The 144,179-nt window shown below is 43.0% G+C and overlaps 2 protein-coding genes and 1 long non-coding RNA gene across 9 annotated transcripts in view; 2 read left to right on the forward strand and 1 right to left on the reverse strand.

Annotated features, from left to right (window-relative positions):
• Positions 1-17,807: 17,807 nt before the first annotated feature.
• On the reverse strand, positions 17,808-105,961 carry LOC140190844 (coiled-coil domain-containing protein 60-like). Of its 7 annotated transcripts, none has more exons than XM_072247732.1 (15): positions 105,899-105,961; positions 105,511-105,800; positions 104,976-105,065; positions 95,265-95,344; positions 74,792-74,977; positions 64,326-64,478; positions 58,043-58,147; positions 51,245-51,335; positions 49,900-50,173; positions 36,901-36,988; positions 31,599-31,697; positions 25,658-25,750; positions 23,144-23,278; positions 20,812-21,001; positions 17,808-19,819 (listed from the first exon to the last, which is right to left on the reverse strand). In XM_072247732.1, exons 2-15 carry the CDS (start codon positions 105,796-105,798, stop codon positions 19,712-19,714), a joined length of 1,980 nt encoding a protein of 659 aa, XP_072103833.1. In that variant the 5' UTR covers positions 105,799-105,800; positions 105,899-105,961; the 3' UTR covers positions 17,808-19,711. The 7 variants fall into 7 exon arrangements, with proteins under 7 accessions (XP_072103833.1, XP_072103832.1, XP_072103831.1 ...); XM_072247731.1 differs by having other exon boundaries at positions 25,658-25,753; XM_072247730.1 differs by having other exon boundaries at positions 25,658-25,798.
• Positions 31,757-64,982, forward strand: LOC140190845 (uncharacterized). The gene is made up of 6 exons (XR_011883694.1): positions 31,757-31,818; positions 54,931-55,250; positions 56,351-57,107; positions 57,592-57,641; positions 64,411-64,553; positions 64,646-64,982. It is a non-coding gene; the product is annotated as an uncharacterized lncRNA (long non-coding RNA).
• A 26,613-nt stretch (positions 105,962-132,574) lies between the features above and the next one.
• Positions 132,575-144,179, forward strand: part of LOC140190888 (heat shock protein beta-1-like) — a 17,722-nt gene continuing 6,117 nt past the window's right edge. The window contains exon 1 of the mRNA XM_072247826.1: positions 132,575-133,041. Within this exon, the coding sequence (XP_072103927.1) occupies positions 132,690-133,041 (352 nt within the window). The 5' untranslated portion in view covers positions 132,575-132,689. The remainder of the gene's footprint in view (positions 133,042-144,179) is intronic.

The following is a 144,179-nucleotide window of genomic DNA, read 5'->3' on the forward strand; positions in this document are numbered from 1 at the left end:
ACGTTCTAGGGTTCTGCTGCCTCTGGACAACAAGAGCCCAGGTCCTGTGTAAAAGTCTCTCCTTCGTGGATGCTTTGTTAAAAGGGGCAACATTGTCACATTGTAAGTGGTTGTATTTAACTAATGATGCAATGAATCACTGCCACTTCCACCAACCATCTCCTTCCACATACAATGAGATGCAATGCCTCCCCATTTAGTTCTTCCTCCCTCACCATCCAGAGAGCAAACAGTCCTTCTGCATGAAACAGTAATTTACTTGCACTTCACCCAGTCTAACTACTGCATTCAGTGCTCCTGGTGTTGCATCCTCTCGGAGAAGCTGACTGCAGATTGGGTGACTGATTTGCGGAACACTTCTGTTCAGATCACAAGCGTGACTCTAATCTCCCACCCATTTCTTTCATTAATCCTCCAGTCCACTCCCACTCTGACCTCTTTGATTTGGCCTTGCAATGATGCCCCATTTTCAAGAACAACACCACAATTTCCTTCTGGGTACATGAAAACCCATGAGACACCATGGAATTCAATTATTTCAAACAACTAACTTTCGTTCTGGAACTGACAAAAGTCAGAAGTGCAGGTTCGGGGCAGTTCCGATGTAGGATTTCAACCCAAAATATCAGTCGTTCCTTTCCCCTCTTGGATGCTACTTGACCCACAGCGTTCCTCCAGCAGTCTATTTTTTGCTAAGTTCTGAGCTTTCCAGAGATGTTGCTGAATATTTCAGTTTCAATTATTCCTTTCTTTCTTTCCTTTGTCTCTATTTGGCTATAATTGTCAGCTTTGGCCTCCGCTGTCTCACAGCCATTCCCTCTGTTATCTCCAATTCTTCACCTCTCTGCAACTTGAAACACTGGTCCACGGCCTTCTCTTGTGCCAAGATGAGGCCACTCTCAGAGTGGAGGAGCAACATTGCATTCTCTGTCTGGGTAGCCTCCAATCTGATGGTATGAATATCGATTTCTTCTACTGGTAATTTTTTTCCCTCTCCCTCCCCTTTTCTATTCACCACTCAAGCCTCTTACCTCTTCTCACATGCCTATCACCTTGCCCTGGGTCCACTCCTCCTTCCCTTTCTCCTGTAGCCCACTTGCCTTTCCAATCAGATTCCTTCTTCTCCAGCCCCTGACCTTTTCTACTCATCTGGCTTCACCTCTCACCTTCCAGCTAGCCTTCTTCCCCTCCCCCCACTTTTTTACTTAGCATCTTCCCCCCTCCTTTCCAGTCCTGTAGAATTGTCCTTGCCTGAAAAGTCAACCATTTATTCCTCTCCACAGATGCTGCCTGACCCGCTGAATTCCTCCGGCATTTTGAGTATGTTGCAGATAGTGTAGTATATACTGCATGTTCTTACACTCCAACAAATCTTCTATCCTGTGTCTCAGTTGATAGAAAGGCACAAAAGTCCTACATCATTCCATGGGAGACCAATAGCATTAAACAACTTGACAAAAGTTCTCCATGCTACTTTATCAAAACTCTTACCATGTTGAAAACAAATAGTCCGCTACCTCCTTTTAAACAGCAACAGGACCAAACATGTATGAAACTGCTTGCTGGTATTCAGTTGTGTAGTTTAATACTGGGCTGCTGTGCTGTTTTTCAGCTGGTATGGCCTGTCATGGTTTCTGCTTTCACAATTTGAGGTGAAATGCCGAGAAATTCGTTAAGTCACAGCTGCTTACTTGACTCTGGCTCTAATATTTTAGCCCCACTTTCTTCATCTTTGGTCGACCAGTATAGAGGGGGACAGGGAGGGAGGAGGATGTCCTAGTTAACCTGCTCCTGGGGCTGGCTACGACAGCCAGTTGGGTCCTGGAGACAGGCCGCAGAGCGTTCCATCATGGCTGACTGCCTACCAATGTTCAGCAGGATGTCCATGCCCATGTAGCTATGGATAAAGAACACGAGGCATCCATGGGTAATATAGAGGTGTTTCGAGACTGTTGGACAACACGGGATAAATACCATCCTCAATGAAGATGGGAGTGTGTTAATTTAGTTTGTGTGCATCATGATTTGTCTGTTTTTTTATTTGTAGTGTGATTCCACAACAGTACAGTGGTGGTTTGAATTTATAACGTATATTTGCAAAAAAAGTAGACTCTGATGGATTGACTGACTTCTTTTTTCCTTTCATCCCTTTTATCGTTTGCTTGGAAGGGTAATGTTGGGAGGAAGATAGGCCCCAAACTCTGACAGAACAAGCTTGAGTTATACTGAAGTGAAGAAAAATTCAAAGTCAATATTGGAAAGAAGACAGTAGTCAATAGAGGCAAGAAGGAACAAAGAGCAAAATGTCAGGTTTCTTCAATATAGTATTTACTAGAATATTTACCAAACAGTGGCCTATAACTTACAATGGGAGATTGAAAGCGTGTGCCAAAAGGGCACGGTTACAATAGTCATGGAGGACTTCATTATGCAGGCAGATTGGGAAGATCAGGTTGGTGCTAGATTATAGGAGCTGCAATTTCTACAGTGCCTACAATATGGCTTTTTAGAGCAGCTCATAGTTGAGCCCAGTAGAGGATCAGCTATTCCCATTTGGATGTTGGGAAGGTATTGGAGAGCTTGAGGCAAAAACACCCTAAGGGGCAGTGCTGATAATATGATTAATTCACCCTGAAACCTGAGAAGAAGAAGCTAAAATCAGATGTATCAGTATTACAATGGAGTAAAGGGAATTGCAGAGGCATGAGACAGGAATTGGCCAGAACTGACTGGAAAAGAACACTGGCAGAGATGGCGGCAGAGCAGCAACGGCTGGAATTTCTGGAACCAATCTGAACTCACAAAATATATATATCCAAAAGAAGAAGAAGAAGTATTCTAAAGGAAAGATGACACAAACATGGCTGACAAGAGAAGTCAAAGCTAACATAAGAGCCAACGAGAGGGCACCAATGAGAGGGAACTTGATGATGTTGAGGACAATATGAGTGAGGTTGATGTTCTGGAGCATGCTGATATTAAGGGAGAGGAGGTGTTGGAGTTGTTAAAATACATTAGGACAGATAAGTCCCCGGGGCCTGACGGAATATTCCCCAGGCTGCTCCACGAGGCGAGAGAAGAGATTGCTGAGCCTCTGGCTAGGATCTTTATGTCCTCGTTGTCCACGGGAATGGTACCGGAGGATTGGAGGGAGGTGAATGTTGTTCCCTTGTTCAAAAAAGGTAGTAGGAATAGTCCAGGTAATTACAGACCAGTGAGCCTTATGTCTGTGGTGGGAAAGCTGTTGGAAAAGATTCTTAGAGATAGGATCTATAGGCATTTAGAGAATCATGGTCTGATCAGCGACAGTCAGCATGGCTTTGTGAAGGGCAGATCATGTCTAACAAGCCTGATAGAGTTCTTTGAGGAGGTGACCAGGCATATAGATGAGGGTAGTGCAGTGGATGTGATCTATATGGATCTTAGTAAGGCATTTGACAAGGTTCCACACGGTAGGCTTATTCAGAAAGTTAGAAGGCATGGGATCCAGGGAAGTTTGGCCAGGTGGATTCAGAATTGGCTTGCCTGCTGAAGACAGAGGGTGGTGGTGGAGGGAGTACATTCAGATTGGAGGATTGTGACTAGTGGTGTCCCACAAGGATCTGTTCTGGGACCTCTACTTTTCGTGATTTTTATTAACGACCTGGATGTGGGGGTAGAAGGGTGGGTTGGCAAGTTTGCAGACGACACAAAGGTTGGTGGTGTTGTAGATAGTGTAGAGGATTGTCAAAGATTGCAGAGAGACATTGATAGGATGCAGAAGTGGGCTGAGAAGTGGCAGGTGGAGTTCAACCCGGAGAAGTGTGAGGTGGTACACTTTGGAAGGACAAACTCCAAGGCAGAGTACAAAGTAAATGGCAGGATACTTGGTAGTGTGGAGGAGCAGAGGGATCTCGGGGTACATGTCCACAGATCACTGAAAGTTGCCTCACAGGTGGATAGGGTAGTTAAGAAAGCTTATGGGGTGTTAGCTTTCATAAGTCGAGGGATAGAGTTTAAGAGTCGCGATGTAATGATGTAGCTCTATAAAACTCTGGTTAGGCCACACTTGGAGTACTGTGTCCAGTTCTGGTCACCTCACTATAGGAAGGATGTGGAAGCATTGGAAAGGGTGCAGAGGAGATTTACCAGGATACTTCCTGGTTTAGAAAGTATGCATTATAATCAGAGATTAAGGGAGCTAGGGCTTTACTCTTTGGAGAGAAGGAGGGTGAGAGGAGACATGATAGAGGTGTACAAGATAATAAGAGGAATAGATAGAGTGGATAGCCAGCGCCTCTTCCCCAGGGCACCACAGCTCAATACAAGAGGACATGGCTTTAAGGTAAGGGGTGGGAAGTTCAAGGGGGATATTAGAGGAAGGTTTTTTACTCAGAGAGTGGTTGGTGTGTGGAATACACTGCCTGAGTCAGTGGTGGAGGCAGATACACTAGTGAAGTTTAAGAGACTACTAGACAGGTATATGGAGGAATCTAAGGTGGGGGCTTATATGGGAGGCAGGGTTTGAGGGTCGGCACAACATTGTGGGCCGAAGGGCCTGTACTGTGCTGTACTATTCTATGTTCTATAATAGAGCAAAGATTAGTAGGAAGGTAGAGCATTGGGAAGCTTTTAAAAACCAGCAGAAGGCAACTGAAAGAAGGCATGAAGTATGCGAAGTTACCATAACTAGAGAGAAGGTTCTTGAGAAACTGAAAGGTCTGAGGGTAGATAAGTCACCTGGACCAGATAGTGTACACCACAGAGTTCTGAAGGAGGTGGCTGAAGAGATCGTGAAGGCATTAATAATGATCTTTCAAGAATCACTAGATTCTGGAATGGTTCCAGAACACTGAAAAATTGTATGTGTCACTTCACTCTTCAAGAAGGGAGAGAGGCAAAAGAAAGGACACTATAGACCAGTTAGTCTGACCTCAGTGGTTGGGAAGATGGTGGAGTCAATTGTTAGGATGAGGTCTCGAGTACTTGGAGACACATGATAAAATAGGCAATAGTCAGCAAGGTTTCCTCAAGGGAAAATCTTGCCTGACAAATCTGTTGGAATTCTTCAAAGAAGTAATAAGCAGGATAGACAGAGGAGAAATGATTGATGTTGTGTACTTGGATTTTCTGAAGCCTTTGACAAGGTGCCACACACAAGGCTGCTTAATACGCTATGAGACCATGGTATGACAAGAAAGATTCTAGCATGGATAAAACAGTGGCTGATTGGCAGGAGACAAAGAGTGGGAATAACTGGAACCTTTTCTGTTTGGCGACCAGTGACTAGTGGTGTTCCAAACGGATCTGTGTTGGGACCAATTCTTTTTATGTTATACATTAATGATTTGGATGATGGAATTGATGACTCCATTGCAAAGTTTGCAAACAATATGAAGGTAGGTGGAGGGACAGGTTGTTTTGTGGAAATAGGCTACAGAAGGACTTTGGCAGATTAGGAGAAAGGGAAAAGAAGTGTTGGGGAGTGTATGGTCATGCACTTTGGTAAAAGAAATGAAAAGGTGGACTATTTTCTAAATGGAGAGAAAATACTAAAAAACTGGGATGCAAACTGACTTGGGAGTCCTTGTGTAGGATTCCATTAAGGTTAATTTGTAAGTTGAGTCTGTGGTGGGGAAGGCAAATGTTAGCATTCGTTTCAAGAGGACGAGAAAGCAAGGGTGTAATGTTAAAACTTTATAAAGCACTGGTGAGGCCTCACTTGGTGTATTGTGAGCAGATTTGGGTGCCTTATCTTAGAAAGGGATGTACTGAACCGTAGAGGGTTCAAAGAAGGTTCACGAAAATAATTCCAGGAATGAATGGCTTGTCATATGAAGAATGTTTGATGGCTCTGGGCCTGCGTTCACTAGAATTCAGAAGAATGAGGGGTGACCTCATTGAAACCTATGGAATGGTGAAAGGCCTCGATAAAGTGGATGTGGAGAGGATATTTCCTATGGTCGAAGAGTCTAAGACCAGAGGACATAGCCTCACAATAGAGAAGTGTCCTTTTAGAACAGAGATGAGGAGGAACTTCTTTAGCTGGAGGGTGTTGAATCTGTGGAATCTTTTGCCACGTCTTTATGTATATTTAAGGCAAAGGTTGATAGATTCTTGATTGGTCTGGGCATGAAGGGATATGGGGAGAAGGCAAGAGATTGGGGCCGAGAGGAAAATTGGATCAACCATGATGAAATGGTGGAGCAGACATGATGGGCCAAATGGCCCAATTCTGATTCTATATCTTATGGTCTTAAAATTCGAGTAGGCTGAGGATAGTTACATGATACAGACTCAGTGACCACTTTATTAGGTACACCTATAGGCTCATTAACGCAAAGAGTTCAATAGTTCCAATTAATATCAGAGAATGTATACAATATACAACCTGAAGTTATTGTTCTTTGCAGAGATATATCTAATCAGCCAATCGTGTGGCAGCAACCATGCAAAAAAGTATGCAGACATGTTTAAGAGGTTCAGTTGTTGTTCAGTGCAAACATCAGAATGTGATCTAAACGACTTTGTAGAATGATCCTTGATGGCAGATGGCATGATTTGAGTATCTCAGAAACTACTGAACTCCTGGGATTTTCACGCACAACAGTCTCTCGAGTTCATAGAAAATGGTGCAAAAATCAAAAAAACATCCAGTGAGTGGCAGCCCTGTGGGAAAAATCGCCTTGTTACTGCGAGAGGACAGAGGAGAATGGGCAGACTGGTTTAGGCTGATAGGAAGGCGACAGTAACTCGAAAAACGATACATCATAACATTACAGCAGAAGAGCATCACAACGCACAACACAGTGAACCTTGAAGTGGATGGGCTTCCGCAGCAGAAAACCACAAATATACACTCAGTGTCCTTTTTATAAAGTACAGGAGGTACATAATAAAATGGCCACTGTGTGGAAATAATTGTCCATAAAATTCATCTGCAGTATTGTAGCAAATCAAGATGTTCAATTTTATTGCCATCTGACTGTACATACAACGAGATATTCCTCTGGACTAGTGGTCACCAACTTTTTTAAGCCCAAGATCACCTACCTCGACCTCAGTGAAAGGCAAGATCTACATACTAAATCGTTTAGAGAAAACACAGCTCAGATTGTACTTCCAATTTGAGGCCTTTTATTTGGGTGAATTGTATTTGAATTACACAAAATACTTTTGTCAAACTTTCAAATTAATTCAAACAAGAAAACACTGTAACCAGCATATCAAACAGGCCATAGCTGTCTTTCTTAAAGAATATTACAATACTTCACACCTTTAATTCTAAGTTTCATTATTTAATTTTATTTCAACACGAAAATAAATGAATAAAAATTGACTGTTACACTCAGTGTGATGACTGGGGCTGAATACTTTCTGCTAGTTCCCTGAAATTTGGCTCATAACTACAGATAGCCAGTCCAAGACAGTCTGTGAGGTGTAGGGTTGCCAGCTGACCCGTATTTCCCCCACTAAGGTAGAACGTTCCTGTAAAACCATTCGTGCCGAAATGCTTTACGCCGAAGAAGCAATTACCATTAATTCATATGGAAAAAAATTTTGAGCATTCCCAGACCCAAAAAAAAGCCTACCAAATCATACCAAATAACACATAAAACCTAAAATAACAGTAACATATAGTAAAAGCAGGAATGATATGATAAGTACACAGCTTATATAAAGTAGAAATAATGAAAATTAAGCCAAAACCGATTCGTGGGTAAAAGAAAAATCGGCACAACACGCATGCGCACACAGGTGCCCGCGCAAGGCTTCATGGTCACGGTAGTCTTTCTCGGGGCAAACACAAATGTCCCGGATTTGACTGCTACTTTTGTCCGTTATTTGGGAGTGAGAAAGTTGGCAACCCTAGTGAGGTGTCTGTCAGTAAGTCAGCTCCTGTACTTAGATTTAATAATTTTCACATAGATAAATAGACCCGAAGTAGGCACCGACTTATAAAACTAATGCGCACACCGCGCATTGCTCGGCCCCATCAGTAGTAATTGCCACCAGTTTATGAATGGGGATGTCATTTTCACGGACATATTTTTTAAACTCATTGTAAATATCCTCACCTCTCGTTCTTTCCTTTAATTGCAAAAGAGTGAGGAAGTCCTCCTTTGTTGTAAAATCCTGGAAAGCCATTCTGACAAATACAACAAGCTGAGCTGTTTGCATTTCATCCAGGGATTCATCGAACTGTAGTGTAAAAATATTCACAGAGTGACAAGTCGATCCACGTCCTCTGACAGTGATTATACCCTCCTTGTCACTGTTGCAGGGCCAAGCGGCTGTGATGCCATTTTTGTTTTTAAAGTAATTCAAAACAGTCTGTGGTAATGGCCATTGCTTCCTTGAATAAATCGCCATCTGTAAAAGGCTTCTTGTGTTTAGCCAAAAGGTGACACACGAAATGATGCTTCAATGGCAGCCTTATTTTGAGCAGCATGACTTGTGAAAAACGATTGCTGGGCCTTCAACCCCGATTTCAGCTCAACTTTCCAGGCACGAATTGCGCTCTTTGGGGGGTAGATGTCTTTAAATTCCTGGTGGTTGGTGTTGTGGTGCCGCTCCAGATTCCCTCTTTTAGTCAGTGCTTGTGTTTGGTGGCACAACATACATACACACTTGTCTTCCACCAAGGTAAACAGAAATTCCTCTTCCCATTCTGGATGGAATTTGTATGTTTTCACCTTCTTTCATGGAGCCTCCGCCACGCTATCAGGATATCACGAGCGATTGCCGATTGTGTCGCCTCTGATCTGAGCCGATATTCACCTAATTAATTAGCTTGTTCATTTTGGCTTTTTTTCTTAAAGATGTGCTGTGTGCATCCCGACTACCGCTGCACCCCTGCATGCTTCGCGGCCCGGAGGTTGGGAACACTGCCGTATATTGATGTTTGCGACAGTCTGTACTGTTACCTACTCTGATTGGTCACTTTGATGCAGCACAGGCTACGCTGAAAACGCGGTGCATGGATGAGGAACTGCACACATGCGCACTGGGCAGAAAGAATGGAACTAAACCCCCGCAACCCAGAAACAATCTCTCTTTACAAACAGCTTTTTAGTGATAATATTGCTATATTACCATCATCCTAATTAGTATTACTTACTTTTATAATGCTCAAATTACAACAGTATTTGTGTATTTATTTTTGATTTTTCTTCGGGATCGACTGGGAACATCTCAAAGATCGACCAGTCGATCGTGATCGATTGGTTGGCAACCCCTACTCTAGACCATAATGCACCCACTATACATATATCACACACAGAACGTAAAACACACACACAGAACATAGAAAACAAAATATTACCACAAGTAGGTTAATAAAGTGCATGTGAAGTGTGCAGCACAGGTAAACGGTAAACAGTAAACGATTTGTTGCCCTGGTGCTAAAACCTTAGAGGTGGTAGGGTATTCATTAGTCTCACAGCCTCCGGGAAAGAAGTTTCAAAGGCACATTTATTGTCAGGGAAATGTATACAATATATATCTTAAAATGCTTTTCTTCACAACCATTCATGAAAAACAGAGGAGTTACCCCAAAGAATGAATGACAGTTAAATGTTAGAACCCCAAAGTCTCCCCCAGCTTCCCTCCCTCCCGCACCTAAGCGGCAACAAGCAACGATTCCCCCCCTCCTTCCCCCCAGTGGCAAAAGAAAGCATTGGTACTGGCCACTGAGCACTCAAGCACCAGTCTGGCAGTCCAAGTCCTGAAGCTCCTGTATCTTCCTGATGGTGTGGGTCAGAGAGATTGTTGAATGGATGGTAGGGATTCTTAACAATGTTTCAGGCCGTTCGTGTAGAACACTTTTAGTAAATGTCACAAATGGAGAACGGGAGACCCTGGTGATCCTCTTGGCAGTTTTTACTATCTACTGTAGGGTTTTGTGGTCCGATGTCTTGCAGCCTCTATACCACAAAATGAGGCAACCAGATAGGACACTCGCGATTGAGTTCCTGTAGAAAGTTGTTAGAGTGGAGGTAGGGAGCCTTGCACTCCTCAACCTTCTCAGAAAGTGTAGCCTTCTTGACTAATGAGGAGGTGTTGCGGGTCCTGGTTAGAGCGTCTGTTATGTGAACACTAAAGTACCTCGTGCTCTTGACTCTCTCCATGGCAGAGCCAGTGGACAGTGGACAATGTGGGTTTTCCTGAGGTCCGCAATCATCTCTTTTGTCCTGTCCACGTTGAAACCCAGTAATTACAAAATCTACTGGAGAATAACACGTTGGACAATAATAATTGACCAGTAAGTTCAACTTCATATTTTTAATGCTTCAAAATTCTTTTGCATGAAATCAACAAGTTACAATCTGGCGTCAACATGAGAAGAACTCAGGATACTATATAATCACTTGGTGCGACCAACCAGAGATGAATTTTGAGGCATATTTGTATTAATTCAGTCTTAGTCAATTGAAGATATGATTGCTGAAAGATTTACCTGCTCATTCTATTTAGCCTGAATTTGGAGTGTCACTATATTTGGCTACATTAAGTACTTTGAAAGCTAAGAGACTCTTCAGTTCCTGAAGAGCCACGATCTAAAAATGGTTTGAGTAGTCTAAGAATGAAAGTGTAGAAGAGGCTTCTGATGAATTCTCTGAAAAGTATTTCATGGTCTGCACCTGATGACTATACTCTCAAGATGTGAATGTGGCAGTAAGCTAAAGCGGGTCTATGCATGTTTGAATAATCTGCCTGGATACATATAGAAGTACTTTTGTGGCCTGCTTGAGTGGTCCTACTGAAGGATTCATATCAAAACGAGTGGCATTTGGCCGTTAATACTGTTTGCTTTTCACTATCACTAATTTCTGATGTGGTATAATAGAGGCAGGGCCCACAGAATTAAGCCTGTTTTAATTCTTTGACTACTTACAACACCCATTAAACTGAGCATTTCATACATTCACAGATTACAGAGGAAACTACAATCAGACAATGACAGAGAGAGATGACAGTTTCAGATGGAGAGTGTATTTTGGTTGTTAACAGTCTGATAAAAGTATTTCATGTTTCAGAACCATTCATTCTAATAATCTGATGATAAGATGATCAAAGTATTGCAATATGTTTGCATTGCCGCAGGGTCTGTAACGTAACACCCTGATGCTCCTATTTTACCACAATTAACATTCTGAGTCATAAAGGTACTTAAAGGATAAAGAAGATAACGCTGCTTATTAAGTGAAGTATAAAACCAGTTGGGCTGAATAACCATTCTCCATTTGGAAGTCTGGTTCATTGCCGAGCTTGGCAAAATGTTTGCAGACGTTTTGGCTCCAATTGAGAAACCATTATCAGTGCGCAGTCGAAACATTTGCAAACACTTTGCCAAGCTTGGCAAACAACCAAATTTCCAAAGAGCCAACCCGAGCTACCAATATTCTTCAATATTTCAAACCATTCTCCATGTTGTTGGCTCTTTTAAAATACATTTTTAATGAGATGCGGACAGTGCAGGCAAGGCAGGCATTTATTTCCCACACCTAAAGGAGGTGTATAGCTCTCCTTCCCTCTGCTAGCCTGCAGGTCACTTGGGCATGGCACATCACCTGCTTAGCCCCCTGAAACAGGGTCACGCGAAGCCATGGGAGCAGGTGGTGGATGGTCACTCGAGCAGCTGGGGCATATCACAAATACTGGTTATGCGACATCGGACACCAGGCAGACAATCTCTGAAGAGTATTGATAATGGCTGGGGTCACCCATCTTGTTAAGGCACTGCCCAGAAGAAGGCAATGGCAAACTACTTCTGTAGAAAAGTTCGCCAAGAACAGTCATGGTCATGGTGATCATGATTGCTCATGTTATATAAGGAGGTATGTAATGATGATGATGTATTTCCCTGCAAAGGCAATGGGCTGCATTTTTGAATGACCACTGCCCTCTTGGAAAAGTCAACTCCAACGCTGTTCAGCAAATATATATATATGTAAGCATCCGTTAGTATCGTGAGACCATGGATTTGCGCCTTGGAAGGTCTCCAGGGCGCAGGCCTGGGCAAGGTTGTATGGAAGACCAGCAGATGCCCATGCTGCAAGTCTCCCCTCTCCATGCCACCGATGTTGTCCAAGGGAAGGGTACTAGGGCCGATACAGCTTGGCACCGGTGTCATCGCAGGACAATGTGTGATTAAGTACCTTGCTCAAGGACACAACACGCTGCCTCAGCTGAGGCTCAAACTAGCGACCTTCAGATCACTAGACCGATGCCTTAACCACTTGGCCACGTGCCAGCAAAGAGTTCCAGGATTTAAATGTAGAATCAACACGTTTCAAAATTCAAAGTAAATTTATTATCAAAGTAAATGTCACCATATACTGACTTGAGATTAATTTTCTTGCAGGCATTCACAGCAGAACAAAGAAATATAATAGAATCGATGAAAAAATACACACAAAAAACAACGAATGTGCAAAAGACAAACTGTACAATTTAAAAATATATAAATAAATAATGAGATCATGAGTGAAAGAGTCCTTGAAAGTGAGTTGACAGGTTGTGGATTGAGTTTGGAGTTGAGGTGAGTGAAGTAATCCACATTGGCTCAAGAGCCTGATTGTTGAAGGGCAATAACTGTTCCTGAACCTGGTGGTGTGGGACCTAAGGCCTCAGGCCAATGGGAGCGAGAAGAGTGTTTGACTTGGATGGTGGGTGTCCTTAATGATAATGTTGTCCTTTCTTGTGGTAACTCTCCTTTAGATGTGTGCAATGGTGGGGAGGGCTATTCCTGTGAGGGCTGTATCCATTACATTTTGTAGACTTTACCATTCCTGGGCACTAGTGTTTCCGTTATCGATACAGGAGTCGACTGTTGCCATTTTACAGTGAGTCAGCAATGCTTTTTGCCACAGACAACTGAATTAGATTTTTGTTTGAAGAATTAGAAGTTACCCATTCGATTGTAGGGGAAGTACAGTGGTGTAGCTAGTAGAACTGCTGCCTTGTAGCTCCTTTGAGGACCTCTGGAACACGATTCCCTGTGACTGCACGGGATTCCCACCTACTGCTCTTGCTTCCTCCCTCGTCCAAAAGACATGCCAGTTGGTAGTTTAACTGGCCACTATAAACTACCTCTCGTGTTGGTGAGTGGCAGAATTCAGGAGTTGACAGAAACAGCCTCTCCTCATTACCACTGCCAGGGAGGAGACACGGGTGCCTGAAGACCCACCCCTCCACCTCACCAGTTTACTTTCCGTCCACCGTCAGATTTCTGAATGGCCCATGAGTCTCAAGAGCACAACCTTGCTATGCCTCCTTCAGACATCCCACGCTGCAAAAATTCATTTCAGGGAGGTAACACCATCAATTTGCGGGAAACTCCCGGACTTCCGGGAGAGGTGGGATGTCTGCAATAGAGTAGCTCCTTAGCAGCTAGCCAGCTAGTTTAAATAACGTTAGCTATGCTAATGAACGAATGACACCTGTTAAACTCACCTCAACATGTCTTTTACAGTCTTAACCCACCATGGGCAATAGAAAAGTCACTGTTGCAAACAGCGCAGCGAGCAACACTGTCATTATTTTTGACCCCTATTAGGCAGGGGTACACTTTAGTGTAGTCTGGGATGAAGTACGTTTTATATTTTCTTTTTTTGGACACTCTGCCACTCTGACTTTCTCTCTCTCAGGCTCTTTCTCACTCTCTCTCTCTCTCTCTATCGTGCTCGCTCTCAAAAAAATCAATTTCCGGGACATTGTATATAATTTGCGGGCATCAGGGAGCCACTGTTAATATGCGGGAGTCTCCCGGAAGAGGTGAGATGTCTGCTCTTTTACACTATTTTTGTGTAAATTACAGTAATTTTTATGTCTTGCACTGTACAGCTGCCATAAAGAAATAAATTTAGTGATGAATATCAGTAATGATAAATCTGATTCCGATTCTGTATTGATCGCAAGAAGAGGGTCGTGCAGTGTCAATGGGTGAGTGATGGTTAGCACAGACTAAATGGTCCCAAGGGCCTATTCCCAGGCTGCACGTCTCAAAATACACTGGGATGCTAACTGGAAATAAGTTGAATATAGGTAATAGGCTGAATGGCTTTGCTCTGTTTTGTAAATTTTTACGCTTTGTAGGAGAATTGGGCTTGAATGAAACAATTGCAGCTATGAAGGACTCAGTGGTCACATTACTAGGTACAGGAGTGGAGCCTGGTGTGGTTTTCTGCTCCTGTGGCTCATCCACCTCCAGCTTCGATGTGTTGTGGGTTCAGCGATGCCATTCTGCACACCACAGTTGAAACGTGTGGTTATTTGAGTCACTGTTGCCTTCCTGTCAGCTTGAATCAGTCTCGCCATTCACCTCTGACCTCTGTCATTAACAAGGCACTTTTGCCCACAGAATTGTCACTCACTGGATTTTTTTTTATTTGCGCACCCTTCTCTAAACTCTAGAGACTGTTGTGCGTGAAAATCACACATCACCAGTTTCTGAGATTCTTAAACTACCCTGTCTGGCACCAACTATCATTCCATGGTTCAAGTCACTTGGATCACGATTCTTCCCCATTCTGATGTTTGGTGTGGACTACAACTGAACCTCTTGACCATGTCAGCATGCTTTTATGCAGTTGAGTTGCTGCCACATGAGTGGCTGATTAGATATTTGCGTTAACAAGGTGGTATACGGGGGTACCTCATAAAGCAGCCAATGGGTGTATATATCCCTCAGCACAGTTTTTCTGTCTACATCCTGCTAGTAGTGTTGATTGCTGACAGGTTGCGAAATTTCAATACCACACCACAGTGTCAGTGCTCAGTTGCAACTCTTAACCGTGTTAGCAGATTATTACAAAAGACTTGGGAGGATGGGAACTCCCCACCAGATATCCCCAAAGCTAAACTGAGCTGTAATTTCTCAACTTTTCCCCTTTTCTCGAAGGTTTCACAAACGAGCCCACAACTCACTAATGACAGAAGGGACATTTCAAGCTTTGCGATTTCGTTATGTGTACCACAGTCCTGGAATTTCCAAGTGAATCTTGATCCTTGTTCCTGTGAATGCAAGCAATTAAGGTTGCTGAACCGAACAGCAGCTACAGATTTACCAACCGAGGACCATCCAATTCAAACAGGACAAACCAATAAACAGGGATACATAGACAGGTGTGGGACTGAGTTACCAGTCTTTGAGGGCTGGTTATAAGTAACCGTGAACCTACATGTGGCCTGCAGGGTAATTTATATGCTTATGCATCTGCTGGCTGAGCAGAAACACTTAAAAGTGTTTTAAAAACGAATGCCTAGCACTACATTGCTTCTATTGCAGAGAGTGCAAATTAAATGTGATTACATCCACTCCGTGTAAAACTGATTCGTCAGCAATATGACACTTCAGGGAAAATGTCACCTCAGCAGTAACATCATGTCTCAGCACATCACAGAAACCAGCCGCCCCTCTATAGACATGGCTGACACTTCCAGCTGCCCCAGTAACACAGCCAGCAGAATCTCCCATCTACCGTGAACATCTTCTCTTATCCCCTATCCCATCGGGAGGAAGATACAAAACCCGGAAAGCACATAGTACCACACTCAAGGACAGTTTCTACCCTGACTTTATAACTAAATGGATCCCTACACTCCACTTTCTCTGTAGCTGTTACACTTTAATTCTGCATTGTTATTGTATTACCATTTTCTCCCTCAATGCACTGTGTAATGATCTGATCTGTATGAACAGTATGCAAGACAAGCTTTTCACTGTATCTCAGTACATGTGACAATAATAAACCAATTCAAATCCTCATTCCAAAATGACTGCATTCCTCGAATTCAGTTCAGGATTATATCACCAGAGAGTGATTAATTTCCAGACTGCGGGTGCATAATAGGAAAAGCTCATTTAACAGATCTGGCAAATGCATTATGAAATAAAACAGAAAGTGCTGGATGTACTCAGTAGGTCAGGCAGCATCTGTGGAGACAGAAACAGAATCAATATTGCAAGCTAAATCCCTTTATCATAATCTTTTATTTTGAATTTCAGATCTCCAGCGATAGCAGCATTTAGCCTTCTCTTCAAATTGGAGGCAGCCAGAATGGTAATGGACAACCTTCCATCTTAACAGTTTACGTACAGCTAACTGGAGAGTGGGAGGGACGTGGATGTGAGATAGATCAGAGAGAAAGAGTGTGTGTGAGTGAGAGAGAGAGAGAGAGAGAGAGAGAGAGAGCGCGCGCGCTCAAGGTGGGGATGGGAAAACCTGAGATGTGAATTGCCAACTTTATTTACTTCTGAGTTTGTTTGGTTTAAATTTAAGGAACAACGACATAATTAATTCTGATGCTGTCTGTAATGAGTTTGTGTGTCCTTCCTGTGAATGTGTGGGTTTCCTCTGGGTGCTCCAGTTTCCTCCCACATTTCAAAGACATACTGGTTAATAGGTTAATTTGCCATTGTAAATCGTCCTATGACTAGGCTAGGGTTGAACAGGTGGATTGCTGCGTGGTGCCGCTCACTGGACTGAAAGCACCTGTTCTGTGCTGTGTCACATGGCTTTGTACTGAGCAAATTGTGACTTACTGACTTGGTTAAGGTTTTTGACAAGGTGATGAGAGTGATTGATGAAGATAGAGCTGTGGATGTTGCCTACATGGATTTTAGTACTGTGTTTGTCGAGGTCCCTCATGGGAGGCTCATCCAGAAGGTTAAGGTGCATGGGATCCATGGTGAATTGTCCGTTTAGATTCTGAACTGGTTTGCCCATGGAAGACAGATGCCAGTGGTCGAAGGGACTGATTCTAGCTGGAGGTTTGTGATTAGCGGTGTTCCATAGGGATCTGTACTGGGACCTCTGCTGCTGGTGATGTACATAAATGAACAGGATAAAAATGTACCTGGGTGAGTTTGTAAGTTTGTAGATGGCATGAAGATTGGTGATGTTGTGAATAGCACAGAAGACTCGCAAAAAATACAGCGGGATATAGATCATTTGCAGATACGAAGGAGAAGTGGCAGATAGAGTTTAACCTGGACCAATGTGAAGTGTTGCACCTTGGTATGTCAAATATAAAGAGACAATACACTGTTAAGGGGAAGACCCTTAACAGTCTTGATGAGCAATGGGACCTTGGGGTCCAAATTCAAAGCTCTCTGAAAGTGTCTACACAGGTTGCTAGGGTGGTTAAGAGTGCATATGGCATGCTTGCCTTTGTTAGTCGAGGCACTGAATTCATAAGTCAGGAAGTTATGTTGCAACACACATCAAAGTTGCTGGTGAACGCAGCAGGCCAGGCAGCATCTCGAGGAAGAGGTACAGTCGACATTTTGGGCCAAGACCCTTCATCAGGACTAACCGAAGGAAGAGCTAGTAAGAGATTTGAAAGTGGGAGGGGGAGGTGGTGATCCAAAATGATAGGAGAAGACAGGAGGGGGAGGGATGGAGCCAAGAGCTGGACAGTTGATTGGCAAAAGGGATATGAGAGGATCATGGGACAGGAAGCCCAGGGAGAAGGAAAGTGGGGGGGAACCCAGAGGATGGGCAAGGGGTATAGTCAGAGGGACAGAGGGAGAAAAATGAGAGAGAGAGGAGATACCCCTTGCCCATACTCTGTGTTTTTTCCCCCCTCCCCCTTTTCCATCTCCCTGGGCCTCCTGTCTCATGATCCTCTCATATCCCTTTTGCCAATCACCTGTCCGGCTCTTGGCTCCATCCCTCCCCCTCCCACTTTCAAATCTCTTACTAACTCTTCCTTCAGTTAGTCCAGACGAAGGGTCTCGGCCTGAAACGTCGACTGTACCTCTTCCTAGAGATGCTGCCTGGCCTGCTGCGTTCATCGGCAACTTTGATGTGTGTTGCTTGAATTTCCAGCATCTGCAGAATTCCTCGTGTTTAAGTTATGTTGCAGTTTTGCAAAACTCTCATTAGGCCGCATCCGGAATTGTGCACACAGTTCTGGTCACCCCATTACAGGAAGGATATCGAAACTTTGTGGAGGGCGCAGAAGAGCTTTACCAGGAGGTTGCCTGGAATAGAGAGCATGCACTATAACCAGAGGTCGGACACACCGGTGTTGCTTTCTAGGGAGCAGCGGAGGGTGAGGGGAAATGTGATTGAGGTTGATAAGATCATGAGAAGCAGAGATAGAGTAAGCAGATAGTATCTTTTTTCCTAGGGGGTTGAAATGTCGAATACCAGAGGGCTTGCATTTAAGATCAAAGGGGGTAATTTCAAAGGAGATGTGAGGGGCAAGTATTTTACACAGAGAATGGTGGGTGCCTGGAATGCACTGCCTGGATGGTGGTTGAGGCAGATACATCCAGGACTTTTAAGCATCATTTGGATAGGCACATGGATGTGAGAAAAATGGAAGGATATGTACATTGTGTAGGCAGAAGAGATAAATTTAGTTGGCCATTTGATGATTAATTTAATTGGTTCAGCACATTGTGGGCCAAAAGGGCCTGTTCCTGAGGTGTACTGTTCTATGTTCTGTACTGTATCTGTCAGGAATAACTAACAATGGCAAGTTTGCTTACTTAACCATGGCTGTCATTAACAGCAAAAAAGCCATGTGTTAAATTCTGGTCAGTCTTCTGACCAAATGTTAATTAGTAATAGCTGAAAACCCATTAATTTTGGACCCTCAATTACCAGTAGATACCTCCCAGAGAACAAGAAATCATGTATTGAACACAGAGGTCAACAGAAATCATATTGATTAATTGCAGGATTAATCTCAAGTGAGATGGTAGTAGTCAGGGAGAGTTTAAAGATTTCTTAAAGAGAGATTAGCTTTGTTTGCCACTCATACATCAAAACATACAATGAAGTGCGTTGTTTGTTCAAATCTAACCAGCGAGGATGTGCTGGGGGCAGACCGCTAATAATGCCATGTTTCTGGCATCATCACAGCATGTCCATAACTCACTAATCCCTATAGCCCATATGTCTTTGGAACACCCCAGGCTTAATGGTATTGGTCCATTGTGTATAACCCCTCGTATTATATCAATGATACCATAGCAGCACTGGATGGCAGAGCTGATGATTTTTCACTGGTTCATCCTAGCACAAACTCTAATGGGTTGCTAATTGCCATTCTTTTGAGATTCTTTCTCCTTGTAAACGGGTTCTTGCTAGGAGTGTCGAGAAATCTTGCTCCTTCACTTTCAGTATTTAAAGTTTGGAAAAGTGTGCTTGTTAGTGCTTGGATGTTCAGAATGAGCAGGAGAGTCACCAAGAGAATCAGTGCACATACACGTGCCCTTAAAGCTGAAAACAAGAAAAGAAGAGAAGGAGGGATGCAGTAAGAAAGCTACAACAAACATCCAGCAGTTTAGGTTGATACGGTAACTCATGAATGATATCCATTTAGAGTTGAGAACAAAATTTGGAAAAGGAAGTATCATTTCCATTGGTCTATAAATGGAAGGAATCACTTGTCAAAATAACAGGAGCATCTATTACCATATTAACTCCTTAGTTTAATCCATGCCCAGTTTATTATTGGAAAACTATTTAAATAATGTGGGCAAAATTACATGAGATGTTATTAAGGCTAACGAGCATCTGTTTTGCATTGCATTACAGTACAGCTGGCCAGTTTACCAGACTCTTCCAAACAGCAGCTACTTAAATCCCATTTGTGTTCTTTAACATCATACACAGTGATTTCAGTTCATTTATAATTGAAGAAAAAGGTACGGAACATTTCCAGAAGCTTCCATGTAATAACAGCTCATCACTTCCTCCTTCTGTGATCTTCACCTCATGGGTGGAGCACTCTGTATCCTCTGTGGCGTTTTCAATTTCAACTGCAGCCAGCTGTCATAGTCCTCCATGGGCATCTGAATCACTTTGTCTCGCATGAACTGTGAAGAAAATGGTCAGGACTTGATGGGGGCGGGGGGCGGTTTCAGATTGAGCCCAGCAACAGAAAACCGAGAATGATGGAAATAGTCAACATGTTAGGCGGCATCCAGGGAAAAATTAAGCAGAGTCAATGCTTCTCCAATGATGGAAGGTCATTGATCTGAAGTGTTAACTCTGTTTCTTGCTCTGCAGGTGCTACCTGACCTGAAGAGTATTTCTAGCATTCCGTCGTTCCAGGTTTCCAGTAGTATTTTGAGTCTGGGATGTTGTACATACTCACAGAGGTACAGTAAATTCCCTCTGATGGTTGGTCTTAATGTAAATAATGATAATAATGATTCTGTGCACCAGTTTTTAATCACTAACGTCTGTAAATAATGTTTAATTTTATGAAGGAATTTTATGAAAACAGTTAAGTATTGAATTAAAATAAAAATAGGTCATTAGTATTTTAACACATCTTTGTACATTTAATAAAATGTAGAAATTCTTCCCTTTTTTCATATTCATATTTGCATCTTTCAGTTAAATTTAATAGGAATAAAGGACCTAATCTGATTTGAGGGGACTGTAGTAATTAAAATGGAAAATGTTGGCATCTGTGGACAGAGAGACTGGGCGTCACAGTAACCTAGGGGTCAGTGCAACACAATTACAGCGCCAGTGACCCAGGTTCAATTCCACCACCGTCTGTAAAGAGTTTGTACGTTCTCCCGGCCACCGCGAGGGTTTCCTCCGGGTGCTCTGGTTTCCTCCCAAATTCCAAGCACGCGCGGGTTAGTACCACCTCAGCACCATTGCATCCGGGCAAGGAAGCAGCAGCAATAAATAACACCTGGCCAGTGTTACCCCATCACTGAACATACACCTGAGCCCCTCTCTGTCAAGACTCCCTCCTTCAACAGTGCAATAAGGTTCAAGGTCCTTCTCTGCAGAAATGCTTTCTACCCACATAATCCCTGGCTGTTAATAATTCCATTAACGGCCTCACCTCAACTGCTGCGCTGACGTCCGGCGAGCAGAGCTCCCAATTCCGCAACCCGTGAAGCACCTTGAGGAAGTGCTGTGGCCAAATCCTGAAGTTCTGCCGTACTCCGAACTTCTCCAGTCTCCTCAGAGCTCGGCTGATCTTCTGATTCCGTTGTACTGCCTCGGGAACACTGGACAATAAGCTGGAATACCTGAAACACAAGAGAAGGCAGAAGTTCTCAGTGCGTCATCAGGAACAACACTGAATGTAGAAACCGTTCAGACAGGATGACTCTCAACATCTCTCCACCGCTGTAGCTCTTGCTTCACAATCAGGAGCTTCATGAAACACATATTGTGAAAGTCTCAGTGAGGATGGTGCCAGAACGTTCAACTGTGGTGGAACAAGATTCTCAACCTTTGCAACATCAACAATATTAACTCAATGACTATTTTAATTCATTCATTCAGTTGTATCACTCCACTTGTTCCCACCTGAGGGAAGCTACCATGGCACTAAGTGGGGTCAAACCTGTGATGTATGTTCAACTGAAGAACAGGGCATCTTAGCACACTAGGGATTGAAGGAACAAAGGATGTTTTGAAATATCTAGTCACCTCACCTATCTGGATCATATTCTTGGTTCTCATTTTTCACTTACTATACTTTCCCAGAGTATTTCAAGGATGCAGAGGAGATTTACCAGGATGTTGCCTGGATTGTCATGAGCCCTGCGATTTGCTTAGAGTGTTGAGCTTCCAGGGTTTTTGAGCACTTGTATTTGCCAATCAATATCTTAACTAGAGTTGTTAAGCCCTTGTGTTTTTGGTTTAATCTTGTCCATTTAATTGTGGCTGGTACATGTTTCAAGTATTTTACGCTTATTTAAAGAGGATTTCCATTCAGTGTTTTGGAGGGGGCCAATGTGTGAGAGAGAGTGAGTTGTCTTGTGGTATCACTCTGAAGCTCTGCTGGTATTTTGATGCCTAACCTTTCTGTTTCCTCCTGGGGATCCTGCCTTTCTTCTGCACCTGGGTTCAGTCCTTTGAGAGCGCACCATGACAGAATTTCCCCCCCCCCCCCGACCACTCCCACGGACCCAGTGGAGGTTCTGAGCTTCTCTAGTCTATTTTCAAGATTTTTTCCAAGTTCTCTGGGTCACAAGGTCCGTACGGCCTCCCATGTTATGCAATGCTTCCAAGTCATGTGCTATGTTTCTGAGCTACATATGATCCATTCCAGATATTCCAGCACTCCCTCAAGCTCCAGGACTGCCTTGAGAGCTCCCTGTACTCACAGCTGCTGGCCTTAGGTGGGGAGGTACTGTCACCAGCCCTTGGCTTGTCATAGAGCGTTAAGCTTCTTGGGCTTTTGAGCACCTGTATTTGCTAATCAATTCACACAGATACAGTTGTGTTTCTATGTTATATTGACTGTCCTGTTGTACATACTGTTTATTACAAATTACTTTAAGTTGCAGATTGCACATTTAAATAGAGATGTAATGTAAAAATTTTTACTCCTCATGTATGTGAAGGATGTAAGTAATAAAGTTAATTCAATTCACTATCTTAAGTAGAGTTGTTAAGCCCTTGTGTTTTTGGTTTAATCTTGTCAAATTAATTGTGACTGCCACATGTTTCCCTCACTCTGATTATTTAAGAGGACTCTCATTCTGTGGCTTGGTGGGTGTGGGATCATTGTGTTGGAGAGAGTAAGTTGTCTTGTGATGTTGCTTGGTTGCTCCTCTGAGGGTCTGTTGGTACTCTGATATCTAACCTCTTGTTCCTGTCTCTTCCTGGGGATCCTGCCATTCCTCTGCTCCTGGGTCCAGTCTTTTGAGAGCACGCCATGAATGGATTAGATGGTATGTTTTATTTTAAAGATTGGGGGAGCTAGGGCTTTTCTCTGCTGAGCAAAGGAGGATGAGGGGCAATGTGATAGAGGTGCATAAGATAATAAGAGGTGTCGATAGAGTGGACAGATAGTACCTTCTTCCCAGAGCAGCAATGCCTAATACAAGAGGGGGCATCATTTTAAGGTGATTGGATTGGAGGAAAGTATTGGGGAGGGAAATGTCAGAAGCAGTTTTGATTACACAGAGAATGGTGATGTGTGGAAAGCCCTGCCAGTGGTGGGGGTAGAGGCAGATGTAGCAGGGACATTTAAGAGATTCTTCAACAGGCACATGATGAAAGAAAAATGGAGTGGGTATGTGAGGAGAAGGGTTAGATTGGCTTTGGAATAGTGTGAAAGGTTGGCACAACATTTGGCTGAGGGGCCTGTACTGTGTAGTACTGGTCTGTGTTCTGCTGCAGTAGGAAAGATTTTGCAGAGAGCTGCTGACACTCACCAGGTTTCTGTTGTCCCTTCTGTTTTATTGCCTCTGGATTCCTGAAGAGACCTCTGCAGGTCCTCGCTGAACGTATAGAAGCTGCTTATGTTTTCCAGTGCACAGAATTTCCGCTTGCTGGTGTCCCACCGGTTCCTGTAATTGCCATTTGCAGAGGTAATCAGGAATGAGCTGACCATCCCCCCACCACCTTTAGCCACCTCATTTGCCTCCTCACCACATCACCACATCCTACCAAAGACAGCAAACTTACTTTGGTATGTCACCAAAGACATAAATTTCGACTGATGTACCGTGCTTCCAAGGTTGTCAAGCCGAGGGGTGGTAGTGGGGACAAGCTCCCACTACCTAAAAGTGCTCCTCACGGCATATGCCTCAAATAGCCTCTAACAACCAAGTCTAACTCCTAGCCTTCTCGTGTGGTTTAGCCTCTAAGCCCAGTGGAACTGTTTCTACTGACAGGAGAAGGGGCGAAGGTGGGTCCTGGTGCCTTAAAATCAGTGCTTTGGGTAGATGGAGCTTGTCAGCCTGGGAAGGCAGTCCACCTAAGAGAGGGAAAACTCTGATTTCAAACCTCTGCTGCCTTGCAGCCATACCCACTCATAGGAAAGGCTTTGGGAGTAAGCCCTGAGGACAAATCCAGAGCTGGAGTCCCTAAGGCAGTCGGACGTTGCCTGCAACCTCGTTCTGGCAACTCCTGTGACGACACTGGTGCCAAGCTGTATCGGCCCTTGCCCTTCCCTTGGACAACATCGGTGTTGTGGAGAGGGGAGGCTTTCTGCATGGGCATCTGCTGGTCTTCCATACAACCTTGCCCAGGCCTGCACCCTGGAACTCCGTGGTCTCGTGAGACTAATGGATGCCACCACCGTGGAGAGCATTCTCACTGCATCACAGTCTGGTGTGGGGGCACTGCACAGGATCAAAATAAGCTGCAGAATGTTGTAAACCCAGTTGGCTCCATCATGGGCACTAGTCTCCCCAGCATCCGTGACATCTTCAAGGAGCGATGCCTCAAAAAGGCAGCATCCATCATTAAGGACTCCCACACCCAGGTCATGCCCTTCTCATTGCTACCATCAGGGAGGAGGTACAGGAGCCTGAAGGCACACACTCAACAATTTCTGAATGAACATTGAACCCATGACACTGCTTCACCATTTTTTGTTTTGCACTATTTAATTTAACTTTTTTATATATATTTCTTACGGTAGTTCAGTTTTTATTATTACGTATGCAATTGTACTGCCGTTGCTTAACCACGAATTTCACGACTTATGCCGGAGATATTAAACCTGATTCTGATACCATTCAGCACACACCACTTCCTAGTCCCAAGTTCAGGCCAAAAGCCTGATTGCTTTATGGCACCAATGCTCCACTCAGTGGCCACTTTATTAGGTACTCCTCTACATTTTCTCATTAATGCAAATATCTAATCAGCCAATCATGTGGCAGCAACTCAAAGCATAAAAACATGCAGACATGGTCAAGAGGTTCAGTTGTTGTTCAGACCAGACATCAGGGCAGGGAAGAAATGTGACCTAAGTGACTTTAACCATGATTATTGAGTGATTTCTGGTGCCAGATGGGGTGGTTTGAGTATCTCCGATACTGCTGATCTCCTGGGATTTTCACTCACAACAGTCTCAAGTTTACAGAGGATGGTGTGAGAAACAAAAAAATATCCAGTGAGTAGCAGTTCTGTGGGTAAAGATACCTTGTTAATGAGAAAGGTCAGAGGAGAATGGCTAGAGTGGTTCAAGTTGACAGGAAGGCGACAGTAACTCAAGTAATCACGTTTCAACAGTGGTGTGCAGAATAGCATCTCTGAATGCAAAACACATCAAACCTTGAAGTGGATGGGCTACAGGTGCACAGACCATGAACTCACAGGAATACGCTCTCTGGCCTCCTGTACCTAATAAATTGGCCTCTGAGTATATTTCTTCATTGGAAACATAGAAGACTGCAGATGCTGGAATCTGGAATAACACACAAGATGCTGGAGATCCTCAATGGGTGAGGCAACATTGATGGACGGAATTGGGCAGTTGAAAATTTGGGTCTGGGCTATTTCTCTGATTCTCTGTTGGAGAGAATAAGACCCTTTGTTTTTGCCTCTCTTCACTTTGGGAGGTTTTCCAAAGCCATGGTTAAAAGGTGAGTCCAGAATTGTGGGGACACACTCTAGTTCCTCCCCTGAACTTGAGGATTGCTGGTACATATACTGTAGCCAGCTTCTGACAGTGTTAGTTGAGACAATGGCCTTGTGTTAAGGAAAAAGAAAGACAAAATATCAAAATATTAGATCATTTAGAAATTTCCAAGTGCCTCACTCACAATCCAAATTACAAACAACAAAAGTGGTGTCAAGTTCACAGCTATCTTGTATTGTTAACACTTAAAATAAAAATCCCAACAAGGATTTAAACCATGGCATATCAAATTCAAAACTACATAAGAAAATAATTGGATTTCGGCATTGAAATAGAGAAGAAATTATCTGCCCACTTTTCCAAGGCTTCTAGGTTGTCATGGAGACACAAGGCCGCTTCCTTCGTTATCTCAATGAATTTCGACTGCATCTCCAGAGGGAGGGAGGATCTGCTGGCAGAAAACAGGCTGCTTTTTGAAATGGGGCTGGAAGGGGAACTGCATGTGAGAAAGGAAAGATTGTTAATATCATTTCCTTCAGTCCAAATGCATGGCACTTAATCATTCAAATGGCATTCTTAGTCAGCCACACCTGGTAACATTACACATACACAAACACACCCGTATTAAGCTCTGTGCTGACATATGACAAAAGATATAGAAGGATAAGTCAAAACCTGTACATAGCATTAATCCAGCTCTCTGTCTGCAAAAGCCAACTGGAAATTTAATTTTTTCACACAGCAATGCATTTAGCTCCATACTGTTCTGCGAATCTGACTACTTTTAGATGCTGAAAAGAATTTTCCACCATTGCATTAACCCACTTGTGAGCAGAATAAATTCAGTCTGAACATCTGCTGATCTTTCAGCATCCAAAGTTGCTTACTGCAAAACTGGCCTGATGCTCTAAGAATTATTCACAGCATTCGACCTGTTCACTGTCACTTTGATAGCATTCTGATTTGCTGCCGAGGATGTGATAGACCCACCTTTGTCAAGAGTGTTCTTATGCAAGCTCAGGCAAAATGGTAAGGTTAATGCAGATGGCTCTGTCATGTAATTGCTATGGTGAAACTGGCGTGCAATCACTTGGTAACGATGTATCAGATTCCATTCTTCAGCACTGAAGTTGACTGCTTCGATCATTATGGTTTCCCCAGAACCCTTCCCTTAAGCCCAGATATACAAAAGGAAGGAGGTGCAGGGAAAACGCCAAGCCAGTCTGACAAGGGCAGCAACTGGAATACAGCTGAGAGGTATTCATACCATGAGAGTGTCCCAAACACTAGTTTCATATCTGCTCTTTAAACATGTGAACAGTGGATCTCTGTAATTTCCCTTCTTCATGACTTTAAACCGAGTGTAGGTGCATTGGGAAGAATCAAGGCTGTGATTACTGTGGTGCTGTGCGTGGTTGAGCCCTTTGTTCCAGAAGCCGTTTTCCCCACAAGTACATGGGGACTGAAAATGAGCTGTGATGCTGAGTGTAAAAGAAAGTCAAGTCTGCTTCTGTCCTCACCTGATGTCCACAATGATGTTAGTGTCTGTCATTAGGTACGGAAACTGAGAATAAATACATTTCTCTTTCTGATGGCACAGCCACCCATGACCACCAATGACTGTGGATTCAGCTTCAGACCATCCCACTTATGGTTTAGCTTCACACAGTCTGTACTTGAGGTCAGAACTACTGGAAATGTGTAAAGTTGTGAGGGGGAGGAAGCTCGGGAAAATAAATAATTGCTCCTTTGTTTAACTCCCAGGTCACCACCATGTGTGAGTTTCACCTTCTCAAAATCTCTGCTACAGACAACCTGTTCTGTCTGCAGCAGGCTTTTACCAACTTAAAATGAGCAAATGTCCTAACAACCCGGCTCCTTGGAAATTCCTCCATTCTGCCCCACCTTATGTCATTAGTCTTCTTAACCAAGTTGACGTCAATACCAAGAATTCTCTCCCTAAACATTTGTGCCTCTTTCCTTCTAAATAGTCCTTGGATTAAATATCACTCCACGTAATGCTTTTCTTTCTGGTTTGGTATCCATGTTTTCTATGTGACATGCTTTCTTATACTAAAGACCATGCATTTAAACTATTGTCAGCAAATCAAGAGAATACTCAATCACTTATTACAGATAGAGTTAAATTACTTGAAAGTTCAAAATAAACTTATTATCAAAATACATTTCTTCGGTTGTCCATCAAAATACGATGACGACGTCTACTCACCATATACAACGCTGAGATTTGTTTTCTTGTGTGCATACATAGTACATCCAAGAAACACAACAGAATCGCACCCAACAGAACAAACAAACAACCTATGTGCTAAGGGCAACAAACTGTAAAAATTCAAAAGAAAAAAATAATAAAAAATAAGTATTGAGAACATGAGATGAAAAGACCTTGAAAGTGAGTCAGTAGATTGTGGGAACAGTTCACTGATTGGGCAAATGAAGTTGAGTGAAGAGCCTGATGTTTGAGGGATAATAGCTGTTCCTGAACCTGGTGGTGTCGGTCCTAAGGCTCCCATACGTACCTTCTTCCTGACAGCAGCACCCATGGCCTGGGTGTTGGGGGTCTTTGATGATGTATGCTGCCTGTCTGCAGCAGCGCTCCGTGTAGATGTGGTCAATTGGTGGGGAGGGTATTACCCGTGATGGACAGAGCCATACCCACTTCTTCTTTAGAAGTTTGTCAAAGTTTTACATATCATGTGAATCTTCATTAACCTCTAAGGAAATAATGGCACTGCCGTGCTTTCTCTGTAATTGCACTAATATGCTGGGCACAGGACAGGTCCTCTGAAATATTAACACCGAAGAATTCAAAGTTGCTGACCCTCTCCACCCCTGATCCCCCAGCCTCTGGTTTCCACCTCCGGAAGTCAATAATCAGCTCCTTGGTCTTGCTGACATTGAGAGAGAGGTTGTTGTTGCGGTACCACATGGCCAGATTTTCAATCTCCCTACTATCTGCTGACTCGTCACCACCTTTGATTCGGCCAATGACAGTGGCATCGTCACCCAACTTAAATCTGGCATTGGAGTGGTGTTTAGCCTCACAGTGACAAGAATAAAGTGAGTAGAGCAGGAGGCTATGCACACAGACTTGTAATGTGATGGAGATTGTGGAGGAGATGTCTTTTGTCAATCTGAACTGACAGAGGTCTACAAATGAGGAAATTGAAGATCCAATTGCACAAGGAGATATTGAAGACAAGGTCTTGAAGCTTATTGATACATTTTGAGGGTATTAGTGTTGAATGCAGAGCTATAGACAATAAGGAAACTTCCTGATGTACACATTTTTACTCTCCAGACGTATCAGGGTTGAGATGAAGAGCCATGAAAAGGCACCTGCTGTGGACCTGTTTTGCCAGTAAGCAAATTGGAATGGAACAAGTCACTTCTCAGGCAGGAGTTGATACGTTTTGTCACCAACCTCAAAGCACTTCATCACCGTGAACGTAAGTGCTACTGGACAATAGTCATTGAGGCAGGTTACCATGGTTGATTGAAGCCTGCTTGAAGCAGGTGGGTACCTCCGGCTGCCAAAGTGAGAGCTTTAAGATAGCAGTGAATACTCCAACCAGTTGATCAGCACAGGTCTTTAGTACTCGGCCAGGATTCACTCTCCTGAAGGATACTTTCAGGCCAGCCTCCGAGACTGAAACCACAGGGTCATTGGGGGGTGTGGGGGTGAGTGAAGGTTCCTCCATGTTTTGATGCTGAACGTGAGCATAAAAGGCATCGAGCTCATCGGGGAGCAAAACCCTGCTGTCACATATGTTGTTTGGTTTCACTTTGTGAGAGGTAATAGCACTCAAGTCCTACCACAGCTGTTCAGCATCCCCCAGTGACTCAAGTTTGGCCCAGAATTGCCATATCTTTCTGGGGATTGCGCCTGGACCTGAATGCCACTGATCTGGTCCTCAGTAGATAGCAGACCTCATGGTTTATCCAGCACTGCTGGTTGGGGAGGACTCTGAATGATTTTGTGGGGACACTCTCATCCACAACTGTTTTAATAAAGTCCATGACAACTGTGGTGTTTCCACAGATACTAATATCCATGGATTCAGATCTTCTGATGATTCCACTGACTCAAAGCAATCCCTTCCTCACACGACCACCACCTTGTTGTCTTTAACTCTGGAGCCCTGATCTTTAGCCTCTGCCTGTATGCAGGTAGGAGAAGGGCAGCAAGTGATCAGATTTCCAGAAATGCGGTCTAGGCATGGAATGGTAGGCATTCCCACTCATAGGATAGCAGTGCTCTCGTATGTTGGGACAGTTGTGGATGCTGCAGTTTATATGCTGATGATAATTTGGCAGCAACTTCTTTAAACAAGCCTGACTGAAGTCTCTGACTATGATTTAAAATGTGCTGTGGTGGGCAGTTTCTTGTTTGATGGCAGCATTCAATGTGTCGAGTTCAACTTTTGATGGTATGTAAACTGCAGTCAGGATCATGGAGGAGAATCCTCTTGATAAGTAGAACCGTCGGCAAATAGTCATTAGATGTTCCAGGTCAGGGAACAAGAGTGCGACACAAGACCAAGACTGCTGCATCCGAACACCTCAGAGAGGTTATGAGGAAACACAGACCCCCACCTTTTGCCTTCTCCAAATCAGCAGTTCGGTCCATTCTATGTATCAAGAAGCACTCAGGTCTGATCACTGATTCCAATGTGTTTGGAGTGAGCCACGTCTCCATTAAACATAGAACGCAGCAATTCCTCATTTCCCTCCAACACAGCAACCTTGTCCTTGGGTCCTCAAACGTGTTCGCCAGCGACTGTATATTTGTTAATAAGATGCTAGGTCGAGGAACTTTCATTGCTTGGTGATTCATTCTGGCTTGGAGTCTTCCCCTCTTCCCTTTCTTCTGGCTATGGTGATGTACATTCATCCGCTTAAAGGTGCCACACCTGCATTCTTGAGATTTACGTCTGCCAAGAACTTCAGAATATTGTGAAATTGCTAGTTCATTAAGCCAGTTCAAACATACACTGCTTGAAGGGAAATTACAGACTGCAGATTGCAACGAGTGTAATTCAGTAGAAGAATATTTACAAGTCTTGTAAGCAGCCCACAACACGTTGCCCTGGTTCACTAGTGCCATCTTTGGAAAAAAACACTTAATTACTTATTTATAGCAACAAAGCCAGAGACCATTCAACCCATCAGGTCCATGCTAGCATCCAATTGAGACATCCCACCAGTCTCACTCACCCTGTGACATCCTTGTATCCCAGCAACTCATTTTCCTTCACATTTCCATCAACTCTCCTTTGACCCATTGACCAAGTATCTGCACCAGGGATTGAGTTACAGTATCCAATCGCCCCACCAGTAAATCTTAGGGGTGCAGGAGGTAACCAGAGCATTCGATGCAAACCAGTGCAGTCACAGGAAGAACATGCAGAATTCAAAGTCATTCTTTTAATACAGTGTTTCCATTAATAAAAGGTAACCTCTTTAAAAAGGCATTCTCTGATGACAGAAGGAATCACCCATTTAGAATCAACATATGTCCAACTCATTAACTATCATAGACCATACTGTATACTCCCATCTTCCTCCAAATAAATTTTGGAATGCACTATAGAGTCATAGAATCGTGGAGCACTATAGCACAGAAAGAGGCCTTTCGGCCCATCTAGTCTATGCTGGCCTAGTTTTCTGCCTAGTCCCATCTATCTGCACCCAGACCCTCGCCCTCCATAGCCCAAACAACAGGAATTCTGCAGATGCTGGAAATTCAAGCAACACACATCAAAGTTGCTGGTGAACGCAGCAGGCCAGGCAGCATCTCTAGGAAGAGGTACAGTCGACGTTTCAGGCCGAGACCCTTCCTAGAGATGCTGCCTGGCCTGCTGCGTTCACCAGCAACTTTGATACCTCCATAGCCCTCTCATCCAAGTACCTATCCGAACTTCTCTAAAATGTTGCAATTGAACCTGCCCCTTGTTCCACACTCACATTACCATCAAAGTGAAGAAGCTTCTCCTTGCATTCCCTTCAAACGTTTAACCTTTCAGCCTAAACCTATGGCCCACTTATTCCAGTCTCACGCAGTCTGAAGGGAAAAGAAGCTTTCATAACTCATAAACGATAGGGATGTGAAGCTCAGAAGGCTGGGACTAGTTCATATTTGAGAAGATTTAAGTCCTACTCTTATACCAAATGACAATGATGGTTAATTATAGAGGTTTGTGATCCATCTTGTCACCATACGAACTTAGATTGCAGACAAATTTAGCAGGTGCCAACTTTAATTTGGAAAGTACCTTTTTGGTCTCTGCTGTAATTTATTCACATCAGCTGGTGGCTCTGTGCTGTGACTGGCCCGTGGGTTCATTTTTCCATTACTCATGACAGCTGTTGAACTGCAGGAAATGAACCTTCATTACAAACCGTTAAAGTTATTGATCGATTTATCAAAATAGCACGCAAATGTCGTTCAAAGCACATCATTCGTTTGAAGTGGAAGGACACGCTGCAAGGATGGTGAGTGATACGGAGTCCTAGACAGAGCAGGGAGGCTTACTGAGACAAGAGACTGTGGCATAAAGCATGCAGCTGAAAGAACTCGGCAGGTCGGGCAGCTTCTGTAGAGGGGAAAGGACTGTTGAGATCCATTGTTTGGACTGATCTTGGCTTCCACTCTCATTGTTGCAGTAGCAATCTCTCTCTCCTTCCCTCACTAGTGAGAGAAAGCCTGTCTGAGTTCCTGAAATGAGGTAATATACCATCATTTTGGATGCTCTTGTTGGGGGCTTGCATGTGGGAGGTGGTAGGGCTTGCTTTGGGATTCTGATGTTTCTGTCATTCATTCTTTGGAGTGTTTGGTTTTGTTGATGACTGTGAAGACTGAGAATTTCAGTTTGCATACTGAATACACTCTCTGTTATTAAACGGAACCATCTGAAGGAGGGGTCGTGACCAATATAAAGAGGAGCGGGAGAAGGTGGATCCAGGTGAGTCTGGGTGAAATGAGGAAATAGCAACAGAGGCTGGGAGTTAACTGGTTAACTGTTGGAAAACATCAAAGGTCATAACCAGGGAAATGCATCCAGTTCCAGTCATCACATTTTAGGAAGAGAGTGAAAGTGCCATATTTCAAGGTGGCGGTTATTTTAGTTTACGGTTGTAAACTGAGACTGGGGTTGCCATTCTTAGGAAGCGGAGAGGCGATTTGGCATTAATGTGCAAGATCATGACGGGTTTAGATACAGCGCCTATATAAAAAAAAACAATATTTACCCACACCCCCCCCCGGAAATTTTCATGTTTTATTGTTTTACAGCATTGAATCAGAGTGAATTTAATTTATCAGAGTGAATTTAATTTGATTTTTTTGACACTGATCAGCAGGAATGTACTATATTGTGTCAAAATGAAAACAAATCCCTACAAAGTGATCTAAATTATTTACAAATATAAAACACCACCTTTAATATGACACACCAAATCATCACTAGTGCAGCCAATTGGTTTTAGAAGTCAGATACAGTAATTAGTTAAGGTGTCCTAGCTATATATAAACCTGTGTGCAGTCAAGGTGTTGCAATTGTTTGTAGTAAAATACATAGGTATCTGGCAGGTTCAAATGCTGGTGAGTCAGTATCCTGGCAAAAACCACACCATGAAGACAAAAGAACACTCCAAGCAACTCCACGAAAAGGTTATTGAAAAATACAAGTCAGGAGGTGGATACAAGATAATTTCCAGGTCATTGAATATCCCCTGGGAGTATAGCTAAGTCAATCACCAAGAAATGGATAAGTAAAATGGCACAGCTGTAAATCTAAACGCAAACCACAGGAATTCTGCAGATGCTGGAAATTCAAGCAACACACATCAAAGTTGCTGGTGAACACAGCAGGCCAAGCAGCATCTGTAGGAAGAGGTACAGTCGACGTTTCAGGCCGAGACCCTTCGTCAGGACTAACTTAAGGAAGAGTGAGTAAGGGATTTGAAAGTTGGAGGGGGAGGGGGAGATCCAAAATGATAGGAGAAGACAGGAGGGGGAGGGATAGAGCCAAGAGCTGGACAGGTGATAGGCAAAAGGGGATACAAGAGGATCATGGGACAGGAGGTCCGGGAAGAAACACAAGCGGTGGGGGGGGGGGTACCCAGAGGATGGGCAAGAGGTATATTCAGAGGGACAGAGGGAGAAAAAGGAGAGTGAGAGAACGAATGTGTGCATAAAAAGATGGGGTACGAGGGGGAGGTGGGGCCTTAGCGGAAGTTAGAAAAGTCGATGTTCATGCCATCAGGTTGGAGGCTACCCAGACGGAATATAAGGTGTTGTTCCTCCAACCTGAGTGTGGCTTCATCTTTACAGTAGAGGAGGCTGTGGATAGACATGTCAGAATGGGAATGGGATGTGGAATTAAAATGTGTGGCCACTGGGAGATCCTGCTTTCTCTGGCGGACCGCTTTGCTGAACATCTACGCTCTTCCTCTCTTTTTGTAAGACTGCTGTGACGTGAATTTAGAAGATTGAGGGGGGATCTTATTGAAACGTATAAAATCCTAAAGGGATTGGACAGGCTAGATGCAGGAAGATTGTTCTCGATGTTGGGGAAGTCCAGAATGAGGGGTCACAGTTTAAGGATAAAGGGGAAGCCTTTTAGGACTGAGATAAGGGAAAACTTCTTCACACAGAGAGTGGTGAATCTGTGGAATTCTCTGCCACAGGAAACAGTTGAGGCCAGTTCATTGGCTATATTTAAGAGGGAGTTAGATATGGCCCTTGTGGCTAAAGGGATCAGGGGGTGTGGAGGGAAGGCAGATACAGGGTCCTGAGTTGGATGATCAGCCATGATCATACTGAATGGCGGTGCAGGCTCGAACGACCGAATGGCCTACTCCTGCACCTATTTTCTATGTTTCTATGAGGGCACAGGAAATCACAAGCAACATTTCTCCATGACAAATTCCTCCCCAAATTGTCTACTTGTCCCCTTCCCCACATGTGGTGCCAGTCAGAAGGAGCTCGTGGGATTCTTTTACTCTGTACTTGGATCGGGTCTGTGTTTGACAGAAGGGCGAAGATCAACACGGAGTGGATGAAACCAAATTTGAGAAGAATTCTCCACAGCCTTTCTCTGTTGACCGTCAAAGGGACTTGGGAGGCCAACGCACAAGCTGATGTCCAACCTGCTCAATCTAAACATAGCCAGGACAAGAGGACACATGCAAGTTTTGAAGAATTGATGTATGAAGAAATGTTGACAACATTGGGCCTACACACTACAATTTAGAAAAATGAGAGGGATTTATTACCGAAAGATATAAAATTTTGTGGTGGATTGAGACAAAGGATGTTCCTTGGGAAGGATTTCAGATATTTCAGAATTCCAAACTCTGACGCCCTAAGCTGTAATAGCGTCGCTGTGCATCTATTTACTTAGTATTGTATTTGCACAGTCTGTCCTCTTTTGCATATTGGTTGCTTGTCGGTCTTAGCTTGTGTGGAGTTTTTCATTAATTCTATTGTATCTCTCAGCAGATGAGAGGTGACCTGATAGAGGTGTATAAGATGATGAGAGGCATTGATCGTGTGGATAGTCAGAGGTTTTTCCCCAGGGCTGAAATGGCTAGCACAAGAGGGCACCGATTTAAGGTGCTTGGAAGTAGGTACAGAGGAGATGCCAGGGGTAAGTTTTTTATGCAGAGAGCGGTGAGTGCATGGAATGGGCTGCCAGCGATGGTGGTGCAGGTGGATACAATACGGTCTTTTAAGAGACACCTGAACAGGTACATGGAGCTTAGAAAAATAGAGGGCTATGGGTAACCCTAGGTAATTTCTAAGGTAAGGGCATGTTCGGCACAGCATTGTGGGCCCAAGGCCTGTATTGTGCTGTAGGTTTTCTATGTTTTCTATGTTTCTTTGTTCTACAGTGAATAACAGCAAAAAAAAATCTCGGTAATATTTGGTGATCTGCAGTACTGTGCAAAAGTCTTAGGCACGTATACATAGCTAGGGTGCTCAAAGACTTTTGCACAGTATTGTAGTAATTTTATGCATTGCATTGTACTGCTGCTGCTGCAAAAAGAACAAATTTCACGACACGTGAGTAATGATAAACTTGATTCTGATATGGGTCTCTACTGTGGACTGAGAGTGTGACGGGGGTAGGGAGAGGGCAATCACGGTTGCGAAAAGGGGAAAGGAGAAGGGAGAGGGGAGGGAGCGGGAAGCACCAGAGAGATATTCTGTAATGATCGATAACCCAATTGTTTGGAATCAAATGACCTTGCCTGGTGTCTCGGGGCTGCATGTGTCTGCACTCACGCCACCATCTGCTCCTAGCATTCCTTCTTTGACGCCTGTCCCACACTCCTCCTGCAGCACTCCACTCTTGCCATTCCAAACACCCTTTGCTCCCGCCAGAATTACAGCCTCGCTTTCCACTCCACGTTGACAAATAAACTACTGTGCAAAAGTCTTTGGCACCTGAGCTACATATACATGTGCCTAAGAATTCTGCACAGTACTGTAAATGTACTTTGATAATAAATTTACTTTGAATTTTGAATCAATTGCAGAGCGTTCTGATCCCATGGAGGACCCATAAGTTAGATTAGATCCCACAAAGTCATTGTGCTGGGAAGTCATCCTTAACCTGAGGGGCTGAACAAGAAGATCTTTCCATCTCATTGCCCCTCCCTATATATCATCCTGCTATCCCTGTTTCTCATTACATCACCTCTCCTTTCGATACTGCTCATACTTCACATCTTCCCTCCCTTGATGCAGGCACTAGCATGGATATTTCAACCACCTCAGCACTGCACAATCCCTAGGATAATTCATCACAGGGCAAGGTTGCTTTTTAAGGGAAGCACTTACATAGAAACACACCAGTGTTATGTTGGGGTGATCTATTGCAACCCGTGCTCCCAATGCGGCCTCCTCTACATCGGTGAAACCCGACGCAGATTGGGGGACCGCTTCGTCAAGCACCTCCACTCCGTCCGCCACAACAGACAGGATCTCCCGGTTGCCACCCACTTCAACTCTGCTTCCCATTCCCATTCGGACATGTCCATACATGGCCTCCTCTACTGCCACGATGAGGCTAAACTCAGGTTGGAGGAGCAACACCTCATATACCGTCTAGGTAGTCTCCAGCCCCTTGATATGAACACAGAATTCTCCAACTTCCGGTAATTCCCTCCCCCTATCCCCATTTCACTCCGTCCCCTCCCCCAGCTGCCTATCACCTCCCTCATGGTTCTGACTCCTTCTACTACCCATTGTGTTTTCCCCTATTCCTCCTTCACCTTTCCTGCCTATCCCCTCCCTGCTTCCCCTCCCCCACCCCTTTATCTTTCCCCTTACTGGTTTTTCACCTGGAACCTACCAGCCTTCTCCTTCCCATCCTCCCCCCACCTTCTTTATAGGGCCTCTGCCCCTTCCCTCTTCAGTCCTGATGAAGGGTTCCGGCCCGAAACGTTGACTGATCGTTTCCACGGATGCTGCCCGACCTGTTGAGTTCCTCCAGCGTGTTGCCAGTGTTATGAATTGTTTCAAAGGTAGTGGCAGAGCTTCCTAACAAAACATGAAACAAATTGTACCTTTGCTCATTGTTTCTTGGATCTTTCTGTTCTCCATGAAGCTCTGTGTTTATGCTCTGGTGTACAGAATCAAGTAGTTTCTGAAGATCTGTCGGAAAAGCACAATGGTGGAATTCAGAGCACACTTTCAGATTTTGCTCCTCCTTGCCATCAAGTTTCAAGTTTTTGGGTGTCAAGATCTCTGAGGATCTAACCTGGTCCCAACATATCGATGTAGTTATAAAGAAGGCAAGACAGCGGCTATACTTCATCAGGAGCTTGAAGAGATTTGGCATGTCAACAAATGCACTCGAAAACTTCTGTAGAAGCACCATGGAGAGCATTCTGACAGGCTGGATCACTGTCTGGTGTGGGGGGGGGGGGTGCTGCTGCACAGGACCGAAAGAAGCTGCAGGGGGTTGTAAATCTAGTCAGCTCCATCTTCGGTACTAGCCTACAAAGTACCCAGGACATCTTCAGGGAGCAGTGTCTCAGAAAGGCAGCGTCCATTATTAAGGACCTCCAGCACCCAGGGCATGCCCTTTTCTCACTGTTATCATCAGGTAGGAGGTACAGAAGCCTGAAGGCACACACTCAGCGATTCAGGAACAGCTTCTTCCCCTCTGCCGTCTGATTCCTAAATGGACATTGAACCCTAGGACACTACCTCTCTTTTTTAACATACGGTATTTCTGTTTCTTTGCACATTTTTAAATCTATTCAATATAAGTATACTGTAATTGATTTATTTCTCTTCTAGATTATATATTGAATTGAACTGCTGCTGCTAAATTAACAAATTTAATGTCACATGCCAGTGATAATAAACCTGATTCTGATTCTGACTCAGCACTGCTGCAATGAGGTGTGTGGTCTATCCTGCCAATGCGTGTACAAATGGGGAAATGGCACTCCTCCCCGTGCTGTTCTCTGGCAGCAGGTAAGCAATTTAGCACAATTATTCTCAATCTGATGTCAGACAGGAAAGCCCATTGATGGCCAAGACATCAAACAGTGGAATTGGAACTGGTTTTCTGTGGTCACAGGGAGATCAGTTGCCGTACCAAGACATGATGCATTCAGAAAGGATGCTTTCTATGGTGCTTTGAAGAAGTGTCTCTCCAGTGACTCTCAACGAAGACTCTCTCTTTGATTCAGGTATATATAATCTAATCCACAACATATGATCTGATACCACAAATCAGCAAGGTCACTGGCAGCTGAGGTGATATTACTACTGCAGTTCTAGAATTTGGCCAAAAGGAGTCTCCGAAGTTAATTTATAGCCTCACCCTCTTCACATTGACAGAGGAACCGCAGAGAATCTGTAATCATGACCGTTGAAGTCCAATTCTCGTTACTTCAGATGGGCCTCTCTGCCAAGGAGTACAGGGGAAGTCTTTGCCAATAAATTCCTAACTTGCTCCTTCAGTTAATTTTGTCCATTGGGAGACATGTTTGATGTACAGCAACTTCAAGACAAATGTAAAGAGTAGCAGCAACCAAATGGTCTTATTCAACCTCAATAAAGCTGTCAACTACGTCAGCCAAGAAGGATAGTGGAAATCCATCTCAAAACTGCTTTCATCTGCTTCATCTCAAACAAGCGAAGCACACCAGATATCTCAGCAATGCTGTAATTCACTTTGGAAATGCAATACATAAGCAAGACTAATAAATAGTACACTTTTGGAGGCTTGACTACCATTGACTTGTTCACTAAATCATATGACAGATTGGGTCTTACATCAAACATAAGCAAAACAAAGGTACTCCACCATCTTGCTCCCATTCTACAACAACATCCCTTCTCATTAAGTGTCCAAGATGAGATCCTGGAAAACATGGTCCACTTCCCATACCGTGGAAGCCTCTTCTAAATGGAGGAAGATAAAACTACTGAATTCACTGCCTCTTCCAATGTTACAGCAATAGCCTTTGGCCACCTGAAGGAAACAGTACTTGAAGAATATGATCTCTAACCTGTCAATAGTTCATGGTTCAAGTGTGACCTCTGCTAACCTATTATGCTTCAGAGATGTGGACTATCTACTGGGGGCAACTTGAAGTTCAAAGTCCCACAAAATGCTATCTTGAGATCCGTTTTCTTTACAGGAGAAAGGAAATACAATTAAATTTTATGAAAAACTATCCATAAACTGTTAAAGACTGACAAACGCCAATGTACAAAAGACAAACTGTGCAAATAAAAATGAGACCGAGAACATGAGTTGTAAAGAATCCTTGAAAGCATAGGTCATAGATTCAGTTCACAGTAGTGGTGAATGAAGTTATCCACAGTGGTTCAGGAGCCGGATGGTTTTAGGATAATAACTGTTCCTGGACATGGTGATATGGGACCTAGGGCTTCTGTGCCTCCTGTCCAATGGTAGTAGTAAGAAAAGAGCATTGTTTGGATGGGGTTGTGGAGTCTTTGATGATGGACGCTGCTTTCTTGAACTCAAAGCACTGGAAAAGTACCACCAACACAACCTCAAATCTTTCAAACACAAAAGCAGAATGAACAAATTAAAACCATAAAATATAGAACAGTGTAGCTCTGTATAGGCTCTTCAGACCATGATATTATGCTGACCTTTTATGCCGACCCCATGATCAATCTAACCCTTTTCTCTTACAGAGCCCATAACCTTCCATTTTTTCACACCTCTTAAAATATGATACACCTCTATCAAGTTGTCTCTCATCCTCCTTCCCTCCAAAGAGAAAACCCCTAGCTAAATTAATGTCAATTTCTTCTGCTAAGCCAACATTCCCAGTATCAAAGCTGTAATCGCATAGCCACTCCAATGGTGGACCACATTGTCTCCATGCCTGACACTATATAGTGCTAACAGGCTCACTGGTGGGGCCCAATCATGGCAAGCATTTACTCTGTATCTTCTCAAAACCTCATTGAAGAATCTAACATTTTATTAACTTATGAGGGAGTCTGTCCTGAGGGGAAATATTCAGAGAGATACCAAGAACCTTTGGCCTCTAACACAGTAGAATGGAAGTTCAGTGAAAATTTAGCTGGGCCAGGAAAATGGATGTGGGTCCTATATTCATCTCATCAGCCAGAATCCACAGAAGTAAGTCAACCTCAACTTAAAGGGATTCTTTTTGAAGAAGGTCTGAAAAATAGAGCCCTGACTCTATTGACACATTTAACACATATGACCAAAAACACACACGTTTTTGATTCTTTATGAAACATAGAACAGTACAACACAGTATGGCACCTTTGGTTCACGACATTATGCCAACCCTTTAAACTAGTCTAAGATCAGTATAATCCTTCCCTCCGTTATAGCCCTCTGTGTTTATTAATACCCTTAAATTTCGCCACGCAGAAATCTGCAGAGCTCGTCAACTCAAAATGTTTAGTGTTCAATGACTTTAAATTTTTACAATCACAAGTAATTATGATTGTCAAAAATTGAAGAATAAATAAATGTAGAGTTTTGGGTTCAGTCTTGGCTGTCAGGAAGCTAAGATTTATTTTAAGAGGATTATAAGAAGAGCGTCAATTATTTTTAAAATGCTATCACTTTTCAATGCTCCTTAAAAAGAATGATATTCATAATATAAATGTTTACACACCCACACCCCCCCCCCCAAAATAAACTTCAGCAGTAACTGGAGAAAATTGTGTAAATGCCTATATGCATCTCTTTCTCCAGCTTTTCCCTCAAAGTTATAGTGGAAGAGCTGGGTAACTCAGCAGAATTCTTATCCCCGTCCTATGATTTCACTGTCATAGGGTTACAGCCCTCCATTTTAGCTGTTGTGCAGGCTCTGTTTTCTGTGTTATTGCACTGGGGGATTGGGAGTGCTTCGCTGGGAGACTGGGATTACTGAGCTCGGAGGATGAATACCATGGATGGCAATCCACAGAGATCATCTCATCTCGTACAAGCCTCCTTCTGACAGAGTGAACTTTAAAAAAAAGTCTTCAGAGATGTTATCAGGGTTATGTTTCCCTGTGTGCCTTGACTTTGGATCGATCCCAGCAACCTGCTGCTTTTAGTTCTAAGAAAATTTTCCAATAATGTAACACATACTTTAGGATTAAATTTCTCAATGTACAGGCTACACAATGCTTAATGTTAGCAATAAGTTGCAAACGAGGTCCCAAGCAATGAAACACAGCAGCCTGCTCATCTAACAGCTATCCAAGGGAGAGAAGGAAATAGAGGAGGGAGCAGATATATTTTTGAAAGATCAGGATATTGAGGACTATGAAGAATTTAGGGGATGACACCTAGGCGGATCTGCCAGGATGGGCTTGGTGGACCAAAGGGCTTACTTCTAAGCTGTACGATTCTGTGACACTTTAGTCATTTTGAAGTTGATGTGGCCGATGTGAGGGGCCGAGTGGCCTACTTCTGCTCCTGTTTTCTGATTTTGCTACATTCAATTGACCGGGGGACAACTTCAGGCTTCCTGGTGGTAACTGAGCTTTCCATTGTGACTGAGTTCAAACATTTCAATTAAATGAAGAAAAAGTTTCTTTGGTTACTTCTAACAAAAAAAATGCCAGAGGCACAGGTTTGGCAACTATATTATATATATAATTGCAACATGAGGAGTACTTCTCAATGTCTAGTTGCTTATTAAGCAGGAAAACAGTGCTTTGTAATTTTATTAAAAATGTTTTGTGTTTCTTCAACCAAGCCTAAAAATTCTAATATTAGTGAACAGTCTGTGGGTTAATCATTTTACGTCTGTTATTAAAGACTTGAGTGTTCATCAAGTTGCCTGCATCACTGTTGGGAAAAAACTGTACTGCTCCTTTTTAACAAACTCTGGGGATGGCCATGTTACACACCACGGTCAATTTCAGTGAACATTTGTAGCAACTTCATGTTGTGAGAAGCATCCCGAACTGGCAGTTACGCTGCAGTGAACGGCCTAGATAGAGTGGATATGGAGAGAATGTTTCCTAAAGTGGGGGTGTCCAGGACCAGAGGACACAGTTGCAGAACAGAGCAGAGATGAGGAGGAACTTCGTTGGCCAGGGAGTGGTGAATCCATGGAATTCATTGCCACAGCTGGCTGTGGAAGTACATTTGGAGTGGAGGTTGATAGATAGTTAAGGCATCAAAGGTTCGGGAGAAGGGAGGGGAATGGGTTTCAGAAGGGTAAAAAGTCATTTCTGATTGAATGGTGGAGTAGATTTAATGGGACGAATGGCCTCACTCTCCTCCTAAGTCTATGCTCTTGTAGTTCTGCTACTCATTTTGTAAAACCTCCTCTGTCCAACACTCTGCTTGGGAGCCCAAGCAGGATTTCGCACTGCTGATCTCCTGGGACTCCTAAGGCTTAGAGGTTAGAGAGAAAAGTGCAATAATCAAAAAATAACACACAGTGAGCAGCAGTTCTGTGGGTGAAAATGCCTCGTTCATGAGAGAGGTCAGAAGAAAATGGCCAGACTGACTCAAGCTGATGGAAAGGTGACAGTAACTCAAATAAACACATTACAACAGTGGTGCGCAGAAGAGCATCTCTAACTGCACAACATGTCAAATCTATGGGCTACAGCAGCAGAAGGCTGTGAACACACACACACACACACACACACACACACACACACACACAGTCACACAGACGGACACAAACAGTCACACACACACAGCATCTCTCTCTCTTACACACAACAATGACCCGTACATTTACAAACACTAGACATGGTCACACACAGTATCTCTCACACACATCACTGTACTTCTCACTCACAGACCCACAGACCTACATGCAGACGCAATCACACACAACACCTCTCTAACAAACTTGCACCCACACAATATGACTGTTCATCTATCTCCATTCTCTGAACTGTCTAGAGGTTTGGAGACAAAACACTAATCGAGTGGAAAGACCGTATAGAGACTATTGTTAAAATAGCAGGTACACCAATGATTGAGGAACAAAATATGAGCTATCTGGGCAGTGAAGATTTTAAAACAGGGATAGCTTACAAAACAAGCAATTATCTCTGCCACAGTACTGACATCCTGCAATATTAATTAGTATGGAGGAGATAAGATGAAAAGTTAAGCAGGCAGCGCCCTTCACTGGCTGCTGGTGGTATTACGCCTTCTGTACCGGCAGCTGAGGAACGGCAAAATGATGCAATTCTTTGATTTCTTCTTTTGTCTGGCATTGATTCACCCTAACCCTAACCCTAATGTCATGAAGTTTGATGTTTTGCGATGGCAACACTGCACAACACATAAAAAATTACTGTAATTTATAATGATATTTAAAAATAAATAAAAAGGCATTCGTTAGTCTTGCGAGACCATGGATCTGCGCCTGGAAGGTCTTCACTCTCCAGGGCGCAGGCCTGGGCAAGGTTGTATGGAAGACCAGCAGTTGCCCATGCTGCAAGTCTCCCCTCTCCGCGAGACCGATGTTGTCCAAGAGAAGGGCATTAGGACCCAAACAGCTTGGCACCAGAGCAATGTATGATTAAGTGCCTTGTTCAAGGACACAACACGTTCCCTCGGCTGGGGTTCGGACTCACGACCTTCAGGTCGCTAGTCCAATGTCTTATCCACATGGCCACATACCCACACTTAAAAATAAACAAGTTTTACAAAAGTGAGGTTGTGTTCATGGTCTGCTTGGATGGGAAGAAGGTGTTTCTAAAATGTTGAGTGTGTGTCTTCAGGATCCTGCAACTGCTCACTGATGATAGCAATGAGAAGAGGGCATGTCCTGGCTGGTGGGGGTTCTTAATGTTGGATGCTACCTTCTTGAGGCAATGTCTATCGAAAACATCCTTGATGGAGGACATATTCACATGAGAAATCCCTTGTAGTCTTGCCTTTCTTTGAGCAGTTTGCTGTTGAATTGTTCCATTTAGTTTGGAAATGCATTTTGAACCCACCCCACAAAGTTTTCCCCTCATTACTAAAGTGCTACCTCTGATTTTGTGGCCAAAAAACATCTCTTGAGATGTAAGGTAAAAGGGGGATGTTGGGGGTAAGTTTTTCACACAGAGAGTGGTGGGTGCATGGAATGCACTGCCAGCGACAGTGGTAGAGGTGGATACAAATGGGTCTTTCAAGAGGAGCTTTCACATGGAGCTTAGAAAAATAGAGGGCTCCTTTAGATAGGCAATTTCTAGAGTAGCTTACATGTGGGCCGAAGGGCCAGTAATGCGTGCCATCAATTTCTGTTTACAGTGATGTTTTGTGTTGCTGCAAAATGTTTGCTATGGCAACAAATTCAACAGGTTTACCACCCTCTGGCTAAAGAAATAACTCCTAATCTCAGTTCAGAGGGGTGCCCCTTTATTCCGAGGCAGTTCCCTCAGATCCTAATGGAAACATCCTCCCCATGTCTGCTGCATCCAGGGCTTTCAATATTCAGTTGGTTTCAGTGAGGTCTCCCCTTGTCCTTCTGAACTCCATCATGTATAAGCTCTGGGTCATTGCTCCTCTTAGGTTTAGCCTTCCCTGGGATCATTCTTGCAAACCTCCTCGGCACTCTCTCCAGGGCAGCACATCGTTCCTTAGATTCAGGGCACAAAACAGATCAGAATGAACAATGCCAACAGGGAATACTGACAACTAGAACATTTCAAGCAGCAGGAGTACATGCTGAGGTATGCAATGAAGTTTGGTGCAGCCAGTGCAAAGTCTTTGTAGGGAAAGGCTACAGTCTGAGATTGTTCCGCTACTGGACACTGAGGGATGAAACATATATATACACATTTACATTAGGGATAAAGTTTATTTTTGAAATTTAAAGAACTGTTCAATTTGGCACCAAAATGCACACTTGTCAACTTACCAAGTCACATCAGTGGAGGATGAGCACAAAACTTCCACTGGCAAATACTTCAATGGTAAGATAAAATATATGGTTTGCCCAAGAACTGCCTATTAGTGTTGCAATAATCACCCTCAATTTAGATTGCGAGACAGCTCAGTCAAATACGTTTCCTCTTCACATTTGCTCTAAGTGATGATCTACAATTTACTTGCTGCTTCAGTGATGTGTTAATACAGCTGACATTAAGGAGAGTAATAATTGCTGTGGTTATGAGCCTGTTGCTTGGAAATTCAGCAGCAACTGAGGCTCATGCTTTAATTGTATCTTTGCACTGTTACGGCCTTTCCTTTGTGCCATGTGTAGATCGTACAAAAGTATTCATCTATGTCTAGAGCAGGGCTTTCCAGCCTGACGTCCATGGACCCCTTGGCTAATGGTAAGGGTCTGGGGTATAACAAAAGTTGGCAAACCCTGGCCCCAGAGCTTCCTGGGGGAAAGAGGCAGGGCTGGGTCAGAAGGTGGAACAGTGATGAGGGTCAGTTGCTGACAATCAGTGATCGAGAGGAATGGAAGTGGAGGGAATTCAGCTGGGGCGAGCGCATGTATTGTGTCATTTGTGCCTGGGACAGGGTTGTTGATGCCAGTGTTGGTCACCAACATCAGCCAGTACCATTGAGTGTGGGGCCAGTAAATAACAAACTTCAAGGCCTTCACCATCCAGGACATACTGTACCCTCTTCACATTACCATCATCAGGGAGGAGGTGCAGGAACCAAACTCAACATATTAGGAACAGCTTCTTCCCCTCTACCATCAGATTTTCAAACAGTCCATAAACACTACCTCAGTATTTCTCTCTCACACTATTTAGTTCTTTCTGCAGCTTTTAGAAATGCTTTTGTTCTGCACTGTAGTCCCGTCACAAAACAACAAATTTCACGACACACGTTAGTGATAATAAATTTGATTGTGATATAATTAGAAAATATCAAAACTTCACTCAATGCTCTGGAATGGTCAAACCTAACCTCCCACTTACAAATCTATGCTGGCTCTCCTTAACTAATGCAGACTTTCTGTTGGGTTTCTTTTTTGGCTGTAAGGTGACAAATCTCAAGGTTGTATATAGTATACATACTTTGATAATAAATGTGCTTTGAACTTTGACATGCACCCTACGCCCCCCTATTATGTTTCATCCCGTTCACAGCATCCCTTCATCCAATGGATACTGGCTTTGTTTGGCCTCGGTTTCCTCTTGTGGAAATATATCAATCAACCTGTTCCTGAAACCTCTCCTCCTTAAGAACCTCCCATTTTTCTGTTCCAAGTTTCCCTGTCAATCTTTGTTCCCACTTTTCATGCAGACAGTTGCACATGGAATTTAACACAGGGAGGTGTTTTCTGCAAAAGGAATGTGCAGGAACAAGACACAATAAAGCTCTGATAATGCAATATCTTTGGATGGCTCTAGACTATAGATATTGTGCCTTATGATACTCTAACACAGTTTTAATGTTCAATAAACTCTCAAATGAACCTCATGTGTTTAAAAGGGGGTGCTGAAAACATGAGTTTAAATTGGTTGTTGGCATTGTGTTAAGTTTAAAGGAGAAGTTTAAATTGGTTGTTGGCATTGTGGTAAGTTTAAAGGAGAAGTTTAAATTGGTTGTTGGCATTGTGGTAAGTTTAAAGGAGAAGTTTAAATTGGTTGTTGGCATTGTGGTAGGTTTAAAGGAGAAGTGGGGGTGGCAGAGTAACGTAGCGGTTTGCGCAACCCTTTACAGCGCCAGTTGTAAGATTGAACGTCGATTCCCACTGTTGTCTGTATGGGAGTTGTACATTTTACCCGTGACTGCGTGGATTTCTTTCAGATGCTCTGGTGGCCTCCCATGTTCCAATGATGTATGGTCAGGCTGAGTGAACTGTGGGCACGCTATGTTGGTGCCAGAGGTCTGGCGCCACTTGTGGGCTGCCCCGCCCTATCCTCACTGATTTGATTTGACACAAGTGACGCATTTCACTGTATGTTTTGATGCAGAAAGTAAAGATGCTCTTTCACCTTTAAAATCTGGGCCCCAAAGGACATAAGGGACTTGGGCCTCAGTGAGTTTAAAGGGAGCACCGTAAACAGCATCCAGAGAGACAGACGTTGGTCTATTGAGATTTCCAAACTGATTAGATCATGGATTATTGGACTTTTACTAGGCATATTGCCATAGTTCTGCTGCATCTACAGGAAACAAGTGATCTTTTGCGGGGGGGGGTGGCTGATGTGCAAAGATTTTTGAAGGTGGTTTGATTTCTTAGATAGCAGAAACTCGATCCCACCTGTGTCCTCTTCCAGTTTACACGTCCTCCATTAATGGCTCCTTGACCCTCTCCATCACTAGTCTTACAATATAATGATCAATCTATTTCAGTGACTGACACTTTGTCCTCTAGGACCAAGTCATTGCCCAGAAATGCATCACTCCTAATGCATCAATGCTTTCTACTAGTTGGTCTGAGGATTTCTTGGTCATGTGTTCTACACCTGTTACACAGTAGTTGAAAATCATGAAAAAACCTGCATGTCACGAATGTGAAATGTGTGTGATGCAATCTAATTTCTGGCTAAAAAAAAGATTAAAACTTCCAGTTTAAGATGGCGCTACCAAAGATGTGTGACAGCTTACTGATAATTGAAAAGCAAAGGAATTCAATTAAAAAACATTATTAATAACACTTTTTTGAAGAAAATGGTGATAAACTATCACTGCAAACAATGACAAGGCCGGTGAGGGAAAGCAAACTCGAGGGATGTGCCCTGCCAAAATCAACGCATTTGGAGTTGGAGATGTGCTGGTTACAGTGGACGCCTCGGAGAGGAGATGATGGGACAGAAGAGTTCCGATCCCCGTCCAGCTGGCCCAGGAGCGAGGGTGGATCGCTCCAAGCGCTGAGCTGATTTGGAGAGGTCAAGAATAGCTTCTTCGGCAGTGAAATCCTGCTCCGAAGCGGATCACTGGCCGGCGTGTTGTAGGCCCGGAGCGATTCACCGCAGCGAAGCCTGGGTCCCAATGCGAGGTACAATAAGCGGTTTGGACAATCTAAATGCCAGCCCAGATAGACTGGACGGCTGGGTGTTGGGCGAAGTTTGGTTGCTCTGAGTGCCGAGCCAATTTGGAGAGATTGAGAATGGTTTCTCCGGCAGTAAAATGCAGTCCCAAAATGATTCGTCGTGGTGAGGCTGGGTCCTTGTGCTAGCTTCGAACAATTTAAACACTGGCCCAGATAGACTGGGGGGGAGGTGTTTCCTCTCTTCGTGACTCTGAGGCTGTGTGAATGCCCCCCAGCTACTGTGCCTTGTATCTGTGATCCTTGCGGCAATTTGCCCCGCTAATATGATGAACTGAATGCCAAGGCTTTGGACCGACTCTGAGCTGCTCCGGGATCTAAGGACTCGATTTGGTTCCGCATGCTGTTGTTGTTGCTTGCTTCTATTACTTGAGTGATTTGTTTCTTTCTCTCTTTCTCTGTGGGGACTGGGTCTCGTCTTTTTTTTAATTTGGGTTTTTGCCACTGCAGGTAAACAAAGAAATCTCAAGGTTGTATAATTTATACAATCTTCGATAATAAATGCACTTTGAATCTGAATTTTGATTAATAAAATACCATGTAAAAAGCAAGCTAATGCAAAAGCTGAAGTTATTATTAAATTATTAAATGTCTCGGCCTGAAACGTCGACTGTACCTCTTCCTAGAGATGCTGCCTGGCCTGCTGCGTTCATCAGCAACTTTGATGTGTGTTGCTTGAATTTCCAGCATCTGCAGAATTCCTGTTGTTTGAGTTATTATTAAATGTGTTTTTCATTATATAAATGCAACAAGCACACTATAGAAAATGTTAGCAAGAGAAAATTCAAACTAGATGGTGGCACAACACAAGTTATATTAATGGATTTATTCCCAGTTGCCAATACACAAGTCAAATTTCTGCTCGTCTGTTCTTGCCTCACAATGGCCTGCAGGTAATGCTCTGTCAGTGTCAAAGAACAGCACAAGTTAATTAGCAAATTAAAAAAAAGAGGCAACTGAGACCATGTAGCAGTAACCTCAGAAGAAATGCTTCCTTTGTTTCAGCGCTGTATTTCCATCACCTACACGTGCCTCCATTATGCAGTTATCATCTACAGGTTAAACACACCCAGTGCACTATGAATTCTGAGTGACATAATCACTGTGTTACGATTTTATTAATTTAACAAAGTCATTAACCCAAGGTAAATTAGCACGAGCAATGGACAGAACATTATACAAATCACTGTATGTTGTATTAATAACTCATCAAGGACATTAAACCTATTATGGTGAATAAGCGCTCAGCTAAAACTTGCGGATTATTATAGTGAATTAGTTCTCAGCTAAAGACTGTTCTGCAGTTGCGGACGTACATTTTCATTAGTCCTCATTGTTCTCACTGTTACCATTAGGCAGGGGGTACAGAGGCGTGAAAGCACACACTCAACGATTCAGGAACAGCTTATTCCCTTCTGCCATCCAATTTCTGAATGGATATTGAAACCATGAACAGTACCTCACGACCGTATTTTTTTATTCCTACTTTTGCACTACTTACAGTATTTAACTATTTAATATGTATATCTACTTCCTGTAATCTCAGTTTTTTCTCTATTATTATGTATTGCCTTGTACTGCAAAGACAACAAACTTCACAACATATGCCGGTGATATTAAAACTGATTTTGATTCCTTACTGCTGCAGGGAGGAAGTATTCATTTCATTGAACTCTGCAACCATCAGGCTCCTGAACTGACGTGAATAACTTCACTCAGAATTCTGAACTGATTGCACAACCTACAGACACACTTTCAAGGACACTACAATTATTTATTTTCATTTGAACAATTTGTCTTTTTTGTACACTGATGGTTTGTCAGTCTTTAATTATGTATAGTTTTTCATAAATTCTATTGTATTTTATTTACTGGAAACTCCTGCAAGAATATGTATCTCAGGGTAGTATATGGTAAGATAACTATACATTGATAATAAATTTACATTGACTTTTAAACAACAAAAACTTAAGAACAACTTGCAAATGGAAGGATGTCTTTGGACTCACTGATTGAACCACTAAGAGGCAGTTTTGACAATTTTTGCATTATTAGCCATTCTATAAAATTTGTAACAAACAAAATGTTTAGTACATGATCAATCACACTTACAGTCAGATATTGGCTCCTCTTCTTGCTCCTGTTTGTTTTGGGTGCAAAGGCTGCTTATTGTTGAGTCGTCATCCGGAATCTCAGAAAGGGACTCCAACACAGCTGCTGGAGTCCCTGCTCCTACATCTTCAGAGATGGTGACCTCTGAGGCGGTACTGTCAAACACTGGGGTCATAACAGAGGAGGAAACATTGGCAGGTGAAGCAACTGATAAGGAGGCTCTTCTGGGCCGCATTGGTGTCTTTTGCAGAACCCTGAGAGTGGATCTTTTGAACTAGAAAACAAACATTTCAAGGAGATAGTTTGCATCTGCAGATAGACAAAAATGAATATATACAATGTGTACAAGACCATACAAGATAATTAGGGCTAACTCAGAGAAAGTTTTAATTCTACTAACATGGTCCTGATTCAGATATAATTAACTCTTTGACGTTAATGGATTGCACTTGGGTCAAATCTGAACATGCACTGCTAATCTATTACGCTAAAGGGTTCAGTGGAACTATAATTGCAGAACATGTGCCACTAAATTCTGCATACTAGTAAAAAAAAATTTTTTTAAAGATTAAAGATTAGCTTTATTAGTCACATGTACATTGAAACATCATACAGTGAAATGTGTCATTTTGAGTCAATGATCATTCCAGTCTGTGGATTCTATTGCGGGCATGCCCATAACTCAGAAAACCCTAACCGTATTTCTCAGTGATGAGGGAGAAATCTGGAGGAAGCCCTCACAATCATGAGGAGAAAGTACAAACTCCTTACAGACAGCGGCCGGAATCCCGATCGGTAATCGCTCGCGCTGTAAAGCGATCGTGCCAACGGCTACGCTACAGAGCCGCCCACATTGAAATAACATCGACATCAAAAATGTTTAGCAACAATTTCTACTCCATTTCTTTTCATAGGTCGCTGATCTTCATGGTAAGTAAGTAAGACATAGAATAGCTCACTAATTGATTCAAGATTTTCTGGTGTCCACATCCCACCAAACCCTCACGGTAACCGGGACATTTGAAATGTTTCCTTAATGCTGGATTGAAAGTTTGCCTTAAATATATTGGCTCAAGTTCTATTATGAGCCTTAAACTAGACCCTAAAGGCAAAGTATTATTGTCTGAGAAAGGCTATCATTTAAGTATAAAGTACTGCAAAAGATTTCAACTGCAGCAGTATAACATTTTATACATGACAGTAAAATAGGCACAGTGGTTGTCAAAAACCAGGTATTCCATTGCCATTTGAGACAGGTTAGTGTCTACTGGAAACAGAAAGAAGGAACTTCATCCAACATAACATCACTTTCTACTGTGCCTTAAGGAGTTTCTGGCCACTTTACCTTGGACTGTGATATGAATTGCTCCCACTTGTACTCTATCGATTTATCTTTACTGATTTTCCTGGATACATTTTTCATTCCACCAGAATCCCTGAGCAGAGAAGAAGAGAAAGTGTGAGTTGCCCAGGAGGTTGAGAGAGCTCTAAATGAGGCATATTCTATTCAACCAGCTTGCAGTTCACCAACAGAACAGTGCCTGTGTATAAAAAAAACATTAAAAAATAGCTTTTATGGTCTCTCTCATGATCGTATTAAAGAGGTTGCAACTGTCAGGTGCTCTAGCAACCAGGTAGACGTGGAGTTTTACATTAAGGTAAAACTTCCAGTTTAAGATGGTGCTGGTGATGCCCAGCGACTATTTATCAGTGTCAAAAAAAACAGAAAAGAAAACTAAGTACCTTACTAATTACACTTTATTAATAATGATCAATGGTGACAACGGAGAGGTGAGCAGCGACGGAGGTGAAGAGGCAGGCGAGAGAGAAATGGTTGAAGAAAGTGGAGGGGAGCAGAGGCACGGGCACGGAGAAGGCATGCCTGAGGCAAGCGAAAGCCAAGACGGGATCAAAGCAGCGTCGAGGCAGAGTCGTGGCATCCACGAGAGTGCGGAAGGTCCCGATGTCTTATCAACTTAAGTGCCAGGCTGAATTGGAAAGGTCAAGGTGTCGGGACCATAGGCAAAGCAAGGGTCGGTTCTGCTCGCTGCTCCGTGACGCTTTATCGGCTCTGCTCTTAACTGAGGCTGTGATCTGCTCTGTCTGCAGTGATGCCTGGCTTCACATCTGTGATCTTGCAAAGCTTACTCGGCTTTGCGATGAACTGCAGCTGTGGTCGGCACCAGCTGCATAACACCTGGCTTCGTGTCTTTCGTAAAAATTCAGTGCTGTTGCTATTTGCTTACTTCTATTGTTTGCATAATTGTGTTTTCTTTGTCTCTCTGTGCATTGGGGGCTTGATGGTCATCTTTTTTAAAAATGGGGTCTTCGTCTCCTTTGTTTCGTGGCTAACTGTAAGGAGACGAATCCCAAGGCTGTATAATGTGTACATACTTTTTGATAATATGCGTCCTTTGAACTTTGAAGACTCTGACTGTATTTTGAACTCTGTTGCACAAGTTTCTTTCAAACAGATTACTTGCACTTAATAGAATTTGTGTGTGTGTGTTCATTTGTGGAGAGTGGCAAGGGTGATTATACCTGTTTCTCCCACTCTCAGTTTTCAAGTTCCAGCTAAATTGGAAGATTGGAGCTTTATAAATTACTTAGCCATCCCCTGTACCCTTGAGCAACTAAGGATGGTTGGAAATGTCTTGCACATCAACTTCCAGTCAATTAGTAATGGATTTAGAATCTAGTCTGTAAAAAGAATTCCAGAACGTGATCTTCTTATGATTCTGTAGAAAAGCCTGTGCTTTGACACTTAAAATAGACATTGGCACAGTGGCCTCATACCTGTGTACAGCATTTACAGCAGGGAGACTAGTTAGCCAACTCATCTAGTTACATTAGTGTTCATAATCTATACCAATCACTGACCATCTCCTTTCTTCAAAATCTACCGGACATAACTTTCCATTTCCTTGGTCTGATGTACATATTTATCCAGATTTCCTTAAATTTAATTGCCTGTGCTACTCTTTGGATTTTGATTTCCATAATCTAACCATCGTGAGTAAAGAGGCATTAAGTACAAACCCTTCCAAGATTTGTTGAAGACTATTTAATATCTTTAGCCCCTGTCTGGATTCCCTCCCCAGACAAGACAGCGTTTTCACCTCCATGGTGTCGTATTCCCGAGGATCTCCAATGGCTGCCCCCTTTTGTCCTTCCGGGAGGAAAGAACTGTCATCTGATCAGCCTTTTCTGCTGGGTACAGCTTTTCCTTTTATTCCTAAAGAGATTCATAAAGGGATGTGAAGGCACTATATAAATGTGACCCTTTTCATTCGCTTACACTGTAATTAGCTGTGACCAATGACCAGCTATGTCAGTGAATGGATTCCACGAGCCCCCCGGAGGATGAAGATGGCCTGTCCTGGCGTTGGAGACAGTGTGTGTGCGTGGGTCATTGGAACAGGACTTGTTTTGCTGTTGCTTTGTCACTTGTTGTGTTCTGTGTTGTTCCACTGAGCATTGTGGGCTTGCTATTTTGGCACTGGAGAGCGTGGCTGCCATTAATTACATCATTAGGTTATGTTTGTTAATGCCAACAATGCACTTCATTGTATGTTTAAATGTATTTGCAATAAATAAATGAATTTGAATCTGAATCCATTAAGTGAAAAGCACAGGGTTAAGTTTCTGGACTAACAGCTCCTTGCAAGCTGTAAAGTTAATCTTCTTATAATGATATAGTTCAAGTTTAATTGTCATTCAACCATACAAGAATACCCATGAATACAGAACACCAGGTCCATGCTAGCTCCCAGAGGAGCATTTCCATTAGTCCCATTGCTTCTCTCCTTGTTCCTCTATCAAGTTCAAGGTCAAGTTTAATTGTTATTCAGCCATACACATGAGTATAGCCAAACAAATCGGTGTTTTTCTGGGGCTAAGGTGCAAAACACAAAACTAACAGTCACACACAGCACACAGTACATACAATATGATAGCAGAGAAACATACAATTACAAAAAACAATATTAAAAAATAATAATATAGCCCTAGTCCCTGCGTGCCAAGGATTGTAGATTGATGGCGCATGGATGTTGTGCTGGAGACATGCTTCTGCAAGAACGGCCAGCAGCAATTCCTCGTATCATGAAGTGCAGCCACAGATGAGTACAATGCAGCTTGTCTCCCACTAGGGGGCAGCACCCACAGGAGGGACCCGCCTCCAACCTAGCGTGGAATCCAGCGGCACACGGCCAGATCCAGCGTCCTCTTCCTCAGCGGCGAAAACAGGCAAGAGGCATGAATGAGACTCTGGTCCCCACCACAACTGAGGCCAAACAACTCCTCCCCCTCCACCGGTCTCACCAATGGACCAGAGAATCGGACTTGCAGTATTCCCCGTCACAATTATCCGACAGGGTCTTGCGATCACAACCAAAACGTCCAAGACCATCATCTGCTCCATCCATTGGATCGCACCCCGCCTCTGCGCACTGACTCTCATGCCTTCTTCCCTGGGTGGCTGAAGCAGGCTACAAGCAGTGTAAAAAACAAGTCCAGTTCCACCATCATCCAGTAACTCACTGGTGAGGTAGCCCTGCTGTCCTCTGTGTTCTGGATAACCAGCAGTGTCATGTGATCATGAAAAAGACGTAAAGAATGAACAATCACATCTTTGGTTGGACCCAGAAAAGCTGCTGCATCCAAACATGCCACCATCTTACCACTCTGCTTAACCAGTATCATTTATTTGTTATTATACATGCCCAACAACTCCCCTTTGACTCATTTTACCATTAGCCTGGAGGTCATTTACAGTAGTCAATTGACCTATTATGCCAATTTATCTCATCTAGTTTTCCAATTCTGGATTTCTTTTAAAGCATAGAGTTACAGGGTTGTCCTAAAAGCCCAAATGGTTCACTAATATCTTCAAGGAAGGAAATCTGCTATTGGGAAACAGCCAGGAATGGACACTTAATGCCAGTGAGGTCCACATTGTATTAACATAAAACAAATTTTATGAATTCTGAAGTCTTCAAGCTAAAGTGGTAACTATTTCTGTTTCCACAGATGCCATCTAACCTGCTAAGTATTTCCAGAATCTTATGTTTTTGTATCAGAGTTCCAACTTCTACAATTTTCGGATGTATCTGGCATATCATTTAGAAAAACAGCATCACAGATACATAGCAAAGGATGAAGACACAAGAGAGCAGATGCTGGAATATGGAGCACAAGCCATCTGCTGGAAGAACTCAGCGAGCCAAGCAATGTCCGTGGTGGAAGGAGGGTGGTTGACATTTCAGTTGAAGATGCTGTGTTAGAGCCCGGAGTGTAGATGGAACTTAGTCAGCATACGGAGACCAGAGGGAGAGGTGAAACAGGTGCTGGTAAGTGACAGGAGAAACCAGCTGGGGAATGGGGGTGGAGGTGGAGGAGATAAGGGAGATGGCGGCAGGTGAGGGAGGGGAGGGAAAAGGTAGAGACAAAGGCTGGAAGATAACAGATAAACTCTTCTCGGGCTTCCAGCTGGGTATAGGTATCAATTTTTTACTGACGTTTCGATGACAACTCTGCAATCTTCATCAGGGATGATGCCTAGGCATGTCTAGTCCAGTGGTATATAATACAGCCATCATCCGTCCCTCCTGATTGGTTAGTCCTCAACCAATCAGGTTTCTGCTGTCCCTCCTTGTTTACCATCGAAATCCAGTTCTTACTTAGAGCAAGGCCTTCGTCTTTGTTAATATTCTTTTTCTCTAGTTTTATTTCAATGGCTTCCTTCACCAGGCAGTCCCAAAAGACATTGGCAGGGAGAGTAGTTCCGTGCTGTCAAAGTCAATCCTACGGCCATTGCAGATATCGGCCAGATGGGGTGCAAGGTGGAGACCCCCATCAAAGAGCACAGGAGGTGTATCCGTTTGGGTTATCCAGAGATATCGGTGATGGGAGAACATTGCATTCACAATGGCCACATGGGATTGACAGCACAAAATCAATGTGCCATGCCAATGGCTTTCGATACCACCTGGTGAAGGAAGCTGGGTGTGTGGGGGGGGGTGTGCATGGGAGGAGATGGGAAAGGTGAACCAAGGGAAAAGAAATCCAGGGTGGATAAGTTTGTAGGTGGTGGGCAGATAGAGCCAGGTGTAGGAGGGGAATAAGCCTTGGAAACGAGGGGGAAGTGGCTGAGAACAGGTGTAAATAGTGAACAAAAGGGAGAGAGAACCGGGCTGCCAGTGATATCAAAATAATCACAAGGAATTCTAGTTCAAATGTAATAAAATGTAATTTAATTGTTCACAACTCATATTCTACATTCAGGACTTTTAATATTCTAGTAAGTGGTTCCTTTAACTACTGATCATCCAGCTCTGCTTCCATCATTGTAACTAATTGGAAACATATATGCCTTTGCATTTCTTTAAATATCATTTAAAGTAAATTGAAAGAAATGCCTGATAAATAATTTCCTTCTCCAACCCCTCAGGTCCACTGGAACAATTAACAAGAATTCTTCAAGTGACCACATTATTTTTAATTTCCACATGTTTACATGATACTGACAAATGACTTCCTTCCACAGAACAGGGCTGAAGTTTACAACCAATACTTGATACTGGCTTCGGTAATTACTTATTGACGGTCATTTTACATTTGAAGGAAGCAATTTGTTCACAGGACCTCCCAAAGCACTTAGCATCTAACAAAGTGCTTTTGATGTATAGTTTCTGTTGTAATTTATTCATCACAGCAGTCAGCTCCTCTGCAGAACTTTCCAATTTCCTGCAATGTAATGACCAGCTAATTTGTTACAGCGAGGGCAGAAAGGACAACAGCATCTGGAGCAACAAACAATTTGCTGGTAGAACCAGGGGAATCAAGCCATTATCTGTGTGAGGAAAGGAATGGTCAAAGCTTTGGGTCGGAGAGAAAATACAAGCTCCTTTCAGACAGTGGCAGTCTCTGGTGCTGCAATAGCATTACATTAACAGCTACACTACCAACCTGCCCCAGAATGCCAGTGATTGAGGAATCCGGTGCTTGACTCCAGATCCCATTCAGCTGCTTAGGTTCAAAACATCACCCTCCAAGAGTACAGGTTTGCACCTCAGTTTTACTTGTCACTTGAAAGACGGAATCTAGAATGGTGCAACATTTCCTTGGTAGCGAACAAGACGTTGTGCTCAAGACCCTGAAGAAAGATGCAAGTGTGTGACCTGCTTCAGAGATGAAAGAACCACCAGGTGAGCCACAACTGTACTGTTACTCAAGGGATGGGGTGGGGAGTGGGGAAGATGTTGGGGACATGGGGGAGTTTGCACTGACTGCAGGAAATCTCCACTCAGAAAATGCTGATTAGGTGAAACAAATTTGTAACTTCCAAATCCTTGAAATTACCCTCCAAATATCCGGACCTGCATCTTGGTTTTTTTGCACTACCTTACTTTCTATTTTTCTATTTTCTATTTATGATTTATAATTTAAATTTTTAATATTTACCATCGATTTGTAATCCAGGGAGCGGGAAGCGCAGAATCAAATATCGCTGTGATGATTGTACGTTCTAGTATCAATTGTTTGGCGAAAATGAAGTATAAAGTATGCTGGACGAACTTAGTGAGTCGGGCAAATAGTTGATGTTTTGAATTGAGACCATTCATCTGGACTGTTTTTCTTCCTCATTCTGACTCCTTCCTCATTCAACACTTCCACAAATACACCTTGTAGAAGCATGCAATGGATAAACGACCAGGAAGAAGATATTAGTTGGCTTGGAGGTAAGTGCTTGAAAGTGGGGCAACTACAGTGTATGCAGTGATTTACCTGGGCGAGTAGACGAGAAATCTTTAGCCATGTGGGTGTTTTGTAAGACAACTGCACTGCTTCAAAGAGCTCTATATGAGGTCATGCTTACCCTCAGCCACTAGGCTCTATAATGAATCAAGCTATAGCCAGGGAAGTGACAACTCCCCCCTGTTTGACTGTGGTAACTTATTTTTATTCTTTCGACCTGTCTTCTAATATTTGTATCTTTGCACTTGTAATGCTACTGTGACACTGTAATTTCCTTTGGGATCAATAAAGTATCTATCTATTTATCTACCTGTAAAGCTATAGTCCAAATCAGTATCACTAAAACAAACAGACAGGAGAATCTGTCAATAGTGGAAAGTGTTACCTGGTACTCCAACAGCTTGAAACAGGGCCTATCGTGCTGGGTGGGTCCGCAGCCACAGCCTCCAATAGCCAGTTCAAGGCACAGAGCTGTCGATGAAGCGGTTCCCTGTTTGAAGGCAAGTGCAGAAAGAAAATGGAGGACATTGATCGCATTTATATAAGTCCATCACAAGTTCAAATCCCATACATGACATACAAGAAACGGATTCCCTCAACAGCAGTAATGTAGAAATAATGAGATAGCGGGTGTTTGTTTAGGGATAAATATTGGATAGGTCAATGGGATTACTCAACCACTCCTCTTCAAAACAGCATCAATTGGAAAAGCACCTCATCCAGAACAGTACCTCCAAAAGTATGAGTGTGGAGTGAGCTGTCATCATAAGCAGTGGACGCAAATTCAACTGTAACATTTAAGAGAAGTTTAGATAGGTGCAGATAAGAGGGTATGGAAGGTGACGATCCAAGTGCAGGTAGATGGGACTAGGCAGGAAACCAGATCAGCATATACTAGATGGGCCAAAGAGCCTGTTTCTGTGCTGTAGTACTGTATGACAAAAATGCAGAGCTCTCTCACTACATGAAAGGGAATGTATTGTCAGCCCGGATCCTTGGTCTCTGGAGCTTCATGAAAACGCGACACAACAGATGGGAAAAGGTGCAGCTGAAAAACGCTGAGGGGACCTCTGTTGGTCATGGTTGACCATGGATGTTGCATCCCAGTTGTCTATGTTAATACGCAAACCAGTATGCAGTCCAGGGCAGTAGTATATGGAGAGCAAGCTGCTACCCGTGCAGCAGGCTCCCCTTCTCCACGCAGCTGATGAATCCAAAGAAACGGCCGGGACCAATACTGTTTGGTGCGAGTCGCACCCCAGGAGCTTCCAGTTAGCATTGAATTCAAACTCTGCACGGTCTAAAATAGCTCCACACCTCAGAACGAGCATTAAACCATGACAAACAGCAGCCCAGAACATGAACATAAGAAAACAAAGCTGGAGTAAACTACTTGGTCCCTCGTGTCCTTTTCTTACTCAATAGTTGGCTGTTTACCGCAATGCCACTTTCCTGCACGACCCATTTCTTGATTCCCTCTATATCCAAAAATCTATCAATTTCTACCAAATAGCTCAAATGCCATCTATAAACTTGCTGATGATATAACTATTGGCTGCATGCTTTCTGTGGGTTCACTCTCCTGAAAGATGCTCTCATGTTGGAATCAGAGACTGAAATCACAGAGTCATCAAAGTCAGGGTGAGGGGAAACGTGTGCCTTGAAGGAAGGGTCAGGGTTTTTCCATCTGTGCTGCAACTAGCTCCAGGATCAGTAGAGGTGCGTGATTAGACCAGAACATAGCGATAGAGGACTGAAACAAGATGAGGTAGGAAGGTATGAGGGATGATGGGCAGGGAAGGTGCTGGGAGCAGGTGCATCAGGGAATGAAACTCTTAAAGGGGACTTGCTTGCATGAGGTTGCAGACATCAAACACAATGGCAGGAGATGGGATAAACCAGCTAGCTCCCCTTTAGCTGACCGAGACAGGTTTTGCATGCCGTGTTAAATCTCATTCTGTACGAGTAATCTGTGCTGTGTGCAGGCCATGTAAGTGCAGACATGTCTTAAATGCACGACAAATAAATATCTGCTGGGCATCAATAGGTCGGGTCACAGAGGATGCAATACTAGCCTGACCTTTGAGAACCATGGTCTGGTTTTGATTGAATTCTTTTGTGAAGCACACAAAAGCATTGCACCACCTGATAATTTTCAACCTTAAAGTCTTCAAATTTTGTTTTATTCTCCGCATAAGATTATATCTCAAAAGTAGAGAATTTTACTTCCAGGTTATCTATCAGTGAGAATTCTTCAGCCCGGTTGGCTGTTCAGCCTGTTTGATGATATCACAGATACTGGATTCCAGGCATTCCCACTGCTGGCAGTGGAATGAAGTCAACATAGGGTTTGGGAAATTGACACATCATCTTTGTGAATAACTTTTTTCCAGAACTTTAGTGAGCAGTCACTGACCCTCTGATTGCCAATTTGGGCTTATCAGAGGTTCTGGCCTGAGAATTCTATCAGAAAAAGAATCAAGTTTACTAACACGGGCATATGTTGTGAAAGTTATTGTTTTGTGGCAACTGTACAGTGCAAGACAGAAAAAATTATGATAAGTTACAACATAAGACTACAAGACATCGGAGCAGAATTATAGGCCATTGAGTCTGCCCCACCACTTCATCATGACTGATTTATTATCCCCGTCAACCCCACTTTCCTGCCTTTTCCCTGTGACCTTTGACACCCTGACTAATCAAGAACCTATCAACAGTGCAGAAGGGGAATAGCGGAATGGTGCTTATGGGCTCATGGACCACTTAAAAATCTGATGGCGGTGGGGAAGAAGCGGGGACTTCCTCTCCAATGGCACGAAGTGGCACTGAGCTAGTTGTGGCATCTTTGCTGTGTGGTTCAGACAGCTAACCAGGTAAAACTGGAGATTTGGAAGAGATTATTTCTGATTTAAAAGACTCAGTAAATTTTTTTTGTGATACAACTGTCACTACCAATTTGAATGTAGTGGTTTTTTTGAACAATTTAAATATTAAAACATAATATTTTTCATCTGTGCTGCTCATATACTTCCCAGCATATATCTATTAGAGCAGCCCGTGGCTTATCACCCATAGGTGCTTGAAGGATTGGTCAGATTCCTCCCATTCTTTGCCTGTCTGTACGTTTCCATTTCCTTGCAAGACATCTCTCCCTCACTGCAACATTTAGGATGTTCTGGGCACTGAATGCTTTTCAATCACTATTACATAATGTCATAGCATAGAATCTGGTACAGAGGCAAAGGGTGGTGGGAACTTGGGCAGGGATACACCGGCCTAGAACTAGGTCAAACTCAAAACAGCCATTATTACTAACCCTCCACAAAATTCCCCAACAACATTCACATTGCCAGAAGGTTTAAACAGAGAATGGCAACTGTAAGGCCTACCCAAAAATATCCACCCACTACTTGAGCATCCAGTATAGCTACTTCCTCGCAACCCAGGTTCGATCCCGACCTTGGATACTGCCTGTGTGGAGTTTGCATGTTCTCCCTGTGGCCATGTGGGGCTTTCCTGTAAGGTCTGCTTTCTTCCCACTTCCCAGAGATATGTGAGTTGAAAGAGTTGATGCGAATCTGGGGAAAATAAAGTTGGGGATCATACAAGGTAATATAAATGTTTGGTAGTAGGTGTGGACTCAGAGGACTGAAGGGCCTTTATTCTGTGCTGCATGGGTCGATAACCCTACTGAATTTAAAACTTTAACCACTGCCTTACTTCACATGAGCTATACACTCAGTGGCCATTTTATTAGGGACACCTGTACACCTACTCGTTGATGCAAGTATCTAATCAGCCAATCATATGACAGCCCCTCAGTGCATAAAACCATGTACCCATGGTCAAATGGTCCAGCTGTTGTTCAGCCCATACATCAGAATGGGGAAGAAATGTGATCTAAGTGCCTTTGACCATGGAATGATTGTTGGTGCCAGATGGGGTGGCTGGAGTATCTCTGAAAGTAGGATTCTTCATGCACAACAGTCTTTAGAGTTTACAGAGAATGATGCAAGAAACAAAAACCATCGAGTGAGCAGCAGTTCTGTGGACAAGAACGCCTTGTTAATGGGTGAGGTCGGAGGAGAATGGCCAGACTGATTTCAAGCTGACAGGAAGGCGACAGTAACTCAGATAACCATGTATTACAACAGTAGTGTGCAGAAGAGCATCTCTGAATGTACAACATGCTCAACTTTGAAGTGGATGGGGCACAGCAGCAAAACATACAGGTGGTACCTAAAAAAAGTGGCTACTGAGAGCATGAACTATTAATTAAAAGAACTGACTGCTGGCAGAATCATGAATCATGAACCATGGCAGAATCAGTATGTGCCCAGATAAAATTATACATCGGTTCTCTGTGAGGTTGTCATTGCAATCACATACTTCAAACATAAAGATGCAAAATCATTTCATTCTCAAATAAAGATGGTAAAAAGGGCAATTAATGACAAACCAGCATAATTATGAAAACAGACCTGCAAGGTGATTAGAGCTGATTGTTCAAAGGAAGTCAGAACCTCCAGTGTAATTAAAGCACTGATGAAAGACTCCACTTGCCAGATAAATAATGACACAGAGATTCAGCAAAACAGTTTCAAAACTGTCATCATAACAAGATCCACTTGGGAAGTTTAATGTTACAATTTGGAAATTAATGTCCTATCATGAAAGATGTAACAGGTGGAGACAGATTCTTATACAGTACACGTTCTGCATTTGAAAAGGTTTTTCAGTGTTTAAAAATATAAGAGACAGAAAGAATTTTGTTTTATTTGCAAGATTTACTCATTATGTGCTTTAATAATTTTAGTACCAGTAATGTACACAAGAAGTTTTTCCACCATTAAAATTTCAGCTGGATCAAATATGGTAAGATAGGCGCATTGTACACATATTGCATAATGCACGTTGAGCTTGTTTTGAATCGAGTGACAATTTTTTATTGCCATGTTTTTGTAAGTGAAACATGTCAGATTATGACTATTCTTTTCTAAAATCGTATTTTATTAAATATAATTTGGGATACACAGTAAATGTAGAGGTGAGAGCAATAATTACAGAGCAACAGACGGAGAAGCAGAGTTCAAAAAGGAATAGCGAAATCATCTATTTGCATCCAAAAAAGGTAAATGGGAAACATTTTCTTAATAGCAAAAGACTAGAAATTTAGATTATGAGGACACTCAGTCCTCGTTTATTGTCATTTGGAAATGCATGCATTAAAAATGATACGACGTTCCTCCAGAATGATATCACAAGAAAACACAGGACAAACCAAGACTAAGACTGACAAAACCACATAATTATAACGTATAGTTACAACAGTGCAAAGCAGTACTTAAATTTGATAAAGAGCAGACCATGGGCACAGTAAAAAAAGTCTCAAAGTCCCGATAGACTCATCATCTCACGCAGGTGACAGAAGGGAGAAACTCTCCCCACCATGAACATCCAAGCACCGCCAACTTGCCGATACAGCACCATTGGAAGCAGCTGACCGCAGCGGACTCTGAGTCCGTCCAAAAACTTCGAGCCTCCGACCAGCCCCTCTGACACAGCCTCTCAGAGCACCATCCTCTGCCGAACGCTTCAACCCCGCCTCCGCCGCCGAGCGAAAAGCAAAGCCGAGAACTCGGGGCCTTCTCCTCTGGAGGTTCTGGACCACACAGTAGCAGCGGCAGCAAAGCGGGCATTTCCGAAGTTTCACCAGATGTTCCTCCATGCTCTCACGTCCGTCTCCATCAAATCAGGCTTGTGCACGGCATCCTACATGGCAAATAGCAGACATCACCACCAGAGCGGCCGCTGCAAGCTGCGTCGCGTCACCATCTTCTCTTCCCAATTTGGAAGAACGCAGGAGATTTGAAGTCTAGGTACACGTATGTCTAAGGTATGATTTACACTCTCTGAAAGTGTGAACACCAGTAATAGTGTGGGAAAGAAGGTGTACAACATTGTAGTCTTCATCTGTTAGGACATCGATTATAAGAGTCAAAACGCCATTTTGCAGTGGTACAATACTTTGGTTAGACTGCATTTAGAGTATTGAGCTTGGTTCCAGTTGCCCCATTATGGGAAGAATGTGTTGGTGGTGAAAAGGAATAACGGGTGTTATCTACGTTAGGGAGTATTAGCTATAGGGTGAGGTTGGACAAAGTTGGATTGTTTACTCTGGAGCACGAAAAGCTGATCGAAGTTTATGAAAGTTCGATGGGCACAGATAAGGTAAATAGTCTGAATATTTTGCCCAGGTTAGGAATGTCAACTACTACTGAGCCTAGGTTTGAAGTGGGAGGGGGAAAGTGTATAGGAGGTAAGCAGACCAGGGTTTTGTTTACACGGATGGTGGTATGAGTTTGGTATGTTTGGTGATGGAGGAAGGAGATATGATAGTGGATTTTGAGACACTTAGACATGCAGGGAATGGAGTGATATGGATGATGTGAAGGCAGAAGGGATTAGTTTGGCATCATAGATGGCACAGGCATTTTGTACTACATTGTTGTATGTTCTATGAATGCACAACACTTAAACCACTAAAGTACAGTAGGTGTTCAACTCAAGGGAAAACACATCCACCATGTTAGATGCATTAACTGGTTCAACATATAGAGATTGGTGCACATGGTCACAACTGTATTATTTAGAGTTATACTCACAGATCTTTCTCTGTAAATCTGGTTGATATCAAACTACAATGTACCGGAGTGTAGGGTCGGGCAGTTACATTCTTTCCTTTTCTAGATGCCTTTTGGGAGTGGTGCTGAACTGTTTTCAAGTGCGCTGACAGGACTGGTTCAGTTTTGAAAAACCTGCACAAAAGACCAACACATAAAAGTAAGAGCACAGGCTATTACCACCAGAATGCAGATCTGATCTGTAGATAGGTAGGCCACAGACTTCAAAGTTAACTCTGCTTTTCTTTTCACAGATGCTACCTGATTTGCTGAATATTTATAATATTTTCCATTTCCAATAGAATGACCGGTTTTCATCGATGCACCATCGAAAGCTTCCTATCCAGATACATCAAAGATTGGTATGGCAACTGCTCTACCCCTCACCACAAAAAAATGCTGAGAGTTGGAAGTTAGAGCTCAGCGCATCATGAAAACAAGCCTCCCTTCCATGGACTTCTCACAGACTCTGTAAAACAGCCAGAATCAAAGAATCCATCCATGCTGGACATCCTCTTCTCCTTCCTCCCATCGGACAGAAGACACAAAGCCTGAAACCACGTATCATTAGGATCAAGGACAGCTTCCTTCCTGCTTGCTATGAATATTGAATGGCTTCCAATAAAACAAGATGGGGTCTTGACTTCAGAAAATACGTCATTGTGATCTTGTACTTTATTGTCTACCTGCACCGCACTTTCTCTTTACTGTAACACTTTATTCTGCACTCTATTATTGTTTAACCTTGTCCTGCATCAACGCACCATTGTAATGAATTGATCTATATGGACTGTATGCAAGATACGTTTTATACTCTACCTTGGTAAATGTGACTATAATAGCTAACTTACCAATTTATTGCAGCCAGAACGATAGATAGAAAGCAACACACATCAAAGTTGCTGGTGAACGCAGCAGGCCAGGCAGCGTCTCTAGGAAGAGGTGCAGTCGACGTTTCAGGCCGAGACCCTTCGTCAGGACTCATAGGTAGATACTTTATTGATCCCAAAGGAAATTACAGTGTCACAGTAGTATTGCAAGTTCAAGTATTCATTCAGCATTAACAATACCAAGAAAATGTTTGTTGGATGCTGTGTTTGAATTCACTCTGGTGACGACAATACTGGTTTCACATTTTCAGCAGTCACCATTTGCTAGTTGATGGACAGGTGCTATAGAAATGCTGCCACCATCTTCTCATAAATCTCAATGCATGTGGTAACAAGACTAAAGTTTCCGAGATTTTCAGGAGTGTGAGGAGCTGAAAGACAGCTCTGTGTACGGATTGGAAAGATGACACAAGGCTGAATCTCAGATTTTCAAAGGATAGCCGTTGCTGGAGTAACAATTTCTTATTCCACATGGCCCAGCAGTCTTACTGAGTCACCACACTCAAGTAATGCATTTAGTAACTTGTTTCACACGGAACAACTTAACATAAAAGTATTTTACACAAAATGGTGGAGGAACTCAGCAGGTCAGGCAACGTCTATGGAGAGGAATAAACAGTCAACCTTTTGGGCCAAAACCCCTCATCAGGATCACTGAGTCCGGATAATCGGGATCATGGACAGCAAGGGGAATTGAACTCTGACTGTTAGCACTGTTGTAGCATGATGCTAACCACAACACTAACGTGCCAGAACTCAGAAGGTCAAACAGTACATAGAGGAGGAAATAAACAGTCGACGTTATGGGCCGAGACCCTTCATCAGGATGGGAAAGGAAGTTGGCAGAAGCCAGTATAAGAAGATGGAGGGGGGCAGGGGGAGGATAGCTTTAATTCAGTTGATGGAAAGAACACATGACTAAAGTCTTTACATACATCTGGAATGTCAATGACGTTGCTGAGGCTCAACTCAATTTTAACTCAACAAACTGAGCTATAAGTATCCCTGCTTTCAGCCAGGTGAAGATGGCATTGGCAAAGGGTCTGGGCCAGATGAAAAGCATTTATTTTAATATATCCATACAACTGATGAGGTGCAGCTCCACAAGCTTACTGTGGACATAGCTGAAACTGTGTTAGCTTGAGGGAAAAACAACACATCTTCATTCAATACTCACAAGGTGCTGGAGGAGCTCAGCAGGTCATAGATGTTCAGCAGCATCTATGGAAAAGAGTAAGCAGTCAACGTTTCGGGCCAAGACCCTTCTTCAGGCCTGAGAGGGAGGGCGGTGATGCCTCAATTAAGACCCAAAATGTCGACTGTTTACTCTTTTCCATCGATGCTATCTGACCTTCTGAGTTCTTCCAGTATTTTGTGTGTGTTGCTTTGGATATCCAGCACTTGCAGATTTTTTCACATTTGTGTCTTCAGTCAAGGTCTGTTACAGCCCTCAATTCAACATTTTCAGTACTTAATAGTCTTTCCTATTTCCAGAGCTGGCCAGTTCTGATGTACAGTCATCCACCTCCTCAACTAACTCAGTTTTTCTTTCTCCACAGATGCTGCCTGACCTGCTGTTTTTTTTTTCCAGCATTCTCCTTTGTTTCCCATTTGCAGCAACTGCAGTATCTTGCTTTCTGCAACTTGAACTGGAGAACACTTATTTATCTGGAGCCAAAAGAGGCTGCAGCTGGAATCTGGGACAGAAGGCAGCGAGGATTATGCTGCAGGCTGCAGACAACTGTTGCCATGCTTCCAGTGCCAACATAGCTTGCCCATAATCCTGACCCGGACATGTGGGTGGACACCAGAGCACCTGGAGGAATCCCACGCGGTCACTGGGAGAACGTACAAACTCCTTACAGGCAGAAGTGGGAATCAAACCCCAATCGGTGATCATAGTCACTGTAAAATTATTGGGCTAACTGCTACACCACTGTGCTGCTATCCTACACCTCTATGTATAGGGTGGGATACAGGATCTTAGGTGATAGTTGGGACCAGATGAAGGGGGTGTGGGGGGATTTAGAATTATGGGAAAAGGTACAAAAGGGTTGGGAAAGGTGAACAAAGGTAGATGAAAAGAAGGCAGATGGGTAAATGTATGTGGGAGGAGAACATGGACAATGTGAGGTCCCCCTCTAACTGTCTACTGGGAGCAATACTGTTATATGGACAGCCATGGTCTCCACCCCATCACAGACATTTCCATTCTATCTCTCTCCCCTCAGTGTTGCAACGAACGAGGTGAACCCAAACGCAGGACACAGGCGCGGAGATTGAGTTAGGATGCAGACACGGGTGTGAGCGTTGAACGGCGAACAGGAGGGAGTGCTGGAAAGCAGGAGGCAGGCAGAACTTACCTTGACATGGAGTGTAGAATGGAAAGCTGCAGACAAAACTTTTCTTAGCACGGAGGGATGGAGCTACACAGGTAAACCTCGGTGCTGAAGTAAAACTTAGAAAACTTATCTTGACATGGAGAGACTGAGTTTCACAGGTAAATCTCGGTACTGAACCAAAACTTATAACACACGATCCAAAGCAGCCGGGAAACGTTAATTACCACACTGGCAAAACCAACGATCTGGCAACTAGTGGGTGCAAAGCCGGGGTTCTTATGCTGCAGGTCTTGATGAAAACTAGGTGTGCTGCCATCAAAGGAAATTAGGAGAAAATGGGGAATTAACAGTCGGAACTGTGGCACAATCAAAGGGAATTAGGAGAGAATGGGGAATTAACGGTTGGGACCGTGACACTCTGCAGTTTAAAATACACTTCCATTCTTACTTTTCCAATTCTGTTGGAGGGCTACCAGCTCTCAGTGTTGACTCTGCTTCTTCCCCTTACAGATGCTGCCTGGCATGCCGAGTATGTGCAGCGTTTTCTGTATGTGCTGAAGAAGAGGCTGCACATTTTAGAACCCATCACCAACACCTGTACTAAGGAGAAGTTAGGCTAACAAGGGCCCAGGCAGGCACTGGTGTTAAGTACCTCCACTGCCCACTAAAGTTCTGAGGTCAGGGCACCATACTGTTGCTGCTGGAAAAAAATTATTTTCAACCCAAAAGTGCACCAAGAGGTTACGTTTACGAGCAGGTGGATTTACAGGTACATTTGTTCAGTGAGGACAGCATTTCTGTACTCTTCTGCAATTTATTTAAGTAATTTCTGCATGTTGGTTTTGAATCGGATTTCAGTGGCAACCAAGAAAAGGCGGCCTACTACAATAATGAGCTAGGCTGGTCCCCAAGATCCAGTAAGATCTGCTTTTTCTCTGGCCCTGATTTCCTCACGTTAAAGAGCCCGAGCCCTTTTTAATCTACATGGCACCTTCGCCTGAATGCAAACCGTTTCATAAGCATTGAAAAAATGTTTAGACTTTTATGGTCTGCACATAATAAATGGCCATCATGAGGCAGAAGGCTATCACAGAGGTACTTAGTGAAAACCAAAACTGCTGCTCAACATCATTTATGGGATTAAGGGGTTTAGTCAGATGATTTAGAAAGCTTTTGGTATTTCAATGTATGGTAGATAATCCTGAACTCTGGTGTAGGTCTGCACTGACTGCAGTGCGGGAGAAAAGTATAATATCAATCCTCATGGTGTCTCGTTTTGAGGCTTAGCTAACATCATTCATTTGAAATTCACATTAAACTGCGGCTTTACAGATTAAAAGGCAGCAATCAGCTGTATCGAAGGGTTACCACTGGTTGGGAGAGAATTGCGGTAAGTCTTGAATTTCAATCAAGGGGTTCATAAAACAGGCAACAGCAACTAATGGAGTGCCTGAATTTACAGGATAAATTATTACTCTGTACAAGGCAGCATGGGCTTTGCTTTAGTAAAATGGGAGGCAGGTGGGGTGGTGGTAAATTACAAAAAAAACAGAGGAGGGGCACCTGAGACTGCGAATGCTGCAAACCTGTACTAAAGTCTTAGGCGCATGTATATAGTTAGACTTTTACACAGTACTGTAGTATTTTTATGTATTGAACTGTACAGTTGCCACAGAAAAAACCATGACAGATGTGAGTGATGTAAACCTCACATCTGATGTGGTTCTCTATTATGGACTGAGAGTGGGAAGGGGGCAGGGAGAGGGGAATCATGTTTGGGAAAAGGGGAAGGGAGAGGGGAATCATGTTTGGGAAAAGGGGAAGGGAGAAGGGAATCATATTTGGGAAAAGGAGAAGGGAGAGGGGTGGGAGCAGGGAGCACGGACAGACACTCTGTAATGACCAGTAAACTGATTGTTTGGAATGAAATGAACTTGCCTGGTGTCTCAGTGCTGGGTGTGTCTGCACCTGGGCCAACCCCCACCCCGGCACTTCTTCTTTGCCACCTGTCTCACACCCTTCCCGAAACAGCCCACCCTCGCCATTCCCAGCATCCTTTGTTCCTGCCAGATTTACAAACTCACCTTCCACTCCACGTTACCAAATACAGTGCTGTGCAGATGTCTTAGGCATCCCAGATATATATATATATATATATATATATATATGCCTAAGATTTTTGCACAGGGCTGTAAGTGTCACTGGAGGAACTCAGCAGGTCCAGCTAGAGGGAACAAGACAGATGAGACCTTTCAACAGGACGTCCTTCACCTTTCTAGAGCCAATGGACTAACAACAAAGGGTGCTCACTGTTAAGTTACAGCAAGTGCAACATTTAGTTTACTCAGTTCTGATAATTTTTTTCTTAAAGCTGTAGGTATTGCCATTGGTTAAGTGACCAATACTGACAGAACACTGGGAAACTAACAGGAACTATGTGGTGCAGGAGTAAAGGCTTCCAAGTGGCACAATATATAACGAACATACCATCATGAGCAACTGGTCCTTGCAATCATTCCTGCACAGCAAACCGTAAGCTGTTTCCAAAGCCTAAACCTCATACCCAGGTTTTTATCGCCTCAGTGCAACAAGAAGGCAGCCAGGAGACTTAGAGTACTGGAATCATTTACTTCCATCCAGGGCCGGTAAAGAATCAGTTTTGTGAACGGTGGCAACTTGTACAGTGCAGATCACCCTTTCACCTTTCCCCATGACTGCACAGTCACGCCTTGGCTTGGGGCAGCTTGATGACTCAGAGGAAGAATATGCTCACCAAACCAATAATTAAGTGTGGTGCTAAAATAATACTAATTGCTGATCTGAAGGATGATGATGCACCATCTGTGCAGGATATGCCTGGAAGAAAAACAAGAACCAAGAAAAGTTTGGCACAGGCAACCTCAATGTGACTAAGCAACACACAGGATCCAAATTCCATCACACGATATTATGAACAGCTAAGTGTGAATTGTTAGCATCTTACTAAAGTGTAGGATACCACTGTGTGGGAAGACAAAGAAGATATTTAACCCTTGCAGTATTTATTGCTCATTTTTATTGGTCCTGGCCAGCTTCTTGACCTGCTGTTGATTGTCTGGGGAAGGTATTTACACACTACTATTGGGGAGGGAATTTGAGGATTTACACTCAGTTACAATGAAAGACTGGCAATGTATTTTTTTTTGGTGTGTACCTACATGCGTGTGCATCTACATGTGCGTCTTTGCGTCCGTGATGATGTCTTTTTCATGGCTCTTACAAGGCGCGGAGCAAGAGAGAGACTGTGTGGCGCGCCACTCCTCACACAGATATTTTATCGCCGTATTTTCCCTTTTACTTTTTACGAGGTCGAGTTGCAATCTCGACACTCAACCCGGCACGGATGGAAAGCCTGCGCGGGGGTGGACCCGACTGGTTTCGAACCCGGGAACCTCCGCTCCCGGGTCCGGCGCCGATGTCGTTGCACCACCAACTGGCCCGGCAATGTATCTCTAAGTCAGAATGTGTGGGACCTTGGAGGCGTCCACGTCCGCAGAGAGCATTCTAACTGGTTGTAACACTGCCTGGTACGGAGGGGCCACTATGCAGGATTGGGAAAAAAGCTGCAGAAGGTTGTAAACTCAACTAGCTCCATTATGGGCACTAGCCTCCCCATCATTGAGGACACCTTTAAAAGGCAATACCTCAAAAAGGTGGCTTCCATCATTTGGAATCCCCATCGCCAAGGACATGCCTTCGTCTCATTGCTACCATCAAGGACGAGGTACAGGAGCCTGGAGACACAGAGTCAACATCTCAGCAACAGCTCTTTCCCCTCCTCCATCAACTTCTGAATGGACAATGAATCCATGAACATCACCTCACTATTTCTTCCGTCTCTTTTGCACTACTTACTGAATTTAATTTTTCTTATATATACTTAATGTAATGTATAGTTGTTTTTTAGTATGTATTGCAGTGTACTGCTGCCACAAAACAAATTTTATGACATATGCCAGCAATACAAAATATGATTCTGATTTTCATTCCGAGCTGATCCTCATTGTTGGCAGAGATTGCAAGTTTATGATAAGCTGTGGAACATGCCCCAGTGAGTTACCGTAGAGCACTCTGTAGGTGACACATGCTGCAGCCAAGGTTTTGGTTTTGATTCATCATTATTGTCATTTGTATCAAGATGGCTGGCTGGTGCGCAGTGAGATCAGCGCCGGACTCCAGAGCGAAGGTTCCCGAGTTCGAATCCAGGCCGGGCCACCCCCGCGCACGCTTTCCATCCGTGCTGCGTTGAGTGTCGAGCTAGCCACTCGGCCTCGTAAAAGATACAAGGGTCGAGTCAGGGACGTTCATAACGTGACCTGGTTAACCCTGACACCACGTGCCAGACAAGAATGACGGAATGTCTGGTACGACACGCTTAAAAAAAATTTGAACCAAGATACAGTGGAAAACTTATCTTGCATACAGTTCTTAGAGGTTAACTCATTACATGGTGAATTGAGCTAGAATAAGGTAAAATAGTAACAAAAAAGTGCAGTGCAAGTAAACAATAAAGTGCAAGATCATAACAATGTCAAGAGTCCATGTTATTGTACAAGAGTTCTGTTCAAGAGTCTAATAACAGTTGGATATAAGCTTTCCTTGGGCCTGACAGTACGTGCTTTCATGCTTTTGTATCTCCTGCCCAATGGGAGAGGGGAGGAGAGAGAATGTCTGGGGGGTGGGAGAGGTTGGTGAGGTCTTTAATCATGCAGATTGTTTTGTGAGGCAGTGGAAGTATGGGCAGAGTCCATAGAGGGGAGGCTGGCTTCTGTAATTTGCTGAGATGAATCCACAACCCTCTGCAGTTTCTTGTGGTTTCTGCAGAGCAAGCTGTGATGCCTGCAGAAAGAATGTTTTCTATGGCGCAAAAATAAAAATTGGTAAAAGTCAACAGGAACATGCCGAATTTCTTTAGCCTCCTGAGGACATAGAGGCGTTGCTGAGCTCTTGTGGCCATGTAGTTGGACCAGGACAGCTGTGTTGGTGGCAGAACACGTGAATGCTCAGAGAGGTGGATAGGGTACCAATCAAGCAGCTTACCTTGTAGAGTTTTCTGGGTATTGGCAGAGCTGCACTTTTCTAAACCAGTGGAGAGTGTTCTCTGCAAATACAATATTCAGGAAACTTCACAGCAACCAGGACAAAACAACTTTCAATCCTAGTGTGCTTTGTGGAAAGTTTTGGGAGTCAGACAATGGAGTCTGATACCCAGCCACTGACCAAAGCCTGCAGGTCACAGTGGCAATATGACCCGTCCAGTCACAGTATGTCTTTGGTCAACAATGTCTCCCAGAATTTTACCCAGGAGTTTAAAAATGGAAGAGTTATCATTTCACCCAGACACTCAGAACGTAGAAAACAATTAGTATGGAAACTATGCTCCAAACCACTGAAGGGGAACATTCACTTGCCTTTAGCTCACCCAGTCTTTGACATTTTTCAAACTTTTGCATGGCTCATTGTGGGATAATGAAACCCAATGCGCAGAAGACACAAAATGGACACAGTATATTACCACATCTATGTGCTTACGTTCTACTTTGAAGGAGAAGGAAGGGACTGCGCTTTTATGTAGATCATCTTTAGAATAAAAAAGATCCTAAATTTCTTTCAGTTGAAAAACATGCACATGCAGGTAAACTTCATTTCTGTCACTGTAAATAGTGATTAGCATTGAAGCTGACAACCTTTCTGCCAGATTCCAATCAATATTCCTCATAAAGGTTACACTCGGTGGCCAATTTAACAGGTACACCAGTATACCTGCTCGTTAATGCAAATCAGCCAAACACGTGGCAGCAACTCAATGCATAAAAACATGCAGACATGGTCAATGCGTTCAATTGTCAGACCAAAAAGATCCAAAAAAAAATTTTTAAAAAAACTTTGTCATTCTAACCATTTATCAGCTCTGCAGGGCAGAATGAGACAGCGTTTCCCAGGAGCAGTGCAATCATAACATAACTATTGCAACACTAAATAATAAACGTAACAATAAGTAGTAGAACATAACAGCCACATGTCAGTTAAAATCAGTTATAAGTGTCCAGTGCAAGTTAAAAGTGTCCAAAGCAGAGTCAGGTGGAGCAGCTATTTAGCAGTCTGACTGCCTGTGGGAGGAAGCTGTTTAGTAGCCTTGTGGTTTTAGTTTTGATGCTCCTGTAACGTTTGCCTGATGGCAGAAGAACAAACAGTTCATGGAGAGGATGTGAGGGGTCTTTAATGATGTACCGTGTCTTCTGGAGGCATCGACTCTGAAAGAGGTCTTGGACAGAAGGTAGGGAGACCCCAATAACCTTCTCTGCTCCCCTAACCACCCTCTGCAAGGCTTTTTTGTGGGCAGCACTGCAGCTGGAGTACCAGGTTTTGATGCAAAAGGTCAGCACACTCTCAACCACGCCTCTGTAGAATGTAGTTAAGGTGTTAGTAGGGAGTGATGCTTGTTTAAGCTTCCTCAGAAAGTGCAATCACTGCTGGGCCCGTTCCTGGACCAGGTGAGATTGTCCGAGATCTGCACCCCAAGGAACTTGATGTTTTCCACTCTCTCCACTGTGGAGCCGCTGATGCTGAGGGGTGTGTGCTCAGGCTGAGACCGTCTGAAATCGATGATCATCTCCATGGTTTTGGTGACATTAAGCATCAAGTTGTTATCCCTGCACCAGCTCTCTAGGTGTTTGACCAAACATCAGAATGGGGAAGAAATGTGATCTAAGTGACTTTGACCATGGAGTGATTGTTGGTGTCAGTCGGGGTGGTTTGAGTAGCTCAGAAACTGCTAATCCCCTGGGAATTTTATGCACAGCAATCTCTAGAGTTTATGGGGAAATACTGTGAAAAACAAAAAGAATATCAAGTGAGGGGCAGTTCTGGGAGCAAAAATGCTTTGTGAATTAGAGGGGTCAGAGAAGAATGGTCAGACTGGTTCAAGCTGACGGGAAGGCAACAGCAACTTAAATAAGCGTGTGTTACAACAGTGGTGTGCAGAAGAGCATCTCTGAATGCGCAGCAGAAGACCATGAACATGCACTCATTGGCCACTTTATGAGGTACAGGAAGAACCTAATTATGTGGTCACTGAGTGTATCATGGAAAAGGAAGGATGTACAACAGTGAAATTCCCATAGGAATGGAATCTATCAAAATAGCCTCAGGCAGCTCAAAGTTTGCAAGCACCAACCTTTTCTCTACATCCTGCTCTTCCTCAGAGTCCTCATCCGAAGAGAATTTTGGGGGCTGCCATGCCGTTTTGCGTTTCTCTATCAGATTCCTCTGTTCCCTCAGTTGTGCAGTCTCTTTCTCCTTCTCCTCTCTCTTCAGTCTCTTGAAGAAACCTTGCCCTTGTTTCGCCGTTTTGACCAACTGCCTGTCAAACAAGAGCGTGATGTATCAGGATTAGGTTTAGAATCCCTCCGCGCACCAACAATGCACACCACACTGAACCAAAACCCACCAAGCAGCCAAACATTGTGCGTAAATTACCCTTGAGGAAGGTTGTCTTTGTTGCCACAATAAATATCATTATAGTTCTATTTTGTGTTCCTGTTTTTTTTTTACACATAAACACAAGAGGTTCTGTAGATGTTGGAAATCCAGAGTAACGCACACAAAATGCTGGAGAACTCAGCAGGCCAGGCAGCGTCTACGGAGAGGAATAAAGAGTTGACATTTTGGGCTGAATAAAAGGGGGGGGGGGAGAGGAAAAGGAACACAAGATAAGCTGGAACTGCAATAAATGACATCTGAAAAAGTCATATCAGTACAGGCACTGGAATCAATGAAACCCCTAAGAACTGAATGATGTTGGCAACTTGCATGTTTGTAACTTTCAATAATGACTTCCCTTGAAATATTTAGACAAAGTACATGTGCAAAATGAGGTTTGATACCTGTCCGAATTTTAAAGCAGCCCAGAACCTAACCCTACATCAAAACACTGCAACTTCAGGGGAATTAGTGTGAGGCGACTTGAATCACTTCTCTTTTTCTCTGATGCACTGATAATCAAATAAAAGTAATGAAAGTAAAATCTAAGAGGTTCTTCATCATCAAAGATATTCAGAAAGCCAGTGTGAATTAGATGGAAAATAAGAGAGAGAGGAGTTCTCTCTCTCTCCACCCATTGTAAAGGGGTTTGCAGAAAACACTGAGGAAGGATCTTGGCAGGATGAGCTGCGGAATTGTTGGTATTGAGACCATGCATCAGGACTGGGATTGGAGAGGGAAGGTAGGCAGTATAATGAGGAGAGAGGGAGAGGTGAGTGATCGCTGATGTGTGGAGCACTTGTATCTAATGGTGAAATCCCTCCCCAATTGCTTTTCCCCCAAACCCTGTTCTAAGATGACTAAATACCTGCCACTCTTTTCTGCATGTAGATGTTCACTCTTTGAACTAACAAGACATCCTACTGTTGTGAAAGAACTGACCTAAGTAAATTATTGTCCCAGCTCAGACTTGACTTAATTAGTGACAACCTTTGATACGGTCCTGTAATCCGCAATATGACAGTAATATAGGTCATCCAATTTTGATTTCATCCCTCTCCTTCTTCTACTAGTAGCTGAGCGTGTAGATGCCCCTCCTTATAGATCCTGCCTTGCTGCCTGCTAGATGCATGGTAGACTTCCAGCAGGTCTAGGATAATCAAATCCCACACAGCCAAGTACATTACAACCAGTGAGGCATCACCTTCAAAAGCTTTATTCACCTTGAAGGAATAGATAGACAATGTCAACTTGATCAGAGTTATATGTTGCTTAGTCTCCTACCTGCTTACATCGGAGATGGAGGACAGAAGTTCTGGGAGACGGGGCTGTCTCTGGCCTTTAAAGCAAAAAAGGCTTGAAACCTAAGATGTTTGGCTGTGAGGTCATGAGCGAGTCATCCTCTTCCTTAAAGTCACGAAAAACATGTGTGTCTGAGAGACAAACAAGCATCGTACTCCAGGACAGGACTGAGTAGCGGCTCTTGACCAGGCATATTGACCAGGATTGCAACGATGTGGCATGGTATCCGTTCCTGTTTTAACGTGGACTCTAGGGGTGGCGCGAACAGATCTGCTCGGTATCCAGCCGTAGCCTCGGATCCTGCTTTGGGCTATTGGCTGGAAAGTCACCAGCAGCAGAGAAAGACGGACAGTTATTACCAAAACTGAAGCATGACCAAAGACAGATCTGTCAACTCTTAAAGACTTTAGAAACTGACCCTGTGTGAACAACTCCAGTGTTACACTGTGTTCAATAGTCAATGCAATTCAACAATGTGTCCAATGTACAATGAACAGAAGGAACAGAAAACACAGGAAAATAGGGGAAGGATTAGGCCTTCCACTTGGCCCTGAAAGCCTGCTTCACCATTAACTATGATCATAGCTAGTCTATCCCATGCCTCCATAGCTCTCAATCCCTTGCCCTTTCAAAAAATGTATCTAGCTCTGTTTTAAACACTGCTAATGAGCAACCTTTCACAATTCTCTGGGGCAGAGATTCACCACCTTCTGCAGAGAGGGTCTCGGCCTGAAACGTCGACTGTACCGCTTCCTAGAGATGCTGCCTGGCCTGCTGCGTTCACCAGCAACTTTGATGTGTGTTGCTTGAATTTCCAGCATCTGCAGAATTCCTCTTGTTCACCACTTATCCTGTCATTTCCCCCTTGGGTTCTTATATATTTCAGTAAGATCGCAGTTCATTCTACTAAGTTCCAAAAAATACCAATCCAACCTGTTTAACCTTTTTTGATGGAACAGCTCTGTCATTCCAGAAATTACCCCGATGAATCTCCTTCGCACTGCTTCCAATGCTGTCATATCCTTTCTTAGGTAAAATAACCTGAGACTTTGCACAGTACTCTAATACAACTTTCATATTTCTACCTACAATCATTTTGCAATTACAGACAGTGTACCATTTGCCATCTCAACTACCTGCTGCAACTGCCGGGTAAATATTTGTCATTGAATAATGTATGTATTTTTATTAAAGCAGCTTCAAACACTATTAGGGGATAAGGTGCATTATTCAAACATCCTGTTTGCATACGTAAAGAACACAAATGTAATCCAATACTTACTTATTAATCAGTCACCATAACAACTGCAAATGTCAAAGTGTTGATACCATTACATATTACCCAATGATTTTCTAAAAGACGAATTACTTGCAGCAAATCTAGTTCCACCAGAGCTCTGATAGAGCAGTTGTTTGCATAGAGCCACTACCTTTCATTTGCGACTCAACAGCATTATTAAGAAAATTAACATGCTATTCACAGTGAAAGCAAAGCCTTAATTAATGCTGACTGTTTACATGGAAAGAGAAAATCCAGTCAATTACTTTCCTTGATACATGTATTATAGAAGCAGTGTATACAACACAAAGCTGATGCCTGCACTGGAAACATAATCGCTAGAGTTGAATAAATGAGTATTGACTTCAGGATTCCCTTCTAAGCTTTCATCTTCCACAGCTAAACAAGGCCATAAGTGAAGAAAAGGGTACAAGCAGAGAGAAATGAACGGAGAGATCCATGGTGGCTGGTGATGGCCAAATTGAGAGTCAGAGGAAATTTATTATCCTGGTGCGTACATGTCGCTATACGTTGCCTTGAAATTCATTTTCTTGCAGGCTGTTGTAACATGAACAAAGTCACCAGAGTCACTGAAGCTGGTGGATATAGAGGTGTTTTATTCAACAAAAATGAGCAGCAGGCATCATGCTGAGATGCTCTTGGAGAAAGAGGCCTCCCGGCCTAATATTACATGATATTTTTAAATGTTAAAGATCAAGGGTAACAGCAGGACAATTCTACAGCTACAATGCATCTCCAATGCTTCCTTTGAATGACATATAATTTTCACACCCACACCGCCTTCTTCACACCCACATTCAACACACAGAATGAATGTTACTCAGCATTGTCTGGTTTGCGATCAACTCCAGTGTACAGCTCCAAGAAAACTACTGTTCAGGGCTGCATTTTAAATCCCATCTATAATCCACGTTCATGTTGGACAACTGGACACTGGTGCTATATACCCTAACTCCAGAATACACCCTAACACAGCCATTTACAGAAAAAAAACACAATAGAATTCATGAAAAACTACACATAAAAATACTGACAAACAACCAATGCAGAAAAAGAATAAATAAAACTGAGAACATGAGCTGTCGAGTCATTGAAAGTGAGTCTGTAAGTTATAGAATCAATTCAGAGTTGAGGTGAGTCGTTCTCTACACTGGTATGGGAGCCTGATGGTTGTAGGGTAGTAACTGCTCCTGAACCTAGTAGTGTAGGTTCTTCGTGATGGCAGCAGTGAGAAGAGAGCATGGTTTGGATGCTACGGGACGATGATAATGGATGTTGCCTTCTTGTGACTGCGTTCCTTGTACAAATACGTTCAATGATGGTGTAGTCAAAGGGTGCATATTTGAAGGAAGGGTGAGACAGTAGTAGTAGTGAAGCACGTGCTAGTTCAGCGAGGGGTGGGCCTTTGGTTTTGACTGAGATCTAAGTAGAGGAGGACATTATTGGAGATAGATAAATATTCCATGAAGAGGTCAGAGACTGGGAAGAAGGCTGTCAACTAATGAGAGAAGCGTCATTAGTCTGCAGTGCGGAGGAGAGTGCGGCAGCTGCTCTTGACTTATGCTCTGCATCTTACCTGTTTTAACCTGCTGTGTTTCCTGCACGATAAAGTGGGTGTAACATGAAGTGGTTATCAAACTGGAGGCACAGAGCTTTTGTTAAACGCAACAGTGGAACATCTGCCTCTGTTGTTAATCAAAACCATTCCCCCAAATCCAACTCCAACATTGACACTAAAGCAGGGGTTCCCAACATTTTTCATGCCATGGACAAATACCATTAAGTAAGTGATTTCCAAAAAAGCTTCTGGATAATATTATCTTTGGATCCAACAGCACTTGTTAAATCTGGCAATAGATTGAACTCGGAACACTACAGAAAAGTACTTCATGAATCCATTAACATTAGAAGCAAACATTTAGCAACATAAAAATTATTATACAATTACTGTAAAAGCTTCAAAAGTAACATTAAACCATGGGTTGAAGTAGAGAGAAAGTAATAAATGAGGGGGAAAGTATTGTGGTGAATACGTGTAAAGTAATGCCCATCAATTCTCAGGTACTGTATCATATTCAGTAAAAATGAACGGAAGTCAGGAAGCTAAATTATGTACTCAACAGAAGCTACATAATGAGAGCTTCATAATATAGGAAAATTATACATAGCTAAATTAAAAAATGAGTTGCACAGTATATTGCTTCCAAATATAAAATGGTGAAATCCTTTTTGCTCTTTGCTCTTTAACAATTCCTTGGGCCTTGCCATTCAATGTGTTTGCTAATCCTTACTTTTGCTAACACTTACTAATCCTCCCAAAACGATGTGAGAACTGATTCGAAATCTTCACGAGTGCCATACCTGCCCCTACACCTCTTCCCTCACTACCATTCAGGGTCCCAAACAGTCCTTCCATTTGAGGTGACACTTCACCTGTGTGTCTGTTGGAGTCATTTACTGTATCCAGTACTCCTGGTGTGGCTTCCTGTGTGTTGGTGAGACTGACGTAGATTGGGAGATGCTTCGCTGAGCACCTATGCTCCTTCCGCCACAAAAAGCGGGATTTCCTGGCAGCCACCAATTTCAATTCTACTTCCCATTCCCATTCCAACATATCAGTCCATGGCCTCCTCTACTGCTGTGATGAAACCACACTCAGGTTGGAGGGACAACACCTTATATTCCATCTGGGTAGCCTCCAAACTGATGGCATGAACATCAATTTCTCGAACTTCCAGTAGTTGTCCCATCCACTCCTTCACCATTCCCCATTCCAGCTTCCCTCTCTCATCTTATCTCCTTAACTGCCCAACACCTCCCTCTGGTGCTCCTCCACTTTCCCTATCTTCCATGGTCTTCTGCCCTCTCCTATCAGGTTCTCCCTTCTCCCTCTTACCTCTTTCACCAATCAACTTCCCAGCTCTTTACCTCACCCCCTCCCACTCTCCCAATTTCACCTATCACCTACCACCACTTGTACTTCTTCCTCCCCTCCCTGCCTCTTCTTCATCTGACTCCTTATCTTTTATTTCCAGTCCTGATGAAGGGTCTCAGACAGAAATGTCAACTGTTTACCCTTTTCCATGGATGCTGCCTGGCCTGTTGAGTTCCTCCAGCATTTTGTGTCTATTGCTTAATCTTATACTTTGACCAGGCTGTTAAACTCATCTAACTACAATTCTGTTTGTAGGCAACAAAGTATTTAACAGCAACTCAGAATGTCTGTATTTGACTGCAGTGTTGTGTGTGTGTTCTTCCTGTACTCTTTCAACCTTTTGCCTGTTTTATATGTTGTTATAGAGTTACCTGGGAAACTAATTATAAGGCCTCTTGTAGCCAAGGCAAAGTATTGAATAACAATGGTTTCTAAGCAACTAACAGCACTGGTTCTGAACTTGATTGTGAGCATAAATCAGCACTGCACCAACAACTCTTATACACGGATTTACTTCCTCTGATTATGGTATCTTAACTCTATAGTTCATCATATCTCCATACATCCTTATGATTTAGGATGCCATTTCAACCCCTCCCCATTTCACCCATCACCTGCCACCTTGTAGTTCTTCCTAATCATCCACCCCCCCCCCACCTTCTTATTCTGACTTCTCATCTGGAAACTACCTAGTGAGTCAAATGCCAACATCTCATTATTTCCAAATAACCAAATAGTGGATTATAAATGTTTGCTACTGGACCTGTTAGAGTGGATTTCTTTCTGGGTAGATGATTTGTTAACACTTAAATGACTTTGGCCACCAGACTTCTATTTTAACTGTTTGACAAAGGACTGTGGATTGAGTCCACCACAATGGGCTTCCTAAAACGTGTGAATACCAGATGCTTCTGGTAGTTTGACCTGATGCTGTAGTTTCGAAGGCAGTATCACTTATACATTATAAATATTAATTCTTCAATGTTAGCACGGGAAATGCCAAATAAATGTATCGTAGACTTACCTTACATTCCTAAAGGCTGTGGATACCAACCCAGACATGTTGGCGTCAGAAGGAAAGGATGAAATCCTAAGGTGTGATGTTTGTATGTAGCTTCAAAAGGAAGCATTGTCTATAACTTCTAAGTAGCGATGGCCTTTGTGTTTAGCATATAAATATCGAGCCCACACTGGGCTAGCAGACCTTTCTACCGAAAGCGTCTCTGTCAGTACAATGCCTGCTGTACCTTGTTGTGTCGAATAAGGAAGCTGCTTTGTATCTACCAGTGACTCTGTCTCTGCAGTGATTTCATCCACGCTACAACAGACCCACATACTCCTACTATCGAAATAGCCAAACATGATTTTGCACAATGCCACTAAACTCCTATACTGCCAGGAAATATGTTCTGGTCCCAGCTGGGGAAGATCCAGCCCAACTAATTTGTGTTCTATTTAATGGTCTGTTCAGATTATTGGTTGCATTATAGTTTGATTTTAGTGCACAATAAAACTTAATGGAAAGTAGAGGAACTTATAATAAGCCACACACTTTGTGATTTTCTTCCATGCCTCCCATAAATCTGACATGATAAATCATAAAGGAGTCTGTAAACACACAATGATAATGCAATCATGTCCTAACCAAAGCAGTGGAAGTTGCTGGTTCAGCGCTCAAACATCCTACAGCAGTTATAATATCAATTTTAAGTGGATTGGAGTGGTCTTTGGTCTTTAAATTGTGCTTGTTGTTTTTCATCACTGTAGCGGTTACTTGAAAATTATCCAAAGCCGCTCAGAGCCTGAGTATGGGGGTTGGTACTGTATGATTGACTGTAGGCAACCGTTGATCCCAGGGGATTGTGGGCTTGCGCCTCTGGTGGACTGTGTCCTCTCCAGGGCGCAAGCCTGGGAGGGAAGGCTTGAAGAACCGGCTGCTGCCCGTGCACGTCACTGATGTAGTCTAAGGGAAGGGCAAGTGCCGATACAGCTTGGCACCAGTGTTGTCGCAGGGGTTGCCAGAGTGAAGTTGTAAACAACATCAAACTGCCTTAGGGACCCTGGCTCTGGATTTCTTCCTCGGGGTTTACTCCCGAAGCCTTTCCCACGGGTGGGTATGGCCGCAAGGCAGCGGAGGTTTAAAATCTGAGTTTTCCTTCTCCTAGGCGGGCCGCCGTCGAAGGCTGATGAGCCCCACCTGCCCGACACGCTTCCAAAGTAACAAATTTCCAAATCGAGAAAGGAACGTTCGATCCTTAATTGCAGAGCCAGCAAAGATGAACAATCTTGTAGCGATAAAAAAAACTAACAAAACTAAAACTATCAATATAGCGAAATTAATGTCCCAATTAGCATAATTCAGCAGTCAAACTAAAGTAGCGTAATAGAGGAATTAACGGTAAACAAAAGAAAATTGCCCCCAGCCCACTCTCTGGCTCTAATTAGACTAAACTGAACTGAGCATGAATACGTAACCGTACTCTTTCGCTTCTACCACACCTTAACCCATGTGAGAGATTACCATTTATAAATGCCCAACACAAAATATGGTACAGACAGATAGAAAGTAGGTACATGGCTCCTGCAATCACCGAGGAAGGAGAATTTGTTTAAAAGTAGGGAGTTTGTTATTTAAGTGTCTATTCAGTTTACTATTTAAGGATCTGGGTCTAAAACCACAGTTTACCAAGTGTGCGGTGTCTGACTTGAGAGCAAAACAAGAACAGATCTGTCTAACAAAATCTATATCAAGTACAAGCACATGAGCACCGACGTGTTTTTGAGAACGACAAAGCACAAGAATGGGGTAAGAATATTCGTTGCATAGTGACAGAAGCAAGAATGCCTAAAGATTAAAAGGCGTCGTAAAGCGAACAAATGTATGTGTGAATGGAAGCTTGCAGTCAATCTGCCAGTGGATGTCTATGCACGTGGTCAGGATCCGCCTTGCATCATTGTGTCAGATGCGTGGAAGAACCAAAATAAAAGGAGCAATTCTTAATATACCCCGACTTCCCCACTAAGTTTTACACTGCAGTGAGTATAATCACAATAACTGTGGAACTGAAAGATATCGTGATAGGACAGATAACTTTACTAATAAAGTTTGACACCCAACTAGTTCCCCAAGCATTCCCCACTAAATGCATCATGTTCTAGAGAAAGAAAAACTATTTTTTTTTTGCAAGTTTTGTTTTCAATTGTCCTTATGACAAATATAGCTCTGGGGACCTACCATTTCTGTCACAAATTGCTCTTCACTATGCAGGTAAGTGATTGAAGTAGATCATATATGGCAAGGCTGCGGAGTAACTGGCTGCCAGCGCATTGTGAACCATTACCTTCACGGAGAAAATGGACAAAGTCTGGGAAAGGAGCCAAAACAGTTGTGTGTGTAGAGCTGTGTGGAGCTGCTTGAGAGACAAGTGGTTTGGGTCACAAATTAATTCAGTCTCTTTGTATTTAAAAACAGATCAATACCAATGGAAGGAAGTCTAGTCCATGACCAAACAGCTGTCACTTACCTTGCTCTTTAAGCGCTTCAATTTGACAATTTTTCGGGCACATGACTGTCATTTTGTTGATGTAGATTTTAATTAAGAAGTTTGCCTGATCTAGATGAGAAGTCTGAGCTACAGCCAGTGTTTACGTAGACAGCTGAAAATACCTACAAGTGTACATTGAAGAGAATGGGCCCTTCGACTCACAATGTTGTGCCAACACTTCAACATACCCTAAGATCAAAGTAACCCTCCCCCCCTCCACATAGTCAGATAGTGAAGAAGGTTCGAGAAGGTGAGCCCTCAGAAGGTGACAGGCTCTGATGGAGTACCTGGTAGGGTTCTGAAAACCTGTGCCAACCAACTGGCGAGTGTGTTCAAAGATATTTTCAATCTTTCATTGCTACATTCGGAAGTTCCCACCTGCTTCAAATGGGCAACAATGATAGCAGTGCCCAAGAAGAGCAGTTGAGGTGCCTTAACGACAATCGCCCAGCAGCATTCCCATCGACAGTGATGAAGTGCTTTCAGAAATAGGTTTTGGTTAGAATTAACTCCTGTCTCTGTAAGGACCTGGACCCACTGCAATTTGCCTATCTCCACAATAGGTCTACAGCAGATGTGACCTCACTGGCTCTTCCTGTGGCCTTGAATCACCTGGGAATTACTAGTACTTAGTGCAGACTGCTATTTATTAAATACAGCTCAGCATATAGCACAATCATTCCTACAGATCTGATCAAGAAGCTCCAAAACCTGATCCTCTGTACCTCCCTCTGCAACTGGATCCTGGACCAGCAGAAGACCACAATCTGTACGGATCAGAAATAACACCTCCACCTCACTGATAATTAACACTGGCGCAACTCAAGGACGTGTGCTTAAGCTACTGCCCTGCTCTCTCTACACTCACGACCGTGTGGCCAGGCACAATTCAATTGCCATCTATAAATTTACTGATGATAGCAGTAAATTCTGCTAACATTGTCAGCAGAATTCCTAGATGATAACAAGAGGACATACAGGAGTGAGATATATCAGCTAGTTGAGTGGTGTCACAGCAACTGCCTTGTACTCAACATCAGTAGGGCCAAAGAATAGATTGTGGACTTTAGAAAGGGTAAGATGAGGGAATACACACAAATCCTCATTGCGGGATCAGAAATGGAAAGTGTGAGCTACTTCAAGTTCCTGTGTGTCAACATCTCTGAGGATCTATCCTGGGCCCAACATATTGATGCAGTTACACAGAAGGCACGGCAGAGGCTATACTTCATGAGGAGTTTGAGGAGATTTGGTATGTCACCAAAGACACTCGCAAATTTCTACAGATGTATCACGGAGAACGTTCTAACTGGCTGCATCACTGTCTGGTATGGGGATGGGGGCGAGTTGGGGGGGGGCTACTGCACTGGATCGAAATAAGTTACAGAAAGTTGTAAACTCAGTCAGGTCCATCATGGGCACTAGCCTCCCCAGCATCCAGAACATTTTCAAATAGCGATGCCTCGAAAAGGCAGCATCCATCATTAAGGACTCCCATGACCCAGGGCATGCCCTTTTCTCAATGCTACCATCAGGGAGGAGGTACAGGAGCCTGAAGGCACACTCTCAGTGATTCAAGAACAGCTTCTTCCCCTCTGCCATCAGATTTCTGAATGGACATTGAACCCATGAACACGGCCTCACTACTTTTTTGCACTAATTACTTAATTTAACTTTTATATATATTTCCTGTAATTCACTGTTTTTATGATGTATTGCAATCTACTGCTGCCACAAAACAATAAATTTTACAACATATGCCAGTGATATTAAATCTGATTCTGATTTCATTTCATCCATGTGCCTATCTAAAAGTGTCTTAAATAGTCATAGTCATACTTTATTGATCCCAGGGGGAAATTGGTTTTTGTTACAGTTGCACCATAAATAATAAATAATAATAGAACCATAAATAGTTAAATAGTAATATGTAAATTATGAAATAAGTCCAGGACCAGCCTATTGGCTCAGGGTGTCTGACCCTCCAAGGGAGGAGTTGTAAAGTTTGATGGCCACAGGCAGGAATGACTTCCTATGACGCTCCGTGTTGCATCTCGGTGGAATGAGTCTCTGGCTGAATGTACTCTTGTGCCCAACCAGTACATTATGTAGTGGATGGGAGACATTGTCCAAGATGGCATGCAACTTGGACAGCATCCTCTTTTCAGACACCACCGTCAGAGAGTCCAGTTCCATCCCCGCAACATCACTGGCCTTACGAATGAGTTTCTTGATTCTGTTGGTGTCTGCTACCCTCAGCCTGCTGCCCCAGCACACAACAGCAAACATGATAGCAGTGGCCACCACAGACTCGTAGAACATCCTCAGCATCGTCCGGCAGATGTTAAAGGACCTCAGTCTCCTCAGGAAATAGAGACGACTCTGACCCTTCTTGTAGACAGCCTCAGTGTTCTACCCTAAATGTCACTAATGTACCTGCCTCTACCACAACCACTAGAAGTGCACTATTCTCTGTGTCAAAAAATACTTCTGACATACCTCTATACTTCCTCCAAACACTTTAAAATTATGCCCTCTTGTATTAGTCATTGCTGTTCTGAGGTAAAATGGTTCTGGAGTCCACTCTACCTATGCCTCTTACCATCTTATACATCTCTGTCAAGTACCCCTCATCCCCCTTCACTCCAAAGAAAAAAGCCCCACCTTGCTCAACTTTTCCTCATAAGACATGCTCTCCAATCCAGGAAACACCCAGATAAATCTCCTCTGCACTCTCTCTAGTTTCCATATCCTTCCTATGCTGAGGTGTTCAGAAGTTAACACAACACTCCAAGTGTGGTCTAACATTTTCATAGAGCTCATTATCTTGTGGACCTTGAACTTAATTCACTAAAGTAGCATTTCACGCCTGTCACATAAGGACTGGACACAAGCAAAGCATGTAGCCTCATGCTGTAGATGCATGAATTAGCACCTAATTGAACTCTAGGTAGCAAAGCAGTGTGTACAACTCAACCTGGACCCTCCCTTCACCTGTTCCCTCACAACCTGAACATAACAGCTATTTAAAGGGTCTTTTTCAGAGCAGGATTATTGCATGAGATTGCGAATAACACAAAGAGAAGCCACTTTTTAAAATCACAGCTTTTCAGTTTATATCCACAGTGATGAAGTGTTTTGACAGGTTGGTGCTGAAGCAAATCAACCCCTGCCTGAGAAGTGACTTGGATCTGCTCCAGTCTGCCTACTGGCACAACAGGTCAGAGCAGATGCCATTTCATTGATTCTTCACTCAACCCTGGAGCATCTGGGCAGCAAAGATGCATACACCAGGATGCCCTTTATCGCCAGGCATTCAATACTACCATCTCCTCAAAACTAATCGATATGCTTCAATACCTTGGTCTCAATACCTCCTTGTGCAATTGGATCCTCAATTTCCTCACTTGCTGACCCCAGTCGGTTCAGATTAGCAACGTCTCCTCCACAATCTCCATCAGCACAAGTGTACCACAAGGCTCTGTGCTCAGCCCCCTGCTCAACTCAGCTTACACTTACGACTGCGTGGCTAAACCCAGCTCCAATGCCACTTTTAAGTTTTACTTCACCACTGTCGTAAGCCAAACCAAAGGTGGTGATGAATCAGCATACAGGACGGAGATTGAAAACCTCGCTGAGTGGTGCCACTGCAACAACCTCCTACTCAACATCAGCAAGACCAAGGAGCTGACTATTGACTTCAGCAGGAGGAAACTAGACGTCCATGAGCCAGACCTCATCAGGGGATCAGAGGTAGAGAGGGTCAGCAACTTTAAATTCCTCTTACAGAGTACCTGTCCTGGGCCAAGCACTTAGGTGCAATTATGAAGAAAGCACAGCAGTGCTTCTACTTCTTCACAGGTTGCAAAGATTCAGTGTGACATCTATAACTTTGACACACTTCAACAGATACGTAGTGGGAGAGTATATTGACTGGCTGCATCACAGCCTGGTATGGAGACACCAATGCTCTTAAATGGAAAGTCCTACAAAAAGTAGTCGATATGGTAAAATCCTCCATTGAGCACATCTACATGGAGCCCTGTCACAGGAAAGCAGCATCCATCTTAAGGACCCCCACCACCCAGATCATGCTTTCTTCTGTCTGCTGCCATCAGAAAGAGATTCAGGAGCCTCAGGACTCACACCACCAGATCCAGGAACAGTTACTACCCCTCAACTATCAGGCTCTTGAACCAGAGGGGATAACTTCACTCGCCCCATCACTGAACTGTTCCTACAATCTACAGACACACTTTCAAGGACTCTTCAACTCCTGTTCACTATATTTATTGCTTATTTATTATTATCATTTCCTTTTTTTTGCATTTGCATAGATTGTTGTCTTTTGCACACTGGTTTTCCGCCCTGTTGGTGTGGTCTGTCATTGATTCTGTTATGGTAATTAGATTTATTGAGTATGCCTGCAAGAAAATAAATCTCAGGATTGTATATGGTGACATATATGTACTTAATAATAAACTTACTTTGAATTTTGAACTTTGAGCTCCTTTAATTTCTTTATAGGTTTGTTACATGATTTTAACAGCTTAACTGGGCACATGATGAGTGGTGAAGGTTAAAGGTTGTAGGGGGTCATGGTAGTGATGTTAATGCTTGAGGGGTGGTTACAAAGTCATCACCACCAAGGCAATCTTCCGGTGTCCAATCCTTCCCACTTCCCCTACAATCAATCGGCCTCCGCTGGTACATTTGATCTAAATTTAACACACTACAGAGACCACAGAGAGTTGGTTTACATTTATTTGGTACCAAATAATTGCTTGGAAGCTAAACTGTATATAGTGCTTTTTAAGAACTTGTGCAGTAAAGTCACTATACTGTTCACACTTGGACCCATGTGGCAAGTGTTTCTCTTGAACAGCTGAATGGGGGACAGACAGAGCTGCAAGAGTCACTCAGAATGTTAGATGGGCATTTGCTGTTTTGAGTTATCTGAGATCATTGCCTGTGCTTTGTTCCTTCTGAAGTCATGCGGGAGAGGGACAAGAACCACAATAGACTGCGGTATTTGTCATTTGGCATTCCTTGAACCACAGCACCCTGTCCCTGGATAGCCCAACTGGCCTGAAGGTAAGTGAAAATACTTGTCTACATCCTTGATCATCCACCCTTAGATTAAGACCACTCCCACACAAACCCCAACCTCCACCTACCTCCTTGATCACACTATGCTGGTCAGTCTTTGACCTCTCCTGATTTCCCCCTCTATACCTCAATAACCTGCCCATAATCCCTTTCTACACATGATGACTGGTTCCCAATCCCTCCTCTCTCCCCCACATAAGGAACAACCGGTCCTTGTTCTCAATCATCAGCTTCCCCTAGAATAATGACCTGGTTCCAATCCCAGACACAGACCTCCCAAGGCCAACTCAGGACCGGACAGCATGCTTCTGCCTACACATTTGTGCCACACCCACTCAATTTCACCTAAGGTCCAATAACCTAATGACTGTTGGTTTACTCCAGTTGTGCTATTCTATTACATCCAAGAAATACACTCAAATTTTTGGAGCCGCTATTTTCTTTTCATGTGTTTTGATTTCAGCACCGGAAGCCTGGAGCTGCTAAGACTACTCACATCCTAAAGCTGAACAAAATAAAATTTAGTCTTTAAAACTTGAAGAAGCTAACATTCTGGCCTTTTAGATTCATTGTCGAATTTGGAGGAACTAGGAACTCTAACTTCCTTTCTTTCTGTACCAGAACTGGGCGTTCCGGCCTCTCATAAACAAGAGATTCTGGAGATGCATCCATGGAGAGGAATAAACAGCCTATGCTTTGGGCCGAGACTCTTCATCAGGATTGTAGAGGAAGTGGGGGGGAGGGGAAAGAAACCAGAATAAGCAGCTGGGGCGAGAGAAGGAGTACAATCTGGCAGGTGATAGGTGAAGTCAGGTCAGGGGTAAGGTGGGTTTGTGGGAAGAGGGAGATGAAGTAAGAAGCTAGGAAGTGTTTAGTGGAAGAGGTGAAGAGCTGATGAAGAAGTCATGGTCATATAATAGAGCTACAACCAGAGAACTCTAGCATATGAATCTGTTCACGGGAATACAAGGGAAACACCTTGGCATTTGAGACGTTACAGCAGAGGCCAATGCTGAGAGAAAGAGATCTAAAATATTGGACGTTTGGTGGGTAAATTTCAGCTATATAGAGTCTAACAGAAAGCAGAATTAATCTTTGAGAACCGTGGCAGATCTACTCATTGGATAGCTACATGGAAAGAAAAGCTTTAGAGGAATGTGGGCCAAGCACATGTAAATGGTACTGGTTTAGATAGACAACTTAATCGGCCTAGGTGAGTTAGGCCAAAGGGCCGGATTCTGTGCTATACATCTCTACGACTCCACTGTCAACTAATATGCATTATAACAAAAGAAAATACATCTGGTTCTCCAGAAAGACCACGCACACAGGTCTTCTCTTCCTCATTACAAAAGGGACCATTGCTGAGAGGTCCACTTCGTACTCTACATGGTGTTATATTCATTCATGGCAGATTCCAACAATTAATTGCTCAACCCTTCTAAACGACCATTGAAATTTCATATCAAGTATGTTAAATACTTTAATCTTGATTAATACTTCCACTTCTAAATTCCCCATATGTTAATCTGTCCTAGTTGATCTTCCATTTATTAAATTCTTATGAATTCCTGATTTATTCAATCTTGCTTAAACAGTTCAGTGATTACAGTTAATGCACTTTGGAAAAGTATCTTAATTAACATTCATTTCTTAATGTGCGTCATTAATTAAGAGGCTGAAGCGATGACAGACAAACCTCTTCATCGTCAATGAATGGACATATTAAGTCCTGACCTAAAACAAATAAAATTCTCATCTCCTCTCCTATTTTTCAACACCCACTCTCCTGAAGAGCTAACTTGCTCTTCAACAACCTGCTGAAGTTATTGGATTGCTTGTGCCTTCCCCAGTCACGTGAATGGTTAGATCATTATGGGAACACTGTGTATAGTTCAGGCTACAATATTATTAAAAGGGACATCCAGGTATCAGGGATAATGGGGAGAAGAGTGCAGTTGGAAATATGGTTTGCAAGGTTGATGAAAGACTGAGGTTCTACCTCTAGTGATCAACCTGTGTTTCCTTTCTTTTGTAAGCAGAAAACTGAGACATGATTCATCAAGGTTAATTAAAATTCTGAACAGTTTTCATAGAGAGGAGGCAATAAATGTTCATGTAGAAGTCGAGAACAAGGGGTCACAGTTTGAGGATAAAGGGGAAGCCTTTTAGGACCGAGATGAGGAAAAACTTCTTCACACAGAGAGTGGTGAATCTGTGGAATTCTCTGCCACAGGAAACAGTTGAGGCCAGTTCATTGGCTATAGTTAAGAGGGAGTTAGATATGGCCCTTGTGGCTAAAGGGATCAGGGGGTATGGAGAGAAGGCAGGTACAGGGCTCTGAGTTGGATGATTAGCCACGATCATACTGAATGGCGGTGCAGGCTCGTAGGGCCAAATGGCCTACTCCTGCACCTATTTTCTATGTTTCTATAAGTCCATGTAGAAGAGGAGATGGTGGTGCAACGTAGCTTGCAGCAGCCATTCTGGTGATGAATATCTGTTATTTGTTAAGTAGGATGCCGTGCACAATCCTGATTTGGTGGAGACGGACGTGAGAAGCATGGAGGAACATTTGGTGAAACTTCTGAAATGCCTGTTTCACTGCCGCTGCTACTGTGCGATCCAGAATCTCCAGAGGGGAAGGCCTTGAGTCCTCGGCTTTACCTGTTGCTTGGCGGCCAGGGATGGGATCGAAGTGCTCAGTAGAGATGGTGCTTGGTGTCAGAGAGCTTGTCGGAGGCTCGAAGTTTTCGGACTGACTCAGAGTGGGCTGTGGTCGGGTGCTTCCAGGGTGCTGCATCGGCAAGTTTGCGGCGCTGGAGGTTCATGGCAGGGAGAGTTTTTCTTCCTTCTACCGTCTGTGTGAGATGATGGGCTATCGGGACTTTGAGACTTTTTTCACCGTGCCCATGGTCTGCTCTTTATCAAGTTACAGGATTGCTTTGCACTGTTGTAACTATATGTTATAATTACGTGGTTTTTGTCAGTGTTAGTCTTGGCCTGTCTTGTGTTTCTGTGATATCATACTGGAGGAACATTGTATCATTTCTTAATACATGCATTGCTAAATGACAATGAACGAGGACTGAGTGTCCTCATAATCTAATCTAATCTTTGAAACCTTTGCTTAGTGGATATGGAGATTGTGAAACTTACCAGCATGAAGAGTCACTGGAACAACTTATTCAAATTTCAAAGTAAATTTACTATCGAAGGACATATATATCACTATATACAACCCTGAGATTCATGTTCTTGCAGATACAACTCAATAAATCCAATAATCATAGTGGAATCAATGACAGACCACACCTAAAGACAACAAACTGTGCAAATACAAAGAAAAGAAATAATAACAATACATAAATAAGCAATGAATATCAAGAACATGAGTTGAAGAGTCCTTGAAAATGAGTCCATAGGTTGTGGGAACAGTTGAGTGATGGGGCGAGTGAAGTTGAATCCCCTTTGGTTCAAGAGGCTGATGATTAAGGGGTAATAACTGTTCCTGAACCTGGTGCTGCGAGTCTTGAGGCTCTTGTACCTTCTTCCTGATGGAAACAATGAGAAGAGAGCATGACTTGGGTGGTGGGGGTCCTTGATAATGGACGCTGCTTTCTTATGACAACACTCCATGCTCAATGGCTTTACTTGTGATGGATTGGGTCATATCCACTACTTTTTGTAGGATTTTCCATTCAAGGGTATTGGTGTTTCCACATGAGGCTGTGATGCAGCCAGGCAAATTCTCTCCACCAGCTACAGAAATTTATCAAAGTCTTGGACGTCATGTCGAAACTTTGCTCACCCAAAAGGAAGTAGAGGCACTGCTGTACTTTCTTCATAATTGCTCTTATGTGCTGGGACCAGGACAGGTCCTCAGAAATGATAACACCTAGGAAGCTAAAGTTGCTGACCCCTCCACCTTTGACCCCCAATGGGGAATGGCTCATGGACCTACAGGTTCCTCCTCCTGAAGTCAATGATAAACTCGATCTTTTTGGCATTAAGTAAGAGGTTGTTGTTATGGCACCACTCAGTCAGATTTTCAGTTTCCCTCCTGTATGCTGGTTCATCACCACCTTTGATTCAGCCCTTGACAGTGGTGCCATCATCAAACTTAAATATTGCATTGGAGCTATGTTTAGCCATATTGTCGTGTGTAAAGTGAGTAGAGCAGGAAGCTAAGCACACAACCTTGTGTTGTGCCTCTGTTGATGAAGATCGTGGAGGAGATGGTGTTGCTAATCTGAACTGACTGGGGTCATTTTTATGGATGTATTTGAGGAAAAAACTAGATAAAGAATGAAAGAGAATTCTATAGAAGGTTATGCTGACAAATGTAGATGTGGAAGGACTGGAGGTGGCTAAGGTGAAGGAAAACCATTAATGTTCTAGTAATCAAATAAATATTAGAAAGCTATTCCATCAACAAGACATCATAGGTGACTTGGCTTAATCTTGTTGAGATCCATTGTCCATTATGGTACTGGATTACAATGGCCAGGCAATTAGATTGATTGATTTGTTTTTATTTACACAGTAAGTCCAGCAGTTGAACCAACTTCATCCCTCATCAGAGATCAGGTGGAATGAGGAAATGAATCTAACATCTTCCCAGCCTTTGTGTACTATGCCACTTGCCCATTTAGGGGCATTTGCGGGAGGTGTTATTTTCTTCTTTTTCACGTGGCCGTGTCATTGGAAGGAAAACAGCAGTAAAATTAAACAATGAACTCTTCCAAATCTATCAACTTCCAGAACTCAAGAGAGTGAAGCAAATTATAAGCTGCTGGAGGGACTCAGTGGGTCAGCGGTCAACAGGAAGCAAAGGGGCTGTGGACCTTTCAGGCTGAGATCCTGCATCAGAACTGAGTAAAACACGGATGCTCCTGATCTAGTTAGGAAGCACTGGGAAAATATCAGAACTTAGCAGGTCATTTTGACTTTGGATGAAGCAATGGAGACAAGTCATGGTTACCTTTTAATTTTGTATTATACACTTCCTCTCCTCCAGGGAATCTGTCTCAAGATTCGCTTATTCATCACGCATACTGTACACAGAAACGTACAGTGAAATAAGTCATTTGCATTAGCAACCAACACACCCAAGGGTGTTCTGGTGGCAGCCCACAAGTGTCAGCAAATTTTCCGGCTCCAACATAGCATGTCTGTCCTTCACCCTGCCCCGTAAGGCAGACACCATAATCATAGGTCCCACCCAGCACAGACATTCTTGCTTATACCCTCTCCCATCTGGCAGAAGATAAGAAAGTCTGAAAGTACGTATCACCAGGCTTAAAGACAACTTTAACGTCACTGTTTTAAGACTATTGAACAGCTCCCTAGGACAATAAGATTGACTCTTGACCTCATTAGTATTTACCTGCACTACACTTTCTCTACAGCTGTTACATTTTATCCTGCATTCTCTTATTGTTTTACCTGTACTACCTCAATGTAATGAATTGTTCTGTATGCAAGACCAACTTTTCACCGTACTTCGGTACATGTTGCATTAAACCAGACCAAGTCTTTCCTGATGGCACTGAACTCCCTGTTGTGAACATGATTCTACCAATATTCATAAGCACGTACTATCAGGAGCTATTTATAATTATGAGAAAACCTGGTCATATTCTACTCTCCATCCCAGCCCTGGTGGTATTGGGAGCAAATACAGCACCAAAACCTCTGTCCTGGCTTGATCTGAATTAACTCAAACTTGTCATCATCCTGGGCATCACCTGCACAGAGAAGGAGTATGAAAGTTTCAGTCAATGATCTTACATTATAATAGGTTCAACTGACCCCAAATATTAACCCTATATGCTTCTTTGTCACCTGCTCGATCTCCTGAAAACCTCAAGCATTTTCTGTTTTTATTACAGATTTCCAGCATATGTGGTATTTTCGTTTTTTGAATGTTCAAGCCTCGAGAATTTAATTGCTCGTTGTGATGCTTTGCCCTTACCTGGTGTGCAATAGATCCTTACTGATAGTTTTCAGGTCTTTGTCTCTGTGCTTCAGATGTATACGATTTTCAGCAGGCATCTAGGGAATTAGAGCAGCATTAAAAGCATACTGAGCCTTTACCTCAAGCTTGGAATTAGTCCAAAATATAGAAATACTAAGAATGAGCTTTACTATTTTCAAGGTGATTTGAACAAAATACCAAAAAATAATAGTGGAAACTCATGTAATTCCTTGCTGTTTTCAGGAGACTGGTAACTCAGAAGGACTGTTACCTTTTCATTATACCAAGTGATGTGAGCCAATGACAATTCAGGTATGAATCTTGTAAATCAAAGATCCACACAAAGGATGTACTTTTGTAATAATTACATTGTTACTGAGATCCAGACTCAGAGCTTTAAATGATCTTCATGATTACTCAGGCAATTTTAACTTTTGAAAAGTGTTCCAAACTGGAGACCAAGGAAATAGCACTACATGCCCATACCTAAGCCAGTAATTATTGGGTTCGTGTGGGCACGTGGCCAAGTGGTTAAGGCATTGGACTAGCGACCTGAAGGTCGTGAGATCGAGCCCCAGCCGAGGGAACGGGTTGTGTCCTTGAGCAAGGCACTTAATCACACATTGCTCTGCGACGACGCTGGTGCCAAGCTGTATGGGTCCTAATGCCCTTCCCTTGGACAACATCGGTGTCGTGGAGAGGGGAGACTTGCAGCATGGGCAACTGCTGGTCTTCCATACAACCTTGCCCAGGTCTGCGCCCCGGAGAGTGAAGACTTTCCAGGCGCAGATCCATGGTCTCACAAGTCTAACGGATGCCTTTATTAATTATTGGATTCACCGATGCTGCATCAGTTGAGTTAGCAGGCTTATAATGGACATGCTTGGACTGACAATCCACAAGGCTAAGAAGCTGATTATAGACGTCAGGAGAGGGAAATCAGAGGTATATGAGGATCAGAGGGTCAGCAACTTTAAATTCCTAGATGTCATTATTTTGGGGAACCTGTCCAAGGCCCAGCACATAAGTACAATTACAGATAAAGCACGGCGGTACCTCTACTTCCTTAAGAGTTTATGGAGATTCGGAATGACAACTAAAACTTAGACAAATGTTTATTGATATGCAGTGGAGAGTATACAGAATGGCTGCATCACAGCCTGCTATGGAAACACCAATGCCCTTGAATGGAAAGATCTCCAAAAAGTAGTGGATATGGCCCAGTCCGTCACGGGTAAAGACCTCCCAACCATCGAGCATATCTACGTGAAACACTCTTACAGGAATACAGCATCCATCATCAGGGACACCCACCACTGAGAACATGCTCACTCCTCACTGCTTCCATCAGGAAGAAGGTACACAGACTCACACTACCAGGTTCAGGAACAATTACTACCCCTCATCCATCAGGCTTTTGAATCAAAGGGATAATTTTACTCAACTTCATTTGCCCTATCATTGAAATACCCCCCAAAACAATGGACTCTTCATCTCATGTTCTCGATATATATTGCTTCTTTATTTACTGTTATTATTTTGTCTTTCTGTATTTGCACAGTTTGTTGTCTTCTGCACGCTGGTTGAACACCCTAGTTGGGTGATCTTCCATTGATTTTGTTATGGTTACTAGTCTATAGGTTTATTGAGTATACCCACAAGAAAATGAATCTTAGGGTTATATATGGTGATATTGATAATAACATTTACTTTGAACTTTGAACTCATAGAACTTAAATTAAGTTTATAAAAGATCTCCGCAGGGGAGGAGAAGATGGCATGACGCAGCGCGCGCGGCTGCTCCAAAATGATATTGTATTTGTAAGTAGGTACCGTGCACAATCCTGATTTGAAGGAGACAGATGTGAGAAGCACAGAGGAACATCTGGAGAAACTACTGAAATGCCTGCTTCACTGCCGCTGCTACTGTGCGATCGAGAATCTCCGGAGGGGAAGGCCCTAAGTCCTCAACTTTGCCTGTTGTTTGGCGGCCGGGGCCGGGGTCGAAGTGCTCGGTAGAGATGGTGCTTGGTGCTCAGTGTTGCAGGGCTGGTGGAGGCTCGAGGTTTTAGGACGGACTCAGAGTCAGACTGTGATCAGTTGCTTCCAGGGTGCTGCATTGGCAAGTTTGCAGCGCTGGAAGCTCTTGGCAGGGAGAGTTTTTCTGCCTTCTACCGTCTGCGTGAGATGATGGGACCTTCAAGAGACTTTGAGACTTCTTTTTTTACGGTGCCCATGGTCTGTTCTTATCAAATTATGGTATTGCTTTGCATTGTTGTAACTATATGTTATAATTATGTGATTTTTGTCAGTTTTTTAATCTTGGTTTGTCCTGTGTTTCTGTGATATCATTCTGGAGGAACATTGTATCATTTCTTAATGCATGCATTACTAAATGACAATAAAAGAGGACTGAGTGTCCTCATAATCTAAAAAGCAGACGTGCCTAACCCCATAGCAGAGATGTCTAAAATTAGGGGCCATAGGTTTAGGATGAGAGCAAGCGGTTTAGTGGTTATCTGAAGGAGAACTTTTTTGCCACTTGGCTAAAATCAGGAATGCACTTCTTGAGCTGATAAAGTCGAGTATCCTTATGTAATGCACTGTAATGGCTTCTCTGTAATATTTCACTGCTAAGGCTAATGAAATGGTTTCTCTGTAATGTTCACTGCTGAGGTAACGCTTTCTCTGTAGCAGCAATGTTTGGGTTATGGATGGAGATAACAGGACTGTGGTATGCATGTTAGGCAATCAGGATTTTGTTGCTCTGTCTTGTGAATCTGGAAGATTTTTTCACGGGCTTTTGCTGGGGAGAGATGAGGAGAGAAGATGCCAATGGAGAGATTTGGTAGACCACCAGATGGGGTGGACTCGGAGCGAGGGTCCGAAGGGCAGCGACAATCAGAGGAGGTCAATGGTGAATGATCAACTTATCAGTGAGTTCCAACTTTACGCAACAGACTGTTTAATAAGATTGGGCTCTCTTTTTTCTTTGTTTCTTTACTAACCATATAGCCAAAGTCAGAATTATAAAGCTTAATCGTTTAATCGCATATTGTGTACTGTTTGTTATTTCAGGGTACTGATTTGTAAGAGAGGACACATCGCGCAGCATCCGCCCAAACGAGATTTCTTAAGTTTGGCCGGGCCGGGGGTTATCACCCCATAGATTAAGCCGCTTGCTGAAGCGAGAGTTACACATACAACAGTTACGACTTTTTTTATTGAGCACTCAAATTGCCAAGGCATTGAATGGTATGGAACAAGTCCTAAAAGATGTGATGAGTACTGATGAACATTTGACAGGGTAGACCAAAGAGCCTGTTTCTGTACTGCGTGACTCTATAGCTCCAATTTGGGAAAAAGAACACTTGTCAAAGTAACAATAACAGAAAACGTTTTCCTTCAGAATGTCATAAAAACACACTGGGGAGGAAAACCCACTTTCTGCACCTGTCTGACCTACCTCTCTATATGGCTCCAGATCAACGCCTTGTGTTGGCTCTTAGCCACCCTCTAAAATGGCCCAGCATCCACTTCATTGTGCTACTACTTCTATATTGAAACAGAAGAAGAATAAACCTAACAAACCACTTGGCATCAATCTAGGCAAACTAGGCTGTTTGCACGATTTTTTTTTGCGCAGGGGATTTATGTTTTCTTTAAACAGATTCCATGGTTTTCTATGATTTGTGGATGTCTATGAAGAAGATGAATCTCAGGGTTGTATACTGCATACATACATACTTTGATAATAAATAAATGTACTTTTTACGAAGTCACCAAGGGCCAGTACAGTAGGAGTCACGTATCACCACCATGACAGTCATTTTAACTAAATATCCAAAGCGCAAGAAATTCTGCAGATGCTGGAAATCCCGAGGATTACACACAAAATGCTGTACTTGGCAGGTCAGGTGTCATTTATGGCATGGAATAAAGATTTGACATCTCAGGCGTAGACACTTCATCAGGACTCATGACGGGTCACCATAAAGTGTCCAATGAAAGGCTTGGCCTGAAACATCAACACTTTATTCCTTTCCGCAGGTGCTGCCCGACCTGCTGAGTTTCTCCACAACTTTGTGTGCGGTGCTTAAAGTTTCTATCGAGTTTAAACTTCAAAATTAATTACCTGAGAATTGCTGAAAAAAATTACAGAGGAACTTAGGCCAGGTTTACTAAAAAAAAAATTTTAGTTTTGGGTAACGCCATCGTATTAAGCTGTAATTTGTGGAATTCCCGAGGTGACAGTATACATTCATGCACAACAAATGGATGGAGTTATCTACTGAATGCATTTGTTAAAGTCTAATGGGAAACTGAAACACAATCAGTCCCCAGTTAGCAATAGAAATAAATTCTTTGGAAAGATAATTGCATTAAACAGTAGTGTATGTGCACTGCATTGGACTTCCACCTTCTGCAGAATTTCGTGTGCTTACGATATACAATCACTTTATGTATAAGTGTATTGTAGCAGACTTACAGCAGTGTAACAGCCCAAGGGTAAAAGGTGTTAGAAGATAATTTCTGTTATCATTAGGGGATTTCTGAAGTTCAGGTTGGTACGAGTCAAATATGCTGCATTGTAACCAACAACATTCAATTCTAGCAAGGTGTTTCAAAGGTTTTGAAACCCTCGTTTCATAATTCTCTTCTTGATTCCCTTCATGACTATACAAGAGGGATGGAACAGCACTTTACAATGCACAAGCTGTAGGCAATAGGAATCCAAATGTTGTGTTTACTGATGAGATGTGCAGGGAATAAAGAAACAGATCTACAAACATATACTCAGTACATGGTTATTTGAGTTACTGTTGCCTTCCTGTCAGCTTGAACCCATTCGACCATTCTGCCCTGACCTCTCTCAATAAATAAATCTAAGAAAATAAAATTTACAAGGCATTTGTGCCCATAAGACTGCCGTTCACTGCATTTTTTTTTTGTTTTTCATACCATTCTCTCTAAACTCTAGCGACTGCTGTGCGTGAAAATCCCAAGAAATCAGCAGTTTCTGAAATACTCAAACCACCCTGTCTGGCACCAACGATCATTCCACAGTGAAAGTCACTTAGATCACATTTCTTCCCCCATTCTTATGTTTAGCCTGAACAAAAACAGAACCTCTTAACCGTGTCTGCATGCATTTATGCATTATGTTGCTGCCACATGATTAGCAGATTAGATACAGGTGTCCCCCGCTTTTCGAACGTTTGCTTTACGAAACCTCACTGTTATGAAAGACCTACATTAGTACCCTGTTTTCACTTTCAGAAGGTGTTTTCACTGTTACGAAAAAAAAAAGCAGCGCGCGATAAAAGGCAGCCGCTCTCCCCGGATTTGGAACGGCATTCTTGCTGGGATTGCTTAAACACGTGCCTGTGAGCAGCCGTTTGCAAGATGAGTTCCATGGTGTCCGAAAAGCCTAAAAGATCTCCTAAGGGTGTTACACAGCGTAAAACTAGACATAATTAAGCATTTCAATCATGGTGAATGAAGTAAGGACAAAGTGAGTTTGGCTTGTGGAAGCTGATGAAGATGATGTTGAAGAGGTTTTGGCATCCCATGACCAAGATCTGATAGATGAAGAGCTGAAGCAATTGGAAGAAAAAAGGATAACAATCGAAACCGAATGAGTAATGATAAAGTACGACTTTAATTTTGAAAGGGTACGTCGGTTTAAGGGATATTTACAGGATGGTTTGAGTCCTTACAAGGAACTGTGTGATAGAAAAATGTGTGAGGTTCAGCAGTCAAGCAAGCCTTCCACATCAGCCACAGCAGACGATGAACCTCCACCTTCGACATTGAGGCGGGCAGAGATAGAAGATGACCTGCTTGCCTTAATGGAAACAGACGATAACGAGATAACACCCCAGTGTCCCACCACCCCAACCCCCAGGTCACGGACAGATACCGATTCGCGGAGAATGCAACGGTAGCCGGGAGGCACATAGCACATCTTTAAGAAAAAAGCCGAAATAAACATGTTAATTAATTAGGTCCCGCCGACATGTAATTGTCGGCCCAGATCAGAGACGATGCAATCAGAAATCGGCACTGATCTGGACCGACAATTACGTGCCGGATGGCACCTAATTAATTAGCATGTTTGTTTCGGCTTTTTTCTTAAAAGATGTGCTGTGTGCCTCCCGGCTACCACTGCACCCCAGCATGCCTCGCGGCAATGTATCGCTCGGCAGCCTGGAGGGTGGGAGCCACTGCACCACCCAAACTCTGACTCAGCCTAACACACCATCATCAGTGCGCTCGGCGCTGCCTTCCCGATTCCGGTAAGTGATACTACACCGTACATACATTATTTCTACTTTATATAGGCTGTGTATTTTTACGTGTTATTTGGTATGATTTGGCAGCTTCATAGCTTAAAGGTTACTGGAGAGAGTGTTCTTGCCAATAGCGCTTGCGTGAGATTTTCTGCCGACGGCGCTTGCGCGAGATTTTCGCTACGGAGAACAGTTCAGTAATGATTGTGGAAAAGTATTTCTACTTTATATAGGCTGTGTATTTATCATATCATTCCTGTTTTTACTATATGTTACTGTTATTTTAGGTTTTACGTGTTATTTGGCATGATTTGGTAGGTTATTTTTGGGTCTGCGAAGGCTCACAAAATTTTCCCATATAAACAAATGGTAATTGCTTCTTTGCTTTACGACATTTCGGCTTACAGACCGTTTCATAGGAACGCTCTACCTTTGGATAGTGGGGGAAACCTGTACTTGTATTAAAAAGCAAACAGGTGTACCTAATAAAGTGGCCACTGAGTGCCTCTGTGAAATCAAAGCCGCAGTACTGATAAAAAACCTTCAGCACACAGTCAGTCATATTTTTCTCAGATAAGTACCAGGTGGCTAAGTGCCAAATCAGAGAGTAACTGGCAGTTTAAATCCTGTTGTTTATTCCAGTTTCCCATTTCAACCTCTTGTTAAACGCTGACCCTCTGATTTACTCATTGGGAAATGAATACCCTATACGTTCCTGGTCAGTCCACACCCTCATATCCTGTAATCCTGAAATTACACTTGTAGAAACAGCTGATTTCAATGAGAGGGATTTGCACGTCTCTATTGGCCAAGATCGTAAGGGACTCCATTTATTGTTGTCTCTTCGAGCTTCATTTTCATTGAGCTATAGAACATAGAACAGTGCAGCACAGAGCGGCAATTTAATTCACAATGTTATTCTGACCCATATAAGCATACTCCATGACCAGTCCAACCCTTCCCTTCTATACAATGCATAACCTTCGATTTTTCTTATATCAATGTTCCCATCTAAGGATCTTTTAAAATGTTCCTGTTATGTTCAGCATGGAAACAAGCTCTTCAGCCCATCTAGTCTGGGCCAAACTATTAATCTGACTAGTCCCCTTTCATACCTGTCCCATCCACGCACCTACCCAAATTTCTCTTAAATGTTGAAATTGAACCCGTAGCCACCACTTCCACTGGAAGCTCATTCCACACTCTCTGCACCCTCTGAGAGAAGAAGTTCCCCCTTAAACATTTCACCTTTCACCCTTACCCCATGACCTCTAGTTCTAGTCTCAGTGGAAAACCTTATCTGTACCCCTCATAATTTTGTATACCTCTATCGAAATCTCCGCTCATTCTCCTACACTCCAGAAAATAAAGTACTAACCTATTCAACCTTTTCCTCAAGTTCTCAAGTCCTGGCAACATCCTTGTATATTTTCTCTGCATTCCTTTAATCTTATTGATCTCTCTCCTGTGGTTAGGTGACCAGAACTGCACACAATACCCCTAAATTTGGCCTGAACATGTTATACAATTTCAACATAACTTTAATTTCAGATGATGGTACGAAGACTGGAATCTGCTCCTCATCACACCGCATAATAGGGCTGTGCACTATTTTGAAAACAAGGGACTCCAGAACTTCCACTCAGAGTCTTTCTGCAAAGCACTTGGATCTTGCAGAGTCTATCTGCAAAGCGCTTGGATTTTGCAGAGTCTATCTGCAAAGCGCTTGGATTTTGCAGAGTCTATCTGCAAAGCGCCAAGAAACAATAACAAATACTGAAGTGTCAAAAATAACACGATATGGCTGTGGACGTTACCCATTCAGATCATCAAATGCCACAGGACACGCTCAAAACACTTCTGCTCAACTGCCCAGCAAACCATCAGCACTGCCAGCCAGCAATAGCCAACTCTTTCCAATACGCTACTGTCAAAAGTTCACCCGGAGGAAAGAGGTGCTCACATTTAATTATTAACTACTTCCTATGAGGATTTGTGAGATGGAGATATGAGGGAATGCAGATCCTAAAATGTGTACTAATTGCCTTGGTTGCATGAGGAACTCAGTATCCAAGCAGCATTTGCGGTGGGAAACTGGTAGTCAAGGTTTGGGTCAAGACCTCTTAATCTGGACTGAAAGAACAGAGGGAGATAGCCCGTATAAAGAGCTGAGGTGGAGCAAGAGCAACCAAGTGGTAGTTGGATCCTTTTGAGGGGTGTGATTGCCAGATGGGCTCAGAAGTGGAGGGAAGCACTGAAACAGCAACGGAGGCTGGGAGGTGATAGCCGGAGGCAAAGTGCTGCAGGTGATACTTCTGGTAGAAAGGAAAAGTGGCACTTTCAGAGGCCGATGGGCGATGGTGAACATTTGAGTAGGAGCACTTGAAACAAAGGCTGGTAACTAATTATGTGCCACAGAGTTAGTGTTGGGACCCTTGTTATTCATTATTTATATACATTACTTGGAAGCAAGTCATATTTGCAAATGTCCTGAAATGAGGAGGTGTCGTTGCGAGTGAAGAAGAGATTATAGACTACAAGGGGATCTTCATCAGTTAGGGAAGTGGGTGGAGGAGTTGCAAATAGATATCAGTATAGATAAGTGTGAGGTGATGAATTTTGGAAAATCAACACAGCCTAGGAGTTATACTGTGAATTATAGGGCACCAGGAAGTGTAATGGAACGGAGAACCTAGGAGTAGAAATGTATAGTTCATCGAATGCAGCATCACAGACACACAGGGTGGTGAAAAAGGCATTTAGCATGCTGGTTTTCACTGGTCAAGGCACTGGCTATAGGAGTTGAGACAGTATATTGCAATTGTTCTTGGTGAGGCCATACTTGGAGTACTGTGATGAGAAAATCTGCAGATGCTGGAAATCTAAGCAACACACAAAAAAATGTTGGAGGAATTCAGCAAGTTGGGCAGCAGCTATGGAAAAGAGTAAACAGTTGACATTTCAGGCCAAGACCCTTCATCAGGACTCACGTCCTGATAACGGGTCTCAGCTCAATACTTTGACAGTTTACTCTTTTTCATAGATGTTGGAGTACTGTGTATTGTTTTCGTCAGTTTGAGGCCTGCAGCTTACTCCAGACAGTGCAAGAGAAATCAGCAATTCCATCAAGTATATGAGCAAAGAGTGTGGGAAACCCTCAGCAAGTCAGGCAGCATCTGTGGAGAGATAAACAGAATTAACATTTCAGGTCTGGACCCTTCATCAGAATATGCAGTTCATTTTTTTTCCATTTCCATTTATTGTTGAAATTTTTTCCAGTTCTGATGAAGGATCTTTGACTTGAAATATCAAGTCTGTTTCTCTCGATTCAGACACTGCTAGGAATTCCCAGCATTTTCTGTTCTTACTTCATGTTTTCAGGGTTTTTTTTCCCCAGCATTTTCTTCAAGGTCACCTTATTCTCCTTTGGCACAGTTGTTGAGCTGGAGTGTTTGGGTTCTTCTGGGCGTTCCTCCATGCTACTGATGGTCTCATCAATCATGGTCTGGACAAAGATAAAAACGAAGCAAAACCACTCAAGTACTGTAGTGAAATCATCATCACATCAGTTCTAACTGTTAATTCTAGCAGTGCTTGCAGCGATTAGTGAGGGGATTGATTTCCCTTGAGATTCATAAACTAAATAATCAGGTAAAGAAATTCTTCACTTAAAGCGCCTTATATCTTCTCAAAACAAAGACATCCATCATTCATTTCACATGGCACAACATGCGAGAACGGGCTTTACAGAAAAACGGAAAGTTTTATAAAAATGGTGCAAGACTGCAGCCTAAACTTAGTTTTGATCATGTCAAAACTTAGATAATCCTTTTTTATTATGCATGGTCTGAACACAAGTGAGTACTTGCTAATTAAGAATGTTGCGTTGTGTCGGGATATGTGTACAGTATGTTGCCGTGTTTAGTGAGGGAGCCCATCGCTGTGCTGACCTGATCAAGCTGCCCCAGCGAGTACAGGATGAACTCCGTGTGTCCAAGGCGCAGCGGCTGGCCGATCGCCTCGTACGGTTTCCAGATCACTGAGCGGTAGCCCTGCTGGCGCAGCTGCTTCTGCCTCCGGCGGTAATTCTCGCGGAAAACCTGTTCCCTGCTGGGCTCGCAGGGCCTGTAGACGGTCAGACTTCTCGCCTGCACCTTCAGCCCTTGGGCAGGAGGGAAGGGAAGTGGCTTTATCGCCACGAAAGACCGCGGGTCCAACACTTTGCAGCCGGCCGGCATGACTGGGAAGAGAAAAAGAAGTACACTTCATATAGTTTCCATAAAGATTAATTTTGTAAATTGCAAAGTCAACATTTTAAAAAATACATCCCAAACCCACCGGCAACCTTTGCGACGCAGTTTGAGAACCGAATATTCAATAAGGATTCCTGTCAATGAGAACCGTGCCCCAAGTTTGTTCAGTTTCCCGGGTTACGGGGACGGCGCTGGGTCCACGTGAACAGCGTGTGCACTTTCACCACCGCCTCAGAGTTTGCATTCCCGACTATCGTTTAGTGGAATAGAAATGTTACCAAGTGGACACACCGCTTCTTTCAGTTAAACCAAGGGACAAGTATTTGCTCAACCTCTCCACGAAATGCGTTTAAACTCTGGGCAGCAGAGTTGAGAAGGATGCGTGGTGTTTGTGCATTAATTTACTTTACGCTGATGAACGCCAGTGGTATTCGTACAATTGGGCAAAAAAATGACTGCAACGCATAATAAATATCCGCGGCACACAGACAGCCAACATTTGCATGCACACACACGAAAAGAAAATACAGGCAGAGGGAATCCTTCCCGCAAGATGTCTTTGGTTGCTTTAATTCCGTCGGGGTGGAGGGACGGTTTTAGGCGTCCCTAGCGTGCCTCAGGATATGCCGGCCTTCATTCTGCCATTGCCCCTGAGAACAGACCACGAGCAGTTTGGTTGCATGTGTTGAATAAGTTTGTACAAGTGTTGTGTGTAGATTATTAGATTAGATTATGAGGACACTCAGGCCTCATTTATTGTCATTTAGAAATGCATGCATTAAGAAATGATACAATGTTCCTCCAGTGTGGTATCAAAAACACAAGACAGACCAAGGCTAAAACTGACAAAAACCACATAATTATAACATATAGTTACAACAGTGCAAAGCAATACCGTAATTTGATGAAGAGCAGACCATGGGCACAGTAAAAAAAAAGTCTCAAAGTCCCGATAGTCCCATCATCTCGCGCAGACGGTAGAAAGAAGAAAAACTCTCCCTGCCATGAACCTCCAGCGCTGCAAACTTGCCAATGCAGCACCCTGGAAGCACCCGACCACAGCCGACTCTGAGTCAGTCCGAAAACTTCGAGCCTCCGACAAGCCCTCCGACACTGAGCACCATCTCTACCGAGCGCTTCGACCCCGGCCGCCAAGCAACAGGTAAAGCCGAGGATTCGGGGCCTTCCCCACCGGATTCTGGATCGCACAGTAGTAGCAGCAGCGAGACAAGACATTTCAGAAGTTTCACCAGATGTTCCTCAGTGCTTCTGACGTCCGTCTCCATCAAATCAGGATTGTGCACGGCATCCTGCTTGACAAATAACAGATATTCATTCTGGAGTGGCCGTTGCGCGCCACCATCTTCTCTTCACCTATGGGCATCATTGTTCCGTTTCTTTTAGTGTATGTGCCTGCCTATGTGTGCTGTACAGTACCTGCATTTCCACACGAATAGGTTGCACGTGTGGGATGTGAATGTTGCAGTTCCATGCAACTGCGCATGAGTATTTGGCATGTGGGTGCAGGTGGTGTATATTTACTCCTAGGTTGTGGTTGTTTCTATCTTATGTATTTTTTGTGCCCATAAAATCCAAAGTTTCAAAGTACAATTATTACCAAAGTATAATACACGCCAGAGATTCATATTCCCCACAGACTGCCATGAAACAAAGAATACCATGGAGCCCGTTCAAACAAAATGCCAAACCACCCCCCACACACACAAAACAAATGATGCAAACTGCAAAAAAGAGCAAAAAGCAGAATATAAACACAGAATCGAAAGAGTTCAGATGCATTTCAGTTCAGCTCAGAGTTTGTTATTTGCCCAATAGCAACTAAAAGGAAGCAAACAGAAGCTAGAAACACATCATAACATGAATTAGATTCCAATCTACAAACTGCATCGATTAAACATTGCCTAAGAGCTCCGACACCGTCTTCCGACAGCATTGAAGGAGAGAGAGGACATTCAAATGCGAGGACCTTCCCTCGGGAGCAGCGAGCGAGAGAGAGAGAGAGAGGCCACCACACCCAGACACTCTCCTCCAGCAGCTGCGAGTGAGAGGCTAGTAGACAGTGCTGAACACTGTCTCGCATTCCACACTGGCCTCGACGATTTCAGTCTTACCCCAGCACTAATTGGCGAGATCAGTGAGAAATGGAGTCGATCATGGGCCCGTGCTCTGTTTCCAGGCTGCATGCTTCATTCACAGCCTTGTGGAACCCAAGGGCAGCAAAGTGTCAGATCGCTCAACCGGCCCAAAGACGCACCACCAAAATGTAGATCACAGGCTCCAACAGTACCAGAAAAAGAAGATGTAAAAGAAGTGAAAGAAGTCGCATTGTAACTGTTTGGAGGATATCGTCGTTGGTTGTGTTGTCTTCCTTCCCAGAATCATGGAATTGTGATGACTGTGATGTCGAACTATGCTCATCCCATTTGCCTGCACCAGGCCCATATCCTTCTGAAGGATCGAAGAAAATTAGCTTTATCTGTCACATGTACACTGAAACATCAAAACATGGTGAAATAGGTCACTTGTGTAATTGTTTGCGATGTGCTGGGGCAGCCTGCAAGTGTCGCCATGTTTCCACTGGAAACGTCGCATGCCCACTAACCCTAACCATGTGTCTTTGGAATGTGGGAGGAAACCAGAGCACCTAGAGGAAACCCGCTTAGTCACGGGGAGGACCTTCAAAGTGCTTCCAGAACAGCGGTGGGAATCATACGCTAGCTAACGATCGTTGGCACGGAAAAGCAATTGCGCGAACTGCAATGCTACCGCATCTCCCTATCTATATATCTTTCTAAATGTCTTTTAAATGTTATAATTGCATCTGCCTCTGCCACCTCCTCTGACATTTTGCTCTCGATATGTATCACGCTCTGTATGAAAACTTACCCTTCAGATCTCCTTTACAGTTCTCCTTTCTCACCCTAAACCGGTGTCCTCTTGTTCTGGACTCCCCCGTCCTGGGAAAAAGCACAGTACAGGCCCTTCAGTCCGTGGTGCCATGCTGATCTATATAAACCTCTTCCGGAGTTAATCTAACACTTCCCTCCTACCAGGTCATAACCCTCCATTCCTCCCACGTCCATGTCTTGCCTATCTATGAACCTTTTAAATGTCCCTATTGTATTGGTCTCTACCACCATCCATGGGCTGTGTATTCCAGACACCCGCCACTCCCTGTGTAAAGGAAACAATCTCTGACTTTCCTCTCTTATCCATGCCTCTCATGAGTATGGACTTTGCACCAAGTATCATCCATGTTCGTGTGTGCTGTGTATGTTGGTTTTCCTTAGTGGACAGCTGCTGACCGCTCCAGTCTTGACCTGCATGAGCTCCCAAACATGGGAACGGGGAGCTACTTGGACACCTGAACTGGCGTGGATAACTTCACTCACCACTGCTCTCAACTGAATCTATGATCTACAAACTTATTTTCAAGGACTCGTTATAACTCATGTTCTCAATTCATTTTTACTTGCTCAGTTTGTTTTCTTTTGTTTATTGGCTGTTTGTCAATCTTCATTTATGTATAGATTTTCATAAATTATATTTTATTTAGTTTTTCCTTGCAAATGCCAACAAGAAGATAAATCTTATGCCAGTGTATGGTTACATATACATACTTCGATAATAAATTTACTTTGAACTTTGGGCTTAAGTACAGGGGTTGGTGGTTGCTTGGTAACACCATCCGGAATGCCAATCAAAAGATGTAGTTGTTCTCCTTCAGCATTCCTGAGTCATCAGATGCGATTGCTGGAGGGTGGCTATGTCCATGTGAAGCCTTTCAGCTGTCTTCCAGACATCGATGACATCATGGAGTTTATTAGAGAGGCCAGTCATCATTATTCGAATATGCCAACATCCCAGTTTTGGAGCTGGTTCTTTTCGTTGTGCTGTCAGTGTCTTCAGTCTGCGTTACCTAATTCGCGGGCACCCAAGGAGGAAAGCAGACCGTGGTGACACCGCACCTTTCTGACCGGGGGATGCCCAGCTTAAGGCAGGCAGCAGCTGTCCAGTGAGATCTGAGAATCCCTCCCACCATCAGAAGCAATCCCTGGTGCCACACTGTATGCCAATCGAGCGTAGTAGCTTATGCGGGAGGAGAGATAGCAGTGCTCCTGCGTGTGCGCAGCCCTCCAGTGAAAAATGATATTGTATCTGTTAAACAGGGGCCGTGGACAGTTCTGATTTGATGGAGAGGGACATGAAAGCACAGAGGAACATCTGGAGAAATTTCTGAAACGCCCATTCGCTGCCGTCGTTACTGTGTGGTCGGGAATCTCTTGGAGGGTAGGCCTCAAAATCCCCGGCCTCGCCTGATTTTGGCGACCGAGAAGGAGGTCGAATCGTTTGGACAGAGATGGCGCTTGGTACTCGGTGTCGGAGAGCCGATCAGAGCTCGAAGCTTTCGGATGACTCAGAGTCGGATTGTGGTCGGGCATGGCAGGGAGAGTTTTTCTTCCTTCTCCCGCCTGCGTGAGATGTGGGACATTTGAGAAACTTTGAACTTTAATGTGCTCAGGGACTTCTTCATCAAGTTATGGTATTGTGCACTGTTGTAACTATATGTTATAATTATGTGGTTTTGTCAGTTTTTTCAGTCTTGGTCTGCCCTGTGTTTTGTGATATCACACCGGAGGAAATAATGTATCATTTCTTAATGCGTGCACTACTAAATGACAATAAAAGAGGACTGCGTATCTTCATAATCTAACCGATAACTGCTGCTTTCCGTGCTGCGTCAACGCTATGAGGTGAAGCAGGAACGTCCTCTCCTAAATAGTGTTGACATTGCAAGGTAAACTCAAGCCAGGGCAGTACGATATGGAAAGCAAGCTGTTGCCCATGAACAGGACTCCCCCTCGGCACGCAGCTGATGAACCCAAAGGAATGATACAGTCTGGTACCAGCAGCGCCTCGGCAGTTGCCAGTCAGCATTGAACTCATTGTAAGGCTGCCTTAGGGATTCCAACTCCAGATTTTTCCCTCAGCGTTTACTCCGGAAGCCTTCCCCATGAGTGGGTATAGCTGCAAATCACCGGAGGTTTGAGATCAGAGATTTCCTTCTCCTAGATGAGGTGCCAACTATGGCTGATGAGCCCCACCTGCCCGAAGCAACCTTTGCCCCTTCTCCTAACGCTAGAAAAGGTTCCACTGGGCTTCCACGGCCTCCTCTACTGTAAAGATGAAGCCACACTCAGGTTGGAGGAACAACACCTTATATTCCGTCTGGGTAGCCTCCAACCTGATGGCATGAACATCGACTTTTCTAACTTCCGCTAATGCCCCACCTCCCCTTCGTACCCCATCTGTTACTTATTTATATACACACATTCTTTCTCTCTCTCTCCTTTTTCTCCCTCTGTCCCTCTGAATATACCCCTTGCCCATCCTCTGGCCCCCCCCCTTGTCTTTCTTCCTGGGCCTCCTGTCCCATGATCCTCTCGTATCCCCTTTGCCAATCACCTGTCCAGCTCTTGGCTCCATCCCTCCCCCTCCTGTCTTCTCCTATCATTTTGGATCTCCTCCTCCCCCTCCCACTTTCAAATCTCTTACTCACTCTTCCTTCAGTTAGTCCTGACGAAGGGTCTCGGCCTGAAACGTCGACTGTACCTCTTCCTAGAGATGCTGCCTGGCCTGCTGTGCTCATCAGCAATTTTTATGTGTGTTCCACTGGGCTTAGTAGCTAAACCGCACATGAAGGCCAGGAGCTGGACTTGGTTGTCAGAGGCTATTTGAGACAAAAGTCATTGGCAGCATTCCCACAACCCCCACCCCTACGCCCCCCCAGCTATGACAATCTTAAGGAACCCTAAAAACTTGAGGCACTAAACTGCTGGATTTAAGATGTAGCAGGAAACTCGCAGCCACAGGCAAACTTCACACGTGCAGCACCAGAAGTCAGGATTAAACCCGGGCTCCCTGGTGCTGACTGACAGCAGCTCTAGTAACGACACCACTGTTGTTCTTTAAATTTAGCATGCCAGCTCTCTGCTCATGGAATAACAAACTCCTTGCTTTTGATGACCGTTAACTTATATATGAGATGCTTTTCATTTCGCTCTTTAGGGTGGTTTTATAGATTTTTCACAAATAAAACTTTGTGAGGTGTTTTAGGTTCAGGAAAACCATAACGACTCGTTTATTGTACCCCAAACACAGAACTCAGAGTGGGGTAACAGAACTTTATGTCATCATGTCAGACCAGCATCTTAAAGTGAACCCCAACTCAATATCGGTGATTGTGAATTATGAACATTTCCACCAATTACGTTGCCCTACACAGGCCTCCCCAGAATTCACTAAAACCGGCATTGTGAGCCTGTCCAGAGCTCGGATGAGCGGCCCGGCTCGGCTCCTGTGTTCCATGGGTGGAGGATCTGCAGGTACCTCTGGCTCAACCTGAGGTGCGTTGACACACTCATGATCACGTTGTGACACCAGGGTCATGGGAGTAGAATCCTCCAAATCTCGGTGGGCCGCTTTAAGGTGATCAACAGAAATACATTCAGGTTTATGCCCTTTTATCTGTGGCGGAAGTCTTTTCTCTCTGTTGTAAAATGCGGAACAGGCCATCGTAATGGGGCCTAAGGAGATGTTGGAGTGCGTCATTGTGGACAAAAACAAACGAGGTGGAATGTAGGTCAACAGGAACCCAAGAGTGCTGTACACCATGATGGGAGGTGGGAATAGATGCAAAGCATTTGAATTTGCTGATAAGGGTGGAATGCTGTTGAGAGACCGACCAAGTGGTTGTGGGGTCAGGAATAAGATCACCTGGCACTCATAATGGCTGCCCACATACCAACTCGACTGTGGATGACTGCAGGTCCTCTTTTGGAACATTTCTGAGCCCCAGCAGGACCCACAGGAGACGATTGTCTCTGCCTGGCTGGGTGTAGACTATCAGCCATTTTAACAAGCTTCCTATAGTCCTTCACGGGTACATTAGCGAAGGCTATGGGAACTTGATCAGGCAGCAGCTGCATGAAGAGTTGGTGATTTCCCAGGAGAGACGGCATGAGGTCCACTCGCTCTGAAGTCTTACCACTGCTGAGACCGGGCAAAGAGAGCAACTCTTCGGCATGCTCTGATTCCGGTAGTTCAATAGTCTGTAAAAGATAAGCTTCAGCAATCGGTATTTATTGCATTCGGGTGGGCGTTCTAGTGAATTCACCACTCTTGGATAGTAGAATGTGTTGTGGTCCACAGTGATTTCTCACAGTGTGAATTAGGCTTCAGCCTGTACAAACCAAAACTCCGACTGTTTCAAAGCAACTCTGTTGTCCAGAATGTTCAATAACTCTGGAACCTCCCAGAACATCAGAGTCACCAATAAATAACGTGAGATAAAATAAAATAACGTGCAAATAAAATAACGTGAGATGTTTTATGTTTAAGGAAAACCATAACAACTCATTTATTGTACCCCAAACTCTGAACTCAAAGTGTGGTAAGAGCACTTGGCATCATTACATCATCACTTCAGACCAGCCTCTTAAAGTGAGCCCCAACACAGTGGCGAGGGTTGTGAATTATGTACATTTCCACCAGTTACATTAGCCTACAGTTTCCCTCATTATGGGGTTCCCATCAGACCATAGCATAGAACTGTACATAGTTGTGTACAAATGGTTCCTTGTTGGGAACAACTGCACAGGAAAGAATCTTGTGCGCAAAGTATAATAAAAATCATATTGCTTATCTAGGGGATTGATCTTCTGAAGTTACATTTGGGATTGAGCAAACAATGGAAGTTCTGTCTTTCCCTGAAAATTCAGCACCTGAACTGTGAGTGCTTGGTATCCAAATGGAAGTGTGATCCCTTTCCCTCTCCCTAACTGATTTGAATATGGAAAAGACTGCAGAAAATATGATGTAAATTACTTTAACAAATATAAATGGATTTGCAATTCTGAAAATCTCATTTAAGAGTTTAAAATGTTATGAGAGATGCACAAAATTCATGCTGGCTTAAATATCTTGAATGTTGTATAGCTTTTGGTAACTTTGGAATGGGCACACAATAGGCTTAACTAAGTAAAATGATATTCAAATAACCCAGAGGGAGATTACCTGTGATCATTCCAAATCTAATTTAGTACAGTATGTTGCTATCATTTTCTAAATTCACTTCTCAACCTATGCATGAAATGTATGTACATTAGTTCTGAAATAGACTAATAAGGTAGGGCATTTGGCTCTGATAAAAATTTCTATCTGAACACATTTCAAGGTATTGTGATGACAAATTGAGCTGGGGATGGAAGTCATTTACAGGTTCTAAGTGACTTACGCAGTTTGTGCATGCACGAGGGGTATTGGAAAAGAAATGGAACGAGTTTTAAAATTGGCTGTGGATTCATTATCATCCTTCTGTTGACAAGTGATAAAAGTTAAAATTCCACTCACAGTGTGAAATTCTTCTCTAGTCTGTCAATCAATGATACATTAAATTATTAATGCATCACTTGTCATATTCTAGATGTCTAGTTGAATATCTTATGCTGCATCGTAAACATTATGTATAATAATATAGGAGCTAGGATATTTGCAGGATTTTGATTTACAGTCCTGTTTTGTGAGGGTTAGTTTACTTGTCGGTTGAAAGCGGCTTCCATTGATTGGCCCGTCTGAAAAATGTAGCAGCTTTTTCTCATCGTTCACCCTTGTGTGCTACGGCACCGATGTCTGGTTTCATGCATCTCATAGGTATAAGAATAGCAGATGCTGGAGGCTTGCTCTCTCTTTCCCTTTATCTCCAAGGGCTTATGCTGAAAAATCATTGGGAAAGTTTGCTTCAGACTTACGGGGAGAACACTTGCACATTTGCTGCATCCACGACTGTGCATTGATGTCTTTTTGCTGGGGTGAAGGGGATTTCTTCTTCCCATCTCTTGTCTTGATCCAGAATGAAGCTTCTTTCTCAATAATTTTTAGCCGATTGCGATTGATTTAGTCTTGGAGGGTAGATTCGTGGGAATGAATTGAGTTCCAGAATCACAGAAGCTGGGTGGTAGTGATCATTATGTAAAGTGATTCTGAAAAGTGTCAAAGTAAATGCTGGGAATACTCAACTGGAAGACGAGCAAGTTCAGTGATTTGACACAAATTGCAGTGCTAATTAGTTGCAGAAATTGATAATTTGTTTTGGAGAGTAGTAAGGTCTGACATATATAAATCCATAAAGACAGCTTCATTACTTGGTTGTAAAACCAGAACACTCAGCAGATCAGACTCTTTCTCTTTCTCTGGGTGCTGCCTGCCTGACCAGGATTTTCTGCTTTTGTTTTAGATTTCTAGCCTCTTCAATATATTTTACTTTCTTTGACTTTTTGTTCTTTGGGTACAGTAAGTTTTCAGGTGGATGCTTGGAAGCCTGGTCTTCTTTCTCGCCTTCCATTGTCAAAGTGTCACCATCAACAACCTGATGTCATGAGTCAGATCACTGTTGCAAAGATCAATGCTTCATCTGTATCGAGTCTATTGGCTACCCTGGTTATAACCTGATCACTTTGCCTAGGACTTAAGGCTGACTTATACTTGTGTGTACGGGCTACACCGTAGCCTATGCAAGTGGCCTATGCCGTTGTGAGCATTTATACTTGTGTGTTGGTGTGTCTGCGTCGCTCTGCAATTCACCGCCAAAATGCTAGTTGGCGGTGCGGTTTCTATGCCACTGTGTTGAGTTTCTTCCTGTACTTCAAACAATGGCGATTGAAACTGAGCACATCATGTTGGAGTTGGAGCTAATAAATGTTGAACAAGGGTTTCTTCTCTCTCAATTCTGAAATGGTGGAGAAGAAGAAGCAATTGGAAATGCGATGCTACCAAGCCGACCAATCACAGTTGTTGCGGTCTGCGTCGCCGCAACGTGTAGTTACATTTTGGGAGAGGTGTGCGTTAGACTATGGCATAGGGTTTGGCGTAGAGTACAGCATAGGGTATGTGGCTACGCTGTACCTAAGGCGTATATTTGACACAGAAGTATAAATTGGGCTTTACAGTGGACCATCTTTCCTTTACCCATGTTTACTGCTCTAGTTGCCATCGTTGACTGTTATTTGCAATCCAGTTCACCCTCTTGCTAGAATTTAGAAGAATGGGGGCAAGGATCTCATTGAAACCTATTGTATATTGAGAGCTCTGTATAGAGTGGGTGTGGAGAGGATGTTTCCTATTGTGGTAGAGCCTTGGACCAGAGGGCACAGACTCTGAATATGGGAACGTCAATTTAGAACAGAGAGGAGGAGGAATTTTATTAGCCAGAGGGTAGTGAATCTGTGGAATTTATTGCCACAGGCAGCTGTGGAGGCCAAGTCCTTAGATATAATTAAAGCGGAGGTTCATAGGTTCTTGTTTAGTCAGGGCATCAAAGTTAAAGGGAGGAAGCAGAAGAATAGGGTTGAGAGGGATAATAAATCAGCCATAATGGAATGGCAGAGCAGAATCGATAATTCTGCTCCTTTTCTTATGGTCTTAGTTCTTGCAACCATGGAAGTTCTGAACTGTAGATGGTTTGGACATTCTTTGAGTGATGAGCTCTAGAGCTAATGACGCATCAGTGTGCAATCAAGCGCTAGCTTTGCTTACCCTGCTTATTCTGAGTGAGCGCTCTGCCTGATTCAATCCACCTCCAGGTTGCTGTGCAAAACATTTCAAATCCACCATTCTTCCATTGAATCGGGATAAACAGTTCTTTGGGAACACGGTGAATGGGCAATGTCAGGTGCCTATTCCTCGTGGCCTTTGCTCAGTTATAAACTAAGTATATTCCCTTTCATTCTAAATACCGTATGCTTACTTTTATTGTTTGCACGAATTGTTTTTTCTCTCTCTGCACATTGGGTGTTTTTCAGTCTTTTTTTTAATGAATTCTTTTGGGTTTCTTGTTTTATGGCTGCCTGAAAGGAAACAAATCTCAAGACTGTATAATGTACTTTGATAATAAATGTACTTTAAATTTTGAATTTTGGTATTTTCAAAAGACACTTTCAAAGCACAAATAGGAGATTAAAGTAATACAGGAAAAGGAGAATAAGAAGAGTATCTCATGTGGCACAGCTGGTAGAACAACAGACTCATAGCTCCAGTGACCTGGGTTCAGTCCTGACTGCCAGCACTGTCTCAGATGGAGATTGCAAGTTCTCCTTGTGACATTGTGCCCTCATTTCCTCTCACATCCCAAAGACACAAAAGTTTGGCAGGTTCGAAGTTTCATTTATTATCAAAGCATGTATCCATATACAACTCTGAAAATTTTCTTCTCCAGATAGCCACGACACAAAGAAAGAACGTGAAAGTCATTCAGAGAGAAATATCAATCCAATCCCACCCCACCCCACCCCACCCCAGTATGAAAAGGAATGGCATCTGAATCATTAACCCCCCACACAACACGGAACAGGAACATCACCCCTCAAAAACAACCCCTCCCCTCATAAAAAACTAACAGAAGATCAACCCCCAAACACCCTCTCCTCGCACAACCAGACAGAAAAGTAACAGATATTAAAAAAAAACACTGGCTATAAAAAGTGTAAGCCAGAAAAAGTCCACAGTCCATAAAAGCAGAATTGCAACATCATCCTGCAATATCCCCAGCAATCATCGAAAGTGAGGGGCACTACTCGAGGCAGAGAGGCCTACCCTCCTGCCACAGCAAGCCACACAGCAGTAGGCTGCTCACAGATTCCTTCTTCAACAGCAACCAAAAGGCAGGAAGTCGGCACCGAAACGTGTGCCCACTTCCTGCATTAATTGTAACTTTGTGTAGTGGAGGGAAGTAGTGGAATTGGAGGTGTGGAGTGGGGAGTTGATGGGAGTGTGAGATAAGTATAACATTTGAATAAAAGGGTGCTTGATGTCAACTGCAGACTTGATGGCTGAAGGCCTGGTTTCTGTAGTGTATGACTCTGTGATCTATCTAGAATACAGAAAACACAGCTGGAAATTAAAAACTACTATGCGACAGCCAAAGAGAGGATAAAAACTGTTGGTGTCACTGAAAGGAAATGATAAAAATCTGTTACTATGAAATTACTTTAAAATTTATCCCACTTTAGTATACTGTATCATTTTGGAAGCGGGCTAGAGCACACAGAAGATATTTTATTATGTCGTTTAGCCCTCTAGACCTGCATTGAATTTATCTGCTGGGATGTGTAGAAGGATAATTAAAGGACCATCGGGCTTGATTAGGGAGAAAAAAAATGAAAATGTTCTTGTAAAGCTGGAGGGGGCAACTAAGACAGCAGCTGAGGCACTCACCAAGATGTAGGGAGAAAATATTAATTTCACAATGAAGGCAGGAGAGCAGAGGTAAGGAATGAGGGCAAAACAGGTAGTGTGGAGAAACTACTGAACATTAACCAATCGTCTGGCCCAGGTAGGTTGCATTGATGAGGGAAGCAATTATGGAGATAACTGACTGATCATAATTTCTTTCTGATAACAGCAGCTCGAGAAAGAGAGCACACAGATGTTAAACGCCTCGAGGGAGGAAAATGGGATGGAAATAGGAACAACGGGCTCACCAACCTGACAAAACTGATGGTAAGTCAATAAGAGGCTGCTGTTAATACCATTTTGTACACATAAGACATTGAACTTGAAACATGGCTGGCCATTCAATAAAATCAGGAATGATCCACTGTCCTTCACTAAACCTATATCCTAGAATATCTGAAAAGCAATCCCTCTATCTTGAACATCCTCAGTGACAGCCCTTCTGGAGACATTTTTCTCCTCTTCGTACTGAATTGCTGACCCTTTACTTTGAGACTGTGAGCATTTAGTCCTGGGGATCCAATCCAGAAGAAACATCAAGTCCTCATCTATCTTGTCAGCCCCTTAAATTCTGGACATTTCAATGCGATCAGAATACGATTTATTATCATTGACATATTGTGAAATGTGTTGTTTTATGGCAGAAGGATAGCTCAAGTATAAGTTACAAAAATAAATAAATAGTGCAAAAGATGAATAACGAGGTAGTGCTCATGGGTTTATGGACCATTCAGAAATCTGATGGTATCGGGGAGTGTGAGTCTTCAGGCTTCTGTACCTCCTGTCTGATGTTACTAATGTGAAGAAGGCATGTCCTGGATGGTGAGGATCTTTTATTATGGATGATTTTTTTTCAGAATTCTAGTATGCACAGTCTCAGTCTGTTTAATATCTCCTCTCATGACAAACCACCATACCATAGATCTTCACTGCCTTCCTTCCAACACAGGTATATTTTTCTGGAAGGACATACAGTACCATCTCATCAACTGCTTTATCACTCAGCAGCTATCTCCTGCGTTGCCTGTGGAAGAGTTTGTAATTTTCACACTGGCCTCATCAACCACCTGAAACCCCATAAAACCAGACTGGAATCAAGTTATCCTCGATTCCCAGGAGCAGGATAGAGAGAACAGACTTGTAAACACTAGCCCAGACTTGGTCTCATTAGTCTTCTATATAATTAGAGCAGAGTATCTTTAGTCTTGTACTCGATTCTCTTTATGGTGTTTGCCTTCCTAATTGCTTGTTGAACCTACAGTAATTCATTTTCAAGGACATCCAAATCCTTTTGAGCACTGTCTTGTTTCCACATTTAACAATTTTAAACATACCGAAATCCTCACTTTTTCCACTTTGCATTCCATTTGTCATGCTCTTGCCTGTTCATGGAGTCTGCCTATATCCCCTGAATCTCCAACATACCCTCTTCATAGTCTATACTCTCACTTAGTTTTACATCATCAGCAAATATAGATACAGTATATCCCACTTGGCCCCTCATCCAAATCACTAAATTAGATGGTGAACAATGGGGCCGCGGCAGCAAACCTCATCACACCTATTAAGCACAACCTCAGAAATTGAAAACGACCCTTTAATTGAATGGTGTCTTTTGTCAATTACTTAGTCCTCAATACAGGCCAATTTTTTCCCCAGAACCATGCACTCTAATTTGTTTTAATAATCCTGGGTATGGCACTTCATCAAAGATCTTTTAAACGTGTAAGTATAACACATTAGCTAGTTCATCCTCACAATATAAACATCAAACTTCAAACAGATTTCTCAAATGTGATTTGCATTTCAGAAATCCATATTGATTCTTCCTATCTAATCCAAGACTTATTTTTCAAGTGCCCTGTTCTCCTTTCCTTAATAGTCAATTCCAACATTATTTTTACAAGTGATGTCGGGCTAAATAGTCTACAATTCTCTCTTTTCTCTGCCTCTCTCTACTTTCCTAAATAATGAAGTTTCATTTATTACCTCTCAATATGTGGGGCCATCTTGAACTGGGGTTCCCAGCCTTTTTTATGCAGTGGGCCAATACCATTAAGCAAGGGGTCCGTAGACCCCAGGTTGGGAACCCTTGATCTAAAGTCTATGGAATTTAGAAACTTTCAACCAGTGCATCCACTTTCTCCATAGCCAACTCATTCGAAGCCCCAGAATAGAATTAATCAGATCTTGGAGATTTGTCTCTCTCCAAGCATTAACTTCTAGAATGCTTATTTTTAAAAAAATAAATATTCATTTTCCTGATCTATCACTCACAATAGAGCTGTGTTCTACCTTGTTTCCAGATTGGATATGAGAGGGTAAATAGAGTGGCAGTCAGTCCATACCCTGCCCATCCATGTACCTATCCAAATTTCTCCTAAATGTTGAAATAAAACCCACATCCCCCACTTCTTCTGGCAGCTCGTCCACATTCGTACCACCCTCTGAGTGAAGAGGTTCTCCCTCTTGCTCCCCTTAAACATTACACCTTTTACACTTAATCCATGACTTCCAGTTCTCGTCTCACCCAACCTCAGTGAAAAAAGCCAGATTGTGTTTACCCTATCTATACCCCTTCTTATGTACTGTACTTTCTTCTTGGCACCAAAGTTCAACCATAGATAAAGGTTAATACATCATCTTTAAAGCCTGCCTCTCCTATTGTTCCTGTAATTTTATTTCTTCTGTAGATATTTCTGTAATAATGATTGTGGGAATTGGACGGCCTTAGTCACTTCAATCATGAACAGGTTTAACGAAAGGCAGGCAACAATTTCATCTCTGCTAGTCTTTGAACCTGGCCTGAAAGTCATCAAGCAACCATTGTAATTTACTTTGTATTCTGACAACTACTCTTGTGATGGGAAATGGGATTGAAGTTTCTTGACATAATGACTCTTTGCAGAAGCTTTAACTTATTGTGGAAACTGACGGCAGTTGAAGTTAATTCAGATAGAATCTTATCCTTCCCTTAAGATAAGATTTTGCTCATGGTGGAGACGAATATTCGGTCCTAAAATTAATTTTTATCTGGCTATGAATATATTCTGCCATTGAAGAAGACAATGATAAACTCCAGCACTTTGAGAAGTCTATATAAGATCTTACTGGCTGATAAACACCTCACAAAACAATAATATGAGACATCTTTAGATTTGCTATGAGTTCCAACTTTTGGATAGTTTTGCCAACTTTCAATGAGTCTTCCTATTTGAAACTTCCTAAGTACGTTTTTGTAATATTTTCATATTTAAGTGCCTCTTGTAAAGTACTCATGATAAATAATGCATGGATAGGAGGAAAGATATGGGAATATGGGTCACATTTCAAGCATTTGATAAGGTTTGCATTTTTTTCTAAACAATAGATGCTCTATTCCATACAGCAACGATTCAATACTTTGTCAAGTACATGTTTCAAATCAAAATCATGGATTGATTCATTCGTTCTTCATGGCTCAATATTTGGAAACACAACAAAGAAATATTGATGACTGAGGTGAATTGTTAAAGAAATCCTTAGGTTATTTTGCATCTCGTTTGCTGTATTAGCACTAGTCTGGGATGGATACTCTTTGCAGTGTGATACAAAACTGAATGCTTTATCACTTGCTGAAGATCTTGAATTAAAATTGTAGCTTCTGTAATACTCCTAATGAATTTGCCATCTGTTTTCCTGTGACCACACACTTACATCAGTCCTCTGTGTATAGTGATGAGAATACATGGCAAAACAACTATATTGGCTGAGAACTGTGGTGTTGATTTTCACTGGGCATTTAATAATCATAAAACAAATTTTGGTTGTTCTGTCAGCTTCCTTAATCAATCAATTATTTCTGTTTAGATATTCTATCTAGTATGTATAATGCGTCTAAGCAGAGAACCTGTGAGACCTGCACTTGCAGGCTCCTTCCAGTCTCTGTCTGGCTAATATGAGTCACCTGTACTCGTTTCTTACTCATCACCGGCAGCCTGTTTAGACCCAACTCTCATCCACAGCCCTTGATCACTCATCAAAGAAGCTAGCCTTAACCAGTTATTCCTAGCCATCAGTTACCTTGTTGCCTTGTTGTGTTAGTATCTGTTCTCTCTTGTTTTGTGGCCCCTCGTGGCGTAAAGTTATCGCTCACGCTATTGTCTCTGCTGCTCTGATTTTGTCTCAAGCCTCCTCTACATTTCCTGGCAAGAACCAATCATTTTCTCCCTATCCATGTGTGCGTTTTTGGTGTCAAGGTTTTGATGAGTAGTCACATGGTTAACCTGGATCTCAAACAAAGTAACAGTTGATCAGATACTCGATTTGCATCAAGAGCTTAGAGATTCGACATAGAGTCAGAGCCACCGGGCACTATAGCACACCGACTGGTCTTGTGGCATGTGTAATCCACGTTGACCTGATTTCTGCCTAGTCAGCCATGATTGAATGGCGGAGCAGACTTGACGGGCCAAATGGCCTAATTCTGCTCCTATGTCTTATGGCCTTATGGTCTAAGTGTTACAATTGAACCCATATCTATCACTTCCATTTCTGCTCATTTCACACTCACAACACTCCCTGAGTGAAGAACCTTCCCCTCAGGTTCACCTTAGATATTTTTACCTTTCTGCTTAAACCTGACTCCTCCAGTGTCACCCAACCTGAAGGGAAAAAGCATGCATGCATCCACCCTATCTACCCCCTTCATAATTTTGCACACCTCTTTAAGACCTACTCGATGTCCCGCGCTTCAGGGAATAAAATCTTGAACTATTCGACCTCCATAACTTAGCTCCTCAAGTCCTGGCAATATCTGTGGAAAAATTTTCTGCAGTCTTTCAAGGTCATTGATATCTTTCCTGTAGATAGGTGACTAGAACTACACACGGTCATCCGAATTTGGTCACCAATCTCTTACGCAACTTTAGCATCCCAGGTCCCCTTGTTCCACTGCAAATCTCAGTGCCCTACCATTTGTTGTACAATTCTCTTGATTTATAAATAAAAATTATCACTATAGATATCCTATATTCATATCATAAGCATACACTATAGTGTACACGTGTTTTAATGCAATCATAAAGAAATACTGGAGGATATTCAGATGAAAACTTGTAGTGATCCATTTCACTTTCATGGTTTGTGTTGCCCATTTTGCAGTGATGAGTGAGATTTTGCTGCTGAGGCATAGCTGTTTCTCATCTTCCAATAACAAGTGCAAATTCTTCTTCCAATTCTGGCTAAAAAACTTCTGTTTTCTCTTACTCCACATCTTACAGTCAGTAATGTTGTTACCATCAACAAACTTAGAACACTGGACTACTAACACTTAAATTCTATAAGCACAGCTTGTAATACACAGGTTCATAATTTGAGAAGGTATACTACAGACAGCTTACAAGCCCATTGGTGTATTGGCATCAGTGGCTGAATACAGTCTTACTACAGTCATCTGATCTCTGAGGGTACCCTGTGCTGGTGTCATAGTCCCTGATATGTGAGGGTGAAATTACAGGATGTCAAAGAGTGAAAATCCCCTGAAAACTACATTTAAACTGTGAATGAGCCAAGCTTGTAACTTGTGAGCTGCTGCCTGGCTAGGCTTGTGCAAGACAAAAAATCATGGAAATCACCGATTCAAGATCATGTTTTGCAGGTTGTAACCATCAGTTGTCGTCGTCATGGCTATCCCTCGGGGTCGAGGATGATGGTCTTCGTTCTGAAGAAGTGGCCCACAGAGTGAAGACACCTGTGCGTGTATTTGTTTAACATTTACTTGATGTTGCACTCCAAGAAGCACACGATAATTCACAAATCAACCAAATGATTCGAATGGCATGGAAACCACGACGATTGGAGCTGATGGATTAGTTGCAGCCTTCATCCACTTTCACAGCCGTTGAGTTTGAAGTAACTTCGTCCGCCTGTTCCACCGCTGAGGTCTTGGTTGAATTGTTCTTTGTCAGGGACCTCACCCTCGACCTCACCGCCATGGGTGACCCTACCAGGAGCATAGCTCCAGACGGCATCACTCTCGGGATCACAGGACCACACAAGCTTCTCCACCACGACAAGGTGACAATCCACGGAGAAGTAACCATGAGGTTTTTTTTAACCATGAGTAAAAATCAGTCTAGACATAATTTCTATGTTAAAATAATATCTACACATCAGAAATACTTGACTGTTAATTTGCTTACATCGAACCTGACACTCTCTAGAAAATGCAAGGCTCTTCTTTTTTTCCTTTGTAGTCCCAGGAAAGGTTCCAGATTGTTGTTAAAGAACCAATTTGTTTCAATTAAAACAGCTTTGGTGGTTTTACAACCTAAAGAGATTCCAGTCATTCACAATGTAGTTACTTAAATGCTTTCAGATTATGTGGGGATGCGCAATAAATTAATGACTCTTTGTGTGAGCATTATTTCAATATGTGAGGTGGGGTCCTGGACTGATTGTAGAACCGATTTAACTTTCAGGCACCAGTGGACAGAATGTGTGCCATTCCTCCATTCCTCCCTCTCCTAAACGTGTAATTTGGCTTAGCACAGGGGAGGAATATTGATTGTCAGATTGTCCATCAGTGTGTTTGACACTACGTGATATTTTTTAGCTAAAGCCCAGTCATTAATATGTTTCAGCTCCCTGCAAGTGCCATCTAGTGTATATGCTGACATCCTGAATTGCTGCAAAATGCCTGATTCTTGCCATAATCAGCATCACTCCCAATCTAAAATTTATACAGTTTTTGTAAGTATTTATCTCAGATGGTGGAGATTGATAAGGAGTATTCTGAAGTTATGTAAATAGAGCAGATATAAACAAGAACCAGGCTTTTTCTCTTCTTGTAAATGTAAATGAGTTTGGGAAGCTTTCAATTAGTCTTCAGTTTTTATTGTAAGTTGCAAGCAAGTGACCCGAAGTTGAATGCCCTCAGACTAAGAGATATGGTTTGCAAAGTGGTGACCACAAGATGTTTCTTCTCATGCTACCATTGAGAAGGAGGTATAGGAACCCGAAGGCACACACTCAACAATACAGGAACAGCTTCTTCCCCTTTCCATCTGATTTCTGAACCCATGAACACTACCTCACTACTTTTTTATTTTTATTTTTGCACTACTTCCTTAATTTAATTGTTTGATGTATATACTTCGTAATTCACAGTTTTTTCCCTCTATTATTATGTATTGCATTGTACTGCTGCCACAAAGACAACAAATTTCATGACGTATGCCGATAATATTAAACCAGATTCCGATTCTGAATCTGGTAACAAATATTCCGGACTGGACAATCCAGGGAGGGATGATCCAGTCTTCCTGAAAATGTTGAAGGACAGCCTGAGCTCAGGCCACCAGGAAGATTTAGATTTGGGGGATAGTGGGGGGGATTGACCTAACCTGTGATAGTATCATGGGCTGGGGAGATAGATCAGAGGAGGATAAAGAGAAGCTATAAAGCAGCTGCAGCGAACGTAGCTGCCACAATGTCACAGAAGACTTGCTTTGTGTGCCGACAACCAGGACACCCAGCAAGGGAGCAGCGGATTAGACAGATCTGTTACTGCTGTGGCCTCTCAGGCTATGGCTGGAGGCAGTGTCCTAAAAAGAGGGAAAGGTGTGTGAGTCTCCCACCAAAATAGGCAGAAATGACAGCAGGGTACTCTTTCTCCAAATGACTGCTGACTAGTTTGTAGAACCAGCGTGTACAGCATCCAGGTCAAAGCAGCCAGTGGCAGCATCCATTGCCAGAAGTGGTCCACCAAAAATGTTTATTAGGGGGCTGACCATGTGATATGTTGGTGGACACAGGGTTATCAGTGTCAATAATTGATCTACCCTTGCCTGCTACTGGAGAGGTGATGTACGCTACCAGTGCAGGGGTGAAACAATGAGGGCAGAGAGAAGTGAGCCTCATCTTCTTGAGATTGAGGGAGTGTAGCTTTCTGCAGATTATTGGGTGTACCCCAATAATGAAAGGACTGTCCTGGGTAAGGCAGGTGCTGTCATAGATTCAGGAAATAACATGGACAAGACAGGGACAGCAAACATGTTTCAGCCACAGAGCAGACAGTGAGATAGCAGCTCCAAGCAAGAGCAGGAGACGGGGAAATGTACGTGAATCATGTCAGGAGTTCCCAAGTGTAGGGGCCAAACACAGTCAAGAAGTGTTGCAGCAGTGCTACCTGTAAGGGGTGGCAGCAATTAAAGACTCACCAGAAAGGAGAGAGTAAGGAGGAGAAAGGGAATGAGTGCTGCAGATCATGGGGCAAAGAGAGCAAAAGAAATAAAAATATGAGAAGTCAGAAATTGGAGGAAGAAATTACTGGAGTCAATTGAGTAAGTTTATGTGGAGTGTAAAAGACCATTGTAACCAGGTTAACACAATGAGGGATGGAGCACAACAGGTTAAAGAAAATTAGAGAGAGGGAAGATCGTCCTCCCACAGCTGGGTGATCAAGTCCTGGTGAGGGAGCAGCCTGAAAAGGCAGGGTTTGCTCCCAGATGGATAGGACAACAGGTGTTGCTTCAGACAAATGTGTGTGCAGACTTGGAGAGGCAGCCAGTGAACTCAGGTTAAACTGTGACTCACCTTCTTGCTTCCCTCACAAACAGAGCAAGAGATCGTCCACCCACTAACCGTGCCATTACAGAGAATTAAGTGACGAATACCAGCATTCTGCATCACACCTGACCACACTTGATGGAAGTAGGCCAACAGCTGAAAGAGAACAGAAACGCAAAAGCAGAAGACAGAGAGAGAGTGTGACAGCAAACGTTAAATATAATGGTATTAGTACTGAAGGCTGCTTCTTGAAGGTGGATGATTAGTTATATAGATCAGAATAGAAAGGTGTTTGGGAAAATTATATGGGAAAAGATCTGAGTTATGGCAAAAACATCAAGTTCCACAGCTAAAATGGCAAGGCAGACTGAGAAAGAGAAGAAATTGCACACAGCACCTGAAGGCAGTGTTACGTACCCCGTAACTGGGTTGCCAAACCAGCAGAAATGGATCACTCAGTTGGAGTCCGGATTACTAGAACTAAGAAAGTTTTATTAAAGAAACAAGCAACACAGTAATCGAAAGGATAATAAATGCAACAGTTCAGCAATGATAACCACACGTGCACAGAATTAAGATAACAGGATCAATCAAGCTCTATCGTTGTCTAGGGGTAAATGACCAATTTCAAAGTGACACAAAGTTCAGTCCAATTTAGTTCAGTTTGCAGTAATCGTTGCCATGGCGATGGACAACATTGGGGGAGAGAGAGAGAGAGAGAGAACGGGAACGACTGATCATTCAGAACGGCTTCCACTCACAGACCGGCGATATTGCTCACAAGCAGCTTTCGGGCAGGTCCTTGGTGATGTCACCTGAGGTCACCGACTGTGACCCCTCCTCCAGATGCGGTCGATCCTCTGCAGTGAACCCGGCACCCAAGCGAAGGTGGACACACACCGGGTTCCCGCTGATCGTATCTTTCCACCCTGTGCGTTTAAGTCCGGTACTTCCCACCGACTTGTGAGAGGCGCACCGCTTCCAGGGTCTCGTTACCTCGGGTGTCGTGTGTGTCCTGCCTCAGCGAACCTGTCCCTTTTTATCCCCCTGCTGGGGTATCGCCTGTCCATCACTTCAAACAGTTCAGGGTTCAAAGAGGGAGCCGCTCTAGACAGCTCTCTCTCCCATCCCTTCATTACACATCACCAGATCGCCTGTCCATCACTTCAATCAGTTCAGGGTTCAAAGAGGGAGCCGCTCTAGACAGCTCTCTCTCCCGTCCCTTCATTACACATCTCCAGATGCTGCTTCATTGTTCCTTATCTCTCCCTCCCCTGAGGACAGGTGGCAGACCAACTGCTGATCTCACAGGACAGCTAACATCTTAATTTTATGTGTATTCTCGTCACAGCAGCTATCCCAGTCTGAAATGGAAGCGTACACAAAGAAACTGAGCCCTTTCAGTGGTCAGCCAGGTGGTAGAAAGGACAGTGTGGGAGGGAGTGCCACCAGGGCGAGGTCCTTATAACCATACAAGTAAAGACCAAACCCTCCTGTACATAGATCAGAGGGAGTCAGAAACATGTTGTCGGATTAGTTTAACAATCTTCTGTCATGGATTGGAATGCAAGCTGTTGCCTTGAACCTGACACAATTGCTGGTGCCCCTATCTGCAGAGTAACTACTGATAGCCACTGTTGAGTTTTAGCTATCAGATATTAAGGAGTGAAGGCAAGGATGGCTAAACTGCAGTGTGCTAGCAGGGTAGGAGGGCAACACGTACATGAAGGGCAAAGCTGCATTTTAAAGACAGGTTGAAATTGAGAGGACAAAAGTATCCAAATATCCAAGAAGAGGATCAAATTACTGGAACATCTCTGTTTTGTCTTGTAGATAGCCAGTTAGGGATGTTAGTATAAATGTAGGTACACTTAGAGACATGGTAGGTTAGTCATTGGGGAAGGGATCTGAAGTGAATGGCAATTTTGCTGCCTTACTTAATCTGATCCTCCTTAAAGTTTGGCATTCCTGGGACAGATTTCTGTCCAGAGGCCAAGAGGAGGGTATGTTGGGGAGCATCCTGAAGTTACTGTATATTACCATCCTCAATATGTCTCTCTTGACTCTGATCATAGTCACAAAAGAATTTGCAATTGCCTCTGGGTCAGGAAGTTGTGTATTCAAGCTCTGCTCTAAGGAATTGTGGCCAAACCTGGAGACAGGCACCCCAGCGCAGCCTGGAGGAAGCGCTGCACTATCAGTGGCTGGGTTCTTTGAATGACACGTTAAACTAAGGCTCCCTCTGCTCTCGTTGGTGGCATGACATTATTTCAAAGCATCACAGGAGGGTTGCCTCTGCCAGCCTGTTCATTATTACGTTGCTGATTACTGGACCGCTACAGACGTTGCTGGTCCCACTTCCCACATTGCAGCAATGACTAGGGTTTAATCACCTAATTTGAGTGTGAAAACTTTGGGAAATTCTTAAAGCGGAGCAAACCGCACTATACGAACAAATGTCCAGGTTTCTTCAAGTTATCTGCCAGTTACAATTGTCTGTCCACGAAGATTAAAGATTGCTAGTTGGGATAAGTACTTCAAACAAATATTATTCTTGGACTGCTGGTGATATTAACCATTATCACACTGGCAAATTTCACAAATTATTAAAACTACAATGCAAGTTATCAATGTATTAAGTATCTCAAAGGCTTGGTATTTATTTTGAGGGGTAGAGAGAAAGTATGTTTAGAATATTGACCATAGAACATAGAAGAGAAAACAATGTAGCAACATGCATTTAAGCCCACCATGTCTGTGTCGAACATGATGCCAAACTAATCTAATCCCTCTGCCTGCACATGATCCATATCCTACCGTTCCTGAATGTCTGTATGCCTATCTAAAATACTCTTAAAAGCCACTTTTGTACCTGTTTCCACCACCACCCCGACAATGCATTCTAGACACTTACTACTTGCTCTGCAAAAAACTTACCCAGCACATCTCCTTTCACGTCCCTCTCATTTTAATGCTTTGCCCTCTAGTATTTGACAAATCTTTGTCTTGGGAAAAGGATTTTCCCTCTTAATGCTGCTCACAAATTGATCTTCCTCTATCAGGTTACCCCTCATCCTCTGATGTTCCAGACAAAACGAGCCAGGTTTGTCCAGCCTCTCATTATACCTAATATTCTCCAATCCAGGCAGTGTCTTGTTATACCTTCTCTGCACCCTCTCCAAATCCTCCATATGCTTCCTGAAATGGGGCACCACTTTTAGGTAGCCCACACTTTAAGTGCTAGACAAATTTCTAATTATCAAATTTTTAAACGTCAGGGATTATGCAAGAAAGCCTCCCAGAAAGATTGACAATTTATACTAGCAAGGAAAGACTAAACAGATTACCAAGAAATGAAAGGAATGAGGATAACCTGAGAAGAAAACAATGGAGAGAGTTTGAGCCCCTCAACATCTCCTTTATATCTTGCACATCTGCCCTCACTCCATCCTCTCACCATCCTAATAGGGATAAGGTTCTTCTTGTCTTTACCTACCACCTCTTGAGTTTCCGTATGCAGCATATCATCCTCCATAACTTTCTCCATCTCCAGCAGGATCCTACCACTAAGCACATCTTTTCGTCCTCCCTTTCTGCTTCCAACAGGGATCACTTTCTACGTGACTCCCTTGTCCACTCGGCCCTCAATACTGATCTCCCTCCTCCCTGCAAGAGGGACAAGGGCTGCAAATGCCTCTACAATTCTTCCTTCACTACCATTTTGGGCCCCAAACAGGTTCACCCGGTGAGGCAACACTCACCTGTGGGGGTTACCTACTGTATCCGGTGCTCCCAGTGTGGTATCCTCTACTGTGGTGAGACCCGATGCAGACTGGGGAACTATCTTGTCGAACACCTTCACTCTGTTCACAGCAAAGGGCAGGATCTTCCCTTCCTTATCCATTCTTAATTCGACTTCACATTCCCATCCCATCCCATCACATCCATGGTCTTCTCTACTGCTGTGAGTTTGGAGGAGCAACATCTCATATTGCATCTGTGTAGCCTCCGACCTGATGGCATGAACATCAATTTCTCTAACTTCCAATAATTACTCTCCCCTTCTCTCTTTTTCATTTCCCTATTCTGGTTACCCTTTTCTTTCTCCTCAACTGCCTATCACCTCCCTCTGGTTTCCCTCCTCCTTCCCGTTTTTCCTACGGTCCACTATCCTCTCCTGTGAGATTCCTTCTTCCAAAGGTCTACAGGATAGCAAATTGTGGCATGCTATGTTGGTGCTGGAAGAAGGCAAAAGGATTCGATAGCAAGAGGATTCGAGTACGGGAGCAGGGAGGTTCTACTGCAGTTGTACAAGGCCTTGGTGAGACCACACCTGGAGTATTGTGTGCCGTTTTGGTCCCCTAGTCTGAGGAAAGACATTCTTGCCATAGAGGGAGTACAAAGAAGGTTCACCAGATTGATTCCTGGGATGGCAGGACTTTCATATGATGAAAGACTGGATCGACTAGGCTTATACTCATTGGAATTTAGAAGATTGAGGGGGGATCTTATTGAAACGTATAAAATTCTAAAGGGATTGGACGGGCTAGATGCAGGAAGATTGTTCCAGATGTTGGGGAAGTCCAGAATGAGGGGTCACAGTTTAAGGATGAAGGGGAAGCCTTTTAGGACCGAGATGAGGGAAAATTTCTTCACACAGAGAGTGGTGAATCTGTGGAATTCTCTGCCGCAGGAAACAGTTGAGGCCAGTTCATTGCTATAGTTAAGAGGGAGTTAGATATGGCCCTTGTGGCTAAAGGGATCGGGGGTATGGAGAGAAGGCAGGTACAGGATTCTGAGTTGGATGATCAGCCATGATCGTACTGAATGGCGGTGCAGGCTCGAAGTGTCGAATGGCCTACTCCTGCACCTATTTTCTATGTTTCTATGTTTCTGTGTTACACTTGCAGGCTGCCCCCAGCACATTCTAGAACTGTATAAGTCAATGTAAAACAACATATTTCACTGTTCCAATGCTTCAATGTACATGTGACAAATAATGCTAATATTTAATCTTTAATCTTCCTCAGTTGTTTACCTCTCCTGCCGATTGCTTTTGACTTAATTCCCCTTGCCCCTTCTTCTGGGCTCCCCCATCATCTGCTTTCGACTTCCTCCCCCTCTCCACTTTCTTATTTGGCTTCCGCTCCTTCGGTTGCGGCCCTCCACCCGAAACATCTTGGTGTTGCTACGTAAGTATTTCATTCCATCTGTAGATGCTGCCTGACCTGCTGAGGTCTGCCAGCATCTTGAGTGTGCTGTTCAAGAGAGTTTGAGAGTTTAGATGTGGAGAAGACATTTTAGTTTGGGGATATCAAAAAATGAAGGCCAAATATAAAGCAGGCACTCCACCAGCGTATAAAAAAAAGAATTACCCACATGGAATAGTCTGGCGAAGAGAATCACTCTTTCAAAAAGCTGGATGGATAAGTAAAAAGAAAATCAGTGAAAGGATATAACCTAGTTGAGCTGAATGCCTTTTTATGCTGGATATTTTGCTTACTCTAATTACTGTAAGCTCTACCAAAAAAAAATCGCTGCTGGTGCTTTGAGAGAATTCATCCAAAATGCTATGACAAATAAAGTGCAAAACAACAGTATTGCATGAATATAGCAAACAGGAGCAAACTGGGAGCCTTCAAAGGTATAGCTTCCAGCAGAAGATTGAAGAAGTAACGTTAGCTTGACAGTTCTCTGCAATCCTTTCTACTGAATGCAGGCTATAAATACAATTGTTAGTTTCCCTTTGTCACATCTCTATATATAACTTCTGATGTATTGGAATGTGACTGCTGTGTGCTGTTTCTCAGAATGATCTAACATTGTTCCCTGTGACAAATTGGAAGAATATTTATTAGTAGTGAAGTTATGTTTGGGGTGCAGGGCTAGTGTATAAATACTGTCACATGCGACAATAACCAGCAGAAGGAGCATGCTTCATCTGGAGCGAATTTAGGGAGTTTCACTTAAGAACAGTTTTACTGTTTGAAGTATTTCGCCACCCCCTACCTGAGAAAATGTCTTTGTTACCCTTCTTTGCCCGGAGTTACTGGGATCCCTTCAGGAGCGGTTACTTTCCACGCTGCCTGTTTGATCAGGATTTTGGTCTCCCTCCTTACCCTGAACAGCCGCTGAGGGACTGGATAGGGTGGGTGGAGGATCAGCTCAACGCTAACTGGTCCAGGAGATCATGCCCCGTCCTAGCCGAAAACACAGCGACCAGTCATGGCTCGTCAACTCTGTCCCAACGACCTGCCTGGGGAATGCCCATGCAGAACTTGGACAATTGGAAGATCTGCCTTGATGTGAAACATTTTACCCCTGAGGAACTCCAAGTGAAGAGACAGGAAGATTATTTGGAGATTTCAGGTATGTCATTGACTGGTAGCAACACCTTGATAACATCAACAGATTCCACCTACTTCTGACCCTCTGACTCGAATCTCTCTACCACAATTGGTAGTGAGTTGCCCTGACAAACCTTTAAGCTCCAGAACTCTCTCTCTAAACTCCTCCTCCCCCTTCCTCTCTTACACCTCCCTGGCAATCTTAATCCTCTTTAGCAGAACTCTCTCTCTAAACTCTCCTTCCCTCTTCCTCTCTTACACCTCGTAGCAATCTTAATCCTCTTCAGGTAAACCTTTGCCGTCCCTCATTTCATCTCCCAAGCACCCCTCTCTCATGATGCAATATCTTCATATCTTAAATGATGCTACAAGCTGTTACTACAGAAACTGTTAAAATTACTATCATCATTTTCACTCACAAGAACACAAGAAATAGAAGCAGGAGTAGTCTACTCAAACCCAAGTGTCCCTTCCACCATTCAGTAAGATCATGGCAGATTCTCCACCTCAGCTCCATTTTGTTTTATTTCCCATTAGCAAGTCATAGATTCACAGAGCACTAAAAACACAAAAACAGGCACTTCAGCCCATGTAGTCCGTGCAGACCTGGTTTTCTGCCTAGTCTCATCTCCCTGCAGTCCTCCATAACTATTCAAACTTCTTTTTAATTTTATAATGGAAACCACACCCACCACGTCTGCTGGCAGCTCATTTCACACTCTAACCCGCCCTCTGAGATTCCTCTCAGATATTCCACCTTTCACCCAAAACCAATGACCTCTTGTTCTAGTCTCACACAGCCTGAGGGGAAGAAACCTGTCTGCATTTACCCTATCTATATTCCTCATCATTTAGTAGATCTATATCAGATCACCCCTTATTCCCCTATGCTCCAGGGAATAAAGTTCTAACCTGTTCAACCTATCCCTGAAACTTAGGTCCTGAAGTCCCAGCAACATCCAAGAAAATTTTCTCTGTACTCATTCATACTTACTGATAACTTCCCTGCAAGTAGGTGACCAGAATATTCTAAGTTTGGCCTCACCAACGTCTTATACAACTTTAGCATAACAGAACAATTCCTGTATTCAATGCCCTAATTTACAAAAGCCAACATGCCAAAAGCTCTCTTTATGACACTATCAATCCGTGGTGCCACATTCAAGGAACTACGAATCTATATTCCCAGATCGCTAGGTTCTACTACATTCTTCAGTGCACTACCTATCACTGTAGAGGTCCTACCCTGGCTTGTCCTCCAAAAATGTAATGCTTCATACTTGCCTGCATTAAACTGCATCTGCCATTTTCAGCCCATTCTCCCGGATAGTTCAGATCAATTTGCATGCTTTGATAACTGTCCACACAGTCCACTATGGTCCCAACCATGGTGTAAACTGCAAATATGCTGATCCAGTTTAGCACATTATCATCTAAGTCATTAATATAAATGATAAACAACAATGAATCCAGCACAAGGCCCTGTGGCACACCATTAATCACAGGCTTCCTATCAGAGAAGCAACCATCTACTATTATAAACTCAAGAAATTCTGCAGATGCTGTAACTCCAGAGAAACACATACAAAATGCTGGAGGAACTCAGCAGGTCAGATAGCATCTATGGAAATGAACAAACTTTATACTTTATTGTTGCCAAACAATTGATACTAGAACGTACAATCATCACAGCGATATTTGATTCTGTGCTTCCCGCTCCCTGGAGTACAAATCGATAGTAAATATTAAAAATTTAAATTATAAATCATAGATAGAAAATAGAAAATGGAAAGTAAGGTAGTGCAAAAAAACCGAGAGGCAGGTCTGGATATTTGCAGGGTACAGCCCAGATCCGGGTCAGGACCCGTTCAGCAGTCTTACCATGTTTGGAAAGAAGCTGAGACCCCTTTTGGGCTGAGACCCTTCATCAGAACTGGAGAGGAAGGGGGAAGTTGCCAGAATAAAAATGTGGGGAAGGGGGAAGAAACCAAAATAAATTGTCAATACTTTGGATTAAAAATAACAGTCTGGGTGCAAGCTTTCATTCCAAACCATCAGAAGTTCCTTCCCACCGGCCCCTCAGAAGATGCTCATCCCATTGAGTTCCTTCTGTAGACTGTGTGTTGCTCCAGATTTCAGCATCTGCAGTTTCTTGTGTCTCCACTAGTTACTGATTCAATACAGTTCATTCAAAAGGAATAATATTCGAGCATCGCCTGATTCATCTGCACACTGGAGCACGTTTAAGGTCAGGGGTATTGAATGTCATTCTATATCAATGGTACATTCTTTTAACAATAATGTCAAATTAATGTTTTCAAGGAGAATGAAATTAAAATTAAAAAAGAATCAAAGTTCAAAGTAAAATTTATTATCAAGGTTCATGTACTACCTCAAGAGTCATTTTCTTGCAGGCATTCACAGTAAAACAAAAAATAAAACAGAATCATTCAGAAACTACACCCAAAAGACTGACAAACAACCAATATGCAAAACAAGACAAGCTGCAGTAAACATAAATATATAAGTAAATAAAAACACAGAGAACATGAGTTGTAGAGTTCCTGAAAATGAGTCCATAGGTTCTGGAATCAGTTCAGAGTTGAGGTGAGTGAAGTTCAGGAGCCTGATGGTTGAAGGGTAATAATTGTTCCTGAAACTGATGGCATGGGATCTGAGGCCTCTTCCCAATGAAAGCAGCATGAAGAGGGTATGTCTTGTAAAATTGAAGTTAAATTCTTTGAAGTTTCATTTCTTTCCTCATACTTGTCTCAGATGTAACTACAGATAGGCATCCGTTAGTCTCTTGAGACCATAGATTTGTGCCTTGGAAGGTTTCCAGAGCGCAGGCCTGGGCAAGGTTGTATGGAAGACCGGCAGTTGCCCATGCTGCAAGTCTCCCCTCTCTACACCACCAATGTTGTCCAAGGGAAGAGCATTAGGACCCATACAGCTTGGCACCGGTGTTGTCGCACAGCAATGTGTGGTTAAGTGCCTTGCTCAAGGACACAACATGCTGCCTCAGCCAAGGCTCGAACTAGCAACCTCCAGATCACTAGAAGAATGACTTAACCACTTGGCCACGCACCAACACTAACTACAGGTAGGCTTCTAATTACAGAAGATTTTTTGTCAGATTTCTTTTTGCTGAAATATTGAACAGAAAAGAAATCTGTACTACAGCTTCATCACTGAGAGAGCAGGGAGGCACAAGAGCACGCTGAACAGTACAGAGAAAAGTTCCACTCTATTACACTAAGCGAAGTTCCTACACAGCCTCAATGCACTACTTTAGAACCCTCTGTATGTGGCTCACACACAAATGTTAACTCTAGCGTAACCAAAGAACACAATGAAGTCAATAAGCAATTTCTTTTACAAGAAAGCTATGGCTTAGAATTTCCTCTTTGGTGTGAGGGAGCTGCATTAAGAAAGAACACGAGATTGTTGGATAACTTAGCCTTGAAAGGTAATGGGCGAAGATCAATGGAAAGCTGTCGGAGACGTACAAAACTAAATGATGCAAGGATGACAAATTCAGAATATTAATTCAAGCTAACCTGTAGGATGTGTTGAAATAGGCAGAAGTAAAAACATCTATATTTGCATGCTGTGCTTCAGGACCTCAAGACAGTTGAGTGTACTTTATAACCAATGAAGTCCTTTTGGCAATAATACACAAATAGATACCTGAAACACTGAAACAAGAATTGTAATGTGTATGAAGGTGGAATTTAAATTGCCTACAAAGCACGTTCCTTACCAACGGACTCACTGCAGAACCAACTTAGTTGACTCTAGCAGAATGCCAGAAATACAAGAGCATCATTGCTGTTACTAAGGAGAAGATGCTTTGGAAGCTGAAAAGCATGAAGGTAGTTAACTCACCTGGACCAGACTGGCTACACCCCAGGTTTCTGAAAGAAGTATCTGAAGAGATTGTGAAGGCTTCAGTAGCGATCTTTCAAGAATCACTATATTCTGGAATGGTTCCAGAGAACTGGAAGATTGCAAATATCACTTCACTCTTTAAGTGGTTGGAAAGATGTTGGAGTCTATTATCAAGGATGAGGTTTTGGGGTGCTTGGAGGCACATGATAAAATAGGCCAAAGTCAGCATGGTTTTCTAAAGGGGAATTCTTGCCTGACAAATCTGTTGGAATTTTTTTGGAATCAGATATCAAGCAGTGCAGGACCATAAATGAATCCCCTTCTCAATCTTCCATACTGTGGCACGACCAACATGTCAATCCTCCAGGACAAATAAGAACCTGTTCAAATTTCATCCCTTCTGTTCCAGAAGCAGAATAATTCCAACTCTAGTTACAATCTGCAGATAACCCTGGGCATATGCACACTTGGAAACTGGGCACCAAATGACCACCAGTTCTTTTCCGGGATCATGAAAGAGGACATGATTTGAACTGAACCACCAGAAGACCAAGACCACGCAAAACCATTCCACAAAACCAAGGTCCACAATGAAAGGAAAAGCAAACTCAGTGACTCAGGCAGCATTTGTAGGCGATGAACAGTCAATGTTTGAGTTGGAGACACTTCCTATCACAGTAGTGTATCGGTTAGCACGATGCCATTGCAGCCCGGGCTGTTCTGGGCTTCAGAGTTCAGTTCTGCCACAGTCTGCAAGGAATTTGTTCATTCTTCCCGTGAACTACGTGGGGTTCCTTTGGGTGCTCCAGTTTCCTCTTACGAGCTAAAGACATACCAGTTAGTAGGTCGATTGGTCATTGTGAATTGTCTAGTGTCAAACAGGTGGGTTACTCTGTGGTGCAGCTCATTGGGTTGGAAGGGTCTGTTCCATACTGTATCTCTTGGCAAAAAAGTAAATATCTACAAAGAAACGCTGGAAAGCATGGATTGATTTCTATATTGCAGAGGAGGCAAGCAAACATGATGAAATTCACCACTGCTTGTGGTGTGCCAGGACAGTCTCTGACTGTGAGGAATGGGTGCTTGAAGAGTGACCTCAAACTCAGCATCAGGCTCACAGCTTTTCTATATGCTTCGAAGACAAGGGGTACCTACCTAGCGATCTCAAGACCACTGAAAGACCACCAATGTTGTCAATGTGAAATCTTCCAAATGCACTGGTAAGACAGACAGACAACACCAACATCCTATCCTTGGCCAAAATCCTGAGTCTTGTGTCTCTGACCATGCTTAACCAACTTCAAAGGATGGGCCACGTCATCGTCAAAGTTGACATGAGGCTCTTGGAAGAAGCACTGTACTCCAAACTTAGTCAAGGCAAAACGTTTTGAGGAGAGCTGAAGAAAGGCCTCCAGGGTATTCGCAGAACCTCCCTGAAAAACTGTAGCATCCTCACCAGCTCATCGGAGTCCCAAATTTTGATCGGTCAAGATAATGGAGAAACATAGAGTGAGGCACCAGTAATCCAAGTCCAGTAAGACAGCAAGCTCCTCGAATCTTTTGGAGACAACACTGAAGGTGAAATGAAAACAGCAGAAAGAGTGCAGAATAACCCACTCCACTGGACCCTGTATGCGTCAGCTGACCCATCTGTGGCAGAGCTGTGTAACACACTCTCATCTCAGAATCCACAGGAGTAAGTGTGAAACAAATCACCCTTATCTCCAAGGAACGGCATAAGAAAAAAAATACTTTCTCTTGGTGCTTGATGCAGGATGAGCTGAATGAATTTCTTCACCAGAGAATATCTTGCTCTCGTATAAAATACCTTCCGTTCTCCAGGAATTGGTTGTGAGTCATAATCTTATTGGCATTGAGGTGATTCATCTACATATTGGGAGTGACATACAAAAGAAGGAATCACATTCAAGGGCAAGAAAATTTAAATAGTTTATGTCTCTTGTCTGAAGGAAGATTTACAGGCATGCTATTCAGAACCCTCCATTGCATACATCACCATTTTGAAAAAGAAAGCCACAGGGCAACCCAGTGACTCAGTGTATTATCCACGACAACATGGAGCCATAAAGATTAACCTTTTGCTTCTGTTATGCTCTCTCAGTATGATGATAGCAAAACTATTGTTAGATACAAGTACTCCTGGACCAGGTTCCTATTCAGAGCTTTCACCAATCGTTGGTCTAAACTGCACCCATTTATCCTTAAACAATAGGCTTGGGAACCGATAAACAGACCACAAAGAATTGCATACTTAAACAGCTTCTTTCCTCTTTCAGACAAGCTGTTAATGCAACTGTGTAGCTTGCTCTCTCACTAGCCCCTCACCAACACTACAGCAAACATTGGTTGGGATCTGTCCTCACTCCTGCCTTTTGGCTTCCCATTCCCGACTGCCTGTTTGGCAGTTCAGAGTCAGGCAACTGGCTGTTAAGAGTTACCCACCCTGCTTCACTATTGCAGTTCTGTAATTAGCACTTCCTTTAGGGCTACTGTTGCCTTGGGAACTATACTCCAGGGTCAACACCATCTGGGATTAAGGAGAAAAAAAGTCAGATTCACCAGCAAGTAAGCATTCTGCAAAATATCATTTGTATAGCTATTTCAACAGACCAGCCCGTTAGCTTATGATATTGTCCTAGAAAAGAGCTGAAAGCATTAACAGCCATAATAATTAACAAACATGAGCCTCAATTATTAAGCCAATAATCAGCAGCACTTGTGAAATGCTTCCTCCTCACAGTTTAATGATCACAACACAAAAACTTTTGATGCCTAGAAAACTCCATTGATAGTCAAAAAAAACAGCAAATAGATTGCTGTAGTAAATAAAGAAAAACATCATGCAGTGAATTAAATACAGTAATGTTGCAGCATGTTGCTGTAAGGAATAAAATATTACCAACATTAAGGTAGAGAATTGCTGAACACAGCACTGCAGATAATCAGCATTACAAATGAAAATATCATGTCCGATCTGCAGCGTGGCACAAAGCGTCTTCACATCTCCACCACAACGTAAACAAGAGCAACTCCTGGGCTGCATATTGAAGCTCACTGCAGTTTAAATCAATAAATACTCAAACACTAAAAATTGTCATGTTCACAGCTCCTATTCGCACAGGAAAAAAGACCCTTCATTCTCTGCCAGTATCTTTCTGTGATTTTTTTTTGTGTATTGGCAATGTTATGTGTGTGTATATATATATATATATGGCACAGGTTGACAGAGAAATGGAGGGCTATGTAGAAAGAAAGGGTAGATTGATCTGAGAGTAGGGTAAAAGGTTGGCATAACAAAGTGGGCCGAAAGTCCTGTACTGTTCTATGTTCTATATCTGCCCAAGAATGGGCGATTGTATTTTAAATATATGCTTTCTTCTCATGGCATCTCAGGAAATGCATGCTTCTCTGGCAAACAGCAAAGTTATTGGGAAATCCAAAGGTTAAGGGTCTTTGCTGTGATTTTTAGCCACCATTTAAAATCACCATGGAAAGCAGTCCCATTACTGCAAGCTGAGCAGGAATACCACGCAATGGCTCATAGATTTGCAAGACAACCTATCCCTTATGAAGAAAAGACAAAGTTGCACAGGAATGCTTAAGACAATAAAACAGCTACAAAATCTTGCAAACACATCATAAACAGTTGCAACAACATTTTAATCCCTCGTGCATCAACCTCACGTGGAAGAACCATGTCTACTTCATTAGCAAAATGGCTCGGCAGAGGATGTACTTCCTGGGGCAAGTGCTAAAATTCCATCTTATCCAGAACAAACTGGTGCAATTCTACACTCCCCATCACAGACAGCATCCGTGCATCTGCAAATGCTGTCTGGTGTGGTGCAACATCCAGGTAAAATATATGAAATCTACAGCATACTGTCCGTTCAGCAGAAAAGGTCATTGGCTGCAGTCTACCATCACTGCTGGACTTGTAAATGTTCAGGACACGGAAGTGGGCAGGTAAAATCATTGTGGACACTACCCACCCTGCAAACAGTATTTTCCAAAAGCTCCCTTCTAGAAAGTACTAAAGGGCTATTAAAACAAAAACTTCACACTATCTTAAAAGTTTATACCCCCAGGCAGTTAATCTTATCAACCATTCTAGCCACCACCCCCCCACCCCCCCCCCCACACACACACACACACACACACTATTATCCAGTCACTGCATTACTCCGTAAACAATTTAAACCATTTTTATAATACTACTTACATTGTAAATACATATCAGTATTTATGTATTTATGCACATTTAATTCAATATCCATGTACTAAACTCAATTTATTTTATTGAATTCTTTATTATTTATACAGTAATTGTCAAATGTTGTCACTTTTTATTGCATGTCATGTCAACACACACCACAACAAATTCCTAATACATTAAGTGTATACTGTGAATAAAGTTGATCCTTGGTCCTAATATGAAGAAGAAGAAAGCCCTCAACTCTAAGTGGAGTCACCGGGACGCCGTTCTTTTTGCAGGCTTTCTTATTTTTACAAGGCCGAGTTGCTAGCTCGACGCTCAACCCAGCACGAATGGAAAGCGTGCAAGGGGGCCGGCTGGACTCGAACTCAGGAGCCTTTGCTCCGAAGTCTGGCGCTGATGCCACTACACCACCAGCTGGCTTTTATCCTAATATAGTTAATAATCTTGTATTTCTTCAGGGGCACAATAGAGTGTACGCTATGGCTGGCTATCTAACAGCTACAGGCAGTGTCTGGCTCCCACATTAGATCGGTTACCTGGTCAGGGTTACAGGCATATTGGTACGGCAGAGGCAAATTCTGGGTTGTGCCTCAGGCTTGTATAAAAAGTGAAGTTCTAACCAGGGTGAGAAAGAATCCAGTGCTTTCCTGGCATATATAATGAATAAACTCTTCTCAGGCTTCCAGCCGGGTACAATTATTGATTACAACCAACATTTCGATATCAAACTCTGCCAACTTCTTCATGGATGATGTCTGGGCTTGTCTGGTCTGGTGGTATTTAAACCCCCATAGTTCATCCCTCCTGATTGGTTAGTCCTCATCCAATCAGGTTTCTATTGTCCCACCTTGTTGACAATTGAATTCCAGTTCCTATTAAGAGGGAGACCTTTGTCTTTGTTAAAATTCTTTTCCTCTAGTGGGACAGTGGAAATCTGATTGGATGAGGACTAACCAATCAGGAGGGATGGACTATGGGGATATAAATACCACTGGACTAGACATGCCCAGGCATCGCCCCTGATGAAGATGACATAGTTTGTCATCAAAACGTCGGTTATAATTGATACCCGTACCCACCCAGATGGAATCTGGAGAAGTTTATTTTAACCAGGGTGTTTGTTCAATAATACCAGGCTAAACCCACTAGGTGGTGCTATTGCCAGGACAATTGAACGTTCTGTGTAAACTATTTACTGTTACCAAGCATCAGTATTTCTCTAACATTTCAGCTTGCTATTTTAACAGAAATATTAACATTTACAGTAACATTTTGTGAGTCCTTGCGTCAATTTTTGTTCATTTCTTCCACCTGGTGCTGCTTAATTCCTTTCCCAGTTCTGCTGATAGGTCATTGATCTGAAATGTTAACTTTTTACCTCTCCACCCATGTGGGCTAACAACTGTTGAGTATTTCCAGCAATTCCTGTGTTTATTTGTTCTGTATCTGTACCTGTTAATATCTTGAGACACTGTCTTATACTGAAGGCATTAAAACAAGTCTTATCCACTTAAAAATGCTAACATTGGCTAGCAATCCACAGATATTTCATGTTTTGAAGATTCTGGCCTGATAATGCCTTTGCATCTGTACTCACCTGCATGCATATGTTCATATAAATCATTTAAATGGCTGAAAATATCATGGGATGTTGGGCATATCCAATCTACACATGTTCCTGTATATCCAAATTCCTTTGCTCTTTTGCATCTGTTCACTTAACCCTGCCAATACACAAACTCCCAACCTACGTTTGTTCCAGGGCAATGGGCAGTTTTGCTACCAATCATTTGCTAGGTGAAAAACTGGTGACCAGGCAGAAAAAATATATGCATTTTCCTTTCCTTCTTTTTTAAAAAATACGTGCATTGGGATCTGCTTTATGTTATCTGTTTCTTTGAATGTTTTTATTTAAGACCGTAGACCATAAGATATAGGAGCAGAAGTAGGCCATTCAGCCCATTGAGTCTGCTCCGCCATTCAATCATTGGCTGATCCAATTCTTCCAGTCATCCCCACTCCCCTTCTTTCACCCCATACCCTTTGATGCCCTGGCTAATCAAGAACCTATCTACCTCCGCCTTAAGTTTATCATGACTTAACATTGAAAAATTAGAGGTTCGTAAAAAAGGATGGTGCAGGCATGATGATGAACTGAGCTGAAATTTACAAGTTCTTCTTGTACCTACACGAGTTTCATATACACTGGTGTTTAATTATTTCAGCTGATTTACGTTCATTATAAATATGAACATTTTCTAGAGATTGGGAGAAAATTTGCTGCTGTCAGATAGGGTGTTGGATGCAATATTGAGGCTAACATGCAGGCTAGTGTCTCAAGAGTAAATTGTAGAACTTTAGAACAAATATGTTAAAAAATGTAATGCTTATTTATCAAGTTTGCAGTGCTTGGAGGTTCATGGCAGGGAGAGTTTCTCTCTTCTACCGTCTGCGTGAGATAATGAGGCTATCAGGACTTGAGACTTTTTTGACCGTGCCCATGGTCTGCTCTTTATCAAATTACCGTATTGCTTTGCACTGTTGTAACTATATGTTATAATTATGTGGTTTTGTCAGTTTCAGTCTTGGTTTGTCCCGTGTTTCTGTGATATCTTTCTGGAGGAACATTGTATCATTTTTTAATGCATGCATTTCTAAATGACAATAAACGAGGACTGAGTGTCCTCATAATCTAATACCAATACTAAGGACGTTCTTCTTAAAATGTAGGAGTATGAAATTCTGTAGAAACCCCAATGTTGAGTTGTATGAGAGGATTTTATGTGACAGTTTCTAATGACATAATGCCAGTGTGCAGTGCTGTGACAAAGTGTGTAACAACATCGCAAAGCCAATGTCCTGTGATGTCACAATGAAATCCTTTGTGACCTCACGATACTTGTCTTCAAACGAACTTTTCTATCACAATGCCAGTGCTCGGTAATTTCACCATCTAGTCATAACTATATGTTGCACCAGAGTATCTTGTCGAAATGCTCTCCCAAAACAACATCAAGCAATGTGCCTGT

This window comes from Mobula birostris, chromosome 31, assembly GCF_030028105.1.
Source record: "Mobula birostris isolate sMobBir1 chromosome 31, sMobBir1.hap1, whole genome shotgun sequence".
Lineage (NCBI taxonomy): Eukaryota > Metazoa > Chordata > Chondrichthyes > Myliobatiformes > Myliobatidae > Mobula > Mobula birostris.

Bases quoted from the DNA above. Each gene is read 5' to 3' on its own strand.
- LOC140190844 (XM_072247730.1), bottom strand. From the start codon at position 105,798: ATGCCGGCCGGCTGCAAAGTGTTGGACCCGCGGTCTTTCGTGGCGATA. The intron at 31,698-36,900 runs GTACAATTTGTT...CATTTCCTGCAG, and splicing joins CCAAGAAACAATGAGCAAAG to TTCAACAGCTGTCATGAGTA. The intron at 25,799-31,598 runs GTACTTTCCAAA...TCTCACATGCAG, and splicing joins TTACAGCAGAGACCAAAAAG to TTCCCCTTCCAGCCCCATTT.